Consider the following 144,179-nt stretch of genomic DNA (forward strand, 5'->3'; position numbering starts at 1 on the left):
AGATGAGGTCTGACCAAAGAGGAGTATGGAATGGAAAACATTATTGTATTCTTCATAATTCAACGTGTGGTGCCCTTAGTAGATCTTTTTCCTGACATGATGGGGCCCTCAGAATGTTTATCATCATGCAATTTGAAGAGCCAACTTAGACTAAGAGTGGCCACCACTGGACATACGCCGTGCTGCAGCAAGGGCTACCAGATTGTCCCTCTAATTGTGTGGGAACTTATTGCTTAGGGAATGTCAGAGTCCCATTCTCTTTTTAGAGAGGGTTTGCTGCATGTGCATCTCAGTGCCAGAATGTTTCAAGTTGAGAGCTCATGATTCTCTTAAAGAGAAAGTACCCTTGTTTAAGCCCACTTAGACTAGAATTGTAAAGGTCATTGGTCTGCAACAGGACTCTGGTTGTGTACGGTGATGGAGGCATGATTTGTACAAACGTGTCTGTGCATAGCCAGAAAAGAATTTCAGTAGTGGTCTAATAATTGCAAGGACCAACAGAGGTGCAGGACAAATGTAAACAAATGGCTGGTAAATGTGGGCCATTTCATGCAAATAGTGGCAATTGATGAGTGAGGTCCCTCCTGGGTGGGTCTTGGGTCCCCCTGGCTACTTGTTGAACATCTTTACTCTGTTTTTTACTTTTACATAAGACCCTGTGTCTCCTGTATTCTGCATCTCTGTGCCCTGGTCTTCAGTCTTCTTTCTGCAGTATGTTATGTAAGACATACTGTATACAATGTTAGAGCCCCCATCACAGACTGAGCCCTATAACAAGTGTAATGTAACCTGGCAAAAGAGTTGACATTGTGACAACAGCTCTCTGTTAATGGAGCCCCTTATATTTCCATCTGTAGTTGTGGAATATTCAAGACAGTAGTGATCACTCCCATCATTGTCACTGTGTAAAGTGAAATCCAGGGAAAAAAAACACACAAACACAATATATATGCGACACCCCAGGGGTCTGGTTGCCGCAGTAATAGAGATATTATGTCGGAGAGCAAGTGGGAGGTTTCTCTGGTCAGGATCCCTAAGCATGCAACACGGTCCGCCCAGACCTGGGAGGGGAGGAATCTGCCCTTATAAACTGGGTCTGGGGCGGGATTAGAGAGTCAGAGCCTGGAGAGGGAAAGGAAGAACTAGGAGCTCTGTAGGAGCAGTAGCAGAAGTCCAGGGGCTGGAGCTGAGCAGAGTTCGCCCTGGACGAAGATACTAAAGCCGGACACAGGAGTCCGAGGCTGTGGGGACTGATATACACCCAGCAGCAGAAACCAGCCGGCAGGGGATTCCAGGTCCTCTGGCCATAGAAGCCCGGAGGCTCAGTCACAAAGAAGGGACCAGCGCCGCCATCCAGGAGCGGAGGCTAACAGAAGGCCCCAAGTCACCAGCCATACGGGTGAGCACCACACGGTATACTCAGGGACGTGGGCTACTTGTAACCGCTGACAGCAAGGTAGCCAGGAAGAGTGCAGATAAACGGGGAGGCCTACAACTCCACCTGGCCAGGGGAACTCCTGCTTGCTCGCAGACTGACCAGGCCCCTTATACTAGCCAGTACTCCCGGGAGGGTCTGCCTTGTACCATCAGTAAAGACCCTGAACTGCACCACACGTCTCTGTGATTCCTTGCCGCACCAGCACCATTAGTACTGGGACGCTCACACCATCACTCCCATCATCTTCCACCTTAGCTGCCCTGAGGCAATACTTCTCCCGTGGGGAGTCATCCCATACTCAGCTGCGCAAACAACATCAGCCTCAGCGGTCTGCAGCGCAGCGGCGGTCCCCACTGACCGCAATCCACGGGTGGCGTAGTCGGACACTTATTACCATACAAATAGACTGCCACTGGTTTGACCACCCTGGGCACGGACCGGGTCACCGCCACGGAGAACTACAACCCCCAGCGATCCGGCTCCGGGTATTCCCCCTGCACAGCAGCAGCACAGGCCCAGGGGGTGCGTCATATACACTATATATAATTTTTTTTTATTGGAATAGCAATAAGCAACATTGTAATGAAAACTTTACTGGCCCTTTAAGAAATTAAACTATGGTCACAGTGACTCTCAAATTGGCTCCAATGGAGAACACAGAATGAGCTGCGGTTATTGGGAACCTGATGACAGCTACTGCGACCCAAAGATCCAGAGGAAGGCGAAGAAACCCCCCGGAGAGTTCTGCTTCAGGGGGGAAAAAAAATTCCTTCCTGACCCCATTTCTGGCAATCGGATATTTCCCTGGATCTCATGTGTCCTGCTGCATATTGCTGTATATAACATCGGCTTACATCATGTGAACAATGGCCAAATAGCTGTTGGCTGAGCACTCGTCCTATATGATAAGATCTGCGATGGAGGCTCCTAATAGGGCGAGTGATAAAGGAGACAATGGCTGGTAGGTAATAATTCATTACCTGTCATCCAATATCTTGTTCTGGAAAACTTCAAGATATCATGTATTACATGGCAAGCCATTCTTCTGAAAGAGCACCATGTAATACCAAACGTGTCCTGGAGAGGCCGCTACTTCCTTCAGAAAAAAAAACCTGGTGATTGCTGAGGGTCAACTGATCGCCAGCAAGTCCTCATTTGGGGACTGGAGTTGTTCACACTTGGCATATTTTGTGATTCAGGAGGCGATGACAGTACCCAGATGTAGACATTTTCTATAGAGTCAGGTTAAAGGGGTTTTACATGAATGTTTTATTTAACTCTATAGTAGGTTACCATTGGTTGAAAAAAAAAACCACAGAGCTTTATTTTCTCCCTGCTGCTCCAGCACTGGATCTTCACCACTGGCTGCAGTCTTTTTTGACAGGCTGCAGCGGTGATGGCTCAAGTACTGCACATATCATTGGCTGCACCAATCACTGAGCTTAAAAGCTCTGCCGGCATGGGCCACTGAGTCAAGTGATTGGCTGCAGAACTGCAGTCATGAGGTCATCCCTGAAGCCAGTGACTAAAGATCAGAGGCAGCAGTGAAGAGCTGGAACTGGAGCGGCAGCGGGTAGTAAAGCTCCAGTTGTTATTTTCACACATTACTGGAAAACCCCTTTAACACCTTAAGAACCGGGCGATTTTTAGTTTTGGCGCTTTTGTTTATTCCTCTCTTTATTCCAACACCCATAGCTTTTTTATTTTTCCCTCAGTATAGCTGTACGAGGGCTTGTTTTTTGCGGGACGAGTTGTGCTTTTAAATGGCACTATTTTACCATATGATGTACTCGAAAGCACATCGATATAACTGACCTGACAATATGATTCTCTAGGTCAGTTTAATTAGGCAGATACCAGACGTGAATAGTTTTTGTTTTAGTTATGTGGTGAAAACAAATTCTGAAATTTGTAAAAAAATAAAAAAAAATTATTGAATCTTCACTTTCCGAAAGCCATAACATTTTCAGTTTTGGGGACATAGGGCTGAGTAAGGACTTGTTATTTGCACCCGAACCGTTGTTTATATTGATATCATTTTGGAGTATATACGATGTTTTAATCGCCTGATATTACATTTTATTCTGTTGCTGCAACAGACGAAAAACTGCAGTACTGGCATTTTAATTTTTTTCCTTGTTACGAATGCAGAGATATCAAGTATTTGTAATGTTTTTTTTTCTTATTTCTTAATTTTTAATGGGGGAAAAGGAGGTGAATTGTATTTTTATATATTTTTTATTTATTTCATATTTTTTAAAACATTTTTTTTTTTTACTTTTCACTGTATTTGTTAATCCCGTTAGGGACTTTCCATCTGATCGCTTGAGCTACACACAGCAATGCCACAGCATTGCTGCATATAGCAGAAATCACAGTCTCTTATGAACGCCAGCTGCGGGTTGGCTTTCAGATAAGAGTATAGTGATGATAGACACAGGGGTCTTCACTATTTGCGTTGCCCGAGTGCCGATGATAAGATAGAGCGGTGCGTCCCATACCGGTATGCATTAAATACCAATGTCACAGATTGATAGTGCCATTTAACTTTTTAACAACCGCGGGCGGGCTTGTAGAGGCATATGATGGCTGAATAACACAGCCATCATGTGCAGAGAAAGATGCAAACTCGGCGAGCAAGTCCACATCAAGGCCAGAAAGCATACCCATAAACATAGCCCATCATAAGTCTTTAAGGGGGTAAGATGCATTTCTTAATTAAAGAGTGACTGTCATTAACTGTATTATCTAAACTATATGATGCAGTTTTTAACAAGAAAAAATCTTGCTAAATTGAGTGTGCGTCTTATAGACAAGAGGCAGCGTTCTGGAGCAGAAAGCTTAAGGTGTATTTGGCAGCTACCGAAGCAGATTTCAGCTGATTTTTGGGGGGTTCCCACTGTTAGATCATCATTATGATATTGGTGGGATCCATCTGTAAGATGGGTCATCAATTCTTAAGTCCCAGACAACCCCCGGAAGGCAACTAGGCATTAAAGAGGTTGTCTGGTCAAAACTGATAAGACATGGGCTTACTCCATACAACAGTATGGAGCGAGGTGGTGCGAACTGGCCGGGGGCATGAATAACTCATACATACCCTTCGATCCCGGGTCTGAAATCAGCGAATCCCTGCAGCGCACAGTGCATATGCTGGGGGGATTCATAAGTATGCAGTCACACAGAGTGAGTGCAGGCTTATCAGTTTTGACCGAACAACCCCTTTAAATCACCACCAAGGCACCAACAGAATCATAAATATGACCTTGTATAAACTCTTGGTTTATTATAAGCTCATTTTCTACACAATGCAGAAATGGACAATTTATACAGGGGCATCTTTATAAATTCATCACAGAGTGATATTCCATAATGGTGGTGGTTTAGTGCTTAAAATCAAGTGACCGGTTATATACATACACACACACACATACATAAAAAAACACATACATCCACACTTACTGCAACACACTCAGAAACATACACACACACACACACACACATCCCTTCAGTGCTGGGTACACAAGCACACACCCTGTTAGTGCAGGGACACACAATCCATCACACAACCACCCCTTTATTGCTGGGGTTACAGACACACACCCCTTTAGTATTGGGGTCACAATGCACACACACATACTCCTTCAGTGCTGAGGCGGCTAACACTGCCTTTCAATGCTGCATTTTAAGGGACATGTACACGTGTGCACAGGGGCGGACATACAGCTGGTGCAGCTGCATGGGGGCCCGGACGTGGGGGGCCCTTTCTCTGTGACATATGAGAGTACGTGCGTCATCACTTTGCGTGCCTGTGTAATTTAGAAAGTTCCCCGCATGAAGAATGAATCGATGTTGCGGCAGGGGAACGGAACAGAGAGGTGAGTGTGTATGTGAGCATGTGTTCGTGTGTGTTGGGGAGACAATACACTGGGTGGGCGACACACTAGGAAGGCATAACAATGGGAGAGGCAACAAACTGGGAGAGGCAACAAACTGGGGGAAGCATAACAGTGGTGGAACATAACACTGGGGGAAGTGTAACACAGCAGGAAGCGACACACTATGGAGGCATAAAACTGGGGGAGGCGACACATTAGGGAGGCGTAACACTGAGGGAGGCATAAAGCTGGGAGAGGCATAAAACTGGGGGAAGTGACAAACTGGGGAAGGCGACTCACTGGGGGAGGTATAAAATGGGGAAAGTGACACACTGGGGGAGGAGACACCGAGGGAGACATAAAAAAGGGGGATTGAAAGATCAAAATGACTCAGCTCACCGGAAATCGACGTATAAAATCCAAAAATTTGTATTATTTCTTACTAGGATAAAACATAGTGAAAATCACAATCCATACAAAAGTAGAGGGGGTAATGTTTAAGAACAAAATGCGTCTGGGAATTTAACAGCAAGTACTGTACCCCCTGTGCCCCTCTGCTTTTGTATGGATTGTGATTTTCACTATGTTTTATCCAAGTAAGAAATAATAATTTTTTTTTTGGATTTTATACGTCGATTTCCAGTGAGCTGAGTCATCTTGATCTTTCAATCTACATTGCCAAGCGCCAGCAAAACACTGACTGCGTGCTCCTGGATTCATCGACTTCATGGAGGGTGAGCTGTTTTTTTCTCTTTTTCCATAAAACAGGGGAGGCTTAAAAAGGGGGGGGGGGCATAAAATTGGGGGAGGTGACACTGGAGGAGGATTAAAACAGAAGAAGTCATTAAATTGGGAGAGACAAAAAAAAAAATAAAATAAAATAAAAAAGGGGTAGGCATAAAACTGGGGGAGGCGACACGCTGGGGAGGCACAAAAACTGGAGATGCATAAAACTATGGAGGCAACACACGAGGAGGCGACAGTGGATAAGACAAAACTGGGAAGAGGAATAAAACTGGGGAGGCACAAAACTGGGGGAGGCATAAAAGTGGGGGAAGACGACACTGGGGGAGGTATAAAACTGGGGGAGACAACACACTGGGGAGGCTTAAAACTGGGGGAGGTGACACAATGGAGAAGGCGACAAACTGGTGGAGGTATAAAACTGGGGGAGGCGACACACTGGGGGAAATGACACATTGGGGTAGGCGACACACTGGGGGAGGCATAAAAGTGGGGGAGGCACAAAAGTGGGGGAGGTGACACATTGGGGCTAGCGAAACAGAGGGAGGTGACACACTGGGGGAAGTGACACACTATGGAGGCATAAAACTGGGGGAGGCGACACTATGGAGGTATAAAAATGGAGGAGGCATGAAACTGGAGGAGGTGACACATTGGGGGAAGCATAACAGTGGGGGAACATAACAGGGGGAAGTGTAACACAGCGGGAAGCAACACACTATGGAGGCATAAAACTGGGGGAGGCGACACATTAGGGAGGCGAAACACAGAGAGGCATAAAGCTGGGAGAGGCGTAAAACTAGAGGAGGCAAAAACTAGAGGAGGCAAAAATCTGGGGGAGGTGACAAACTGGGGGAAAGCGACACACTGAGGGAGACATAAAACTGGGGGAGGCATGAAAGATCAAGATGACTCAGCTCACCGGAAATCGCCGTATAAAATCCAAAAATTTGTATTATTTCTTACTAGGATAAAACAGTGAAAATCACAATCCATACAAAAGCAGAGGGGGTAATGTTTAAGAACAAAATGCGTCTGGGAATTTAACAGCAAGTACTGTACCCCCTGTGCCCCCTCTGCTTTTGTATGGATTGTGATTTTCACTATGCTTTATCCAAGTAAGAAATAATAATTTTTGGGGGGGATTTTATACGTCAATTTCCAGTGAGCCGAGTCATCTTGATCTTTCAATCTACATTGCCAAGCGCCAGCAAAAGGCTGACTGCGTGCTCCTGGATTCATCGACTTCACGGAGGGTGAGCTGTTTTTTTCTCTTTTTCCATAAAACGGGGGAGGCTTAAAACTGTGGGAGGTGACACACTGGAGGAGGAATAAAACAGAAGAAGTCATTAAACTGGGGGAGAAAAAAAAACGGGGTAGGCATAAAACTGGGGGAGGAGACACTAGGAAGGTATAAAACTGGGGGAGACGACACTGGTGGAGGAGACACATAGGGGAGGCGACACACTGGGGGGAGGCATAAAACTGAGGAAAGACAAAACTGGGGGGAGGCACAAAAGAGGGGGAGGCACAAAACTGACAAACAAGGAAAGGGAGAAGGGGAGAAAAAAAAAAATCAGCTCACCCGATCGTTAACAGCTGGAGGCTCTGTGTGAGTTGATCTGACAACGGAATAGCCCTGGTTCCAGGCACTCTTTGAGAACAGGAAAAAGAAATGTGGTCTTCCAGCAGATCTTCAATAAAATTAAGATTTTATTAGGAACATCTAAAAGCAGCCATGTCACAAGGACAATACATGGGATACAAGGACACAAGACATGATAGCTGAAACGCGTTGGGACTATCATGTCTTGTGTCCTTGTATACCGTGTATTGTCCTTGTGACATGGCTGCTTTTATATGTTCCTAACAAAAGCTTAATTTTATTGAAGACCAAATTTCTTTTTCCTGTTCTCAAGGAATAAAACTGTTGGAGGCACAAAACTGGGGCAGGCGACACACTATTGGAGGCACAAAACTGGAGGAGGCATACAACTGGAGGAGGTGACACATTGGGGGATGCATAAAACAGGGGGGATGAAACACTGGTGAAGGCATAAAATAGGGGAGGAGACACTGGGAAAGCCCAAAAACTCTGGGTGGCACAAAAGAAGGGGTGGCGACACATTGGGGGAGGAGACAAACAGGGAGAGGCATAAAACTGGGGGAGGCCACACACAGAGAGCCGACACACTGGGGTAAGTATGAAACTGGGAGAGGCATAAAACAGGGGTAGGTGACACACAGGGAAGGCATAAAATTGGGGGAGGTTACACACTGGGGCAGGCGACACACTGTTGGAGGCATAAAACTGGGGCAGGCGACACACTGTTGGAGGCATAAAACTGGGGCAGGCGACACACTGTTGGAGGCATAAAACTGGGGCAGGCGACACACTGGGGGATGTATAAAATAGGGGAGGAGACACTCTGGGGGAGGCAACACACTGGTAAGGGCATAAGGGAGGCATAAAACTGGGGGAGAATAAAATGTGGAAGGAGACATGCTGGGGGAGGCGACACACAGGGAGAGGCATAAAATTGGGGGAGGAATAAAAACGGGGGAGGCGACACTGGGAAGGCACAAAAGTGGGGGAGACATAACACTGGGGTAGGTACCACACTGGGAAGGGCATAAGAGGCATAAAACTGGGGGAGCCGACACACTGGGGGACGTATAAAACTGGGGGAGGAATAAAACTTGGGGAGGTGACACAGTTGGGAGGCATAAAACAGGGGAAGGAGACACTGGGAGAGGCATAAAACTGGGGGAGGAATAGAACTGGGCGAGGAGACACACTGGGGGAGGCCACTCATAGGGGGAGACGACACACAGGAAAGGCCTAAATCTGGGGGAGGCATAAACATAGGGATGGCATAAAACTGGGAAATGATAAACTGGGAGAGGTGACACACTGGGGAAGGCAGAAACCTGGGGGAGGCACAAAAGTGGGGGAGGTGATACACGAGGGATACATAAACTGGGGGAGCAGTCACACAGGGTAGGTATAAAACTGGGGAGAAATAAAACTGGGGGAGGCAACACACTGAAGGAGGCATAAAACTGGTGAAGGCAACACACGGGAGAGGCAACACACTGAAGGAGGCATAAAACTGGTGAAGGCGACACACGGGAGAGGCAACACACTGAAGGAGGCATAAAACTGGGTGCGAGAGGCGACAATGCGAGAGGCGACACAGATGAAGGCACAAAACTGGGGGAGGCGACATGCAGGGGAGGCACAAAACTGGGGGAGGTAACACACTGGGGGAGTCATAAAACTGGTAGAGGCATAAAACTGTGGGAGGCGACACTAGGGGAGGCGACAATTGGAGAGGCATAAAACTGGGGGAGGTGACACACTGGAGGACGGATAAAACTTGGGGAGGCGACAGAGTTGGGAGGCATAAAACTGGGAGAAGCATAAAACTGGGAGACGACATACTGGGAGAGGCGACACACAGAAACCTGGGTGAGGCACAAAAATGGGTGAGGCTTAAAACTGAGGGAGGCGTCACACAGGGTAGGTATAACTCTGGGGGAGACATAAAACTGGGGGAGGTTAATCACTGGGGAGGGCATAAGGGAGACATAAAACTGGGAGAGGCAACACCCTGGGTCATAATACTGGGGGAGGCATAAAACTGGGAGAGGCAACATAATGGTAGAGGCGACACACTGAGGGAGGTATAAAACTAGAGGAGGCCACTTATTGGGGGGGCAACACACTGAAGGAAGCATAAAACTGGGGGAGGCATAAGGGAGGCGACACAGTTGGGAGGCATAAAACTGGGGGATATGACACACTGGGAAGGCAGAAACCTGGGGGAAACACAAATGTGGGGGAGGCGACACACGAGGGAGACATAAAACTGGGGGAGACAAAACTGGGGGAGGATACACACTGGGGAGGGCATAAAGGAGGCAAAACTGGGAGGAGTCATAAAACTGGGGGAGGCGACACACTGGGGAGGCATAAAACTAGGGGAGGCATAAAACTGGGAGAGGCGACACACTGGGGGGAGGGGATACACGGGGAAGTCAAAACTCGGGGGAGGCAACACACTGGGGAAAGCATAAAATTGGGTGAGGCATAAAAATGGGAGAGGAGACACACTGGGGGAGACGACACTGGGTTGTCAAAAATCTGGGGGAGGCGAAACACTGGGGCAGGCAACACATGGGGTTGGCATAAAACCAAGCAAGACATAAAATTGGGGGATGCATCACAAGGAGGAGGCATAAAACTGGGGGAATCGACACTGGTTGAAACATAAAACTGGGGGATTCACAAAAGTAGGGGAGGCACAAAAGTGGCGGAGGCATAAAACTGGGGGAGGGGACACAAAGCTGAGTAAGGCATAAAATGAACTGGGGAAAGGTGACACATAGGGAGAGGTATAGACGGGGGAGGCGACACACTGGGGGAAGCATAAAACAGGAGCGAGGCGACACATAGGTGGAGGCGACACACTGGGGGAACAATTAAACTAGAGGGAGCAATACACTGAGGAAAGGACGATGAGAGGTGGTTTGTGGAGGGTTGGGATGGGAGTAAGGGTTGGAAGTGGGACTTCAAGGACCTATTATAAACAAGTTGAGGGGGTGGAGGACGTTTGATATGCATTTAAAATAATTGGTTGGTGGGGGAGGACGCCGAGTCCCTGATAGCGTCATAATGAATTGTGGGATGGGAGAAGGCGCTGTCAGGGACTTATAATGAATAGGGGGGGTTGGACACTGACAGGGACTAAGACTATGTGCACACATTCAGGATTTGCAGCAGAAAATTCTGCTGCAAATCCTGATGTGTTGGCAGGAAAACTGCTGCATAAAATATGTGGTTTAGCCTTGCTTTTTGAGGCTGCGTGCCCACTATGCGTTTTTTCAAGCGTTTTTGCTGTGGAATTTCCGCAGCGAAAACGCTTAAAAACGCTTGGTAATACATGCCCCATGGTCCCCAATAATAATCCGCATGTGCTATGCACATGCTGCAGAAATTTCCACTGCGAATTATCATTGCGGAAAAATACGCAGCATGTCCATTAATTTTGCGGACACGCAGTGTAATCGTCGCCATTGAACCGCATAATATCCGCATGACTACATGTGCACAAGCGTATATTATGCGATTTAATGTGCGGAGGGTACCCGGGTCTGGAGAAGAGGAGATTCATCCAGACTCGGGTACCATAGAACCTGTTAAAAAAAGAATTTAAAATCCTTTCACACCACCACGACCCATACAACAGACCGGACATAGCGGAGAAAACACCGGGGGCCATCGGAAGGTAAGTATAATCTTTATTTTTTTTTACCATTCTTATTCTTTTTAACTATTACTTGGTCTCACTATATAAATCCATGCCGGTTGCATGGATTTATATAGTGTGACCAAGTTGTCAAGCACTTTTCCAAGTGATGCTAAAAATCGCTTGGAAAAGCGCTTGATAACCCACATGCAGAAATGCATGCAAAAACGCTTGACAAACACTTCTACCTGGCAGGAAAAACGCATGTAAAATCCGCATGCGTTTTTCCTGCCAGGGAGATGCGGAAAAAAATCTGCATCATTTCTGCATCGTAGGCACTTAGCCTGAAGGCGTTTTTGCTGCAGATTTTTCTCTACTCATTAGAATGGTTGAAATATGCTGCAAAAACTTCAAGAGCTGACATTGCAGATTCAAATCTGCATAAAGAAAAAATTTGCAGCGTGTTCATGAGACTTCAGGATTCTCATTCCATTTGCTGGTACTGTAAAACGCTGCATATTTGCTGCGACAAAAGCGCAACATGTGCACATAGCATTGATATTAATTGGGGGGAGAGTCACAGTCACTAATTTATATTTATTGGGTGCTGGAAATTATAGTTAATGGGATACAAAGAGCTAAGTTATGACTTCATATTTTTAATGGCGTGTGGCTGATTGTATACAGTGCTGGCCAAAAGTATTGGCACCCCTGCAATTCTGTCAGATAATACTCAGTTTCTTCCTGAAAATGATTGCAATCACAAATTCTTTGGTATTAATCTTCATTTAATTTGTCTTCAATGAAAAAAAACACAAAAAGAATTGTCCTAAAGCCAAATTGGATATAATTCCACACCAAACCTAAAAAAGTGGGTGGACAAAAGTATTGGCACGGTTTGAAAAATCATGTGATGCTTCTCTAATTCGTGTAATTAACAGCACCTGTAACTTACCTGTGGCACCTAACAGGTGTTGGCAATAACTAAATCACACTTGCAGCCAGTTAACATGGATTAAAGTTGACTCAACCTCTGTCCTGTGTCCTTGTGTGTACCACATTGAGCATGGAGAAAAGAAAGAAGACCAAAGAACTGTCTGAGGACTTGAGAAACCAAATTGTGAGGAAGCATGAGCAATCTCAAGGCTACAAGTCCATCTCTAAAGAATGTTCCTGAATGTTCCTGTGTCTTCCGTGCGCAGTGTCATCAAGAAGTTTAAAGCCCATGGCACTGTGGCTAACCTCCCTAGATGTGGACGGAAAAGAAAAGTTGACGAGAGATTTCAATGCAAGATTGTGCAGATGGTGGATAAAGAACCTCGACTAACATCCAAACAAGTTCAAGCTGCCCTGCAGTCCGAGGGTACAACAGTGTCAACCCGTACTATCCGTCGGCGTCTGAATGAAAAGGGACTGTATGGTAGGATACCCAGGAAGACCCCACTTCTTACCCTGAGACATAAAAAAGCCAGGCTGGAGTTTGCCAAAACTTACCTGAGAAAGCCTAAAACGTTTTGGAAGAATGTTCTCTGGTCAGATGAGACAAAAGTAGAGCTTTTTGGGAAAAAGCATCAGTGTACAGGAAAAAAAAAGAGGCATTCAAAGAAAAGCACACGGTCCCTACAGTCAAACATGGCGGAGGTTCCCTGATGTTTTGGGGTTGCTTTGCTGCCTCTGGCACTGGACTGCTTGACCGTGTGCATGGCATTATGAAGTCTGAAGACTACCAACAAATTTTGCAGCATAATGTAGGGCCCAGTGTGAGAAAGCTGGGTCTCCCTCAGAGGTCATGGGTCTTCCAGCAGGACAATGACCCAAAACACACTTCCAAAAGCACTATAAAATGGTTTGAGAGAAAGCACTGGAGACTTCTAAGGTGGCCAGCAATGAGTCCAGACCTGAATCCCATAGAACACCTGTGGAGAGATCTCAAAATGGCAGTTTGGAGAAGGCACCCTTCAAATATCAGGGACCTGGAGCAGTTTGCCAAAGAAGAATGGTCTACAATTCCAGCAGAGCATTGTAAGAAACTCATTGATGGTTACCGGAAGCGGTTGTTCGCAGTTATTTTAGCTAAAGGTTGTGCAACCAAGTTTTAGGCTGAGGGTGCCAATACTTATGTCTGGCCCTTTTTTGGAGTTGTGTGAAATGATCAATGATTTGATTTTTGCTTCATTCTCTTTTGTGTTTTTTCCTTGCAAGCAAATTAAATGAAGATAATAATACCAAAGAATTTGTGATTGCAATCATTTTCAGGAAGAAACTGAGCATTATCTGACAGAATTGCAGGGGTGCCAATACTTTTGGCCAGCACTGTATATGGGGTACATATCTGTAGTCAGGGGCGCAATGTGGGGGAGACAAATGTATGTGTGTGAAATATTATATTATATATATATATATATATATATATATATATATATATATATATATATATATATATATATATATATATATATATATATATATATATATATATATATATATATATATATAGCCACACACAGTACAGACCAAAAGTTTGGACACACCTTCTCATTTAAAGATTTTTCTGTATTTTCATGACTATGGAAATTGTACATTCACACTGAAGGCATCAAAACTATGAATTAACACATGTGGAATTATATACTTAATAAAAAAGTGTGAAACAACTGAAAATATGTCTTATATTCTAGGTTCTTCAAAGTAGCCACCTTTTGCTTTGATGACTGCTTTGCACACTCTTGATGAGCTTCGAGAGTATGCACCCTTCGATGAATTCATTGAGAGGTGTAGTTTGTAAAATTATGTCACTAATGGCGGGTTTCTGCTGTTCTGGCACCTCAGGAGCTCTGCCAATGTGACATGGCACCCTCAAACCATTCATGCAAAATCTGAACTCCAATATGGCGCTTCTTCACTTCTGAGCTTTGCACGGTGCCTTAAAAAGTAGTTTTCGACCACATATATATGCTCATCACACATCTAGATACATTCTTTGAGGGATCTAGTTTCCAAAATGGGGTCTCCTGTTACCCTTGTGAAAATAAAAATATTGAGGATAAAGTAACATTTTTGTTAAAAAAAGTGAAATTTTTATTTTTTTCTTCCACATTCCATTAATTTCTGTGAAGCACCTGAAGGGTTAATAAAGTTCTTGAATGTGGTTTTGAGCACCTTGAGGGGTGCAGTTTTTAGAATGGTGTCACTTTTGGGTATTTTCTGTCATAAAGACCCCTCAAAGTCACTTCAAATGTGATGTGGTCCCTAAAAAAAATGGTTTTGTAAATTTTGTTGGAAAAATGAGAAATCGCTGGTCAACTTTTAACCCTTTTAGCTCCCTAACAAAAAAAAAATTTGGGTTCCAAAATTGTGCTGATGTAAATTAGACATGTGGGAAATGTTATTTATTAACTCTTTTGTGTGACATCTCTGATTTAAGGGCATGAAAATTCAAATTTTGAAAATTGTGACATTCAAAATTTGTGCCAAATTTCCAATATTTTTACCAACAAACAAGTGATATCGAAGAAATTTTACCACAATCATGAAGTACAATATGTCACGAAAAAACAATCTCAGAATCAGGGGAATCTGTTGAAGCGTTCCTGAGTAATTACCTCAAAGTGACAGTGGTCAGAATTGTAAAAATTGGCCCGGTCATTAACATGCAAAAACACCAGTTACTTATTCAAATCTGTGAAAATTGGCTAGTTGCCCACTTTGATGCCGGTTCTGATGCCCAGAACGCCTTTGGGCCAGGGTAGAGTGACCTGAATTTGATGTGGGCCATCACTGTGTATGTAATGGTGGCATGACATCAGTAGTCCAATGTCATTTAACCCTTTCACTACTGCCCTTCAGTGGGTACTTTAATGCCCAGTTGGGTGCCAGTTTGATACATTTTGTAGCTGCTTTTAAACATATTCACATCAGGACACCTCGCTGCATTATATTTTATTATTGCATTTTTTTTTATTTTTGTTGTTAAACCTGTAAAAAAGCAAAAAAAAAAAAAAAAAGAAGAAATTGCGGAATAAGAAACCAATTTCAGTATCATAAAAATGTGACAGGTGTAAATTCCCAGCCTCAGTCTGCCCCATATTGTCTTCACCTTATGAATACTCTACATCCTGGTTCCTATCAGAGAGCTGCGCTAAGTACATTACCGCCAGTACAGCCTCACACCACAGGCCACATCCGCACTATGCAGCGCTGTACTAGGGATGCAGCCACACGCATGCGCTCTGGTAAGGTTCCAAGCTGCTTGCGTTCCAAACCTCTCTCTGGTGGGGAGTCTCCTCAACCTGTCTTGTCCTTGATTGGCCGGCTGGAGAACAGTGGGTTCTCTTCTCACCTCGCATCTTCAGCATGGCTCTCCTCCTGCTGCTGACTGCTGTGGTCACCCAGCTATGCGACGGACAGCAGAGCCCCCCAGACACGCCCAGCAGAATAGGTAATAGGCTCTCGTCAGTGATAGGATGGTGCACACCATGGAGCCTCGCTCTGCACCTGCATGTACCATATATACCTGTACAGCCGTCTCTCACCTCAGTGAAGATGTGCAGGCTGCTAGATGACGTCACTGCAGATGCAATAACTCACCAATAGGACATAGTGTAACAGTCAACTATAGGTGCAGCAATGATCACGTGCTGATGTATAGCAGGGGTATATAGATCACGTGCTGATGTATCATGCCAGAGGTATATAGATCACGGGCTGATGTGTAGCAGCGGTATATAGATCACGGGCTGATGTGTAGCAGGGGTATATAGATCACGGGCTGATGTGTAGCAGGGGTATATAGATCACGGGCTGATGTGTAGCAGGGGTATATAGATCACGGGCTGATGTGTAGCAGGGGTATATAGATCACGGGCTGATGTGTAGCAGGGGTATATAGATCACGGGCTGATGTGTAGCAGCGGTATATAGATCACGGGCTGATGTGTAGCAGCGGTATATAGATCACGGGCTGATGTGTAGCAGCGGTATATAGATCACGGGCTGATGTGTAGCAGCGGTATATAGATCATGTGCTGATGTGTAGCAGGGGTATATACAGTGGTGTGAAAGTGTTTTTCCCCCTTCCTGATTTTTTATTCTTTTGCATCTTTGTCACACTTAATGTTTCAGATCACAAAACAAAATTTAAATATTAGACAAAGATAACACAAAATGCAGTTTTTAAATGAAGGTCTTTATTATTAAGGGAAAAAGAAATCCAAACCTACAGGGCCCTGTGGGAAAAAGTAATTGCCCCCTAAATCTAATAACTGGTTGGGCCACCCTTAACAGCAACAACTGCGATCAAGCGTTTGTGATAACTGGCAAACAGTCTTTTACAACACTCTGGAGAAATTTTGGCCCACTCATCTTTGGAAAATTGTTGTAATTCAGCCACATTGGAGGGTTTCCGAACATGAAACGCCTTTTTAAGGTCATGCCACAGCATCTCAATCTGATTAAGGTTAGGACTTTGACTAGGCCACTCCAAAGTCTTAATTTTGTTTTTCTTAATCCATTCAGAGGTGGACTTGCTGGTGTGTTTTGGATCATTGTCCTACTGCATAACACAAGTGCACTTCAGCTTGAGGTCACAAACAGATGGCCAGACATTCTCCTTCAGGATTTTTTGGTAGACAGCAAAATTCATGGTTCCATTTACCACAGCAAGTCTTCCAGGTCCTGAAGCAGCAAAACAGCCCCAGACCACCACACTACTACCACCATATTTTATTGTTGGTATGATGTTCCTTTTCTGAAATGCTGTGTTACTTCTACGCCAGATGTAATGGAACATACACCTTCCAAAAAGACCTGCAGTTCTTTGGATGTTGTTGTGGGGTCTTTTGTGACTACTTGGATGAGTTGTCGCTGCGCTCTTGGGGTAATTTTGGTCGGCCAGACTCTCCTGGAAAGATTCACCACTTTTCCACCTTTTGTCCATTTGTGGATAATGGCTCTCATTGTGGTTCACTGGAGTCCCAAACTTTAGAAATGGCTTTATAATCTTTTCCAGACTGATGGATCTCAATTACTTTGTTTCTCATTTGTTCCTGAATTTCTTTTGATCCTAGCATGATGTCTAGCTTTTGAGGATCTTTTGGTCTACTTCACTTTGTCAGGCAGGTCTTATTTAAGTCCGTAATCAGGTCTGTGTGTGGCTAGGGAAATTAAACTCAGCTGCCGAAAGATGTGATAAACCACAGTTAATTTATGTTTTAGGGTGGGGGGGGGGGTTGGCAATCACTTTCTCACACAGGGCCCTGTAGGTTTGGATTTATTTTTCCCTTAATAATAAAGAGCTTCATTTAAAAACTGCATTTTGTGTTTACTTGTGCTATCTTTGTCCAATATTTAAAATTTTTTTGTGATCTAAAAGATTTAAGTGTTACAAACATGCAAAAGAATATAAAGTCAGGAAGGGGACAAACACTCTTTCAAACCACTGTAGATTATGTGCTGATGTGTAGCAGAGGTATATAGCTCACGTGCTGATGTATGGTAGCAGAGGTATATAGCTCACGTGCTGATGTATGGTAGCAGAGGTATATAGCTCACGTGCTGATGTATGGTAGCAGAGGTATATAGCTCACGTGCTGATGTATGGTAGCAGAGGTATATAGATCACGTGCTGATGTATGGTAGCAGAGGTATATAGATCACGTGCTGATGTATGGTAGCAGAGGTATATAGATCACATGCTGATGTATGGTAGCAGAAGTTTATTCAGACCGTTGAATGTCCCAGTGGCCCCTCTTTGCTTTCGATCTTTCTTCCTCTCCTTCCTCAGGCTTTGTTGTTTTTTTAATGGTGCAAGTTGTAGTTTTTATAGTTACCATTTTTGGGATCCATGCAACTTTTTAATCTCTTTTTATTCATTTTTTGCGGGGAGGTGCAATGAAGCATAAAATAGCTATTTTGCCATTTCAATTTCATTGTTTTTAGCTTTGACCATGCAGGATAAATATCATGGTATTAGTTGTGCACGGAGATGCAATATTTTTTTAATTTTTTTTTTACTTACATTCTAGGATAAAGATGGGTGATACGAACTTTTATATTTTTTTGCTTGTTACATTTTTTTTTTAACATCATTTTTTTGTTGGTCTCCATAGGGCACTTGAACAAACAGATCATTTGACCACTTGTACAATACACTGCAACACCACAGTGAATTGTAAAATGACTGATCTCTTATGACGCGCTACCATTGGGCTGGGCATCACAGATGTGTAAACATGACAGACAGGAGCCTTGAGTAGGCCCGTGTCACGCACAGTGTAGGAAAGACAAAGTGCAACACGAAGGGATGAGGGGAAGGGAGCCCAGACACTAGGGAAAAGGGAGGTGGAGACCCCTAGGCTGATCTAATATCACCCTGTCTCCCCTACTATCCCTATATTGGTTCCTCACCAATCAACGAACAGGAAACCTAAGCCCTGTATATCCCTAGAACTAGGCCCTGGATAGGGAAGGGGGGGGGGGTGAGCACTGGTCAGTCCCCACTATAAACTAAAGACAACAAGGGAGACAAACACAGGGGGAAGAAACTTAGCTTGAGCAGACTTCAGAGAGATTACACCAAACATCCTCCGAAGCACCAGATAGGAAATAAGCCGACTGAAATAGCTCCAAGCCTTCACAAGGGAACATGTGAATATCACCGGCTCCTCCCTGCAGCAAACTGAAAGTATTTAAACACCCAGACCAGGGTGTCAATTAGAGCAGGAGGGAGGTAGCCAGTGGGTTCTAAAGCAGGACAGATTTAAGAAGGCATATGTAATGCCAAAAGAAGTGACCTTCTGCAACCAGCTGCAGAACGACTGTCTGCTACATCTGACACACCCATGACACCCTGTCTACCATGACAGTGCTATTGGCATTATGTTGCGAGGGGGAGGGGGGGGGATAATCATTTCCAGGCACATGCCTAGGTTTACCGTCAGGTGCCAGTGCCACTACAGGTAAATCTGGATTTATTAGGAATTGTTTGCAGCATGCCATTCACGGTAATGTCACCATTATGGATGGTAATACTCTTCTGCTTTTGCATTACAGCCATGCCCCACGAAGCTGAGTGCATTGGTTGGTGGTTTTTGTGGAAAGTGATCTTGCTTTTTGAGTACACTCTTCCTTCATCCTCTGCATGTGTCTGTGTCAACAAATAATGTATCCGTCCATCAAGTATATCATGGATGTTTTTGCACTTGTAATGCTGCAGCTTAGATTTTACTTTTTACATTAAGTGTTAAATCCGCTGTAAAAATCTGCAGCATAAATCAACAGGTTGTGCAAGTCAAATTCTCATTTTCCTCACTAGTACTATTATATGGAGACGGAAAGGAGCATTGTTTCCTACTGTGATGTCTGCTTTGTTGTCTGGATACTTTTTACCTAATCTGCATTTTTTATGTTTTTCAGCTGTCATTGGTGCTGGGATTGGGGGATCAGCTGTCACTTACTTTCTTCATCAGCAGTTCGGACCCCAAGTGCAGATTGATGTTTACGAGGCTGACCGTGTTGGTGGGCGATTGGCCACCCTAACTGTGAATAGCCAATTGTATGAATGTGGCAGCCCATCAATTCACTCCTTAAATTTACACATGCAAGATTTTGTCAAGCTCTTGGGTGAGTCTTTGTATGCATACACTCAAGGCCATGTTCACATATTCAGTATGTGGTCAGTATCTTACATCAGTATGTGTAAGCCAAAAACCAGGAGTGGTGAAAAATGCAGAAGTGGTGACGTGTTTCTATTATACTTTTCCTGATTGAATACTGAACATATGAACGTGGCCTAAACCTGATATTTAGTGTACTTATTAATAAATTTGACACTGTTTTCTTGTCATCTATATTAAAATTGCCTTCAGGCGAAAACAGCTAGCAAGATTTTTTTTTTGCTGGAACAAAGGATTGGACATGTTGAAATTTTACATGCTCAATCTCCTTTTCCTCCTTCATTAAAGTTAGAAGTCCATCATATACTTTTAATTATCCCAACAAAATAGAAAGTTCGACAACTTCATCTCCTCCCTTACTATTCTGTGCAGGTTACTGAAGTTCGGGATTTTCTTGCTTGTTTTTAGGTGCTTTTTTTCACTGTCCTTTTGTCTTTTATGTATGTACATAAAGTTCAGTGAAAAAAAAAATCTCATTCTGGTTTTGGCATAACAGTGGGGGAGGTGAATTGTTCAGGAATAGTTTACAGTGCATTGAGTTTGTATGACACTATTTACGTTCACACTATAGTCTGCCATTCAGTTGCACAGGCATTGTTCAATTTCACACCTCCCTGGGCCACAGGTATTGTTCAATCTCACACATAGCTCAGCCAGCTGCACACATCACTAATTTAATTAAACTCTCCTAATACAAACTACCATCACAGTGACCAAGACAAGATGGTAAAATCACAAAAATAAATGTGTTTCACATGCTGTTGTACTTGCTTATTTTCACTAAAAATGCAGCAAAACCTGATAGCTATATTCACACTTGGCTTTTTTCAGCGTTTTTCACTTCCCATTACTTCCAATGAGTGAAAAAACGCTAAAGGAAGTGACATGCTCTATTTTGCAAAAAAACTTGCAAAGCACAATATCCTGATAAAAAAAAACAAGCTGTGTTCATGAGACTTCTGGAATCTCATAGATTTTGCTGGTACTGTAAAACACAGCTGCAAATTTGCTTAAAAAAAGCATCAAAAAACGCTGAAAATACCAAGATGTGTGAACATAGCTGTGATCACCCTCCCCCTAAAGCATTCACTGTAAGCCAAAAAGCAGTGAATGAATTTTCTAGAAGCCTTCATCTGAGACTGCCTGCAAGAACCCCTGTGGTGACGGCTCCACTGTGTCTCAATCCACACTCACCTAGTGAGAACATTGGCTGTTGAAACAATGGACTCCTGAGATGAAGATGAGATTAGGGGAATGCTGGACATTTACAAGTGAATCTTAAGGTACCGTCTCACATAACGACGCACCAGCGATCCCGACAACGATGTGACCTGGCCGGTATCGCTGGTGCGTCACTAAGTGATCGCTGGTGAGCTGTCAAACAGGCAGGTTCACCAGCGATCAGGGGAGCAGCGACATAGTGGAAAGAATCTTTCCACAATGTCCTGCTCCTGGTTACCAGCCTGCTGCTGAAGCAGGAGCAGGCTGGTAACCATGATAAACAGCACGTTACTAAGTGCACGTGTGCCCCTAGTAACCCGCTGTTTATCATGGTTAGCAGCCTGATTGCTGGTCCCGCTGGTCACACACAGCGATGTGTGCTGACCAGCGGGAGGGCAAGGACCAAAAAAAATGGTCCAGGACACTTTGCAGCGATCAGCGACCTCACAGCAGGGGCCTGATCGCTGCAAAGTGTCACACATAGCGACATCGCTGGTGAGGTCGCTGTTGCGTCACCAAAACCGTGACTCAGCAGCGATCTCGCTATGTGAGACGGGGGCTTTACATACTGACAAGTAAGCAGAACTATATAAAACATAACAAGTAAATCACTAATACACAATAATATTGACAAAAATGGTGGTCCGTTGCTGGAAAAGTATCTTAGTCTTTAGTAAGTGTGCAGCTCCTCACAATAGCCTAAGAAGCAACCAGAACTTGATCCAATCGCTGTTGTTTAACCATCTAGGTGCCATTGTAAATCACAGCAGCATTTAAATGGCTTGATTGCCCACACTATCTTCGCGCTGCCAATGGGTTAACATGGCAGCTGATATGCCCTGTCATCTTGGTTTTTCAATGCAGCTCAGCTTGAAGCTGGGCTTCATGTAGAGAATGTCATTTTTGTTATATATATTAGTATGGATGGTACTCACTCAGCTGCGATGAGAGGCAAAATAGGAGGCATCTTCCTTTAAATGTTCCTCACGGTTTATTGGCTTCATAGACCGTCAAAAGCAAAATGCAAATAAACAGCTTTTAGTGCAGGCCAAAACACAAAGTAAACAGTCATTTTAGCAAAGTCTCTGGTTAGCCAACACTGTGGTCACACAGGCTTGTAAGCGCCCAGTGTCCTGGCTTCATCTGGAGACAAAACATACACAGGTGGCCTTCTCCCTCCAGACACACAGACCATGTGCCAAACAACAGCCTCCATTATATAGTCTGGTAACCACACCCAGAGGTGAGGTATGTGGGAAGCTGGACTCTCCCATTCTCTTCTAGCAACCCATCTCCCCGGTGCACCAATTAGACCTCTTAGGGCATGCGTGCACTAGAGAAATACTCCGGGCTACATCACAGAGACCAGCCATCTCTATGACACATACCTCCCATCGACTACACGACCATTAGCCACCTTACAATATGTATTGCAGTATAAGTGATCAAACAATCTCAGGTTAAAATCCCATAACAAAACTAAAAACTAAAGTATAAAATTAAAAAAAAATATATCAGTGTTTGAGTCACTCCCTTTTTCCTAATTAAAAAAATCTAGAGTAAAAAAAATAACCGTATTTGGCATCTTCACATCCAAAAATGTCCGATCTATCATCATTTAAAATGAATGACCCCGTATGGTAAATGTAAAGACAAAAATATCAAAAGTCTAAAATTGCTATTTGTCAATTGCCTCAAAGCAATCAAAATGTCATATGTATCCCAAAATATAAACAATAAAATATCAACTCGCCACGCAAGAAACAAGACCTCACATAGATTTACCTACTGAACAATAAAAAAATTAGTCCCAGAAAATAGCAATAAAACTGAAAAATATTTATTTATAAAGTTCCGAATATTTTTAGGCCACTACATTATATGAAAAAAAGGATTCATCGCCTTAATTGTACTGACCTGAAGAATTACCGTATTTTTCGGACTGTAAGACGCACCCCAAATTTTGGGGTGGAAAATAGAAAAAAATATATTTTTTATTAGATGGGGGTCCGTCTTATAGTCTGAATAGGTATCTTACCTGGGGGGGCGGTGGAGCCGGGGTCACAGGAGGCAGGGTCCTTCAGGAAGCCGGCGGAAGTGGATGAATACTGTGGACCCTGGATGCGAAAAGCCGGTGCTCCAGCAGCGGGGAGTTGTGGTGGTGGTGGAGCAGGATTGCGGGGCCCTCAGTTCCCTCCCTCAGGAACCTGACGGCTGCAGCAGAAGAGGTGAGATGCTCTGGGGCCGGGGCCTGTGGTGGGGCCTGGGCCTGTAGCCTGTAGCCTGGCTAGGGCCTGGGCCTGTGGTGGGGCCTGGGGCCTCTGGTGTGGCTGGAGCCTGGCTGGGCCCTATGGTGGGGCTGGAGCCTGGCTGGGGCCTGTGGTCTGGATGGGGCTTGGGCCTGTGGTCTGGCTGGGGCCCGGGCCTGTGAGCGGCGTACGCTACTGTCCGGTGGCCACGGCCATCTTCATGAAGCTGTGATGGCTCGGGCGGCCATTTTCCTGTAGATCATGGTGCACCCACCGTCGCTCAGCCTCGCCGCCGCACAGCTGCACAGACGCTCTGCCTCGCTGCCACACCCACCGCCGCTCTGCCTCACAGCTGCACCGCCGCTTTGCTGCATCGGCCCTGTGATCCCGCTACACCACCACCGCAAGTATCTGGTAAGGTTCGGACCATAAGATGCACCCCCCATTTTCCTCCCAAATTTGGGGGGGGGGGAGTGCATCTTATGGTCCGAGAAATACGGTATATTGCCAGGACTTCTAATAAATAATAGAAACACGTCACCACTTCTGCATTTTCACCCATTCCTAGTTTTGGCTTACATATACTGATGTAAAATACTGATCAAATACTGAACGTGTGAACGTGACCTTACTGTACACTAGGTGACATTTACCAATCCAGATTGACACAAACACTGCCAGTGTTTCTAGCTGCACCTGCTGGCAGAGACCTTGATCAGGACTTTTCTTGTGTATCAGAACACTGTCCAGATCAATTACACATTTTTCCATTGATGACCAGCTGTAATGACAATTTTTATTCCATAATAAGGGCTAAAGCATCGTAAAGAGTTGGCCGGAAAGAGTGCGATTTTCAATGGAGAGAATTTGGTACTGGAGGAGACAGACTGGTATCTCCTCAATCTTTTCCGTCTCTGGTGGCACTATGGAATCAGTTTCTTGAGACTGCAGATGTGGGTGGAGGAGGTCATGGAAAAATTTATGAGGTTAGTTGTTGGTAAAATATTTTCATGTGCATTTCTTATATCTTCTCCATTTTATGTGAACAACTTCTAAATCTCCATAATGTGCAATACGCTTGTCTCAGCATGATAACAGAAGAGCAATGTGAAGATAAGGCTATGTGCCCACGATGCAGAAATACTCCGGATTTTTTCCTGAGCATTTCTGCATCTCCCTGGCAGAAAAAACGCATGCGGATTGTACATGCGGATTGTACATGCATTTTTCCTGCCAGGGACAAGCGGATGTGAAGCGTTCTTCACATGCATTTCCGCATGCGGGTTGACAAGCGCTTTCCAAGCGATTTTAGCATCACTTGGAAAGTGCTTAACAAATTGGTCACACTATATAAATCCATGCAACCGGCATGGATTTATATAGTGTGACCTTAAAGAATGGTAAAAAATAAGTCTATACTTACCTTCTGATGGCCCCCGGAGTCTTTATTCGCTCCGTCCTGGCTGCCAGCAGCTCGCGGTACACTGAAGGACCTGCCGTCACATGACTAAATGACGTCAGCGCAGGTCCTTCAGTCCACCGCGATCTGCCGGCAAGTGAAGACTAGCGCACCGCGGGCCATCAGAAGGTAAATATAATATTTATTTTTTATTTTATTCTTTTTTTTACAGGTTCTATGGTACCAGTCTCCTCTCCTCTAGACCCGGGTAACATCCGCACATTGAAACGCATGGAATCCGCATGTACAGATGCAGTGATGCGTAATCCATGCGTTCCAATGCAAGTCAATGGCGGCGAAAACTCAGCGCTTCCGCAAAATAATTGGTAGTGCTGCGTTTTTTGTTTCCACAATGATAACCCGCAGCGGAAATTTCCGCAGCATGTTAACAGCACATAGGGATTATCATTGGGGAACATGGCAGACCTTCTAACAAGCGTTTTTTAAGCATTTCTGCAGCGTTTTTGATGCTGCGGAAACGCTTAAAAAACGCATGGTGGGCACACAGCCTAAGAGAAAGCATCTGAGAGTAATGTGGGCAGTCCCCTCTCTTGAGGAGTCATACAGTCCGGTCCATAAACATTCCCTTTCTTGCTTTATTAATGTCTCACAGGCCTTGAAATATCCCTATAAGCATCATCTGGTGCATGTGTAGTGAGCATTATGTTGGGTCGAAAATGTAGCAAGTTTCCTTTAAAGTTATGCATTTGACCTGGAAAGACCTGACTAAATTTCTGTATCCCATGAAACAAAGTTAAAGGAGTTGTCCAGTAAAATCAAGTTATCCTGCGCATAGGTAATTACCGATTGGTGGGGGTCTGACTCATGAGGACTGTATTGTTCCCCACAATGGAGAACTTTTCTCCACAATGGAGCATTTTTACTCATGTTACAAAATGGAGCGGAAAGTCAGTGGCCCCACCGCCGCTCCATTCTTTCTCTATAGGACTACCAGAATAAGCCGAGAGCAGTGCTCTGCGGCCCTATAGGGAATGAAACGAGAGCAGGTCAAGCATGCGCAATGCCACTCCTTTCTACCGGGAAAAAAAGTGCCCCTTTCTACCAATTGTTGAAGGTTCCAGTGGTAGGACCCTCACCTATGAATAAGTTATCACCTATCCCATGAATAGATGATAACTTGTTTTCACTGAACAATCCCTTTAAGTTTGTTTAAAGAGATTTTTGCAGTTTAGTAAAAATAATTTTTACTCCATTAAGGCGTTATTGGTGAGAGGTCCTTTGGGTCTGGAAATTAATGAATTAGTTGGAGTAGAAAGTAGTTACAAAAAGTGTCTGTTTCTCCTTAGCAATAAATTTCTCTGTCTGTGCATAAAGCCGGCGTTCACACCACATTTCACAGTCTGTATATGGACCGAAATGCCCGATCTGGTGGAGGGTCTCCATGCCCAAACTTACAGTCTCGTATATATCTATGAGGCTGTAAGTTCAGGATGGGAGACCTGCGGTCAGTCCAAGCCTTGCGGTCCATGTAGGAACCTTGAAATACGCTTCTATGAACCCGCCCTTACATGGACAGCTCTTTGATTTTAGTGCGCGCCATGTAATACTTCATATACCCCAGGATATGCTGTCTTATACCACCGCAGATCACAGTGGATCTTTTTACAGTGAATGGTCTTCGCATAAAAAACATAATAAATGTGTTGTGTATTTTTTTACAGAGTGTATAAATATCAAGCTCATGAGTACGCTTTCTCGACTATGGAAGGCCTCCTCCGTTCACTGGGAGGGGATCACTTTGTAAATATGACGCAGAAGTCGGTTGGGGAATCTCTGCAAGGTATTGGAGTGTCACAACGGTTCATTGACGATGTGATCAGTGCAGTAATGAAAGCCAGCTATGGACAATCCGTGGCAATTCCTGCATTAGTTGGTAAGTGGGAAAAAAATAATCACCATCCTGAACGAGGGAGGAAAGATTAAGCTGCTGTCCCTCTCCTCTCCTTGAGCATTTGTTGTGACACTCCGTGCTGTGTGAGGGGAGATTTCACATGTACAAAAACCAGCAGAAAGGTTCACAATATGCCGGTTACACAACTTTTCTTGAACTACATACAGTATACATCTTTAGACAGCTAAGAAATGAGTGAGATTATTAGTTCCTAATTTTTCAGTTAAGAATTACCAGTCAGTAACCATTCCAAAGTTGGTTTTGGCACATGTGGATTACTATAGATGACAGGGCAGAGAAAAAAATACTAGACCCCAATGTATTGCCTAATTCCGGAATATGTTAGATTAGCAAATCTTATCAGCACTTTTCAGAGTTATTTTATTCCAATCCAGGCTGAAACTGTATTGATTTTCTGACTATATTAAAGATGTTGTCCACTACTTGGACAACTCCTTATCATACCCGACGATTGGCCCCAATAAAATAAGAAAGTTTATACTCACCTCACGTGCTGGGGCCGTTCCCGCGGTGTCAGCACTTGCGTTCCCGGAGTTGACACGTGGTTGTTGTGACACGTGAGCCTGGCGCCCAATCAGCGCTGGCGTCACTGTCCCCCCCCTTCGGACAAAGTGAACATGAAGAGGAAGTCAGAGATCAGCTGCAGCCTGGACTTCCTCTCCTTGTTCAATTAGACAGGAGGCGGGAACAGTGACGCCAGTGCTGATTGGGTGCCAGGCTCACATGTCACAACAACCACGTGTCAACCCCGGAAACGCAAGTGCTGACACCGCGGGAATGGCCCCAGCACGTGAGGTGAGTAAAACTTTTTTATTTTATCGGTGTCAAACATTTAGATCAAGAAGGAGTTGTCAGTGGACAACCTCTTTAAGTTTGACACCTACAAAGCCCCTCACTCTTTGATACCAACTGCATGTCTTCGACCACCGCACCGTTTCTTTAATTTAATTTTTTTTTCACAGAGACTTACTTTTTTCTCTTCCTAGTGTCTATATTCCTATAGACACTAGGAACTGGTTAGACCAGTTTTGGGGCCAATTTTTTTTAATGACAGAGCTGTAATTATTTTTATAGATGAGCCAAAAAGTTTATGTCGTAAGAACTGTAGAACTGTACATATAAAGGCCCTCTACACATTACAATAATGTCTGTCGAATCCGCCAATGTTGACGGGTTCAGCCGATGGTTTAATATGCATGGCGGTGCTGGCCGACTTATGGTCGGAGAGATGTTGAGCGCGCATGTCCAATTTCGGACTAACGATTGCATTGTTTGCCGGCTGACATGTCTTATGGCGGCTGTCTTATAGAGAACACAGGAGGACTAGCGCTCCTGTGTATGGGAGAGTGGGCTGAGATTACTGTCGGTTGAACAATCGGCCAGCAGCCATCTAACTTGTATGGCCAGCTTTGGAGAGCTCTTTTGGCCGAATTCTATTCCAACAGACTTGCCCAGAAACTTGCATGCTGGCAACAAACTTATCTCCAGTGGGTACAAAGGCTCTGGCACCCTCAAATCTAACAAGCCTGATCCTTCTTTTTGCTGCTATCTGGCTTAGGGGGAAGTTACCCCAAAACACATTACTTGGTTTGTTAACCGTTACACTATGTGTCCTGATTAATCGACGCTGCACCAGCTCACCTGCGTCTTAACTTATCACTCTCAACAAGGATTTGTTGCAAACTACTGAAGTGCTTTAATACTTTGCTCCGATGCTGCTGAAAATGAAGTATTTTGCGATCGCTATCACATGTCATTTCTCTTAGGTGCCATGTCTTTGGCGGGAGCTCAGGGAAATATGTGGGCTGTAGAAGGTGGTAATAAGCTGGTCTGTTCGGGTTTGCTGAAGCTGACAAAAGCTAATGTGATCCACGCAAGAGTGACAGCTGTATCTCTACACAGCACAGGTAACATGATCATAAAAGTTCTAGAGATGCGTGAGTCGTAAAGAAAACCTGTCACCAGTTCACATGTGGCTAGTTTTTAGTTTTTACTCTTATTTTCTCCTGCTGACCCCCCACCTTGTTTGTTCGCTTTTTTTAATTTGCCATATGGTTCCTGAAATATGGGCCTTTTTATTTAGTGCTGATTTCTATGGGCTATACTAAGGTGGCATGGCTCATGGGATTCCCTGAGGCCAGTCTTTAGGCTGCTCTCCTTAATTACCCTGTGAGCCCTACTCCCTTGGTACAGACCATAAAACTTAGCACTAAACAAAAAGGCCCCTATCTCTGGAACCGTATTGTGAATTTTTAAAAAACAAAAAAACTGAATGCTCAGGGGAGCAGCGGGAGAGTATTAATAATATCTTCACTTTAATCTGTAGGTCATTATGATTGTGGTGATACCAAATTACTTTTTATGATACTATTTTAAAGAAAATAGATAATTTTTTTTAGATACTGTAAGTGTGTAATTTATTATGTTTTTCTTTACATCCTTTACTACTATCAATGAAGTTTATTTAATGCTTTGGAATACTTGGTACATCGAAACATTAACAGCCTATTTATTAGGCGCTGTATAAGTCATGACCAATCCTTTTCCTGGCGTTCGGAAACCATGTAGCACTTTGTTGCTATGGCAGAGGACATTGATGAGCTGACAGAAGGAGCCCTCTCCCTTTGTTATTTTCTTAAGATTAATAAATAGGAGCTGAGCTGCAGTACCTGGGAACAGCCACAAGCGCAAAGCACAGAATAGTGCTGTTCTGGCTCCATACACACTTTACATCTGATTGAATGAAGGAGAAAAAAAGGAGTGTTTTGATTAAAAATTTAGTCTTATTTCATATATTTTCAAAATCAAGTTAAAAAAGGACACAACAGTGGCAACACACAGAAGAGAAGATGTATCTCTGCGCATGAGCAGGTGATCATCTATTATATGTTTAAGGGTGACTGAGATTGAACGGCAATACAATATCAAACTTACAAAATATAAATAAATATGTCACCATTGGTCCAACTAATATTCATATCCCGACAATTATAAGCCTCTATTAAGTGTAGAAGTATATGTGGGATCGGTAGAGATGGACAATGGTGACATAATTTTGTGCAAAGTTGTGGAATAAGCATAAATGCTGAAAAAATCCCATCAGAAATGTACCCCAACAATGAAGAGTCCTTACCCATGTTGCAGATAGCTCTCCCATGTAGTGTGGGCAGAAGAAGTGAGGCCCCAATGCTCGTTTCGCGTGCTAACCGCACGCTTTCCCCTTGAGAACATAACCTCTATACATCTCGTAACCCATCCTTCTTAGGCCTCACCGAAACAAGGCTGACGCCCTCCGACACGGCTTCACTTGCTGTGCTGTGTTACACTGGCCTTCACTTCACCCACACTCCTCGTCCTGGCAGTAGACATGGTGGAGGAGTGGGTCGTCTTTTTTCTAAAAACCGCACCTTCAACCCAATTCCATCTCTTCCCTCCCTTTTCCTCTCTTCTTTTGTAGTGCACTCTTCAAGTTCCCTCCAAGGGGCCGTCATATACCGACCCCCAGGCCCGGCCACCAATAATAATAATAATTGATAGAAACCAGTGCAGTACAAAATCATAGAAAAACTTCTCAAATATCCAATTAAAATTAAGGCTTAAATGAAGAAATTAAGCCCTATTGGGCATACTAATACAAATTTACTTTTATGTATCTAATGAATGTGGATTGCTTTTGTTTAGCCTCCTTAGTCTTATGAAATGTGTTATATTCTCCACCAGAGGGAGCCACAGCCTTGCAATGTCCTGCAAGTTGTACTTGATTGTCTTTAGAACTTTCTGATACATAGCTGACTGGTATATCCAGACCAAACTGTTACTAAAAATGCAAAATACTAAATATAGATCCGTATCAGGTAGTGTTCATAATTTTTGTTGGAAAAACAGGGCATTATAACATTTTGCTGGTATATTATATGTATAGGGGAAATATTGTTTTTGCACTTTTCATTGCTCCATTTATTCTGTCTGATTCCTTTACAGAGAAGAAGCATCTGTACGAAGTCCAGTATGAGCAGGAGGGCACTCTTGGTTCAGATTACTATGACTTGGTGATTGTGGCTGCCCCTTTGCACAAAGCCGGATACCCCATCTCATTTCTGAACCTCCAGCCTTCTCTTCCTGAGCCTATGGGTTCTTACCATAGGGTAGTCTCTTCCATTGTCCATGGCTACCTCAATTCATCCTACTTTGGTTTTGCAGATCCCAAACTTTTTCCTTTTTCCAGTATTCTCTCTATGGATACACCAGATGCTGTATTCCATAGCCTGGAAAGTCTTTGTCCCGTGAATGTATCAGTGGGTTTTCGCCGCAAGCCTCCACAGGAAGCCGCTGTGTGGCGCGTGCTGTCTCAAAGGCCTCTAGACAGGAAAGAACTGAAGACCCTGTTTAAGTCTTACTACTCTGTTCAAGTAATCGAGTGGCAAGCTTTTCCCAGCTATGCCACTGCTGGGTCCTCTAAGCCATTGCCTCCCATTATCCTTCATGATGGCCTCTATTACCTCAATGGTGCAGAGTGGGCTGCTAGCTCGGTGGAGATGAGCGCAGTTGCGGCCAAAAATGTAGCACTTTTGGCTTTCAATCGCTGGTTTGAACTCAATGAGAAAATAGACCAGCAAGATCTAATGCACAAACTGAAGACCGAACTATAGGGCAATTATCATGCAGCCCAATTATGTGACTCTTTATCATGGCATTATTCATTTAACACTGGACTACATGGCACCACGAATTCCCAGCTGGATCTCCAGTGCTTGCCAGCTTTCTTATCAAATCTGGAGTTGGGTTATGATAATTTGCTTCAAATCACTGGAAATTTTTATTTTTTATTAAGGATTGAATGAACAAACATTGTGATCTGTGCCCCATTTTATCACCGTTGACTATTTTTACTGTATCCGCTTTGCACTTGAATCACTTCATTGTAAATTGAATGCACAAGCTATGTACCTGCTACTAGTGGGGTGATATAAGCCACTTAACTCTATATTATCACAAATGGACATCCCACGGGGCATCTATAGTGTAATTTACCTTCTAACTTATTATGACACTATTAATGTATGAGTTTTTGGGCCTTGGCTTACAGAAATGCCTGTAGCCAATTTAAAGAGAAATATTGTCTATGATTGTAGGTATTAAACTGAATGGCCTGATTCAATTTCACCACTTACACTTCCTATTTTGGGAAAGTGGTCCATCAGAAAAAAGTTTACATGATTTCTAGTGGCGACAAATAAAAAAAATTGAAATATATTTACTATTATTGCCTTGTATTTGTGGATCTGAACTCCATTGATTAAAGCCCTTTAATGCCCAGCCTTAGGATAGGTCATCAATATCAGATCAGTGGTGGTCTGACACCTGGCTTTCCCACTGAATGGAGTGGAGCAGCACAGCTCCATACACTGTTTAGTGGCAGCTCCCAGGCATTGTAGATCAGCTACTATTCACATGAACACAATGTACAATTTAACATTCATTTAAAGGGGTTATCTGGTGCAAATAAATAAGTCTACAGCCACTCTGTGACTGCAGACTTATGAATCCCCCTAGCGCACGCACTGTGTGCTGTAAGGATTCACCAGTTTCGGACCCCGGACCGAAGGGTATGTATGAGTTATACATACTCCCGGCCAGTGGGTGTAGCCTCGCTCAATACACTTGTATGGAGCGATGCCACGCCCTTTAGTCAGCCACGCCCACTGGACGGCCACGTTGCTAGTCAGGGCATGGCCTCCCTCATGGAGGAGCGAGGGCGCGCCCACTAGACTGGCTCTGGCTGGGGTTATGCATAACGCATACATATCCTCTGGCCCTGGTTCACAAACCGGGGCGAATTCCCGCAGCGCACAGTGCCTGTGCTGAGGGGGATTCATAAGTCTGCAGTCACACATAGTGACTACAGACTTATCGATTTGAACCAGACAACCCCTTTAAGATGCAGCATTATTCCTTTGAGAAAAATGATTGTAAAGTTGAGTTATTGTTGCGTTGTAATGGTAAGTACCATTCATTTTTGTGCTTGAATGATTCTGCATTTTGAAAACAACATTCCCCTTTTTGTTTTTCTTGTTCAAAATGCTGTTTGAAAAAAAAAAATAACCCTTTCACCCTTCTATTAACGCTTTTGCTAGATTCACTTTTATATGGTATTGACTGGGAAGTGCACTAGAGAAGATGCCAATATGGCTATCTCCAGTTGTATAACATACAGTACTGCACAGAAGTTTTAGCCAGGTGTGGAAAAATTGCTATAAGAATGGTTTAAAAAATAGACGTGTTTATAGTTTTATAATGCAAAGTGAATGAGCAAAAGAGATATTTAAATCAAATTTTGATACACCTATCCCGGGTGCTGCTTCCTTCACCTGGGTCCACTGCCCTCTGTTGTGCTCCACGTCAGGTTTTGCAAGTTGCCTAGTGTGGATCATGACAATCTCCCTAGACCTATTTAAACCCCATTAAGGCAGACACTTGTGTCTTGGGATTGATAATCTGGTATGTTTGGTGTGCTCCACCATCTGTGCTTTTTTTGTGTTTGTGCTTGTATTCATCCTTCCTGGTGCTCCTGAGGTTCCTGAGTGTGCCAAGTCATCACTACCAACGTGCCTTTCAGCTTGCTGCATCAGCACCTAGGGTCCATGTGCCCACCCGGATCTTGGGCTTAGAGGTTCCACCTCACTTGGTGAGCATAACACAAAGCAATATTTGTTGTGACCACCCTTTCCTTTCATAACAGCATCAATCCTTCTAAGTACACTTGCACACAGGTTTTGAAGGAACTCTGCAGAGAGGTCGGTCCAAACTTTTATGAGAACTAACCACAGATCTTCTGGGGATATAGGCTTGTACAAATCCTTCTGTTTCATCATGTAATCCCATACAAACTTAATGATGCTGAGATCATGTCTCTGTGGGGGACAAGTCATCACTTCAAGGTCTTTTTACATTACCAGGTTCTTCTTTATGCTGAAGAGAGTTCTTAATGACACTGGCTTTATGTTTGGGGTCATTGTTCTGCAGAATACGTTTGGAGCCAGATTCCTCCTTGATCATATTGTAAGTTGTATAATTATTTGCCTGTCAAATTCTCAGCATTGAGGATACTATTAATCCTCATCAAAATTGCAGCTCCATTTGTTGAAATGCAGCTCCAAAATTGCAAGTAACCGTCATCATGTTTCACTGTTGCCTGCTGACACTTGTTGTTGTGCTGCTCTCCAGTCCTTCTGCGAACAGCCTTCTTTTTACAGCCAAATATTTCACATTTTGACTCATCAGTTTAGAGCACCCAGTGCATTTTTCTGCACCTCATTTTTTTATTATTTCTAATAAATGGCAAGGTGGTGTACATGTGAAGAGGGTTTACATACATACAATACAAGTACAGTACACAAACTAACAGCGATAGAATTGTTCAAAGGGCATGAGTATACAATCTACAGGTATTGGGGAAAGACAGTAGATTGGGGGGTAGAAACTACTGCGTTGGTAATGAGGTGGCAGGAGGTTATTGCAGGCTGTAGGTTCTCCTGAAAAGATGAGTTTTGAGGTAACATCTGGAGGTTTCAATTGTAGGAGACAATCAGAGGTACTGAGGCTCTGAATTCTGAATTTTGGAAGCAGTTGGGGATGATGATTGGGGAAAATCTTGGAAACGGTTGGGTGGGTAATGTGTGGGGGCAGAGAAAAGTAGGAGATTTTGTGAGGACCGGAGATCACTTGTGGATGGGTATTGGGATATTGGTTCAGAGATGTATGCAAAGACAGATTATGGAGAGCCTTATAAGTCATTGTTAATTTAAACTGGATTCTCTGTGGAATTGGAAGCCAATAAAGGGATTGGTATAGGCAGAAGAGTAGCAAGGGAAGAGGCAGACTAATCGAGCAGCAGAGCTAAGGCTAGACTGGAGGGGTGCAAGGGTGTTAGTTGAAAGGCTACAGAGAAGAATATTGCAGTAGTTGAAAAATGTAAAATTGGACATAGAGGTTGGCTCAAGGGATAGCTCCTTTAGGATGGGTGTGATAGTTGCATGTTTGATAGATGAAGGAAAGACACAAGAAGCTAATGATAAGTTAAAATGGTGGGTTAGAGCTGGAATAAGCATGTTGGGGAGGATATGTGACGAGATAGAGTCAAGCATGCAAGTGGTGAGGTGTGACATGGAGAGAAAAATAGCAAGCTTTTATTCAGTGATTTTTGAGATGGTTATAGGGAAAGGGTCCGAGGATTCCGAGGTCAAAACCCAGGAGGGTATGTCATAAACTGAATGAAGAAACAAAGGTATAGTCAGGTAGCGGTCCGAGGTCAAAATACCAGGAAGATAGCGGATCAGAACAAAGGGGTTAGATGGATGGTCAGAATGAGATGCAAGGTCAGGCAATGAAAGATCAACAAACAGAACACAAGGCATAAAGAGACAAACCAAACAAGGCTGAATGTACGTCTGGCAGAGGTCTGGGACTAACAGCCCAGTTAAGTAGCCGGGCAATCACCTGGGACAATGAACAACTGGAGATAGCCAGCACCTCCGAGTCTCAGATTGGATAGCTGAGATGTCAATCAAAACGCTGTCAATCAAATTACTGTCAGCTTCAGCACACCACTGTACCAGATTGGACAGCTGAACCATCAGTAACTGCATCCCAGACACACTGAGGGGTGGAATCGTGACACCTATGTTTTTATTCATAGTTGAGTCACTTGGCCTTGTTTCCATGTGGAAGGTATGGTTTTTGGCCGCAATTCTTCCAAGAAGACCACTTCTGGTTAAACGTTTCTGAACAGTAGATAGGTGTAGCTGAGTTCAACTGGTTGCTGCCGGTGCTTCACTGATGGCACTGCTGGACATCTTCTGATTTACACTGACAAGCAAAAGGGTAACAATTTTTTGAACTTTTCACTTTCAGGCTCCATATCTCACCATCCACTACTGCTTCAAACATGAGACTACCATAATTTTATAGACAATCATTTTGGCTATCTAATATACATAAATTTGACTTACAACAATCTAGCATATGATTATTTATGCAGATTCTTGTCATGACACTGCATTGTTACAGTTTTGCTCCTGGTGGTGGAAAAATCTTTTTCTTCCATTACACTACAAATTACAACCCGTTCTCACTTCTCACATTCCCTAGGAGCTCAATGTGTTATTAGGTTGATTCCCAAGCTAAAGGTTACTGGTTTGAATCGAGGAGGAGCCATGAAGAAGATTTCCCAAGAAAAGAGAAACCGCATAATCCAGATCATCGATAGCGGTCTCTCGGCCAAGAAAATTACCAAACTGCATCATGTGAGTGCTATGACAGTTGGAAGAATACAAAATGAAGTTCGTTCATCCATTCAAAAGCCAAGAGGTCCAGGCAAAATATCGGAGTCAACCAGTCAGCTCATCACAAGGTCTATCAGTTCTGTCATGACATACAGGTGCATCTCACTAAATTAGAATATAATCAAAAAGTTAATTTATTTCAGTTCTTCAATACAAAAAGTGAAACTCAGATATTATATAGAGTCATTACAAACAGAGTGATATATTTCAAGTGTTTATTTCGGTTAATGTTGATGATTATGGCTTACAGCCCATGAAAACACAAAAGTCATTATCTCAATAAATGAAAATAATTAACAAAAAAACACCTGCAAATGCTTCCTAAGCGTTTAAAAAGGTCCCTAAGGCTAAGTGCCCACGATGCAGAAATGCTGCAGATTTTTTCCGCATCTCCCTGGCAGGAAAAACGCATGCGGATTTTACATGCGTTTTTCCTGCCAGGTAGAAGCGTTTGTCAAGCGTTTTTGCATGCATTTCTGCATGCGGGTTATCAGGCGCTTTTCCAAGCGATTTTAGCATCACTTGGAAAAGTGCTTGACAACTTTGTCACACTATATAAATCCATGCAACCGGCATGGATTTATATAGTGTGACCAAGTTAATAGTTAAAAAAAAGAATAAAAATGGTAAAAAATAAACATTATACTTACCTTCCGATGGCCCCCGGTCTTTTCTCCGGTGCGTCCAGTCTCTTGAATGGCTCGTGGTGGTCTAAAAGGCCCTTCGGTGACGTCATTTAGTCATGTGACAGGTCACGCAACCACCGACTTCAGCGGTCGCGTGACCTGTCACATGACTAAATTACATCACCGCAGGTCTTTTTAGACCATCTCGAGCCGTACAAGAGACCGGACACATCGCTGAGGATACCGGGGGCCATCGGAAGGTAAGTATAATCTTTATTTTTTATTTTAAATTATTTTTTTAACAGGTACTATGGTACCCGGGTCTGGAGGAGAGTCTCCTCTTCTCCAGACCTGGGTACCATCCGCACATTGAATCGCTTAATATCCGCATGTGCACATGTAGTCATGTGGATATTAAGCAATTCAATGGCAGCAATTACGCTGCGTGTCCGCAAAATTAATGGACATGCTGCGTACAGCACATGCGGATTATCATTAGGGACCATGGAGCACGTATTACCAAGCATTTTTTTAAGCATTTTCGCTGCGGAAATTCCGCGGCAAAGATGCTTGAAAAACGCATAGTGGGCACGCAGCCTCAGTCTGTTTCAGTAGCCTCCACAATCATGGGGAAGACTGCTGACTTGACAGATGTACAGAAGGCAGTCATTGACACACTCCACAAGGTCCCAGAGTTCCAATTTTCATTTGGAAATTAAGGTCCCAGAGTCTGGAGGAAGAGTGGATAGGCACACAATCCAAGCGGCTTGGGAGGTCTAGTGTGAAGTTTCCACAATCAGTGATGGTTTGGGGAGCCATGTCATCTGCTGGTGTAGGTCCACTGTGTTTTATCAAGACCAAAGTCAGCGCAGCCGTCAACCAGGAAATTTTAGTGCACTTCATGCTTCCCTCTGCCAACAAGCGTTTTGGAGATGGAAATTTCATTCTTCAGCAGGACTTGGCACCTGTCCACACTGCCAAAAGTACCAATACCTGGTTTAAAAACAACAGTATCACTGTGCTTGATTGGCCAGCAAACTTGCCTGACCTTAATCCCATAGAGAATCTATGGGGTATTGTCAAGAGAAAGATGAGAGACACCAGACCCAACAATACAGACGAGCTGAAGGCTGCTATCAAAGCAACCTGGGCTTCATTAACACCTCAGCAGTGCCACAGGCTGATTGCCTCCATGCCACGCCGCATTGATGCAGTAATTGATGCAAAAGGAGCCGTGACCAAGTATTGAGTACATTTACTAAACATTAGTGTTGAGCGAGCATGCTCGATACTGCTCGGTACTTGCCCGAGCATCACGCTACTCGGGATGTTCGGCGGGCACCGAGCATTTCCGGGTTAGTCGGGCGGGAGCTCGGGTCTCCGCCCTGCATGTTTGGCGCTCTTTACAGAGCCAATGAACATGCAGGGATTGCCAGCCAGTCACTGTAATGCCGCAGCCATGTTGGTTCTGGGCATTGCATTGATTGGCTGGCCGCACAGCGTCACCTCGAGTATTTAAAACCGGGCGCCGCCATCTTGGACACAGACGGCCGGGATCAGACAGTGTAAGGACAGCGCTGCTGATTTAGGGAGAGATATATACTGCAAAATAGTTAGTGTAGGGTCTGTAAAGGCTGCCAAATCAAACAAACAGTCCTTCTCAGGACTAATATCCGTCCCAGATATCAGGCAGGCTGTATAGGAGACGCAGTGGTTATACCAGCAAACGCTACATTACAATCCTGTGTGCTCCTGTTGCTGAAATTTCTGGACTTAGCTCCAGGTCCTGGGGGGCCAGGAAAAATCCTTTTTTTTTCATCTAAATCCTCTTTTTTTTTTCCTCCTTCACACTGTACAAATACCCATCTTTGTGTGTCTGTGACAGTTCAGACACAAATATATCTATTTAAAAGAGTCTGGTGTAGGCCAGAGAAATAGAAGTGTGGTTTTGCAGTTCCATGGTTCAAACCTCTGTATTATCCACTTTTGGGCCATTTTTACCTAAAAAAAAACAGTTTGAGTGTGTCGCTCACTGTTCAGCCGCAAATATATCTATTTAAAAAAGTCTGGTATACACCAGTAAATTATAACTGTGGTTTTGCCGTTCCACGGTAAAAAAAATCTATTATCCAGCTTTTGGTATTTTTTCCGTAAAGAAAAACAGTAATAGTGTCTCCTGATTGTTCAGACACAAATATATCTGTTTAAAAGAGTCTGGTATACACCAGTAAATTATAACTGTGGTTTTGCCCTTCCACGTTAAAAAATCTCTATTATCCAGCTTTTGGTATTTTTTCCGTTAAGAAAAACAGTAATAGTTTCTCCCTGATTGTTCAGATTGTTTAAAAGAGTCGGGTGTAGGCCAGAGAAATAGAACTGTGGTTTTCCTCTTCCACGGTTCTAATCTCCTTTTTATTACCCTTTTTCCATTGATAGTGCGAGTGTAAGCTATTTTACTTGATTTACAATGGGCAAGGCGCGTGGCAAGGGACGTGGAACTGGACGTTCTGGTGATGGTGCGTGCAGAGAACGGGGCCGTGGCCAAGGTAAAAATGTGCCACAACCAACAGCCACATCTTCTCACTCCCAGTTCTTGACCGAATTACTAGGGAAGCATAGAACAACACCAGTATTGCGACCTGATCAGTGTGAACAGGTTATTAATTGGATAGTAGATAATACTTCCAGTTACCTGGGCAACACCACCTCCGGTCTGTCTTCCACACGGTCAAATCTTAGTAGCCGTGAGTCTCGACCGCATACTCCTCACCCTGATGCTCCTTCCTCCCACCATACCGAGTGTCGTCAGACAGCAACTGATCCCACACTTGGACACTCTGAAGAGCTGTTCACTGGTCCATTTCCAGATTTGTGCCCCTCTCCTGCTCCGCTTGAAGTGGTGGAAGAGGAGATCCCATGTAGCGATGTCCAAATATTTGAACAGCCACGGCCACAGGAAGTCGATGATGGCAATTTGTCACAAGAGGTGGACAATGACGAGACAATTGCCACGAAGTGAGGAGGAGGATCGTGGTGCGCAAGTGGAAGAGGAGGAGGTGGTGGATGATCTAGTAACTGACCCAACGTGGCAGGAGGACATGCAGAGCGAGGCCAGCAGCACACAGGGTTCGGGAGGCAGAGTACCCCAACAGGCAGGAAGAAGCAGTGTGGTGGCCACACACAGAAGGCAGGCAACAGTTCCCCATAACACCAACACGAGGGACGTTGCCAGTACAACCTGTAGGTCTTCCAGAGTCTGGAATGTTTTTAAAGACTCTGCTGATAACCCCAAAAAGGCCATTTGTACCACCTGCCATGCCAGCATCAGCAGGGGTGACAAAACTACCAGCCTGACCACCACCAGCATGATCAGGCACATGGCAGCAAAGCACCCGACTATGTGGGGTGAACCCCAGGGTCCACAACCAGTGTCAGCGGGTCTCACCACTGCTTCTTCCGCTGTTGTGCGTGCAATAGAAGCCCCTGTTGTGTGTGCAAGGCAATCCCCTGTCCATACTGCATGCAAAGATGCCCCCTCCTCTCAGTCTTCACTTGTTATGGCAGTTTCTCAAGAAACAACATCCACGACCCACCGCAGCGATCAATTGTCCATATCCCAGACCTTTGAACGAAAGCGGAAATTCGCAGCCAACGCCCCACAGGCCACAGTCCTAAATTCGCACATTTCATGACTGCTTGCGTTGGAAATGCTGCCTTTTAGGCTTGTGGAGACGGAATCCTTCCGCAACCTTATGCAGGTGGCCATCCCTCGGTACTCGGTCCCCAGTCGACACTATTTTGCCCGGTGTGCCATCCCTGCACTACACAAGCACGTGTCCCAAAACATCTGCCGTGCCCTTAACATCATTAGCGTCAGCATTCCACTTGTCTGTCTTTTGCAATGCTCTCTGCAGAGAATTTAAGAGGAGGCATTGCAGCCAGAGTATGATGAGATGGATCAAGAAGCCGTAGCGGTCGATTACACACAGCCCAGCCTCATCTCATCCCAACGTTCATTGGGGGACAATGAGGGAGAGGAGGAGGAGGAAGAACAGGAGCTGGTATCATGCGCTGTAAACGGTAGTACCTGTTCAACTGTCATACCGTCAGTTCAGCGTGGGTGGCCTGAGGACAGGGGGGAGGAGGAGGAGGAGGAGAGCATTGTCAGTCGTCATCTTGGTGAGGACACGGAACTGTTGCCCGTTACCAGTCTGGCAAGCATGCCTGACTTTATATTACGCTGCCTTAACCATGACCCTCGAGTTGTTAAAATGTTGGGTGTCAGTCATTACTGGTTGTTGACACTTTTAGACGCCCGCTACAAGGAGAAATTTCACTCTCTTATTCCTGAGGTGGAGAGTTCTACAAAAATGGGGCAGTACCAGAAGGCCCTTGCTGCAGAACTGTTAAAAAAATTCCCATCTGAACACGCTAGCGGCAGAGGTCACAGTTCGTTGCCCAACCAAGGGGCACGTGCGATAGAGACGCAATCCAGCAGAGGCAGGGGGACACTGTCAACCTTGTGGGACAGTTTTCTCAGACCCTCCCTTCAGACAGACCCTGAGGCGTGGGGTAGTCTCACAAGGAGTGGAAAGTTTCAAAAGATGGTGAGGGAGTACCTTGCCGACCGTACCAGCGTCCTCCGTGATTCCTCTGTGCCTTTTAATTATTGGGTATCCAAGCTGGACACTTGGAATGAACTCGCTCTGTACGTCTTGGAGGTCCTGGCCTGCCCTGCCGCTAGCGTGTTATCGGAGCGTGTTTTTAGTGCTACTGGGGGAATTATAACTGATAAGCGCACTCGCCTGTCAACTGACAATGCTGACAAGCTGACCCTTATCAAAATGAACAAGGGCTGGATTGGGCCAGACTTCTCATCACCACCAAATGACAGCAGAGTAACATAAAGTCAAATCCACTGTGTTATTTCTGGAGGTATATTCACATGCACCGCTTCACACCCACACATGGGTATACGCTTCCTCATTTCGGCTGTTTTATGTTCTTCTTATCCTCTGCCTCCACCACCACTATACCACCAGGGTGACCGTGGTCAGTGTTGCCATTATTGGAAGTTCCTCCGTCCTTATTTTTGCCAGCTTTTGCTTGGAAGGCATAAGCAAAGACTGTGGGAGACCCACTCCCCAATAATGGGAATAATATTTTTAAGATGCTGTACTGTATGGCTCTTGTAAGGGGCATTAAAACTTTCTTGTTAAGCTACTGCGACCTCCACGTCTCTTTCGAGGGGCATTAAAACCGTCTTGTTAAGCTACTGCGACGTCCACGTCTCTTCCGAGGGGCATTAAAACCGTCTTGTTAAGCTACTGTGACCTCCACCACTTTTCCAAGGGGCATTAAAACCGTCTTGTTAAGCTACTGTGACCTCCACGTCTCTTCAAAGGGGCATTAAAAGCGCCTTCTTAAACCACTCTGAACAGTTGCTATAAATGGAAAAAACGGTTTAGTTAAGGCCCTCTGACCTCCATGTCACTTCCAAGGGGCATTGGAGTGCCTCGAAATTTTTGGTAGGCATTGCACTCACTGTATGCCCTATAACTGTGTAGCCGAACCGCTCCTGTTGTTACAGAAACATATCCTACAAGACATGTGTGGTTGACTGGCCTGATATTGATGTGAATGGTCCCTGTTCCTCCTGCTCTTTCTCCTTTGCCACTACCTCATCCATCATTTATCACCTGAAGTTTTGTTTTAACGGGAGTCATAGTACTGGGATAGTAGCAGGAAAACATCCAGCAATCCTCGGAGGAGGTAGAATATGCGCCAAAACGCTGACTACATACATGCACTTGCATTCCAAGAAAACAAAGCAGATGCTAACTTCTATCATCATCATCATGCTCCTCACCTTGGCACTCTCAACTCCCCTGATGGAGAAGCCAGGGCCCATCGGAGGAGTCTGGTTCTCTGGTGGGCTCGTTCAATGCTGCCCTAAAGCAGGCCAGGCTAAGAAAAGTGTGTGGGAAGGTGACAGGAGAAATAGGGGCGACTGTGGACCGTTTATAGACACCCGGCTGCCCCCAGACGGCTGGGGACCGTGTGTGGACACCCGGCCGCGGGGCGGCTGGGGACCGAGTATGGACACCCGGCCGCCCCCTGGCGGCTGGGGACCGAGCGTGGACACCCGGCCGCCGGGCGGATGGGGACTGAGTATGGATACCTCGCTGCCGAAGCAGCCATGAGGTAGTGCCCAGCTTCGGTCTCCTCCAAACTAAAAGGCCCCATATCAAGTGCAAGCTAGCAGTATGGTATTGCAGCCTGCGGGTGGGTGAGTGGTTGGCTGCATATTTGCGCTTGCATTGCAAGGAATGGGGGAGGTACAATTGAACACTGCCCTGGGACAAGGACTTGCAAGTCTGCATCTTCTGATGCGGCAAGGATCACTTCTGATGGGCACACTTTTAGGCAGTGACCTGGGAGTCAGAGATGCTTCCAGAGGTCTTCCCCATGCTGTTCCCATGTCTTTTCAGCACTGTATGCATGTGTCACACAGCACATGGCCAGATAACGTTGTAAAATGTTAAAATGACATTTCCCGGTGAATGCATTTGTTACAGTTGAAAGCAATACAAAAGTGCAAAAACGCATGAAAAATGCTACTTGTGAACATAGCCCAAGGTGTGGAGGAGTATTTTTGTGTTTGGTTATTTATTTTACCTTATACACAAGTCTTTACCCTGGAAAGGAAATTCCTTAACATTTTTCACAGGAAAGCAGTTTCAGTTTAGTTTTTGAGCGTTTTATTGTGAGCCCGTAAAAGTGGCTTAATACCTCTGACCACGTTGTTGACTGCAGTGACCTGGGGGTCATAAATGCTTCATGGGGCGATCCCCATGCTGCCCCCATGTCTTTTGAGCACTGTCACTATCGTTTTGGGCACTTTTTAGGCTTTCTACAGACTGCCGGGAGTGCCGCCGCAAAAATGCTTGGGTCTCCCATAGACTAACATTGGGCTCGTTGCTCGGGTCGAGCACCCGAGTATCACGGTGAGCTCGGCCCGAGCTTCGAGCACCCGAGCATTTTAGTGCTCGCTCAACACTACTAAATATAAATTTCAGTAGGCCAACATTTTGGATTTTAAAAACATTTTTCAAGCTGTTGTTCTAAAGTATTCTAATTTACTGAGATAATGACTGTTGTGTTTTCATTGGCTGTAAGCCATAATCATCAACATTAACAGAAATAAACACTTGAAATAGATCACTCTGCTTGTAATGACTCTATATAATATATGAGTTTCACTTTTTGTATTGAAGAACTGAAATAAATTACCTTTTTTTGATATTCTAATTTAGTGAGATGCACCTGTACATAGCAGTGGAGGTGGCTCATATGCTTCATAATAGTGAGATCTCAGATGTCCATGCGATGTACGTTACACAAGTCTGAAATGGTGGCCCGAAAAAAGGTGAAGAATCCTCAACTTCAAAATTGTCATATAAAGCATTGGCTTGAGTTTGCAGAAAGGTATGAAAAATGGACAGTAGAAGATTGGAAACAGGTGAGTTAGAGCGATGAGACGAAAGTCAATGGACTAGGCTCTGATGGGTGCAAATGGGTTTGGAAGAAACAAGGGAAAAAGGGGCTAACGGATCAAGAAATTGAAGGAACTGTCAAGTTCGGTGGAGGAAACCTGATGATATGATCTTGTTTCACTGCCAAAGGTGTTGGATACTTGACCAGGATCGATGGTGGTCTCAATGCTCAGCTATTTGTGAGTATCCTACAAGATGGGTTACTTCATACACTCTACTATGGGTATGAAAAGGACAACATAGTGTTCCAGCAGGACAATGACCCAAAGCATACATTGAGATTGGCGAAGAAATGGTTCAGTGACAATGAAGTAGAAGTACTGGATTGGCCCCCACAGTCCCCAGACCTCCACCAAATCAAACACTTTTGGGTAAGGTTGAAGAAAAGGCTGTATACATACCCAAGTGAGTCGACCAGTATGCTCCAACTTTGGGAACATGTAGAAGAGACCTGGGATCAGATTTCGGACGAGACATGCTTGAATCTGATCAAGAGCTTGCCCAGAAGGATTCAGACAGTGTTGAAAACCAAAGGTGGATTTACAAAATACTAACAAAATAGTGGTAAATAAATAAATAAATGGTAATAGTACATGTAAATAACATAGGGTACTTAGTTAACACTATTTTGATTTAAAAAAAAAAGCATAAGAGCCATCACACTGAGACAAGGTGCAACCGATCTGGACTGTCCTATCTCTAGTATTAAAACCTCATCTTGTGTCAGCCAACCTCAACATAGATGGGGAAGAGTAGGACCCAGACACCTGCCCATGGGAAGCTATATAAATGAGATGCCTAGCCCAAAAACGTGGAACTATGACCCTGTTTGTACAAAGTGCAAGAAACGACAGCAAACCCAAAGAAATGAGCGGGAACATAAGTTAGTATGAGTTAAATGTGCAAGAGCATGGTCACATTGTGGCCATTTAACAGACAAAACTTAAGATAAAATCAAAATGAACATATACCCTGTAGTAAGTAAATAGTAATAGTACATGTAAATAGCATAGGGTACTTATTTAACACTATTTTGATCAAAAAAGTGCAAAAGCCCCCCCCCACCCCCGCGACAAGGGCTGTCCTATCTTTAGTATTAAAACCACTTTGTGTCAGCCAACCTTAATATAGATGGGGAGCTAAGCAGGACCCAGGCCCGAGTGTTCAGACACATGCCCATGGGAGGCTATGTAGATGAAATGCCTAGCTCAAAAAGGGGGAGCCATGCCCCTGTTTGTACAAAGTACAAGAAACGACAGAAAAAAGCAAAGAAATGAGCCGGAACATAAGTTGGTGTAAGTGCAATGGGTAGGTGCATATTCACACTGGCCATTTAACAGACAAAACCCAAGATAACAACAAAATAAGCAAATACCCAATCGTGATGGTCCTTTCTCTAGTATTAAAACTTCACCTTGTGTCAAATGACCTTAATGTAGATGGGGGTAGAGTAGGACCCAAACCTGACTGTGTGTTTAAAGTTTCTATGAACAGATGCCAAATTTATATTCAACAATTATATGCATCTCCAGACTGTTTATCTCCTTAATATGTCATGAAATAATGGGGTAACAGGACCATGAAGTAAATTACCAGTCAAGTGTCCCATTACTTTTAAGGCTGTGAAATTTGGAGGGACTATGGAAGAAAGGGCTTTTTTTCTTAAACAGCCAATTCAACAATTTTTGTAAAGCCCCTTGAATCAAAGGTGAAAGTCTAGACTTCAATCACATTGAGATGGCTTTGTTATAAATGAATTGACCTGTTGTACGGAGACATATTTATGTAAATGACCAAATATTTCTGGACTCAACTATATCCATGAAAGCCATGTTGTAGTGTGTGTGTAGCAACCTACATCCTGAAATCTTCCACTCTCACTTTCTTTTCAATGGATTTAGAGATGAACTAACGTCATATTTCTGTATTTTCCGAAGGCCAGTAATTTGTGAGTAATTTTTATAAATGTACTCACATAATTTTTTAAGATTTTAAACTTTGTCCGCTACTTTACAAGCAAGCAATCCCGTCCAGATGACTACTTTAATTCCCGTCTGTCTCTGTGAATTGTCAGCAGGTTCTCTTTCCTGTGCATGCCTTTATATACACACCGGAACAATCACATGAATAATTAAACCCAGTGCCAGACCCACTTTTTTACAGTAAGAGTCAAGATTAATTAACGGAAGCTTTGGTCCGCCGCAGATTGCTGGTGCTTACTCTGATGGTTGAAGTAATCTTTTGCCGAATGAGTGAAATTTAATATCGAATTGTATGAACCCATTTACTCGATTGAAACAGAAACATTCTCTTATATCTGTAGTGTCTTTTTAATTGCGTCAGGGGGGTTCCCTGCTTTGGATTTCCTAGTTCATCCGTGTATGACATGGTTGGCCAAACATCTGAATGGTTCACATACAATACTATATTTCCATGGAGCAGCATGTATAGCCTGCATCTCCTCACAGCAATAGCAAAAATTTGCTGTCTTCATATTACAGTATTGTAGGCCTTAAATGGGTTGTCATCTACTCGGGCAACCCTTTCTCAATCAGCAGGTTTGCCCACAGTAAAATAACAACACTTATACTCACCTCAGGTGCTAGTGCCGTTTTAGTGGTGTTGGTACTGGCTCTCTTGTGGCTTACGTCACATCGTTATGTCACACGATCCCTGTGCCCCATCAGCGCTGGCTTCATTCTCTCCTCCTTCAGACAAATCAAGCATCAAGAGGAAATGATTGGCCAGTAGCTCTCACTTTATCTTGATGTCTGATTCGTCCGAAGGCGAATAGTTTGAAGTCAGCGCTGATGGGGCACAGGGATTGCGTGACATAACATTGTGACAAGAGTGCTGACATCGCTGGAATGACGCCAACCCCAGAGGTGAGTATAAGTGTTGTTAATTTACTGAGGGCATATATGTAATATGCTACTCGGACAACCCCTTTAAATTGACGAAAGCACACTAAGTGACATATGAAAATACCTTTATGAAAATTGTGGAATACATATTTTTAGGGCTTAACTTGTTCCAAAGATAAAGAGCATACTCGTTTTATACTATAGGTTATTTTCTTCATTGAATTATATAGGTGACCATGTAAAGCGACTTATGAGGAGTTTGATCTTATAAAACTCATAGTGATAATTAGCAGACAAACAGCATCAATAGCACATTATGAACTTGACTGTCTAAGAGGAAAAATCTTGGTGGTGCTGTGTGTTTGCGCTATGGATTAATAAAGTGGAAATAAAGCTGGCTGTTTTAACCCTGATGCAGGACCTCTTTGGTTATTTTGGAGTATCATTGTAAAAACCTAGGCAGAGATGAGGACCAGCAGGGAAATCCATTGCAGGCTTAAGGCCCCTGTACACATTAGACTAATCGATACCTGATATCAACGGGTTTGGCTGAAAGTCTAATGGGTAAGGGGGTTCCCGACAGATGGATGTCGGGGAAAATGAGTGTCAGGCATGTCAGATTTAGACTGCCAATCTTTGTTCTTTAAGTAAGACATAAGCCGCCATCATAGATGTTTGCAGCTGCTCTCTCATAGAGAACTCAGGAGCGCTCAACAGAAACGCTTCTATGTATGGGCGAGATGGGTGATAACAGCTATGTAAAGTGTATGAGGAGCTTTAGGTGGATCCGGTGCTACTACGTTTGTGTTTGTCCCATTTATCTACGTGGGATTTGCAAAAATACATGTACTTTCCTCCAAAAGCAACCTCATTAAAACAAATAAAGCTGATTGTCAGCCCTGTGGAAACGTAACCCCTTCTGATGTGGCCAATTTTCATTTTTGCACTTTCATTTTTTACCTCCCCCTCTTCCAAGAGCCATATCTTTGCAACTTCTCCGTCGTCATAGCCATATGGTGACTTGTTTTTTTGTTTAAATAGTTGTCGTTTTGAATGGCACTGTTCATATTACCATATAAATTACTTAAAAATCAGGGGGGGGGGATTCCAAGTGCTTTGATAAGATTAAAAAAACGCAATAGTGCCACTGTTTTTTTTTGTTTTTTTTTTAACCTGTTATAGTCCACTGTCAAACTCTGAAATCGGAATTAAAGGGGTTGTCCACTACTATTGAAAATAGCCCAATGTATTTTTATGATGAAAAGAAGTGTCTTTGCAATTACCTTCCATTTCTGTTTCTGCCTTTGAGCGGCGCTATCACTGGCTGCTCACAGGCAGCACATGACCCCCCCCCACTGACGTCATGTCAAGTGAGGCGTGACTCAGTGCTGGGGTCCCCGCGGTGGCTGCTGGGTTGTGGGCGGGGTTACCCCCCACGTCACACCCTGCACCCTGTTACTTTTTTTTTATTTCAATATTGCAGAATATAATGAAATATATGTTCCCTTAAGAGTACCCAATGGCAGTAATGGGTGTTATTTAAGGTGTTAAACTTGCTACTATGCTGTTAGTAGCAAGTACTGGATATATAACATAGCCGGCACTGGCTGTGTATGAAGCAGGCTCAGCCCCTGAGCCATACAGGTATGGCAGGTGTTGGGAAGGGGTTAAAGTCTAATGCGAAAAATATAGCTTGAATGCTGTTTCTCTAAAACTATATTATTGCATACAATCTTATGACTTTTGCAGGAATTCTGACATCGCCTGCTATGAGAGGCGTATCCGGGGGGGCAGGCGGGCCATTTGCCCCGGGTGCAACTGGCAGGGGGGCACAGTCGGGTCGCCTAATGCGGTGGTCCTAGGTGTCTCCCCCGCCAGCTGCATTTTGCCACCCCTGGACTGGGAGTCAGCAGTTCTCTGAGCCGGCGGCTACCATCTGTTGTATTCGCGTCTTTCAGATCATTCTACTGATGTCACTCGCCGGTGTTGCAGAGACGTGAACGGTGGTAAGTGCTCCTGTGGATTTGAAGACACCGAAGATTTGTTTGGGGGGGAGGCAGAATAAATAGGATCTAAGGACACAGTTATGGGAACAGAATAAATAGGTTCTAGTGACACAGTTTGGGGGGAGCAGATGTAATAAGATCTAAAGACACAGTTTGAGGGGGAGAATAAATATGATCTAGGGACATAGTTTGGGGGGCAGATGTAATTGGATCTAAGGACAGAGTTTGGGGGGAGCAGATGTAATAGGATCTAAGGACACCGTTTCGAGGGAAGGACATGTAATAGGACCTAAGGACACAGTATGGGGGACGTCAGATGTAATGTTATTTGAGGACACAGTTTGGGGGACAAGGAAGGGGTGGGTGTGGACACAATATGTAGAGGGGGAAGTGTGAGAAATTTGAGGGGGGCATGGATGCAGATGCAATATGGTGAGTGGAGGGCATGGATGCAGACTCAGTATGGTGAGTGGGGGCATGGATGCAGACACAGTATGGTGAGTGAGGGGGCATGGATGCAGACGCAGTATGGTGAGTGGGGGGACATGGATGCAGATGCAGTATGGTGAGTGGGGGGGTGGGTGCCAACACAATATGAGAAACGAGGGTGAGAATGTATGTGGCCGCAGTATAGAGAGCGAAGGTGATGGGATGAGTGGAGACACAGTATGGGGAGTCGGGGTGATGTGTGAGGAGGCAGTATGGAAAGTGAGGGGGTAAATATATGAGGAGACAGTAATGTTAGCAGGGGGGATTTGAGAGGAGACAGTATGAGGAGGGAGGGGGAAATGTGTGAGGAGACTATTAAGGGGAATAGTATGAGTGGGCACAGAATAGAGACTGAGTAGTGTGAGGGGGTAGCATGGGGAGACAATGGAAGAGCACAGCCAGGAGGGGACAGCATGCCAAGGAGGGGGAGTGTGATGAGGGGACACAGTATAAAGACTGGTCCCTATAGGGGGGAAAAAGTGTGATAGGACAGTGTGAAGAGGGGGCCCAGTTTAGAAAGGAAATGGCAGTGTGGAGGGCATTGTACCATAAGAGGGACAATGGGGGTCATATTTTGTGCAGGGAATATAGTAAGGGGCAATTATTTATTCAGGGGCTCAGCGTAGGGCAGATATTTTTATTCAGGAGCATTATAATGATACTGCTATTTTTAAGGGCATCATGTGGGGATGTGCTGCAGAAGACCGGAGAAGATGGAAGTCTGCAGAGATGAAGTGTGGATGAGAAAAGTCATCATGGCGTCTGGACAAGATGAAGAAAGACAACGACTCCAAAGACAACGTCATTTATCAAGTACCTGGATGTAAATCTTTTTTTGTGATACTGACTAATTGTCATGTTTTTATTTATATGAGGAGCATTAAAGGGGTTGTCCAAGTTTGTGATGAGTCTGCAGTAATTCTATGTGACTGCAGACTTCTGAATTCTCACAGTGCGCACTGCCCGCCGTCAGGATTCTCTGGTGCAGACGATTTGCATACATGTGATCACATGCTAACTAGACATGCATGGCCTCACTCAGTGAAAATTAATTGAGCAAGACCGAACACGTCTGGTCAGAATGTAGCCAGAAGTATACAAAATGTATACTTGCACTTACCTGACCGTCCACTGCATGTACTGTGAGAATTCAGAAGCCTGTAGTCACATACAGTGACTGCAATTTTCATCTCAAACCTGGACAAGCCCTTTAATTGTAAAATGAAGCCCTGTAGCATGCCAATCCTAACAGCGTGTGATATCCTCACTGTCAGGATTCAGCTCTGCTTGCACGTTCCAGCAGTCATCACATGGCCACTTCACTCATATGTGATTTTCATACGGTCACGTGACAACGAGCTTCTCTTCTTGCTTCTCTCAGTTTTTCACTGAACATTGAGAGAATAAGAGAGAGAGCCGCTCGTCGGCACGTGACTAAGTGTGCAAATCGCATGTGTGCTTGGGGGAAGGAGGGGACGCCAAACTGAATTCTTGTCCTGGGTGCCGAAAAAACTAGATACACCTCTGGCCTGTGAATGTATTGGTGTGAATTTACGCATTGCAGATTTGCTCCAGAAATTCATCTGTACATGGTATAACGTAATCTATGTGCATGCAACAAAAACAACCATGTTTAGATGCATGTAATGGATTTTTCTATCCCCGAAGCCAGGATCATATTCCTCACCAACCGATACACCGATACCTCTTCCCTGTGCCAGTCATTGCACTGGTTGCCCATCCAATACAGAGTTCAATATAAACTTATCACTCTTACACACAAAGCTCTCCACAATTCAGCACCGCCCTACATCTCCTCTCTCATCTCAGTCTACCGCCCTTCCCGTGCCCTCCTTTCTGCTAATGACTTAAAACTAAAATCCTCCATAATCCGAACCTCCCACTCCCGTCTCCAGTATTTCACGCGTGCTGCGCCAATTCTTTGGAATGCACTACCCAGGACAATTCGATTAATCCCCAATACCCACAGTTTTAAACGTGCCCTAAAAACTCATTTCTTTAGACTGGCTTATCACCTTAAAGGGGTTGTCCAGTACTTTATATTACCCCCCCCCCCCCAATGTTTCCCCCGGGGGCCCCTAAGGATTTTTGTAATTACCTTACATTGTTGATACTGCCTGTGAGCAGCGCTATCACCGGCCGCTCACCGGCATCACGTGACCCCCGGCTGCAGCCGGCTCTGGCTCTGACGTCACGACAAGTGCTGGCAGCAGCCGGGGGTCTCTGTCTTCTGCGTTCCACGATGGATGCCAGGCTGTGGGTGGGGTTACCCCTCTCGTCCCACCCGGCATCCACCGCGCGCTCTGACTCTCCCCATTCATTGGGAAAGCATGCGGTGGATGCTGGGTGTGACGCGGGGAGTAACCCCACCCACAACCCAACAGTCACCGCGGGGACCCCAGCGCTGAGTCACGCCTCGCTGGTCGTGACATCAGCGGCGGGTCACGTGATGCCTGTGAGCGGCCAAGGATAGTGCCGCTCGCAGGCAGAAACGGCAACGTAAGGCATTTACAAAAATCCTTAGGGGCCCCGGGGGGATACATTGGGGGGGGGGGGGTAATATAAAGTACTGGACAACTTCATTAACACACTTATCTAACTGTCCTAGTTTGGCACATAGCATTTAGCATATTATGGCTGTATTATGCAATATTTGTACATTTTACCTTTTGTGTCTCCCCTATTTCCTCATAGACTATAAGCTTGTGAGCAGGGCCCTCACTCCTTTTAATATCTGAGTTATGCTTATTCTGTAATGTCTTTTTGTCTGTTCAAGCCCCCCTAAAATTGTAAAGTGCTGCGGAATATGTTTGGCGCCATAAAAATAAAATAATTATTATTATTATCTGAAACAAATGTGTTACCTGTGGATTTAGCTATGGAATTCACATTGCACCTTTGATAGAACTCTCATGCGACTTTGTCTTGCAGATCGATCTATTTGCATGGTTGATTCTGAGTGAGAAGTAGTATTAATTAATGATTGCTGTTCTTCATTTACAGCTCCTGTAATGTTTGCCTTTGTGACACAGAACAATACAGCAGAGTTTCTGAAAATAGTGCTATCAGAGGAGGTGAATATCTGCTACACCTTGTAAGTGTGAGAGTAACTATTGCTGATTTCTAGATCCGGATAAAAGACTCATTATATTTACCATGTCAACTATCTGATTACAGTTGTATGCACACAGATTGCTGAATCAAACTTAAGCTTTCCATGACAATCACATTTGCTAGGGTCGTTCCCTTTCAATTATATTTCTCCACTGGTTTCAGTTTGCCATAAAAACAACCAAACCGCACTGTACTCACCTTCCCTGAGTCTATCAGCTATTCCCAGAGTCATGAATTGGCTGTGGTGCTGACGTCACGTAGACAAGGTTTCCCAAGAGAAAATTGCCTGGATCGCCACACTTCTACCAGCCTACAGCACTGCTATATATAGTGAAAATTATGATCTCCTATGAATGATGGGCTGACATTCACAGGAGGATCATAATGATAGGCACGGAAGTCATCATCAGACCCCAGGCTGTCATGATAACCCATCAGCACCCCGCGATCACCTCACGGGCGTGCTGATGGGAGCGTGGAACGAAGTCTCACCACCACCTGCGCCAGTGATTGACAGCGGGATTTAACAAGTTAACAGTACACAGTTAAAGGCATTGATAAAGGCACATGATCATTTACCGAATCAGTGATCATTTACAGTAAAGATGCGGGCTCAGCGTGCGAGACTGTATCAAAGGCAGGGGCACGACATATGACATACATATGAAGAGGTTCATGACAATTTAAATAAATAAATGGACTGGAGTTGATTCCAAGTGTTGAATTTGCTTTTAGTACCTATTTTAGGTACTCTCTAGAAATGTTCAAACAGGTGTCGATGAAAGTAATGAAGGCCATCATTAAGCTGAAAAAAAATTATCAGATAGCAAAAACTTCAGTAGTAGCCAATTTGGTACATAAAAAAAATGAGTCCACTGAAGCCCAACAACTCCAAAAAGACTACTAAAGTTGATAAAATCTAATTTACATATTAAGAAAAATGTGGATTTATCTGAAATAAGTAGTGATGAGCGAGTATGTTTTATTAACCCTTTCGCCTAGTATGCTCGGTCGAGCACCGAGTAGTTACAACTGCTCGGTGTTATGTTTGAATCACTCCCGTGTGCATGATTTGCAACAGTTTGACAGCTTTTATACATGTGAGGAATGTGTAAGAAATAGACATTCCTCACATGTAATAAAACTGTCAAACAGTTGCAAATCATGCACACTGGAGTGATTCAAACATAACACTGAGCAGCTGTAACTACTCGGTGCTCGACCGAGCATACTAGGCGAAAGGGTTAATAAAACATACTCGCTCATCACTAGAAATAAGACATCGGATCGCAGATATCAAGGTATCACTTTATTCAACTTTCTATGACCTACATGGCCATATAGAGTTTCCATTTTGGAGACTACTTCATGAATGTAAATCCCGAGGGTTTATGTGGAGATGCAAACCACTGGTAAAACTCAAGAGCAGGAAATCCAGATGACACTTTTCTAGAAAATATCTTAAAAAGCCATCCAGCGATTTGAAGAAAAAACAGTAGGGCTTATGAACTAAAACATAGCACATCATTTGTCAAACAAGTGGAGGTAGTGTTATGGCATGGGTATGAAACGGGGTCACTGGTGTTCACTGATAAGGTTCAGGTAGGAGTAGCAGGATGAGTTCTGAAGTGGTCTGTGGCCGGCTGCACAGGAGCGGGAGTACTGCCTCTTACTTGCCGTGGCTCTTCTTTTGATTAGCTGACCTGAGATGACGTCACATATGCAGCAAACTGCAACGATGATATCGCGCCAGGCCAACTATTCAGAAGAGGAGCCATGATTGCCATCAGGTAGGAGGCAGTACTGTGTCTTCTATGCAGCAGCCACAAGCTACTGTCGTGGTTGATTGATTGGGTCATGCAAATTGATTCGCACAAACTCTACCTGGCAGCGTAGCTGAGTTGAATATTTCAAGTTACTTAAAAGAACAATGAAGCACAGCCAGGCAGGGTAGCAGAGTTGAGTATATCAAGTCACTCACTGGAACAATTTAGCAGAGCTCGGCAGTGTAACAGTGTGAACCAATCATATAGTAAACCTAAGTAGTGGCTAGCATGTCAGACTACCTGAATACTTAGAGGGCATGCTGCCACCTGAGCCTACCTATAAAATATGGGATTGGGACTTCAGCAGTGCACACTGGGGCATCATGACAACTGCACAGAGAAATAGAAGGAGATGGTGGGAGCTATAGGGGAGAGGGAACGTCAGTGCTGGAGCCAGGATTAGTGAGTAGCAATCGCTAGATAGATGTTTGATTTTAATCGATTTTATACTAATTTTAGTCTAAGGGGTAACGTTTCTCCTTGTGGAGAGTGACACACCGTCTCTGGCATGCCAAAGTAAGGAGGCTTATTCGCCATGCAATGCTCCTCTGGGAAATTTAATATGTAAATTGCCTCTTCAGACAAAAAGAGGACTTGAACTCTATAGCGCCACCTATTGGAAGCAGCAATCCTACAAGTCCTCTTTTTGTCTGAAGAGGCAATTTGCATGTTAAATTTCCCAGTGGAGCATTGCACGGTGAATAAACCTCCTTACTTTGGCATTCCAGAGCCGATGTGTCACTCTTCACAAGGAGAAACGTTACCCCTTAGACCGCAGTCCAGAGCCTCTCACCTAGCCAAATCAGTTCTTATACTTTGCACTGACTTAACATGCCTCTGAAGAGGCAATTTCCATATACCAATTTTAGACCTTCAAATGCATTAACCATTTGGGTAGGTTAAATATATCTGTCCAGTAGCTTATTATACCCATTACGCCACATTATGCTACACTCTTTCTATCAGCAATAGATATGGACTTATGGCCTGCCGCACTTCCACAAGTGCTGCTGCAAATCCAGACTTTATTTTTGGACTTGACATCTACCTGACAATCCGATTCTGAACTGAACTCTTGTACCACTCAAGTCATATGCCAGCAAGGATGGTAGGACTACTATGGGAATGTTTCAGCATGGGTGGGGCATCTTTATTTATTTGTATTTCTGCAAATACAATAAGATCTTAATAGACCATTAATGGGCTCCAAGAGCATGCTCCTGTCCCATACTGTGTATTCAAATTTATTCTGAGACACAAAGACCTTTTTATTCTTTCACAGAATCCATTAAAAAAGATTGTGGTATGCATTATGGAAGTATCTAATATGGTACATCACAGGAGCACAATATGATGGCACACTGAGTGATTACATGTCTGTGGCTCAAGTAACAATGTGTGGCTCTTGTCCCACTGTGGTTAAGCCTTCCATTCCTAGAACACTGGACTCTCGACAGAACAGGAAAAAAATCTTACTCTAACAGAGTCCTATTGATTGAGCCTAGCAGAAGAAGATTTTGCATTTAGGTACCTGGTTCTTGAGGGAACAAAGACATGGGTATTACAAATCTTACATTGGGAGCCAAGATGTGTCTTTCCTAACCTATCATGTGTAGTAAACTACCTCCGCAACAAATTTTATGTTCCATTTTTGTGTTACCTTATTAAGCAAGTGCTGCAGAAATGAAACTTGTATATTTGCATACAGGCCACATTAAGAAGATATCAAGCATCCAGTATCATTTCTCATGGTGTGCAGAAGAGGACCTCTATGGGAATCTTTCGGCATGGATGGTTTTGTTGCCAGCTCTCCCATAGAGAACGTCTTTCTACTTCATTAGACCGCTCAGTTATAGTCCTCATACACATTTTCTGTCTCGATATATGACTGCAGCTGAGACTGGGAAACCAAATGATATTAGATGCAAATCTGATAAAATGGTGCTTGTACGCAGGACAATGTACTAAGCTAAACAATATGCATTTACTTATTAATTATACTGATTTATAACATTCTTAATAGATAAAGATATTAAACGGGCTGCATGAGATTTCACAATATTTTTTTCAATATAAGAGGGATAATTATTAAACTATGCTTCATTTACCATGGAATGATTGTTATTAGTATATACAGTATATTGCCCCAGGAGGTTAAATTACACGCAAGTATGATTAGCAGTACTTGTAGATTAGGATATTGCTGGTTTGTCGAGTATTGTGAAATAAATAGAAAAATTTACTTTGAAACCCTTATACAGCGAGAAGGGTACACATATGCATATGTGTTCCGTCATTGAAATAATGATTCACTTTTGCTGTATCATTCTGCATACAGGAATGAAGAAATAAGGAGATGAGAGGAACTAGTGCTGTCTTCAGAAGATACAGGTACATCCTACAGCTATGTTCTCCATAACTGCAGTGTATTCTTTTTGACACTTCTTTCTTCTCCTTCCCCGTAGTCCAGCCAAACTGTTCTCACAAAATCGCCTACGAACTGGAATTTTGCTATGGATGGGAATACTGGACATGCTCAGGTCCTCCTGCATAGTAAAAGGGTTGATGCAGCCAGTGCACAAGCATTGCGCTTCCGGTATGTCGACTGGGATGCGGCTCTCATCATGGTTTATACTGGAAGGAGACAAACAAATATTCTATAAATGTTTGACAATGTTTTTTCTTAATCTCATAACTCTGTTTACTCTTATGCTTTTCGAGAGAGTAATTTCTGATATGTGGATCTGGCCATACGTTGCCTATTTTTGGTACCGTCTGGAGTATTCAGAATTATGATTTCAAATGGAAGAGTATTTTTCAATTTTTTGGAAGAACATTTTTTTGTCGCTGCCAATAGCGTGCCTGGACAGATATCTCCTCTCGCTGAGAAACTTCTAGGTCAGTGACCACTCTTTTTACAGTAGTAAATTGTCAGTCAAAAAATCCTTTAATGTTTATGACATATTCACAGGACATGCCATAAATGTCCAATAGATGCTGTTCCCACCTCTGTCATTGGCACTTACAAAAATAAATAACAAGTAGTGTTGAGCATTCCGATACTGAAATATCGGGTATCGGCCGATATTCACTGTATCGGAATTCCGATACTTAATTCCGATACTTTTATAATATCGAATACCGGAATCGGAAGTTCCCATAATGCCTGCGCTCTGCAGTGTCTGTGAAGGATGACAAGCTGGGTGGCAGCGCTCAGCTGCGATCCAGCTTGTCATCAGAATGCCATCCCAGCGTGGGAGAATTCTCCTGATTGTTTAAAAGCCGGCGCGCGGTAAAAAGCCGCCGGCTTTTAAACAATCACGCAGCCCCATACTGCTTCCCCGCAGCCTCCCACCCCGATCCTCCGCTCCCCTCGCCACCTCCCATCCCGATCGTAAATTAGGACCGGGCGGGGAGCACAGCACCAAGGAGCGAAGGACCCGGGCGGGGAAGCCGGCAGTGAAAAGACTTCACCGCCGGCTTTCCCGTTCTGTGCTGCGCTTTCCCGCCGGTTATTTCAAATGAACAGCTGAGGTATCAGGTGATGCCGATCAGCTGTTCATTTGAAGTAGCCGCGGTGCCCTCAGAGGGTTCATGTGAGTTCATGCTTGACTGCATGAACTCACATCAACTTTCCCACGGCCGCACAGGTCAGCCTCACCTCCCAGACCCGTCATGATTAGTGTGTGCGGGGTGTGTGTGTGTGCGGGGTGTGTGTGCGGGTGTGTGTGCGGGGTGTGTGTGTGCGGGGTGTGTGTGTGTGTGTGTGTGTGCGGGGTGTGTGTGCGGGGTGTGTGTGTGCGGGTGTGTGTGCGGGGTGTGTGTGTGCGGGTGTGTGTGCGGGGTGTGTGTGTGCGGGTGTGTGTGCGGGGTGTGTGTGTGCGGGTGTGTGTGTGTGTGTGTGGGGTGTGTGTGTGGGGTGTGTGTGCGGGGTGTGTGTGCGGGGTGTGTGTGCGGGGTGTGTGTGTGTGCGGGGTGTGTGTGTGCGGGGTGTGTGTGTGCGGGGTGTGTGTGTGCGGGTGTGTGCGGGGTGTGTGTGCGGGGTGTGTGTGTGCGGGGTGTGTGTGCGGGGTGTGTGTGCGGGGTGTGTGTGTGCGGGGTGTGTGTGTGCGGGGTGTGTGTGTGCGGGGTGTGTGTGTGCGGGGGTGTGTGTGCGGGGGTGTGTGTGTGGGGTGTGTGTGCGGGGTGTGTGTGCGGGGTGTGTGTGCGGGGTGTGTGTGCGGGGTGTGTGTGCGGGCAGACATAGGCCGATGTGACACTACTACTCCCATCGGCCTATGTCTGTCCCCCGTCCACTCCTGCCAGCAGGATCAGCTCGATGGGAGCAGTAGTTCCCATCAGCCTGATCCTGCTATTTAAATTGCCCTACTGTGTCCCCAATAAATGTTAAATACATGTCATTGGTGGCCAGTGGTTACCTAAAAGAAATTAGTTCATACATTACCTGTCCCCGCCGATCGTCACCTAAAATAAAGTAAAAAATAAAAAACTACACCTATACTCACCTAGACACCTAATTCCCCGAAGCCATCGATCTCCTGTAATAAAATATAAAATAATAAACCACAACCTTATCCTTACCCCTCCGTAGTAGTCCACGAGTGTCCCACGAAGATCTCCAGTTCAGAGCAGCCACATAGAATGTGACCGCTCTGAACCGCTGCCGCCGCTAGAATGACGGGGCCGTAAGGGTTCACCGGAGTTCAGGCAGCGCTGCTCCGGTTAGCTCCTTTACGGCACTGCTGTATCGTGAGAAATTCCCACGGTACAGCACTGCCGTAAAGGAGGTCTCCGGAGCTGCGCTGCCTGAATGCACTCCGGTGACCTCAGTCAGTGGCTCCCGCTGCCGGGAGCGGACGTGTTCCCGGCAGCGTGAGCTTACAGCAGCCATGCACAGCTGTCACCATCTCCAGATGTGACAGCTGTGCATGGGAGATCAGCGCAGGAACGTGGACAGGTAACTATTTTTTTTTTAGTAAACTAAGAATTAAATAAAATGGTGTTTTATTTCAAATAAATTATTTTTTTCTGGGTGTAGTGTGTTTTTTCTTTTTAACACTTTGTAGGTTAGTAATGGGGGTGTCATATAGACGGCCATCATTACTAACCTGGGCTTCATGGCAGCTGGCGCTGACATGAACCCCACCACTATTACCCCCTGCCACCGCACCAGGGCAGCGTGGAAGAGCGAGGCTAAGTGCCAGAATTGGCGCATCCTATGGATGCGCCATTTCTGGGGCGGCTGACGGCTGGTGTTTCTAGCCTGGGAGGGGGCCAATATTCATGGCACCCTTCCTGAGCTATTAATATCAGCCCCCAGCTGTCTGCCTAGCCTTTGCTAGCTATTAAAATAGAGGGGACCCCACGTCATTTTTTTTGGGGGGGTCCCCCATTTTAATAGCTAGTAAAGGCTAGGTATTCAGCTGGGGGCTGATATTAGTAGCCTGGGAAGCTCCGTGGGTTTTACCCCCTTCCCAGGCTTCAAACATCTGCCCCAGCCGTCTGCTTAACCTCCGCTAGAGACTAAAATTATGGGGGATCCCACGCCATTTTTTTTTTAAATAAATCCTTTATTTTAACACTAAATGACATTTGAGGACTTAATAAAGATGCAGTCCCTAAATTATTATTTATTTTTTAATAAATTTTTCCCAAAACTTTTGACCTGGGCTTCGCCATATTTTTGTATGCCAGCCAGGTACAGCATCCAGCTTCTATGAACGCGCCATTTTCCGGGGCGGCCGCGGACTGCAATTTTCAGCGGGGGGGGGGAGGGCAAAAAGCTTGGGCCTCCCTGCGCTGCAGATTCCATCCCCCAGCTGCCTAGTTGTACCTGGCTGGACACAAAAATAGGGAGAAGCTCCACGTTTTTTTTTTTTTAATTATTTCATGAAATTCATGGAATAATTAAGAAAAAAAGGGCTTCCCTATATTGTTGTGTCCGGCTAGGTACAAATAGGCAGCTGGTGGTTGGGGGCAGCCCGTTCCTGCCTGCTGTACCTGGCTGGACACAAATATAGTGTGAAGCCCCACGTCAATTTTTTTTTAATTATTTCAGGAAATTCATGAAATAATTAAAAAAAAATTATGTGGGGCTTCGCCCTATAATTGTGTCCAGCCAGGTACAGCAGGCAGGAACGGGCTGCCCCCAACCACCAGCTGCCTATTTGTACCTAGCCGGACACAACAATATAGGGAAGCCCTTTTTTTCTTAATTATTCCATGAATTTCATGAAATAATTAAAAAAAAAAATGTGTGGCGCTTCGCCCTATTTTTGTGTCCAGCCAGGTACAACTAGGCAGCTGGGGGCTGGAATCTGCAGCGCAGGGAGACCCAAGCTTTCTGGGTCCCACCCGCTGCAAATTGCAGTCCGCAGCCGCCCCGGAAAATGGCGCGTTCATAGAAGCGCCATCTTCTGGCGCTGTACCCAACTCATCCAGGGCCCTGGTGCGGTGGCTCACTGGGTAATAAAGGGGTTAAGGCCAGCTTGGCATTATCAGCTGGCCCTAAGCCCGAAATTCATGGGGTCACGCCAATATTAGACATGACCGCCATGAATTTCTAGTAAAGTATTTAAAAAAAACACAAACACCCAGAATAAAGTCCTTTAATTGAAATAAAGACACAATTCTTTATTGTTCTAAATTAAACCATACTTACCGCCACACCCATTCCAGCTGAAGCCAACGATCTCCTGCAATAAAAGTAAAATAATAAAGCAACCTCATCCTTACCTTTCCATGGTTCCCACGACAGCTTCAGCTCTGCTACATCGAGATGACAGGCTGGACCCCAGCAGAACGCCGCCATCCAGTCTGTCATCCCGCAGACACTGAGAAGCGCAGGCAAGCTTGCGCTCCTCAGTGTCTTTCTGTGACGTCATCCAGATGAGCCGAGGTCATGTCCAATGAACTCAGCTCACCTCATGCACGTCACTGACAGCGTGGGAAAATTCTCCTGCACTCAGCGCTTCAGCGTGAGAATTCTCCCACGCTGTCAGTGACGTGCATGAGGTGCGCCGAGTTCATGGGACATGACCTCACCTCATGCACGTCACTGACAGCGTGGGAAAATTCTCACGCTGAAGCGCTGAGTGCAGGAGAATTCTCCCACGCTGTCAGTGACGTACATGAGGTGAGCCGAGTTCATTGTCGGCTCATCTGGATGCCGTCACAGCCAGACACTGAGGAGTGGAAGTATGCCTGCGCTTCTCAGTGTCTGCGGGATGACAGGCTGGATGGCAGCGTTCTGCTGCTGTCCAGCCTGTCATCTCGATGTAGCAGAGCTGGAGCCGTCGTGGGAGCCATGGAAAGGTAAGGATGAGGTTGCTTTATTATTTTTCTTTTATTGCAGGAGATCGTTGGCTTCAGCTGGAATGGGCGTGATGGTAAGTATGGTTTAATTTAGAACAATAAAGAATTGTGTGTTTATTTCAATTAAAGGACTTTTTTCTGGGTGTTTGTGTTTTTTTTAAATACTTTACTAGAAATTCATGGTGGTCATGTCTAATATTGGCGTGACCCCATGAATTTCGGGCTTAGGGCCAGCTGATAATGCCAAGCTGGCCTTAACCCCTTTATTACCCAGTGAGCCACCGCATCAGGGCCCTGGATGAGTTGGGTACAGCGCCAGAAGATGGCGCTTCTATGAACGCGCCATTTTCCGGGGCGGCTGCGGACTGCAATTTGCAGCGGGTGGGGCCCAGAAAGCTTGGGCCTCCCTGCGCTGCAGATTCCAGCCCCCAGCTGCCTAGTTGTACCTGGCTGGACACAAAAATAGGGCGAAGCGCCACGTTTTTTTTTTTTTAAATTCATGAAATTCATGGAATAATTCAGAAAAAAAGGGCTTCCCTATATTGTTGTGTCCGGCTAGGTACAAATAGGCTGCTGGTGGTTGGGGGCAGCCCGTTCCTGCCTGCTGTACCTGACTGGACACAAATATAGGGCGAAGCCCCACATCAATTTTTTTAAATTATTTCATGAATTTCCTGAAATGATTTAAAAAAAATTGACGTGGGGCTTCGCACTATATTTGTGTCCAGCCAGGTACAGCAGGCAGGAACGGGCTGCCCCCAACCACCAGCTGCCTATTTGTACCTGGTTGGACACAACAATATAGGGAAGCCCTTTTTTTCTTAATTATTTCATGAATTTCATGAAATAATTAAAAAAAAAAAATACGTGAAGCTTCTCCCTATTTTTGTGTCCAGCCAGGTACAACTAGGCAGCTGGGGGATGGAATCTGCAGCGCAGGGAGGCCCAAGCTTTCTGCCCCCCCCCCTCCCCCCGCTGAAAATTGCAGTGCGCAGCCACCCCGGAAAATGGCGCGTTCATAGAAGCTGGATGCTGTACCTGGCTGGCATACAAAAATATGGCGAAGCCCACGTCAAAAGTTTTGGGAAAAATTAATTAAAAAATAAATAATAATTTAGGGACTGCATCTTTATTAACTCCTCAAATGTCATTTAGTGTTAAAATAAAGGACTTATTTTAAAAAAAATTGACGTGGGGCTTCGCCCTATATTTGTGTCCAGCCAGGTACAGCAGGCAGGAACAGGCTGCCCCCAACCACCAGCTGCCTATTTGTACCTGGCCGGACACAACAATATAGGGAAGCCCTTTTTTAAAAAAATTATTTCATGAAATAATTAAAAAAAAATTGACGTGGGGCTTCGCACTATATTTGTGTCCAGCCAGGTACAGCAGGCAGGAATGGGCTGCCCCCAACCACCAGCTGCCTATTTGTACCTGGTTGGACACAACAATATAGGGAAGCCCTTTTTTTCTTAATTATTCCATGAATTTCATGAAATAATTTTAAAAAAAAATGCGTGGGGCTTCGCCCTATTTTTGTGCCCAGCCAGATACAACTAGGCAGCTGGGGGCTGGAATCCGCAGCGCAGGGAGACCCAAGCTTTCTGGGCCACCCCCGCTGCAAATTGCAGTCCGCAGCCGCCCCAGAAAATGGCGCGTTCATAGAAGCGCCATCTTCTGGCGCTGTACCCAACTCATCCAGGGCCCTGGTGCGGTGGCTCACTGGGTAATAAAGGGGTTAAGGCCAGCTTGGCATTATCAGCTGGCCCTAAGCCCAAAATTCATGGGGTCACGCCAATATTAGACATGACCACCATGAATTTCTAGTAAAGTATTTAAAAAAACACAACACCCAGAAAAAAGTCCTTTAATTGAAATAAACACACAATTCTTTATTGTTCTAAATTAAACCATACTTACCACCACGCCCATTCCAGCTGAAGCCAACGATCTCCTGCAATAAAAGTAAAATAATAAAGCAACCTCATCCTTACCTTTCCATGGCTCCCACGACAGCTTCAGCTCTGCTACATCGAGATGACAGGCTGGACCGCAGCAGAACGCTGCCATCCATCCTGTCATCCCGCAGACACTGAGAAGCGCAGGCATACTTCCACTCCTCAGTGTCTGGCTGTGACGGCATCCAGATGAGCCGAGGTCATGTCCAATGAACTCCGCTCACTTCATGTACGTCACTGACAGCGTGGGAAAATTCTCCTGCACTCAGCACTTCAGCGTGAGAATTTTCCCACGCTGTCAGTGACGTGCATGAGGTGAGCTGAGTTCATTGGACATGACCTCACCTCATGTATGTCACTGACAGCGTGGGAGAATTCTCACGCTGAAGCGCTGAGTGCAGGAGAATTTTCCCACGCTGTCAGTGACGTGCATGAGGTGAGCTGAGTTCATTGGACATGAACTCGGCTCATCTGGATGACGTCACAGAGAGACACTGAGGAGCGCAAGCATGCCTGCGCTTCTCAGTGTCTGCGGGATGACAGGCTGGATGGCAGCTTTCTGCTGCGGTCCAGCCTGTCATCTCGATGTAGCAGAGCTGGAGCTGTCCTGGGAACCATCGAAAGGTAAGGATGAGGTTGCTTTATTATTTTTCTTTTATTGCAGGAGATCGTTGGCTTCAGCTGGAATGGGCGTGATGGTAAGTATGGTTTAATTTAGAACAATAAAGAATTGTGTCTTTATTTCAATTAAAGGACTTTACTCTGGGTGTTTGTGTTTTCTTTTAACTTTGACTATGGGGTTAGTAATGGGGGTGTCTTATAGACGCCTCTCCATTACTAACCTGGGCTTGATGTCAGCTGGCATTATAAGCTGACATCAACCCCAACCCTATTACCCCCTGCCACCGCACCAGGGCAGCGTGGAAGAGCGAGGCTAAGTGCCAGAATTGGCGCATCCTATGGATGCGCCATTTCTGGGGCGGCTGACGGCTGGTGTTTCTAGCCTGGGAGGGGGCCAATATTCATGGCACCCTTCCTGGGCTATTAATATCAGCCCCCAGCTGTCTGCCTAGCCTGTGCTAGCTATTAAATTAGGGGGGACCCCACGTCATTTTTTTGGGGGGGTCCCCCATTTTAATAGCTAGTAAAGGCTAGGTATTCAGCTGGGGGCTGATATTAGTAGCCTGGGAAGCTCCGTGGGTATTACCCCCTTCCCAGGCTTCAAACATTTGCCCCAGCTGTCTGCTTAACCTCCGCTAGAGCCTAAAATTAAGGGGAACCCCATGTCAATTTTTTTTTAAATAAATCCTTTATTTTAACACTAAATGACAAGTACAGTAATCAACACTGTCACTGTACTTCATATATATGTGACTGACATGTTTCTATCTATCTAATCTATGTGTGATTCTCTATTCCTTCTATTCTAAATTGTCGGGTACAGATGCTGAATTGCCGGCCGGCTTTCTTAAAGAGACGGTGCATGAAAACACTATTATTTTTTTAAATAAATCCTTTACACTAAATGACAAGTTCTGTAAGCAACACTGTCACTGTACTTCTTATATATGTGACTGACATGTTTCTATCTATCTAATCTATGTGTGAAGCTCTATTCTGTCTGTTATAAATTGTCGGGTACAGATGCTGAATTGCCGGCCGGCTTTTTTAAAGAGACGGTGCACGAAAACACTAATATTTTTTTTAATAAATCCTTTACACTAAATGACAAGTACAGTAAGCAACACTGTCACTGTACTTCATATATATGTGACTGACATGTTTCTATCTATCTAATCTATGTGTGAAGCTCTATTCTTTCTGTTGTAAATTGTCGGGTACCGGTGAATGCCGCTGATGAATTGCCGGCTTTTCATGTCATTCTACATTATTCTTAGTTGTTTTACTTCATGTAGAATTAACCTACAAGGAAAGAAAGGGTTTATTTTCATTCCGATATTTGTGTCCCATTGACTTGCATTGGTTTCCGGTATCGGAATCGGCGATATCCGATACTTTTTGGGTATCGGCCCGATCCAATCCGATACGATATTTCCTGATATCGGAAGGTATCGCTCAACACTAATAACAAGACCTCATCTAGCATTTAGGGAAATTGATAAGTGGCTGCGCTCACATGTTTCTTTCCACAGTCACTCTAGATCTGGCTACAGAAGGTCACTGCGTTTGACATTGCAGACGCCTTCTTAATCCTTCTGACTTTTGGACCCAGGGGCAACCTCCCTCCTTCTCTGATTGACACACCCTGGTCGGGGTGTTTATAAACGCTCAGTTTGCTTCTGGGAGTCGCTTCCTCTCTGGTGCCCTTGGAGGACATTTGGTGTTATCTCTTTGGTGTCTGCTCAAGCTAAGTTTTCCCTCCTTTGTTTGTCTCCCTTGTTGTCCTTAGTTTATAGTGGGGACTGACCAATGCTCACCCCCCCTCCCTATCTAGGGCCTAGCTCTAGTGATATACAGAGATTAGGTTTCCTGTTCAGCGATAGGTGCGGAACCAATATAGGGACAGTAGGGTAGGCAGGGTGTTGTTAGATGTGCCTAGGGGTCTCCAATCCCCCTTTCTCTAGCGTTGGGCTACCCTCCCCTCATCCCTTTGTCTTGCACTTAGTCTTTCCCACACTGTACGTGACAGGGACTTCCGATAATAGTGAAGTAAGTATGCACCAATATAAGTTCTGTCCTAAATCACTGGTATCTCTAATATGACATGGCGGAATTGGTGAGGCTTGTTTACATACATCGCATTCATGGACTTGGGACATTTATTTAGAACCTATACCTCATCAATTTGATCTACATGTAACAACATAGTTTACGTTGCAGCCAAGACATACCCAATATCAGCCCTCAATGTTTGGCCGGCTTAACACATCATTCACAGTTATGGAACGTGCTATATGGAATAGCCACAAGTCTCCTGACCCAAACTTGTCAACCTCATATATCCCTAAGACGTTGTTGATTTCGGGTCAAGAGATCTGCACCCAGTCATTACTCGAACCGTGAACTATGGATGTGTGAAGCTGAACACAGAGTTACAGCAAGTATTCATTCCCTATAAGAAAGTCGTGACACTCTAATAAAATATATACTAAACACTGTAGTATATTAAATTTCATAGCTGGTTTATAGCAACAACATTCAACTTTGGCTCATGATTGTGTTCTCTATGTTACGTCATTTTCATGAAGTAGAACTTTATATTCTATAGTTGTGTTTGTTTGTCATTGATGACTACATTTAGCAAATAAAGCTGGTGAGACAACACTCAAAGCAGACAAACTTATTTCTAAAGTACATTACCTCATTTTTGAACTTGCTAATACTGAGGGCTTCCAAGCACCTTAATTAGTAAATGACCGGGATGCTTGAAAAATGAATATGAGTCCTGACATGTTCTTTGCCTGATGGCATCAGATAAAGGGCATACATAAGAGAGGAAAAGTGTGTGCGAAACTTGGAGAGAGAAGAAGGCGACTAGAAAAACCAAAGGTGGTGAGAGGCATCTGAAGGGGATTTTGGGTTGTTGAGTTGATAAAGAAAAATAACTACCCCATCAGTTTAATTTATTGAAAATATTAAAGGTCACCCTAAATAAAATGTAATAGACTAAGATTAAGGAGGTCCTATGTAATTAACTATCAAAATGACATACTGTATCTATGGCAGTCTTGAAAGTTCTTATATTTACTGATTTTTTAATGTCAAAAAGTGCAGTCCCAAAACAACTAGCCAAGTTACTGTTAGGGACAAGTCCATCACTTTTTGACTGAGACAGTTTTCCTACAATGGGACCAGACAGTGCCTCGTCTTCTTACATTAGATGGAAACCTAAGCACTTGAGTTTGACAGTCGTAGCCCAATATTATGAAAGTTTTTAAAGTCATTCCAGAACCTGACATCCAAAATTGCCTGCAACAATTTGATTGGTTTCCTTGGATTTCTCTCTTTAGTCTAATGTTTGCCAACTAGAATTCCTTGCAATCTATTTTCCATGAAGAGAGCAAGACTTGCCACTTTTACAGTAGAGATGGCACAATTATTGCAACTTTTTTTGACAATGCTTGGTAATGAGGTAGGTAAAGTATGGCAAAGCAGTATGCATCCCGGCCTGAATATAGAATGCTGTACCCACACAGACACAATTTTTTGAGTTTAGAATGTGAATAGGGTTTCTGTTGCAGTGGGATTTTTTAAGTAAATAGGACTAAGTTTAGCTTACCTTAAATATAGTCATAGATCAGCTTAGTGGAGTTCAGGAGAAGATAGATAAGAGTTACAAACCCTGCTGTCAAAACAAACTCACTTACGGATTCTTATTTAACTCATTCAGCCAGTTATGTAGAGTGAAACAGAGGTTTTGGGTTCTACATTTTTAATGGAGCACATTACAAATTTTTTTTTTTTCAAAATGCATGTATTTAAGTAAAAATTGCCCCCACAGGTGTTCATATCCATAACATCTTTAACTACTTTTCTTCTGCAGCTTTTATGTATTGTGTGTATTACAATACCCTGGATGCTGCTTGTTCCGTCTAAATCAGGGCAACCTGCTTCCTGTCGACTCACTCTTCAGCTTTTCTATCTTCTCTCGTTAATGCTCATTAAAGCTCAAATCTGATTTGAGTTGACTTTATTTGATCAGATTTGATTTAAAGTAATCTGTGAGATCGATTTCACACCCCAAACTATTTATATGCGCACATAGCTTGTTCAAAGACAAGTCCAATACCTTTACATATACAGTCCTTTCCTCCATTCCTGAGAAATCAGCGTTTGAATTGATATGCAAATGAGGCTGAAAATCTGAAACCTTGGTCACTCCAGCTCTATTCCCTGGCCGGCACCACCTCCTCCTACTTTGCCTGAAGTCACATGTCATAAAGGCTGTCAGCCAAGCAGGAGGAGGTGGCACTAGGTGAGAAATAGTGCTAGATTGACAGAGGCTCCAGATCTACACCCTCATTTGTATATACATTCGAATGCTGATTTCTCAGCAATGGAGGAAAAGACTGTCTATATAAAGGCATTGCTGGACTTGTCTTTGAAAGAACTATAAATATATTTTTTAAGGGGTGAAATCCTACTAACAGATTCCCTTTAAGATAAGCATTCAAGAAGGAAAGATGAGCTGTAGACTGACCCAATAGGGAGACATCTGTTGGCATTGAGACCGAACAGAATTGAACAACTTGCAGAGTATTATAATACATTCAGATAAGGGAATGCACAGCACTCCTGCTGGATGGGTGCACAAATGGAGTTCCACCTCAAATCCAATAAATATGGAGAACTTGGCACTCCATAAATGCAAATTTCAGAACTTATTAAATAGCCAATCCACAATAAATCATATGACGTTTCGGTCAGTATATAATCAGACCTTCATCAGAAACAGGTTGCAGTGAAGGACAGAAGAAAATTAAAAGAATCTGATGTAAATGTGATCAAGATAAAGCGAATCCTCACTGGAAGCATAATGAAGATACGCTTTACCTTGAGTGCAGTTACAGCAGCTTGTTTTAATTTTCTTCAATTCTTCACTGCAATCTGTTTCTGATGAAGGTCTCACTACATATACACAGAAATGTCTATCATAATTAATGCAGATACTTAGACCTTGATTATATGCCACAATGTACTACAGGGGAATCATGGAATTCTTATCATTAAAGTTTATTACTGATAAATTATTTCTTAAAAACGTTGATTCAGAAAATATAACATTATTAAGTTGTAGGAAAACGTTACCTGTAAGCCCAGGGTGATAAGCTTCTCCTATTAGAAAGCCAAAGCCTTAGGTTCACTTCACATTTTCCACCAGAAGATTCAGAGCCATTTCGCAGCTGGTGCACCATTTCCATTAAACTTTGTTCATATTCCTCCACTAAACTATAAATCTGTGAAGGAGCAAAAGAATTTACACCCAGCACGGGGTCTGGAGAAGTCTTCCCATGGCCTTTATCCTGAGTGGGATTCTGCTTTCCTTTGGTTTGACCTTTTTTCCTTGTTTTCGAAGGTTTTGATGTGTCTGAACTTAGGACATGGACGAGGAGGAGAGAACTGGCATAGAAAAGTATCTATGAAAGAAGATAAACTTTCATTAGTAAATAATATGGTAATGTTAAAAAGGGTTTATCAAGTTCAACCGATAATCCTGCCATCATGATCCAGAGAAAGGTAGAAAACCATGAGGCAGATGTCAATTGCCCCATGTTAGGGGAAAATTATTTTCTGACCCCAAATATGGCAATCAGAATAATCCCCAGGCTCAGTGTGCCAACATTTGACAAATATAAATATATATATAACAAAATTATTGTTCAAGAGCCATTTTCTAATATTAAAGGGGTATTCTGAAGTTTGAATGTTATTCCCTATCCACTAGATAGAGGATAACTTCATAATTCCTGGTTGTCCAACCACTGGAACTCCCACCAATCATAAGAAACAGGACTCTGAACAGCCCTGTCTGAATGGAGTGAAGATCAATAATGCTTACTCATTCATTGCTCCATTTATTGTTATAGGCGTGCAAACTGTCTAGCTGAGTGCAATTCTTGACTATCTCGGGTTGTCATATTAGGAGTGAATGGAGCAGCAGTGCGCATGATGAACCACTCACTCTATTCACACGGGGTACTTCAGGGTTTCATGATCACTTGGGTTCCAGCGGTCATACTCCCAGTGATCGGGAAGTTATCCCCTATTGCCTTTACTTTGCTAGTTTAGTGTTTAGAATGATATTACATCTTATATACAATATAATAAGATGACACAGGGGTAAAGGTCCAGTTTTTATTCCTTCCTGCACTCAGGTGTTAATGAATATCACTGGACAGGAAAGGGACAGACTAGCAGACCTCAAGTTACAATAAACTAGCAAATGACATGTTCCCATAAACATCCTCCAGATATGAATAGCTAGAAAACACAACACACACAATATTTCTTAGTCTTGTCAGAATCACGGCTCTTTGAGCTCTTCCATATGACTGCATTAACATACTAGAAAAGAAAAAGGAAGAATTACTTCCACTTGATGACCAACTAGGGTGTAAGTCTATTACACAGGTGTTCTGGCTCTTGTTCAGTAGTATCTAAGGTAAGGAATAAATAAGTTATATAATGTGGGTTAGATATATTATACCTACGTTTTATCTGATAAATAATGAAAGTTAGATTTTAGGGGTTTTTCTTCTTTTTATCGTTTGGTGTACTTCAGTAGTGACATTATCTAGAACTGGACATCCCTCAAAAATTGCTGAAAAGACAAGAAGAAAATTGGTCCGGAAGCCTGCCAAAATGACTACATCAACATTAAAAAAGCTACAGGAATTTTTGGCAAATACTGGCTTTGTATTGCATGTGACAACAATCTCCCATGTTCTTCCTATATCTGGCCTGTGGGGTAGGGTGGCAAAATGGAAGCCTTTTCTTACGAATAAAAACATCCAAGCCCAACTATATTTTGTCAAACCATAAATCAAGTCTGTCAAAAACATCTCGAAAAATGTGTTATGTCCTGATGAGACCAAGGTTGGACTTTTTGGTCATAATTCCAAAAGGGATGTTTGGCCCAAAGCCAAAACTGCGCATCACTAAAAGAGCACAATACTCACATCAAAGCATGGTAGAGTCAGCATTATGCTTTGGGGCTGTTTTATCGGCAGCTGGAAGTGGGGCTTTAGTCAAGGTGGAGGAAATTATCAAAAGTTTCAAATATCAGTCAATTTTGCATCAAAACCTTCAGGCCTCTGATAAGACGCAAAAGATGAAGAGGAATTTCACCTTTCAGCACTACCCTAATCATACTCCAAATGAACAAAAGAATGGCTTCGCCAGTAAAAGATCAGAGCCCAGGCTAGAATCTAATTGTAAAATCTGCGGGTGACCTGAAGAGGGCACCGTACATAGAGATGCCTTGCAATCTGACAGATTTGGAGCTACTGCAAGGAAGAGTGGACAAAGATTGCCAATTCTAGATGAACCGTGCTGATAGACTCCTTCCCAAAAAGATTGAATTCTGTCTTAAATTCAAAGGGTATGTCAACAAAGTATTAGTTTAAGGCCACGGCCCCAGTATCAGTATTTGGTCAGTATTCGGTCAGTATTTTTTCTCCGGAGTGGGAGCCAAAACCAGGAGTGGGTGATAAATGCAGAATTGGTGACTTGTTTCTATTATACCTTTTCTCTGATTGTTCCTCACCTGGTTTTGACTTTCCCTCCTGAGAAAAAATACTGACCAAATACTGGTAGTGGGACCGTGGCCTAAGGGTGTGCATATTTATGCAACTACATTATTATAGTTCTATATTTTTATTTTTCCAACCGAAAAGATTTCAGTTTGTTTTTCAATGGATTTGTACAGATTCTGAAAAATCTGGAAAATGGAAAAAGTTCTAAAATGATTCTTATTGATATGATTTTTTTACATGACAAAAATATGCCATTTTAGCAGGGGTATGTAGACTTTTTATATCCACTATAAGCTACAATCAGGTTAGTTACATTTATTATTGAATGTATTATATATTACAGTTTACAATTGATTGTATACATGTATTACATACATCAGACGCATTATATGCACTCCTCAACATTGAAATTGCAGCATCAAGAAGGAAAAGTCGTGTAATTATAGAAATTGCGGGATCAATATACATGTTAATGATATGCAAATGATGAAAAAATAGATACTATATTTTCAAAATATCTCAGTATTGATTCTGAGCGGAATGCTGAGAAATATATGCACTCATACACCTTGGCATGCTATCAATGAGGTTATTAATGGTTGTTTGAGGAATCTTCTGCCACACTGAATGCATTTGGGCATGCTAATCATCAAGATCCACTACTGGCAGCTCCCTTTGCAATTGCCAACCAATGATATCCCAGATGTGCTTGATGGGAATCAAGTCAGAGGAGCTGCAGGTCACGGTAGCACATTTAGACCATGCAGACAACTCACAGAAGAACGAGCAACAAGTGGCCTGGCGTTGTGTTGAAAAACAGCTTCCGGAAACTTTTGTGAAATGCCAATACCACTCTTTCTTTTCAGTGTTGCAGTTTCAATATTAGACTATATTTCAAGCTATTAACAAATATACTGTATGTATACATACACTAAAGGCTACTCTCACATGTATTACGTGTACTGCAAGTAATAGCTAAATTTATCATGTACTATCAAATGTGCATCTTACATGTACAATGAAATATGTTTTTTATGGCTTACAAAAAATGTCTGCATGGATTAAATTTTCTCTCGGCTGTATCTCAGAGATAACCGACCACTATCAGATGTACCCAATGTATTACCGACAACATGTGTTAAGTACGTAATGTCTTAATTTAGTGTTCAGAAATATAATTACAGTTTTGTTAAAGGAAAAAAAATGAAAAGATAATTTCTCAATTTTACCTGGCAAAAGGGTTATAGCAAAAAAGAAACCTATAACAACTAGATAGCAGTTTCTTTCCATACACAGTATCCATCAACTGCTACATGGCATCTGCTCATACACAAGGCTAAAGATGCAACATACATTACTACATGCACGTATCATCAATGACATGCTAAATTATACATCTGATTAGCGGCACATGGCTCCTGTTAATAGACAAAGGCACATAAAGACATCATATATTTGCAGCTTATGCCCAGGCAGTCTGATCACACAACATTGATATCGGTTTGCCTCCTGGAGAACTTACCAGTGTGTTTGAGCCAAGCATTGTGTGGTGAGGAGTAGCTTAACGCAGCTGCAGACTTCACAACCCTCAGGGACTGTCCCCAGTGTCAGTGGGGCACAAGCTGCACCTACTCTGGGTGTCTCCAGTGGGGCTGGGCCCAATCCAATGTACTGTTAGATTTCTAAAGGTGCTGAGTACAATGTTAACAAAGGCCCAGCTTGTCCCTTTCGCCTTTTGTTCTGCGCCTCTTGTTTTGTGTCCCTGACTCCACATGCAGGGACTGTGTTTGCAGACTGGGAACACGGTGCACAGCGGCTCTGTTCTCACACTCGACACACAGACCTGGCTGATATCTGCTGTTTGTTTGCTTGTTCTGTAAACTCTTTTTGGAATAGAATTTCCCATTTAATAGTTCAATAGAGAATTGTGAAAATGTAATTTCACCATCTGGAGAAAAGGGCAGAGTATCCATTTTCACACTCTGTATGGCTGTGGCTAATTTAGGAATAGGCATGAACGCAATGGTTGGCCTGTAAATGTTCCATGTGAGAATCAAGCGTAGTGTACGTTCAGTATTGGCAGTGGGTCTAGTAGTAGAAATTTCCATCTCAAATAATTGAAAATATGTAAGTCATCCATCTGTCATGGTGTCTAAACTTTGGAAACACTACTCAACTACTATTCTGCTATCCTGATTTATCTTGTACCCACACTGGGTGGTGACAAATAGCAATGTCAGCCATTGTGGTGCCCTTTTGTCAAACAGATGCTGTATGGTATGAATATGTGTATTATGCAAAGCTACACTACAATGTGTGCACAATTATTAGGCAATTTGTATTTTTAATTAATATAATTCTTGAACAACTACAGTTCTGTCAGACAATCCGAAAGGTTAATGAAACCTGAATATTTAAGAAAGGAAAGAGAGGTTTTGTCTTTTTTGAGAGAATATTTATGTGTGCAGAATTAATGGACAACTATTAGTGTGCACAATATATGGTCCATTTTTCACAATTATTTGGAAAGCCATAGTACATGGCTAGGTGCTTGATGTCTTACTCCTGTGAAATCTATGTTTTTCTTATATGTAAATGAACTGTTCAGGACTATCTGCATAAGAATCTGCCTCCAGAGATTATTTGCTTATTTTACATGACAGGGAGAGTTCCCAGTGTGATATATGATGGTTCCCAGTGTTACCAGTGTGATGTGTAATGGTTACCAGTGTTACCAGTGTAATGTGTAATGGTTACTAGTGTGATGTGTAATGGTTACCAATGTTAGCAGTGTGATGTGTAATGGTTACCAATGTTAGCAGTGTGATGTGTAATGGCCACTCCTGATCTCACTGCAGAGCTGTGTGTGATTATACCTGACACTAACACATCTGCAGGCTCCTCTCAGCTTCCATCTAGCAGTAAGGGTTGTAATACATCAGAGCTGTGACAGCTGCAGCAAATGTGTTTGCAAGAAGACAAACTTCAGCTTTACTGCTCTGTGCTAGTTACGTATCTCACACTGATAACATCCCCTTTCATTTATAATAATCTCTGGAAACATATTCTCATGCAGATCAGTGTCCGGCCCATAGTTCGTAACAGCTCATTTACATATAAGAAAAATGTGAATTTCTCTGGGATAAGACATAGGATCTCGGATATCAAGCTATTGTTTTATTCAGCTTTCTATGCCTACATATCCATATACACATCTTAGAAGGGTTGATCCTACTGACAGATTCCCTTTAAGCCTACTGCCATATCATGGAAACCCCTGAAGTGGGTCAATACTTTATGTATAGCACAGCATGGACTGTGTATGTTATATGAATATTTTGCACTGTGCACAAATATAATTATTTGTGAAATTATGACGCCCAGACAACAAAGACCATAAATGAGAATTTCCTCTATTTCTCATATGTTGTGTTTTTGTCCAGTTTAGGCAAGGCTGATATTTCCTTAGTAGTTGTTGAAGACAAGAAAATGACTATTCCTGTTGCCAAGAGCCTTTGTTCTGGGGAATATCTCTGAGCAGCACTCGTGTTGTTTGACCTTCCCCGTGTCATTTTAAGGAAAGGAAGTGGAGATAAATGTTTGGTTGTTCGCAGTTCATCTGTTCCTCTTTTTCTTCCATACAAGTCATTTCTCAAAGATCTGGTGCTGCACAAGTTATGCATCTGCTACATCCTGAACTGAAGAAGGCTGTTGACATAGAGGTGTGCTGCGTGCAAGACACTGAACATCCCATCACCCCTCCTGCAGACGTGTTTATACAGAGCACATTGACAGGTGAGTTAGGGCCAATACAGGTGTCCAGGATCCAAACATCTAGAAATGCTAAAGATAATGGGGAGGAATCAACTCTTTTTTTATTAGGGCTCTTTCAGATGAGCGTATAATAGGGATATATGGTGTCCAAGTACAAGTCGGATAGCACACTGACCAATTTTATCAACAGGGCTCTTCAGATTACAGTTTTTACATGGACTGAGTGAGTATCTGTGAGAAAAAAAATCGCCGCATGCACTTTTTGGAGTTTTGGATGAGACTCGTCCTTTAAGTCTATAGGTTCAGAAAATAATTGTGATCCATACGGATCATCTGTATAGCATACAATTTTTAGGGATACATTGCCATTTTTAAACTAGGTATTTATAATGTATATTTTAAATTGTTATGTATGAAATCAGATGTCACATGGATGTCATAGAGATGTAAAAAATGGGCACACAGATGGCACATGAATGTAAAAACCGATGAAAATCATCTAAGTTTTATGGATAAAACTCTGACAATTTTTCATACACTCATCTGAAATTGGCCTTAAGCATCAATTATTTACATTTATTTTCATCTATTAGCACGATGGCAAAAAATATCCAAATTGCTCTATATATTGCATTTCATATGCTAATGTTAACCGAAAGTGTGATGGAGAACAATGTGGCAAATTTATTAAGAGGTCCATGCTTCCTAATAATCTTGGTACATTTTTTTGTGCCTTGTATGCCAGAAAAACAAATCTATACCTGTTATCAGCGAGCAACAATTTGAGCCTAATTTCTGGCATTAGTTATAGTAAATCTGTCAGTCCGCAGGAGGCCTCAGCTCTTGTACTAGACCCAATTCTCTCAACACTTTTAAAAAGTGGTAAGTGAAAGGCAAATCTGCAAAAATCACAATTCAAGGCAAACATTTCCAGTTTTGTACTCTATTTCTGCATGTATTGCGGAACTATGCAGGTTTAAAGGGAAACTGAGGGATCCATGGGCATGTATCAGACACTGGGTGTTTGATTTGAAGCCATGTATGTTTGACTCTGAAACACTGCAGTGTTTCAGAGAAAAACATACTTAAAAGCTGCCAGCGGCAAAGCTGCACAAGAGATTAGTCAGAAAGGCGGGTCCCTGGTACCTTCTTCCCACTCAGGCTTGGACTGGCCCATCGGACAACAGGAAAATCCTCCGATGGGCCCCCTTGCAAAAGTGCTCCACCACCCTCTTATATGAGCAGTACTTGGCACAATGTACTTGAATCACCATGTACAGACAAAGGCAGCATCTTATTCATTTAACAATCTACCCAGTTCATTGTTATATAAATTTATGATTGAGGATAATGTCACATTTACATGTAGCTGAAAAGTGGGGCCCTGGAGTTGGTTACTGGTGGGCCCTTGGCACCCAGTCTGACGCTGTTCCCACCCACTCCTTTTGAGTGACAGGTCACACTTTGTGTGCATGTATAGGAAGAGCCCTGTGACAGGGAGAAGCTACCAGGGACTCGCCTTTCAGATTAGTCTCCAGTTAGCCTCCGAGATGCAGCTCGGTCCCTAGTGGTTTTTAAAGTATGTTTTTCTCAACAACGGTACAGAGACAAATATACGTGGCTGAAATCATACCAATAGGATATCAGATGTGAGGTTCCCTTTAAATTTTAAATCCCAAAAGCCCAGTAGCTATTGAAACTATAAATTAGATGCATTTGCTTGACTATCAAAAATATCAGACTGGATCCGGGTGTGGAAAGACTGGCTCAATATGTACAAAAATTTGACCATCCCTATGAGAAATAAAGTAAATGTCGTGTTGGGAATTTAAAGGGAATTAGTGATGGGCGAGCACTAAAATGCTAGGGTGCGCAATGCTCGGGTCGAGCACATTGGAATACTTGGGTGCCCGACCCGAGCAACGAGCCCAATATAAGTCTATGGGAAACTCGAGCATTTTTCAGGTGACTCCCCCCGGCGGTCTGCAGAGGGCCTAAAAATTGCCCAAATCAATGGGAACAGTGCTCAAATGACATGGAAACAGCATGGGGAAGACTCCTGGAAGCATTTCTGACTCCCAAGTTACTTCTGTCAACAACGTTGTCAGAGGTATTACGTCACTTTTACGGACTCCCAATAAAAGATACAAAAACGAAACCAAAATGGATTTTCCTGGGAAATATGTTAAGGAACATCCTTTCCAGGGTAATGACTTGTATATAAAGCAAAATAAATAACCAAAAACAAAAATGCTCCTCCATACCTTGGGCTATATTTACACTGTTATGGAGACCCTCTTTGTTTTAAGGAGAACTTTGGAATAGACAGCAAAGGGTCTTCACATTGCCAGTGAGATTCAAATTAAAATACTTCATCAATGAAGGGAGAGAGACAAAATACATGCAACATGCCTTGTCAGCAGGTAGAGTCTTCTGGTGTGACAACAAAGACTCACCACATTTATTAGCTAGACAAAAAGCGGAACTACATTTCTTACATGCAACTGAACAGTAAACCGAAATAGACAATCAATAATATCACACTTCTGTGGCACCCCTGCGAGTTCAGTCGCCACAGAGGTACTGAATCTCACCCAGAGGTGTGGTACCCCACTCTTAGGTAAGGAGGGAGTACTGCCCGGGACCCACCCACCTGCATCCAACACTACACCATTGCAGACCAGCAGGCAGGGCAAGATGCACGTGTACAATGCTGAACCCTGTCCCTGGTTGGAAGGGGGGGGACCAAGAGAGGGGGAACCATGTAGTGGGTGTGGGTGGAGGAAGTAGCACAGGGGAGCACCGTCAGGAAGGAGTATAAAAAGAAGGTAGAAGGTTCTAGAACAAGCCAGTCTCCTGCTCCAGTGCTGGGAGCAGGAGTGTAGTGTGAGGAGAGAGAGCTGGAGTGGGAGCTCAGAAGGAGCTTTGCCCAGGAGAGAGGAGCCGGGCCTAGTCTGAGAGGCCCAGGAGAGAGAGTGAGAGAGGACTTGAGCAGAGGGAAGGCTCCAGAGACAAAGGGGATCCATTGTGAGTGCAGGAAGCTACCCGTGTGCCCGAATCTACACGGACGTGGAGGGATTAGGCCGCAGAGGGGACCGGCCCCTAAACTAGTGGAGAACAACCAGGCTTAGCTAGATAACCGGAGGCTACTGCACTTTCAAAGTGTAGCTGCCCACTATCACAATTACATCGCCGAAAAAGTGGCCGCATAGGGTCCAGGGGACTGCACGTCGCCCGACAAGATCCGAGGCTACTGGCTTAGGACACTGATTGTGAGGCACAGGGCAGGAGGGTGAGAGCCAGAGCAGGAAGACGACCGAGGAAGGAACATAGAATGGGGTCCCATTTAAGTACGCCTGAAATACCTGAGAGCTGCTGAACCCCTTCCTTGATGAACGCAGGACGACGTGGGTGGTTATAAGCTGGCAGTTGTAACCTGGAGCAGTGTGATAACTGTGAGTAAACCTTGAAGACTGCACCCCACTGTGTCCTGGAATTATTGCTGCACCATCACAAGCCATGCACTACACAGCATAACAACATCTGCCTCATAACATCACTATACTGCCCTGGAGCTTAGCTCTGCCTGTGGAGAGCTGAACCAACTCTGCTGCGTCACCATCAGCATCAGCTCAAGAGGATCTGCACCATAGCGGCGGCCCCATATAGCCACGTACCACAGGTGGCGTCACGAACATTATCTCTACAAAAACTTCATTCCCCTTTTACTTTTCCCCTTTTATTGACCGCCCTGGGTCACGGACCGGGTCACTGCCACTGTGACATCCCCCAGCATCGACCGGCCCAGCTACCGAGTACCCCACGGCCCAAGGGGCACGTCACTTCCCTTGGCCCAACGTAAAACCTTATCAGGGAATTCACTAGAAACCAGTATCTTAGTCAGACATTCCACAATGTAAGTCTTAAGCAGAGACTTCAGACATAGCAAAAATATAAATTGTTTCCCTAAATAATAATAATGTATCTAGATATAAAAAATTAACCATAACAACACGTAGCGTTTTTGATGCGTTTTTGCACTTTTACATTGCTTTCAACAATGACAAATGCATTCACCAGAAAATGTCATTTTGACATTTTACAACCTTATCTGGCCATGTGGTGTGTGAGATATCATCAGACACATTGTGTTTCATTTATGAAGGAGGGACTCTGAAAGTCACAAAGCCTATTTTTATTGGGCCATCAGGTGGCCTTTACTATTCTTAAAGGGCAAGCAGTCGGCCCTTACTATTCTTAGCAAGCCATCAGCCGGCTATGTTTTATTGTTCCCATTACTAAAGAGTGGGTCTCCTATACTGTTATTACGCATGCAGTGAGTGGCAGGGCTGCCCAAAATTTGGACGTACCCCAATACCACTTTGAAAATTTGGACGCACCCCAATACCCCTTTGAAGAGACTTAGAGGAGGGCCTCCAGAAAACAATGTTCCCATTATTAGGAAGTAGGTCTTCCATTGTGTTTGCCTATGCAGTGAATGCAAGGGTTGCCAAAAATTTGGAGGCACTCCAATGCCCCTTGGAAGAGACGTGGAGGTCAGAGGGCCACCTGAAAACAATGTTCCCATTATTAGGAAGTGGGTCTCCCATTGTGTTTGCCTATGTAGTGAGTGCAAGGGTTGCCAACAATTTGAAGGCACTCCAATGCCCCCTTGGAAAAGATGTAGAGGAGGGCCTCCTAAAAAAAAATATTTCCATTATTAGGAAGTGGGTCTCCCATTGTGTTTGCCTATGCAGTGAATGCAAGGGCTGCCAAAATTTGGGAGGCACTCCAATGCCCCTTGGAAGAGATGTGGAGGAGGGCCTCATAAAAAAATGTTCCCATTAGAAAGGGTCTCCTATACTTGTAATGCCCATGCACTAAGTGTATGGGCTGACAAACATTTATCCCTGGGGGGTATACATCAACATACTGTATAAAAAAATTTTTTTACGGGCATCATAAACACCCTTTAAAAAAATGATGTGGGTGTTGCATCACGCACCACGGTCACCCTGGTGATATGGTGGTGGAGGATGAGGAGAAGGAGGAGGACAAGAGCAAATAGCCAAAATCAGGAAGCGTATACCCATGTGTGGGTGTGAAGAGGTGCATGGGAATACACCTCCCAAAAAAAGACACTGGATTTGAGTTTATGTTACAATGCTATCATTCGGTAGTGTTGAGAAGTCTGGCCCAATCCAGCCCTTGTTCATTTTTATAAAAGTCAGCCTGTCAGCATTTTCAGTTGACAGGCGGATGCACTTATCAGTTATAATTCCACCAGCGGCACTAAAAACCTGCTTTAATAAAACGCTGGCGGCAGGGCAGGCCAGGACCTCCAAGGTGTAGCGAGCTAGTTTATTCCACGTATCCAGCTTAGATACCCAATAATTATAAGGCACAGAGGAATCACGGAAGGCACAGAGGAATCACGGAGGACGTTGGTACGGTCGGCAAGGTACTCCCTCAGCATCTTCCAAAACTTTGCACTCCTTGTGAGAGTACCCCGCGCCTCAGGGCTTGTGCGATGGGAGGGGCTGAGAAAATTCTCCCAGAACTTTGACAATGTTCCCCTGCCTCTGCTGGATTGAAGTTGTGTCTCTCTCGCCTGTACTCCTTGGTTGTACATCGAACTGTGACCTCTGCCGCCAGCGTTTTCAGATGGGAATTTTTTTTAATAGTTCCGCAACAAGGGCCTTCTGGTACACCCAATTTTTGTAGACCTGTCCGCCCCAGGAATAAGAGATATAAAGTTCTCCTTGTAGCGTGGGTTTAGAAGTGTCACCAACCAGTAATGACTGTCACCAAAAATTTTGAGAACGCAAGGGTCATGGGAAAGGCAGCGTAACATAAACTCAGCCATGTACGCCAGACTGCCAACAGGCAAGTCTTCCGTGTCCTCACCAAGAGGATGACTGACCATGCTCTCCTCCTCCTCTCTGTCCTCTGGACATCCATGCTGAACAGCCGGTATGACAGTTGTGCAGGTAGTACCATCTCTAGCGCATGAATCTAGCTCCTGTTTTTCATCCTCCTCTTCCTCATTGTCACCCAATCCACGTTGGGATGAGATGAGGCTGGGCTGTGTGTAATCACCCTGTATGGTTCCTTGCTCCATCTTGATCTGCCTGCAATGCATCCTCTTTGATTGTGAGCAGAGAGCATTTCAGAAGACAGAGAAGCGGGATGGTGACGCTAATTATTGCGACATCGCCGCTCACCATCTTGGTAGAGTCCTCAAAATTTTGGAGGATGGTACAGATGTCTGACATCCATGTCCACTCCTGAGGTCTTATGAGTGGAGTCTGAACTGAATACCGACGGCCTTGTTGATGCTGGTACTCAACAACTGCCCTCTTCTGCTCACAAATCCTTCCCAATATCTGCAGTGTAGAGTTCCAACTTGTGGGGACATCACACACCAGTCTGTGAGCCGGAAGCTGCAATCGTTCCTGAAACATGGCAAGGGTGGCGGAAGCTGTAGGTGACTTTCTAAAATGGGCACACAGGCGACGTACTTTAACAATCAGATCCGGCAGCTCCGGGTAGGATTTGAGAAACCGCTGAACCACGAGGCTAAGCACATGGACCCGGCATGGTACGTGTGTGAGCTCGCCTCAGAGCCGCCACCAGGTTTCGGCTATTGTCACACACGACCATGCCTGGCTGTAGGTTCAGCAGTGTAAGCCATAGATCTGCCTGCTCTTTCAGAGCTGTACACAACTCTTCAGCATTGTGTGGTTTGTCACCTAAGCATATTAGCTTCAGCACAGCCTGTTGCCGCTTGGCTGAGGCAGTGCTGCAGTGCTTCCAGCTTGTGACTGATGTGGTCATTTCGGAGATGGAGGCTGAAGAGGAGGAGGAGGATGAGGTGCAGGAGCTGAAGATTGTGGAGGCAACCCTGATTGACCTAGGGCCCGCAATCCTTGGCGTCGGGAGGACGTGTTTCGTCCCATTGTCCGACTGGGTCCCGGCTTCCACTATGTTAACCCAGTGTGCCGTCAGCGAGATGTACTGTCCTTGCCCACAAGCACTTGTCCACGTGTCCGTGGTTAGATGGACTTTCCCAGTAACTGCGCTATTGAGGGCACGGCTAATGTTTTGGGACACGTGCTTGTGTAATGCGGGGATGGCTCACCGGGAGAAATAGTGGCGGCTGGGGACCGAGTACTGAGGGACGGTCGCCGCCATCATGTTGTGGAATGCTTCCATCTCCACAAGCCTAAAAGGCAACATTTCGAGCGCAAGCAGTGGTGAAATGTGGGAATTTAGTAGAGTGGCCTGTGGGGCGTTGGCTGCGTATTTGCAGTTGCGTTCCAAGGACTGGGGTGTGGACAACTGAACGCTGCTCTGGGACAAGGACGTGGACGTGCTTCCTGATGCTGCTAGTTGAGAGTGTTCAAAGACAGGTACAGGGCAGGAGGCATCTTCACATGCACCATGGACAGGGGATTAGCTTGCATGCACAACAGCGAAAGAAGCAATGGTGCCACCCGCAGACACTGTTCCTGGACCCTGGGGTTCGGCCCACAAAGTCGGGTGCTTTCTGCCATGTGCCTGATCATGCTGGTGGTGGTCAGGTTGCTAGTTTTGCCACCCATGATGATGATGGCCAGGCAGGTGGTGCAAATGACCTTTTTGGGGTTATCAGCAGGGTCTTTAAAAAAACAACCAGACTCGGGAAGACCTAACAGTTGTACTGGCAACTTCCTTTGTGTTGATGTTACGGGGAACGGTTGCCTGCCTTCTGTCTGCGGCCACCACACTTCTTCTTCCTGCCTGTTGGGGTGCTCTGCCTCTCTCCCCCTGTGTGCTGCTGTCCTCGATCTGCATGTCCTCCTGCCAGGTTGGGTCAGTTACTATATCATCCACCACCTCATCTTCCACTTCCACACCCTGGTCCTCCTCCTGACTTTCTGGCAATGGTGTCTCATCATCGTCCACCTTTTGTGACACTTTCCCACCGTTGCCTTTGTGTGACCGTGGCTGCTCAAATATTTGGGCATCGCTACATGCGATCTCCTCTTGCCCCGCCTCAAATGGACCGGGCGAGAGGCCCGAATCTATAAATGGAAAAGTGAACAGCTCTTCAGAGTGTCCAAGTGTGGGATCAGTTGTCTCCGGGCACTCGGAATGGTGGGAGGAAGGAGGATAAGGGTGAGGAATATGCAGTCCAGACTCATGGCTACTGAGACTTGACTGTGTGGAAGACAGGGTAGTGGTGGTGGCTAAGTGACTGGAAGCATTATCCACTATCCAACCAACAACCTTTTGACACTGCTCTGGGTTCAATAGTGGTGTGCTGCGGTCCCCTAGAAATTGGGACAGGAAGGTCGGGCGAGAAGATGTGGCAGTTTGTTGAGGCACAATTTCAGCTTGCCCACGGCCTCGGCCTCTGCATGCACCATCACCATCAGATCCAGTTCCCCGTCCCTTGCCACGCGTAAATGGAGGACAATATCTTCCATGCTCACTACAAATAGCTGAATTTGGAGCGAAGTTGTATGTGATTCGTGTGACGGACAAACCATAGTTTTAAATACCTGGCCTGTAGGTAAATGTTTTGTACAGCAAACCGCTGCCAAAAACTTTGCTGACACACTGAAAAAAAATTTGAATGGAGGCCAAAAATGGCAGTATTTTCAGTGCAATTATATGTTATCCGTGTGACAGACAAACCACAGTTTTAAATAGCTGGATTTCTAGCGCTGTAATATGGAAAGGACTTGGCTGTATTCTGCACTGCCAACAAGCAAATGGTGCAGAAAAACGGTGTTCTCTGGATTGCTTTTTAAGCAAATAATGAGGATTAAGATCCAAAAAAAAGTATTCCTGGCCCCTGAGACCTGGGCCTTTGTCTAGAAATATCTAACAGCAGCAGAAGGCAGAACTGGAATGGAGCCTCTTGTGCTATATACACTGCAGTCTGCTATATACACTGCCTGCCTGATATCTCTGCAGATGGATTAGTCCTCAGAAGGACTGTTTGTTGAGATGGATATGTGTAATGTACTTGTTTTCTCCCTACACTACCTAATACACAACCAAATCTCTCCATAGCTCAGCAGCACCTCTCTCTACACTGCCTGATTGCGGAGTAGACTGACGAGCACAGCGGCGCCAGGTCTGATATAGACCTGATGACGCTGTGCGGCCAGCCAATCACTGTAATGTCATAACCAACATGGCTGCAGCATTACAGTGAGTGGCAGGCAATCCCTGCATGTTGATTGGCGCTCTAAAGAGCGCCAAACATGCAGGAACGGGACCCGAGCATCCGCCCGAGCATCTTGCAAGTACTCGGCGAGCTCCGAGCATCTCGAGTACTGAGATGCTTGGGCGAGTACCGAGAACTTGCGAGTATGCTCGCTCATCACTAAAGGGAATCTGTTATGAGGTTTTTTGCAATGAAGTCTGAGAGCATCATGATGTAGATGCAGAAAGCCTGATTCCGGAGGTGTATCACTTGCTGGATTGCTTGGTGAAGATTTTATAAAATCCCTGTTTTCTCTCCTGTAGATGTAGCATTACTATGAATGCTGAGCAGTGTATAACCCCGCCCACACCCCTGATTGGCAGCTCTCCATACAGTGTATATTGTCAGCAAGCTGCCAATCAGCAGTGGAGGTGGGGTTAGACAGACTAGCTGGACTGCCCACCTAGTCCTGCAGTGACAATCTCCTGCTGATAAAACACTGATATTATTGAAACTGCAGCAAGCTGCTGAGCAATTGACACATCCTTGGAATCCAGCTCTCTGCCCCTACATTATGCTGCTCTCAGATTAAATAGCAAAAACCCACTGACAGATTCTGATTAATTTAAACTAAATCTTAAATTATAAATATTATAATCGATTGTCACTTGTTAGAAATCATATGTTCCAACTAGTAAGTAAATTTATAAAAACATGTAAAATCCTGTTACTGACTGATTAATTTATTGCAGTAAATTAATAGTGATGTTGAATGCTGGCAGCTGTTCATGTACAGATTCCATGGTCAAAGTATCTATAGAGGAAATGTATGTACTGTAGAGAGACCAAGGCCCCGATTCATCATTTGTCTTGAGGTATTCATTGCTGTTTTTTGCGCCAAATTCTTCAAAATGGTGCACGTGGTTCAAGAACTTTGTGGAAAGCCAAAAATGGTCTTCATTTTCATCTTTGACCGTTTTGTTCCTTTTAAGAGGAAAACATCTCATGATCTGCAAAATGTGGAGTACATTTGCGCAAAAACGTTGCGACTTTTTAAAAAGTCTCATTTGATAAATCAGTCTAAAACATCTGGAAAAACCATACTGACATAAAAAAAATCAGGATAATAACTAAACAACAAAAGATAACTGTAAAACGGTGTAAAATCATGGCTCTAAGGACGTGTTCACACGTAGCGTAAATGCATTTATCTGCATGTCTTCTGTAAGTATATGGACCAAAATTAGCAATAAATATCTTCTATGATGATGCCGTTTTACTGGGGTTTTTTTTATACGTTTTCCCCTTTATTTGATGTATTTTTGGAGCAGAATTAAAGCATTGTCTTTTAATGATTTTTTCAGTACAGAAAAGCTTTGATTCTGTATTATATGATACGTATACTTTGATCTTGTAATGTCAGAAGATGGGTGCGCATGAGCCGAATATCGGAGCCACTCACAGCATGCCGAATCGGCATGAGAAAATAATCGTAGATCTCCACTGCACGATAACATTCGGCCGAGAGCTATCTGATAAAACATAACGTAGCACTCAGCCGTGTTATACGATAGTATGAGTGAGCCCTGTGGGATACGATGCGACACATGGTTTCTTTGTCTGATATCAATGTCATTATAGAGCTACTTTATATTGCTCTTATACAGCGTCCCTGTGCAGATATGCTGGGCCAGTGATTTATACTTTGAGTTTAGCGCGCTACGAAACACTTTCATACGACCAGTATAATATACAGTGTTTCTATGTGGATCTATTCCGTTTGCATTTGTACTATTCTAATGCTGGTGGGCCTTCAGAAATGAAAGCTTTTGTTCTCCGCAGCAGTTTGCTACCAGGAGGCTAGAAGAAATAGCTCTTCCAGTAATCACATTATGTATTCTGATGATTATTCTGATGATTATTATATGCACCAGATTAGGGACACAGTAGTGTTTCTTCAGATGTTATTTCTTTAAATTAGATCTTCAGATCTTTTAAAAGCCACAATGGATCATTCTTCTTGTTGTCTTTTTTTTCTCGCTCTTTTCAAAGAGCTGGATTTTCTTGATCATGAGCATTATGCTTCATATTTATCAATGTCAATTTACATAGAAAAATGAGAAGTACTTATCAGCAACTTCAATGTGAATGGGACCTTCTGAAACAGCCAAATGAGTATTATTCCCACAAAGATTGAATGTTCTGTTCTCCATTCAAGAATAGGATTTCATTCCTCCCCTGCTCTCTTATTTGTCTAATGGATCATAATGTAAAAAAAAAGAGGGTGTCGTGAGATAGCCCCTTTAATCATGTAGGGTTTTAGCATAAAGTGTCATATTTTGGTAAAAGTAGACATAACTTATTATGCATGTTTTGCTCTCAGATAAGACTTCCTGCCTTGCTTGCCTAAAGTAGCAATCTGTTCATGTTAAATTTTTTTTACATGTATCAATATTACAAATCAAAATTGTATAGTGGCACATGCTGCATTCTATTCTTTAACCAGCAGGGAGCACTGCACTCTTCTTATTCACCAATTCATGATTAATCTTTTGTTTTTCCCTATCATAAATATGCCAATTGAATTTGTGTGATTATATTTGTGTAGAATGTACTTGGCAAGGAATGTAAGCGTAGACAACTAATAAATTATTTTTGGCACATCAGTTATTTTCCAGTAAAACCAATCAAAATATTTTTGTCAGTTTTTTTTTCACTGTAAATGATATTGTCGGGTGTGTAAATGTTACACGTCAATGTTTCAGATTGCTATTGTCCCAGAGCAATGTTGTTAAAACTTGCATACACGGTAGCAAGGTGTTAATTTTTGCAGTCGTTTATATAGCGCAGACATATTTGTAGCGCTGTACTGATTTTATCATCGTTCACATCAGTTTCTATTATTCCCATCTCATCTAATTCCTCTACGTCAATCACACTCATATGTACTGGGTTCAATTCCATGGGAAGCTAATTAATCAGTATGTTATTATTTAGGAAAACCAGGACTTAAAGGGGTTGTCCGGTCAAAACCGATAAGTCTGCAGTCACTTTGTCTGACTTCAGGCTTATGAATCCCCTAAGCGCACGCACTGTACGCTGCGTGGATTCACCAGTTTCAGACCCAGTAGTTGAGGGTATGTATGAGTTATCCATACCCTTGGCCAGTGGGTGCGGCCGCACTCAAAATACACTTGTATGGAGCCAGGTCACGCCCACTGGCCAGGGGAATGTATAAAGCATTTTTCACACGTCCGACTATTTCCCATAATGGAAAAAACAGTACCGGAGATATCCGTGTCTGTGTGTACGTGTGTCTGTGTGTATGATATGTGTGGCAATCGTGTGCCGCCCGTGTGCTGCATCACTATTACACATACCGACGCCTGGGAATCAGCGGTACAGTTAGCGCAGTTCCCAAGCGCCGGGTGCTGAACGCTGCCCTCATCATTGTCCCCTGCTTGTGCTGCGATCAGTGCCAGCAGGGGACAATGTTGAGAGTAGTATTCTGCTCACGCTGTCTCCTAATGTAAAAATAAGAATAAAATAAAAAAATCCTTATACTTTTGGAACCCTTCGGGTTCAGTCGCCACAGAGGTGCTGCATCTCACCCAGAGGTGTGGTACCCCACTCTCAGGTAAGGAAGGAGCACTACCCGGGACCCACACACCCACATCCAATACACTCCACTTCAGTAGGGAAGGGCGAGATTGCTCCTAAGGGAGAGCACAGTCCCTGGTCCCTAGCTGGAGGGTGGAACTAGGTAGAGGAGGTGGGTGGAGGAAGAAGATCAGGGGAGTACAGAGAGTAGGAGTATAAGAAGAAGGGGGAACCATCTAGAACCGGTCAGTTGTGAGAAGTCAGTCAGAGGGAGAGTCCAGAGCAAGAGCTCAGGAGGAACTCTGCTCAGGAGGAGAGAGAGAGGATTTGGGCCTAGCCTGAGAGGCCCAGGAGAGAGAGTGAGAGAGGATGGGAGCAGAGGAAAGGTTCCGGAGACAGAGGGGATCCCAGGGGCACGGTGAGTGCAGGAAGCCACCTGTGCGCCCGAGTCTACACGGACGTGGAGGGATCAGGCCGCAGATGGGGACCGGCCCCTAAACTAGTGGAGAACAACCAGGCTCAGCTAGATAACCGGAGACTACTGTGCTTTCAAGGTGCAGCTGCCAACTACCACATTTACATCGCCAAAAAGGTGGCCGCATAGGGTCCAGGGGACTGCACGTCGCCCAACAAAACCCGAGGCTACTGGCTTGGGACACTGATTGTGAGGCACAGGGCAGGAGGGTGAGAGCCAGCACAGGAAGATGACCGAGGAAGGAACATAGAACGGGGTCCCGTTTAAGTACTCCTGAAATACTCCTGAGAGCTGCTGAACCCCTTTCTTGGTGAACGCAGGACGACGTGGGTGGTTATAATCTGGCAGTTGTAACCTGGCAGTGTGATAACTGTGAGTAAAACCTTGAAGACTGCACCCCACTGTGTCCTAGAATTATTGCTGCGCCATCACAAGCCGTGCACTACACCGCACCAACAACATCTACCTCATAGCATCACGATATCCTTCCCTGGAGCTAAGCTCTGCCTGTGGAGAGCTGAACCAACTCTGCTGCATCACCATCAGCTCCAGAGGATCTGCACAGCAGCGGCGACTCCATATAGCCGCATACCACAGGTGGCGTCACGAACATTATCTCTATAAAAACTTCATTCCCTTTTACTTCCCCTTTTATTAACCACCCTGGGTCACGGACCGGGTCACTGCCACCGTGACATCCCCCAGCATCGACCGGCCCGGCTACCAAGTACCCCAGGGCCCAGGGGGCACGTCATACTCACCTCTCCAAAGATGAAATAAGTATCCCACGCTAACCGCATACTCTGAGGAGCAGGGCAGTATGACTCGCTGCAGCCAGTGGGCCCCTGATCTGTGCTAAACTCAGCTGCGTCCTGTCACTCACTGAGCTCAGCGCAGTTCAGGGGCACGCTTGCTGCAGTGAGTCATTCAGCCCTGCTCCTCAGCCTGTGTGTTCGCCTCAGGCCACCGCAGACGCTGATGCAGAATTGTCAGTCAGATGGATTACAGCATGGGACAGTATGTCAGACAGGTGAATATTATGGTTGTTTTTTATTTTTTACAGGGGATAATGACTTCAGGGAATTAAAGGTGAGTGTAATGTTTTTATTCTATTCTTATTTTACACTTGCTGGACACAGCGAGGGCAGAATACAGCTGTCAACATTGTACCTTGCTCTCGCTGATCACAGCGCAAGCAGGGGACATTGATGACAGATGCCTGCAGCTCCCGATGATTGGGAACAGTGCGAACTGTACCGCTGATTCCCAGGTGCCTGTAAGTGTCACATGGATGTGATCCATGTGTCATCAGTGTGCACGTATGAGGAATGTTTTGCGGCCCGTGCTGCAGGTAAAAAACGGACATGTCAGCGTGTTTTGCCCACAAACACATGGTCCGTGAAAACACACTGACATGTTCACAGATCCATTCATTTGAATGGGTCTACGTGTGTCAGTGTCTCCGGTACGTGTGGAAATGGTCACCACACGTACTGGAAACATGGGTGTGTGAAAGAGGCCCAACACATACATACCCTCCATTACCGGGTCTGGAACCGGCGAATCCACGCAGCGCACAGTACATGCACTTGGGGGATTCATAAGTCTGCAGACTTATCGGTTTTGACCGGACAACCCCTTTAAAAAATATATATAATTTTTTGTATATATAGTAGTATAAAACTAGATGGAATGATGGTCATTTGCTTGACACAATATGTTATTTCTGTATTGGAGAGATGTAAAGAGAAACCGTTTAAAGGGTTATTCTCTTTTATTTATTACAATTTTTACTTTTAATTAAAATTTGGTCCTGTTCTCATAAAAATCTTTCCTTTTTTTCATCTTATTGTTTACTGCTCGTTGCCAAGAGAATCGATCACCTCCACTGAGATGCCTCATATAGCAACATCAGAAGAATACAGTTTGGGCCAGCAGTTCCACAATGCTGCTGGCCTGAACTGTCAATCCATCAGTAGCAGTACCCTCCTGAAAAAAAGAAGGAAATAACCCTGTAAACAGTGTCTGCTATAACTTGAACCCCTCATAAATGCATATGTTAGCAGTGTGAGTGTTATAAGGGACCTGGACATTTTCAACGTCTCCATTTTAACAGTGCCATATCTTAATAATTGTTATGCATATCAGGGACGGACATACCTTTGGTGCAATCTGGGCAGTCACATGGGCCCAATAGGTAAGTAGGCCCACCTCCACCTCCAAAGCAAGTGATATTGTGCATTATGATGAGCTATTGGACTACAAAGGTCCCTTTTATTGTTCTAGCACACTTTGTTTGTGTCCAATCCTGGTGTATGGGAGAGCAGCAGGAGCAATACCGCTGTCTCTTTAGGCTCCAGTGCTGATATAAGCCAATAGCAGGAGGGTGCTGCTGGGTCTAACAAGACCCAGAACTCCCTAACACTGCCACTTTTCACTATAACAAAGCTGATCTTAGAATAACAGCTGAATTAAAAATACCATTCCCAAATAATATTTTATGACTTTTGGTGAACATATTCAAAAAAAAAATAATAATTCACATAGACACCCCAATAAAGTAAAATAATCAGGGATTGAAGCTTGAAGAGGACAATTTGCATATTCCAGGTGCCTTCTGGGAAAAGCGAAGAGTCTCCTTCAGCTAGAAGATCGTTGGGTACAGCCGGGACCAGCTGCTTGGAAAGCATCGCCAAACCAGGGATTGAAGCTTGAAGAGGACAATTTGCATGTTCCAGGTGCCTTCTGGGAAAAGCAAAGAGCCTCCTTCAGCTAGAAGATCGTTGGGTACAGCCGGGACCAGCTGCTTGGAAAGCATCGCCAAACCAGGGATTGAAGCTTGAAGAGAACAATTTGCATATTCCAGGTGCCTTCTGGGAAAAGGGAAGAGTCTCCTTCAGCTAGAAGATCGTTGGGTACAGCCGGGACCGTCTGCTTGGAAAGCATCGCCAAACCAGGAATAGAAGCTTGAAGAGGACAATTTGCATATTCCAGGTGCCTTCTGGGAAAAGCGAAGAGTCTCCTTCAGCTACAAGATCGTTGGGTACAGCCGGGACCAGCTGCTTGGAAAGCATCGCCAAACCAGGGATTGAAGCTTGAAGAGGACAATTTGCATGTTCCAGGTGCCTTCTGGGAAAAGCGAAGAGCCTCCTTCAGCTAGAAGATCGTTGGGTACAGCCGGGACCAGCTGCTTGGAAAGCATCGCCAAACCAGGGATTGAAGCTTGAAGAGGACAATTTGCATGTTCCAGGTGCCTTCTGGGAAAAGCGAAGAGCCTCCTTCAGCTAGAAGATCGTTGGGTACAGCCGGGACCAGCTGCTTGGAAAGCATCGCCAAACCAGGGATTGAAGCTTGAAGAGGACAATTTGCATGTTCCAGGTGCCTTCTGGGAAAAGCGAAGAGCCTCCTTCAGCTAGAAGATCGTTGGGTACAGCCGGGACCAGCTGCTTGGAAAGCATCGCCAAACCAGGGATTGAAGCTTGAAGAGGACAATTTGCATGTTCCAGGTGCCTTCTGGGAAAAGCGAAGAGCCTCCTTCAGCTAGAAGATCGTTGGGTACAGCCGGGACCAGCTGCTTGGAAAGCATCGCCAAACCAGGGATTGAAGCTTGAAGAGGACAATTTGCATGTTCCAGTTGCCTTCTGGGAAAAGCGAAGAGCCTCCTTCAGCTAGAAAATCGTTGGGTACAGCCGGGACCAGCTGCTTGGAAAGCATCGCCAAACCAGGGATTGAAGCTTGAAGAGGACAATTTGCATGTTCCAGGTGCCTTCTGGGTAAAGCGAAGAGCCTCCTTCAGCTAGAAGATCGTTGGGTACAGCCGGGACCAGCTGCTTGGAAAGCATCGCCAAACCAGGGATTGAAGCTTGAAGAGGACAATTTGCATGTTCCAGGTGCCTTCTGGGAAAAGCGAAGAGCCTCCTTCAGCTAGAAGATCGTTGGGTACAGCCGGGACCAGCTGCTTGGAAAGCATCGCCAAACCAGGGATTGAAGCTTGAAGAGGACAATTTGCATGTTCCAGGTGCCTTCTGGGAAAAGCGAAGAGCCTCCTTCAGCTAGAAGATCGTTGGGTACAGCCGGGACCAGCTGCTTGGAAAGCATCGCCAAACCAGGGATTGAAGCTTGAAGAGGACAATTTGCATGTTCCAGGTGCCTTCTGGGAAAAGCGAAGAGCCTCCTTCAGCTAGAAGATCGTTGGGTACAGCCGGGACCCGCTGCTTGGAAAGCATCGCCAAACCAGGGATTGAAGCTTGAAGAGGACAATTTGCATGTTCCAGGTGCCTTCTGGGAAAAGCGAAGAGCCTCCTTCAGCTAGAAGATCGTTGGGTACAGCCGGGACCCGCTGCTTGGAAAGCATCGCCAAACCAGGGATTGAAGCTTGAAGAGGACAATTTGCATGTTCTAGGTGCCTTCTGGGAAAAGCGAAGAGCCTCCTTCAGCTAGAAGATCGTTGGGTACAGCCGGGACCCGCTGCTTGGAAAGCATCGCCAAACCAGGGATAGAAGCTTGAAGAGGACAATTTGCATGTTCCAGGTGCCTTCTGGGAAAAGCGAAGAGCCTCCTTCAGCTAGAAGATCGTTGGGTACAGCCGGGACCCGCTGCTTGGAAAGCATCGCCAAACCAGGGATAGAAGCTTGAAGAGGACAATTTGCATGTTCCAGGTGCCTTCTGGGAAAAGCGAAGAGCCTCCTTCAGCTAGAAGATCGTTGGGTACAGCCGGGACCAGCTGCTTGGAAAGCATCGCCAAACCAGGGATTGAAGCTTGAAGAGGACAATTTGCATGTTCCAGGTGCCTTCTGGGAAAAGCGAAGAGCCTCCTTCAGCTAGAAGATCGTTGGGTACAGCCGGGACCAGCTGCTTGGAAAGCATCGCCAAACCAGGGATTGAAGCTTGAAGAGGACAATTTGCATGTTCCAGGTGCCTTCTGGGAAAAGCGAAGAGCCTCCTTCAGCTAGAAGATCGTTGGGTACAGCCAGGACCAGCTGCTTGGAAAGCATCGCCAAACCAGGGATTGAAGCTTGAAGAGGACAATTTGCATGTTCCAGGTGCCTTCTGGGAAAAGCGAAGAGCCTCCTTCAGCTAGAAGATCGTTGGGTACAGCCGGGACCAGCTGCTTGGAAAGCATCGCCAAACCAGGGATTGAAGCTTGAAGAGGACAATTTGCATGTTCCAGGTGCCTTCTGGGAAAAGCGAAGAGCCTCCTTCAGCTAGAAGATCGTTGGGTACAGCCGGGACCAGCTGCTTGGAAAGCATCGCCAAACCAGGGATTGAAGCTTGAAGAGGACAATTTGCATGTTCCAGGTGCCTTCTGGGAAAAGCGAAGAGCCTCCTTCAGCTAGAAGATCGTTGGGTACAGCCGGGACCAGCTGCTTGGAAAGCATCGCCAAACCAGGGATTGAAGCTTGAAGAGGACAATTTGCATGTTCCAGGTGCCTTCTGGGAAAAGCGAAGAGCCTCCTTCAGCTAGAAGATCGTTGGGTACAGCCGGGACCAGCTGCTTGGAAAGCATCGCCAAACCAGGGATTGAAGCTTGAAGAGGACAATTTGCATGTTCCAGGTGCCTTCTGGGAAAAGCGAAGAGCCTCCTTCAGCTAGAAGATCGTTGGGTACAGCCGGGACCAGCTGCTTGGAAAGCATCGCCAAACCAGGGATTGAAGCTTGAAGAGGACAATTTGCATGTTCCAGGTGCCTTCTGGGAAAAGCGAAGATCCTCCTTCAGCTAGAAGATCGTTGGGTACAGCCGGGACCAGCTGCTTGGAAAGCATCGCCAAACCAGGGATTGAAGCTTGAAGAGGACAATTTGCATGTTCCAGGTGCCTTCTCGGAAAAGCGAAGAGCCTCCTTCAGCTAGAAGATCGTTGGGTACAGCCGGGACCAGCTGCTTGGAAAGCATCGCCAAACCAGGGATTGAAGCTTGAAGAGGACAATTTGCATGTTCCAGGTGCCTTCTGGGAAAAGCGAAGAGCCTCCTTCAGCTAGAAGATCGTTGGGTACAGCCGGGACCAGCTGCTTGGAAAGCATCGCCAAACCAGGGATTGAAGCTTGAAGAGGACAATTTGCATGTTCCAGGTGCCTTCTGGGAAAAGCGAAGAGCCTCCTTCAGCTAGAAGATCGTTGGGTACAGCCGGGACCAGCTGCTTGGAAAGCATCGCCAAACCAGGGATTGAAGCTTGAAGAGAACAATTTGCATGTTCCAGGTGCCTTCTGGGAAAAGCGAAGAGCCTCCTTCAGCTAGAAGATCGTTGGGTACAGCCGGGACCAGCTGCTTGGAAAGCATCGCCAAACCAGGGATTGAAGCTTGAAGAGGACAATTTGCATGTTCCAGGTGCCTTCTGGGAAAAGCGAAGAGCCTCCTTCAGCTAGAAGATCGTTGGGTACAGCCGGGACCAGCTGCTTGGAAAGCATCGCCAAACCAGGGATTGAAGCTTGAAGAGGACAATTTGCATGTTCCAGGTGCCTTCTGGGAAAAGCGAAGAGCCTCCTTCAGCTAGAAGATCGTTGGGTACAGCCGGGACCAGCTGCTTGGAAAGCATCGCCAAACCAGGGATTGAAGCTTGAAGAGGACAATTTGCATGTTCCAGGTGCCTTCTGGGAAAAGCGAAGAGCCTCCTTCAGCTAGAAGATCGTTGGGTACAGCCGGGACCAGCTGCTTGGAAAGCATCGCCAAACCAGGGATTGAAGCTTGAAGAGGACAATTTGCATGTTCCAGGTGCCTTCTGGGAAAAGCGAAGAGCCTCCTTCAGCTAGAAGATCGTTGGGTACAGCCGGGACCAGCTGCTTGGAAAGCATCGCCAAACCAGGGATTGAAGCTTGAAGAGGACAATTTGCATGTTCCAGGTGCCTTCTGGGAAAAGCGAAGAGCCTCCTTCAGCTAGAAGATCGTTGGGTACAGCCGGGACCAGCTGCTTGGAAAGCATCGCCAAACCAGGGATTGAAGCTTGAAGAGGACAATTTGCATGTTTCAGGTGCCTTCTGGGAAAAGCGAAGAGCCTCCTTCAGCTAGAAGATCGTTGGGTACAGCCGGGACCAGCTGCTTGGAAAGCATCGCCAAACCAGGGATTGAAGCTTGAAGAGGACAATTTGCATGTTCCAGGTGCCTTCTGGGAAAAGCGAAGAGCCTCCTTCAGCTAGAAGATCGTTGGGTACAGCCGGGACCAGCTGCTTGGAAAACATCGCCAAACCAGGGATTGAAGCTTGAAGAGGACAATTTGCATGTTCCAGGTGCCTTCTGGGAAAAGCGAAGAGCCTCCTTCAGCTAGAAGATCGTTGGGTACAGCCGGGACCAGCTGCTTGGAAAGCATCGCCAAACCAGAGATTGAAGCTTGAAGAGGACAATTTGCATGTTCCAGGTGCCTTCTGGGAAAAGCGAAGAGCCTCCTTCAGCTAGAAGATCGTTGGGTACAGCCGGGACCAGCTGCTTGGAAAGCATCGCCAAACCAGGGATTGAAGCTTGAAGAGGACAATTTGCATGTTCCAGGTGCCTTCTGGGAAAAGCGAAGAGCCTCCTTCAGCTAGAAGATCGTTGGGTACAGCCGGGACCAGCTGCTTGGAAAGCATCGCCAAACCAGGGATTGAAGCTTGAAGAGGAAATTTTCCATATTCCAGGTGCCTTCTGGGAAAAGCGAAGAGCCTCCTTCAGCAAGAAGATCGTTGGGTACAGCCGGGACCAGCTGCTTGGAAAGCATCGCCAAACCAGGGATTGAAGCTTGAAGAGGACAATTTGCATATTCCAGGTGCCTTCTGGGAAAAGCGAAGAGCCTCCTTCAGCTAGAAGATCGTTGGGTACAGCCGGGACCAGCTGCTTGGAAAGCATCGCCAAACCAGGGATTGATGCTTGAAGAGGACAATTTGCATATTCCAGGTGCCTTCTGGGAAAAGCGAAGAGCCTCCTTCAGCTAGAAGATCGTTGGGTACAGCCGGGACCAGCTGCTTGGAAAGCATCGCCAAACCAGGGATTGAAGGTTGAAGAGGACAATTTGCATATTCCAGGTGCCTTCTGGGAAAAGCGAAGAGCCTCCTTCAGCAAGAAGATCGTTGGGTACAGCCGGGACCAGCTGCTTGGAAAGCATCGCCAAACCAGGGATTGAAGCTTGAAGAGGACAATTTGCATATTCCAGGTGCCTTCTGGGAAAAGCGAAGAGCCTCCTTCAGCTAGAAGATCGTTGGGTACAGCCGGGACCAGCTGCTTGGAAAGCATCGCCAAACCAGGGATTGAAGCTTGAAGAGGACACTTTGCATATTCCAGGTGCCTTCTGGGAAAAGCGAAGAGCCTCCTTCAGCTAGAAGATCGTTGGGTACAGCCGGGACCAGCTGCTTGGAAAGCATCGCCAAACCAGGGATTGAAGCTTGAAGAGGAAATTTTCCATATTCCAGGTGCCTTCTGGGAAAAGCGAAGAGCCTCCTTCAGCTAGAAGATCGTTGGGTACAGCCGGGACCAGCTGCTTGGAAAGCATCGCCAAACCAGGGATTGAAGCTTGAAGAGGACAATTTGCATATTCCAGGTGCCTTCTGGGAAAAGCGAAGAGCCTCCTTCAGCTAGAAGATCGTTGGGTACAGCCGGGACCAGCTGCTTGGAAAGCATCGCCAAACCAGGGATTGATGCTTGAAGAGGACAATTTGCATATTCCAGGTGCCTTCTGGGAAAAGCGAAGAGCCTCCTTCAGCTAGAAGATCGTTGGGTACAGCCGGGACCAGCTGCTTGGAAAGCATCGCCAAACCAGGGATTGAAGGTTGAAGAGGACAATTTGCATATTCCAGGTGCCTTCTGGGAAAAGCGAAGAGCCTCCTTCAGCAAGAAGATCGTTGGGTACAGCCGGGACCAGCTGCTTGGAAAGCATCGCCAAACCAGGGATTGAAGCTTGAAGAGGACAATTTGCATATTCCAGGTGCCTTCTGGGAAAAGCGAAGAGCCTCCTTCAGCTAGAAGATCGTTGGGTACAGCCGGGACCAGCTGCTTGGAAAGCATCGCCAAACCGCGCGCGAATTTGTTTGATTTGTTTATCCTAGGGTATCACAAGAAAGAAGACAGACATCAAGTCAGCAGGGACAAGGAGCAGCATGGCAGATGTGACAACCTACATGGTGAGCTGCAACATGTGCTACATGTTCACAGATCGACCAGAAGCTGAAACCAACTTCACCTGCCAGAAGTGTAGACTACTGGCGATTTTAGAAGAAAAGGTGCGGGGACTGGAAGAAAGAATTGTGACATTAAAACTCATCAATGAAAATGAAGACTTCCTGGACAGAACAGAAGCGTCACTACTGGTCACGGAAAGTCAAGGAAGCATCAGAGAACCTCCAGAGGCAGACAAGTGGAGGCAAGTGACCAAAAGAAGCAAGAAGACCATGGAGACACCACCAACCACACAACTGAGAAACAGATTCCAAGGACTTGTGGAGGACGAAGATGGCACACCTAAGGATGAGGAACTACCAGCAAGCAAAAAAGAAAAGAGCACCCAGAAACACCCAGAAGCGACAAGAAAAAGGACAGCCAAGAAGGGAAGAAGAGTGGTGGTGGTGGGAGACTCACTACTGAGAGGAACAGAAGCAGCTATCTGCAGACCGGACATAACCGCAAGAGAAGTATGCTGCCTCCCAGGGGCGAAGATCAAGGATGTTACCGATAGGATACCGAAGCTCATCAGTTCCAAGGATGTCCACCCATTTCTTCTGATACATGTTGGCACCAATGACACGGCGAAGAAGGCCCTACCGACAATCTGCAAGGACTTTGAAGCATTGGGGAAGAAAGTAAAAGAACTGGATGCGCAGGTAGTTTTTTCTTCTATCCTTCCAGTAGACGGGCATGGCGTCAGGAGATGGAACAGGATCCTTGATGTGAACAACTGGCTGAGACGATGGTGCAGACAACAAGGATTTGGATTCCTGGACCACGGTGTGAATTACCTCTATGACGGACTCCTTGCCAGAGACGGACTACACCTCAACAAACCCGGGAAACACACATTCGCCAGGAGACTCGCAACACTCATCAGGAGGGCGTTAAACTAAAAGAAGAGAGGATGGGAAGAAAAACGCCGGACACGAACATGCAACCAGAGAACATACTAATGAAAGATATGAAGTGCGACAAAGAAGGTCCAAGACAAGATGCTTGGAAGGGAGGTAAGAAAATTTCTAATAGAATCCACAGGGAGAAGATTGGAACAAAACAAAATCGTGTAAACTGCGTGCTAGCAAATGCCAGGAGCCTGACAAACAGGATGGATGAACTGGAAGCAGAAATATCTACAGGTAACTATGACATAGTGGGAATAACCGAGACATGGTTAGATGAAAGCTATGACTGGGCAGTTAACTTACAGGGTTACAGTCTGTTTAGAATGGATCGAAGAAGTCGGAAAGGGGGTGGAGTCTGTCTATATGTAAAGACGTGTCTAAAGCCTACAATACGGGAGGATGCATGGGAGGGAAATAAGGAGGTCGAGTCCTTATGGGTGGAGATACATGGGGCAAAAAACAATAACAAAATTATCATAGGAGTCTGTTATAAACCACCAAATATAGCAGAAGCCATGGAAAGTCTATTAATGAGACAAATAGACGAAGTAGCAAAAAATAACGAGGTGCTTATTATGGGGGACTTGAACTACCCCGATATAGACTGGGAAACCGAAAGCTGTAGATCTCAGAAAGGAAACAGGTTTCTGTCAATTATCAAAGACAATTATTTGTCACAACTTGTGCAGGAACCAACTAGAGGGACGGCCCTTTTAGACTTAATATTAACTAACAGGCCAGACAGAATAACTGAGGTGCAGGTCGGGGGGCACCTGGGAAATAGTGACCACAACATTATACAATTCCACATGTGCTTCAGTAGGGTGCCCAGCAAGGGAGTCACAAAAACACTGAACTTCAGGAGGGCAAAGTTTGATCAGCTAAGAGATGCCCTTCACCTTATAGACTGGGATAGTATCTTCAGTAATAGGAACACGGATAGAAAATGGGAAATTTTCAAAACAGTCCTACATAGTCACTGTAGAAGGTACATACCTTATGGGAATAAAAGGGCGAGGAATAGGAGGAAGCCAATGTGGCTAAATAAGGAAGTCAAGAGGGCAATGAAAAACAAAAAAAGGGCTTTCGGTAAACTTAAACAAGAAGGCAGTGAGGAAGCGCTAATATCTTATAGGGAAAAAAACAAAATCTGTAAGAAACAAATAAGAATAGCAAAAGAGGAGACAGAGAGACTAATTGCCAAGGAAAGTAAAACGAATCCCAAACTGTTCTTTAACTATATAAACAGTAAAAGGATTAAAACTGATGGCGTTGGCCCATTGAAAAATAACCTGGGTAAAATCATAGAGGGCGATGAGGGTAAAGCAAACCTACTCAATAGCTTCTTCTCCACTGTTTTCACAAAAGAAAACAATTTATCGGAGGAAATGCAGAGTGATAAAGTAAACCCTCCGCTAAATATCACCCACCTAACCCAGGAGGAAGTTCAGAAACGCCTAAATAATATCAAAATAGACAAGTCACCAGGCATACACCCCCGGGTACTAAAAGAATTAAGTAATGTGATAGACAGGCCGCTGTATCTTATATTCAAGCACTCTTTATGGACAGGGACTGTCACACTAGACTGGCGCCAAGCAAATGTGGTACCAATATTCAAAAAGGGGTCTAAAAGTGACCCTGGGAACTATAGACCAGTCAGCTTAACGTCTGTTGTGGGTAAATTGTTTGAAGGATTTCTTAGAGATGCTATTGTAGAATATCTTAATGATAATAACTGTCTAACTCAATATCAACATGGATTCATGAGGGATCGCTCCTGCCAAACAAACCTGATCGTCTTCTACGAGGAGGTGAGCTCACAGCTGGACCGGGGAGAGTCAGTGGATGTTGTATACCTTGACTTCTCCAAAGCGTTTGATACTGTGCCACACAAAAGGTTGGTATATAAAATGAGAATGCTTGGTCTGGGGGATAATGTGTGCAAGTGGGTAAATAGCTGGCTGAGTGATAGAAAGCAGAGGGTGGTTATCAATGGAGTAAGCTCAGGGTGTGTCAGGGTTACTAGCGGTGTGCCTCAAGGGTCTGTCTTGGGCCCTATATTATTTAATATATTTATTAATGATCTAGTGGAAGGGTTGCATAGTAAAATAGCAATATTTGCAGATGATACTAAACTTTGTAAAGTAGTTAATACAGATGAGGATAGGGCACAGCTACAGGAGGATTTAGATAAATTGGGGAGTTGGGCCAAAAAATGGCAAATGGGGTTCAATGCCGATAAATGTAAGGTCATGCACATGGGAAAGAAAAACAGCAGTCACCCATACATATTAAATGGGAAACCGTTGGGGAAATCTGACATGGAGAAGGACCTGGGCGTCTTGGTTAATAGCAAATTAAATTGGAGTGCCCAGTGTCAGGCAGCAGCTGCGAAGGCAAATAGAGTCATGGCATGCATCAGAAGAGGAATAGGGGCATATGATGAGAACATTGTTCTTCCTCTGTATAAAGCGCTGGTAAGGCCGCACTTAGAATATTGTGCACAGTTCTGGGCTCCGGTGCTCAGGAAAGACATATTGGAGCTAGAGAGGGTACAAAGGAGGGCGACTAAGGTAATAAAGGGAATGGAGGGACTAGAATACCCAGAGAGGTTGTCAAAATTAGGCCTATTTACATTGGAAAAGAGAAGGCTTAGGGGAGACCTCATAAACATGTATAAATACATCAGGGGGCAGTACAGAGATCTCTCCCATGACCTGTTTATACCAAGGATGGTGACAAAGACGAGGGGGCACACTATGCGTCTGGAGGAAAGGAGGTTCCTGCACCAGCATAGAAGGGGATTCTTTACGGTCAGAGCCGTGAGACTCTGGAACTCTCTGGGAGAGGAAGTGGTGATGTCCAACTCACTTAATGAGTTCAAGAGAGGCCTGGATGCCTTTCTTGAGAACAATAAAATTACATCTTATGCTTAGTTAATTAATCCAGGGATTTAATCTGACTGCCAGATTGGTGTCGGGAAGTGAATTTTTCCTCAATGATGTAAATTGGCCTATACCGCATGGTATAGGAATAGCGGAATAGCTGCAGTGCACAAGAAATAGGCTGAACTGGATGGACGCTTTTCTTTTTTCAGCCTTATAAACTGTGTAACTGTGTAACCCCAACCAATCATTATTGTGCCTTGTTACCCAGATCAATTATCTTAAAACTGAGTCTCATGTATTAAAATAAAAAGGCAATGTAATAAAAAAAACACTAAACTGTGTCTGATCCTGGTCAGCCACAATACATAAATTGGCTAAAGTCCCAATTGTCCAATATTACAATTTTTGTGACGTTAGCAGCAGAGCACATTGAAATTTTTGGAATCCAATTTCTAATGTACATGATCAGCCTTGATACATACATGTGATAAATTTGCAATAGCTGTTCCAGCTCTGTTTTATCTTATTTATTTTTTTTATTTGGCTAAGGAACACTAATACTTAGCTATGGTGGACAACTGTCTGTCTCGGAATTGCATTAAAGGTGTCTACTCATGGCAGGGAAATAGAGCCACCGTACGAGAAGGCTCATGATGTCTACAGCTTTCTCTGAAGACTAGTTTTCTATAATGGTCTATGACTTTTTTGATGGCGCCGCTTGCTCTCCCAACATTATGCACCTCTCCTGAGAATTGGATGGAGCAAAGGTTGAATTGTCTACTGCATAAATCAAGTGCGTACTCTGTATGAGAATATCTATGTCACGAGTACTTGCTACAGTGCATTATATCTGTAGGAGCCTGAAACAACAAAGTCTACCCATATCTGCAGACGGTTGGTCCAGAATCCTATCTGAGGCATAGGGTTACCATTTACTTGTAGGCTAAATGTGTCTGTTGTATTTACTTGTAGGCTAAATGTGTTAGGTCAGTGACAAATAGTGCACTTCTTATGATCTATACAATTTTTTCCAAAGATCAAAAACAACTTCAAAGGCCATTATAGTATGGATGTTGCAAACATGTAGCAGCAGGTACAAACTTTGTAAAGAAACTACAGCCATCTTCTCTCCATTATCCACTGCAGCTGGTGTGTACATAAGAATAAAGGCCACAAAAAGGCGACTGAGCTTCCATACTGCTGAATACAACTCCCATTGTGCTACTGTTATACCATAGCAGTGTTATTAAATCTATGTAAGTGGCGGGTTTATACATTTTCTGGGGCCATCGGGAATAAGGTTATAGTGCCCCCCAGAGTCCAAAAATATCCGGGTGAGCTGAGACACTGAAGAACACGATAAGGGCCGGATTTTCCGGTCCCCAAATAAGTGATCGCTGTTATTCAGTGGATAACGGAGATCAAGTAAAAAAAAAGTGAGTGCGCTGTTAAAATGATTTGTCCTCTGACATGATATACATGTCAGAGGAGAGAGAAATTATGTCCCTTAGCCCCCTTTGATACCTCCGCCCTCCCCCAGGCCCCCCTGCTCCGTCACCCAGCCCTCCGCCTCCCCTTCCTGAAAAAAAAATGGCGGGAGCATACACATTGCGCCCACCGAGATCTGCCGGTGGGCACCCGGCAACAGCAGGGATTTTTACTATTGATACCTTTTGATCACTGTGATAGGCCCTATCACAGTGATCAAAGGCCAATAATTAGTAAATCACCCCCTGGTCAGATTATTTTTTTCTTTTATAATTTTAATGTTTTTCATTTTTTGCCATTAGGGTTAGGTTTAAGGTTGGAGTTGGACTTAGGGTTGGGGTTATGTTTTTTTCAAAAGTAAAGCAGCTGCAAAACATGCGGGGCGAGGATTTGAGCATGTCACTCGAGCTGCCCGCGATACTCAGTGCATACCCGAACACCTGATGCAAATTGAAGTAGTGAGCACTTGTGCTCAACACTAATGACGACATATTCATTATGACGACCTAATGTTATCAAATTCTGTGTAGTACCTTTGGGTTCACAATGCTCACTATACTCCTGGGTAAAATCCTTGAGGGGTGTAGTTTCCAAAATGGGGTCCGTTGTGGGGGGTTTCTGCGGTTTGGGTGCCTTTGGGGGCCCTGCAAATGTGACATGTCGCCTGCAACCTATTTCAGCCAATATGTGTTCCGAAATTCAAATATTGTTCCTTCCGTTCCGAGCCCTGCCGTTTGTCCAAACAGAACTTTTTAATTATATGTGGGGTATCTTCGCACTCGTAAAAAAGTGGGTAACAAACTGTGGGTTCTACTTTTTGGTGTTACCTCTTGCAAAAGTGAGAGATTTGGGGCTAAAGGTTAATTTTAGAGGTAAAATGTAAAAGAATTTTTCATTCCACTTGCATTAATTCTTGTGTAGCAACTGAAGGGTTAAAATATTTCCCGACAACAGTTTTGAAGTATTTGAGGGGTGGGGTTTTTAAAATAGTCTCACTTTTGTGGAGTCTCCAATATACAGGCCCCTCAAAGACCATTTAAATCTGAATAGGTCCCTAAAGAAACAGGTTTTGAAAATTTGTAGAAAAAATGAGAAATTGCTGCTAAAGTTTTAACCCCTCTAACATCCTAACAAAAAAAAAAACTATGTTTCAAAAATGATGCAGATGTAAAGTAGATATATGGGAAATGTTATTTATTAATTATTTAGTGCGGTATACAAGTATCTGATTTAAGGGCATAAAAACTTAAAGTTTGAAAATTGCAAAACTTTCACATTTTTTGTCAAATTTTCAATATTTTCATAAATATATGCAAATCATATCGACCAAAATTTACCACTAACATGAAGTACAATATGTAGTGAAAAAACAAACTCAGAATCACTGGGATCCGTTGAAGCGTTCCAGAGTTATTACCACATAAAGTGACAGTGGTCAGATTTAAAAAATTTGGACTGGTCATTAAAGTCAAAATTAGCTCCGTCACTAAGCGGTTAAAGAGACAGTCAAATACTCAATAGCATATCATCACTAAGGGTAAGGCCAAAGCATAGCACTCACATCGCGGGAATGTGTAGTCTCTGATTTTTTAATTTTGCTGGGTGAACAGCAATTTTACCCGTGAAACCGTGAGGCTATAACAGTCGATGGCAGAGTTTTGTGGGTGAAACGGCTATCCCACCATGTAAAATCAGATAATTGTTTAGTAGCTAATTCTAAAACCATAGCGGCAACTGCCAATCACAGTTTTTGCCTGCATTGAGGCTGTATCACGCCCATGATGTGAGCGCCACTTCTGACCTTATCCTTAATCGCTGTTCTTAAAAAGGGCTAATTAGCCCTTGATACCTCACCTTTATCATTATTATTGTGGTGGAGGCATTATTATTATACATTGCAATGATCATGCCAAGATCAGTTGTAAGCAGGGGTTCCTTAAGTCAGAATTTATTTTTTTCCATGGTGTATAGCAATCCTTTCATGGTATAAAGGTTGAGAATCTCCAACAGGGCCCACAGCTATTGTGGGTCTTTAATAGTACTGGTCTTCTCATATGGGCCAAAGGGACCTCCAGGGCCCAGGTTCTACTGTAACCCCTGTACCCACTATAGTTACTCTTCTGCTTTATAGCTGTGACAAAACTACAAATCCCACCATGCCCTAACAGCCAGGGCCACTATCTGGGCATTACTGCTCTTACTATTTATGGGGCCCGATGAGCAGAATCACAGAGGGGGGCCCGGACTGTCTGGGCTCCAACGCTTGTGCTTCTGCTACCAGGCCTCAGGGTGTTACAAAGTGCTGTGCACCGGGGTGCCGCCTTCGGGGTGCCTCCGCACACCTCATCCCTAGGGGCTTTCACGGAGCTCCACGACCGTCAAACCTGAACAGGTGTGCAGCTCCAGCTGTCTCCGTCTTTTCCAGACTTCTGGTCAGGTGACAGATCATACGCGATGACGTCATTGCATACGCACTGTCATGTATGCTCGCCACTGGTCGTTGCCAGGACACCAGAAGCGGAGCTGCGCCTGTAGGGGATTGTAAATGAGGTAAGTATGAAAAATGTTTTTTTTCTTTATAAAATTAATTAAATTGGTGAGGGAGGGAGGAGGGGGACTGCAAATGATGAAGTGAGATCCGGAGGGGGACTGCAAATGATGAAGTGAGATCCGGAGGGGGACTGCAAATGATGAAGTGAGGAGGGGAACTGCAACTGATGAAGTGAGAGGTGGAGGGGGACTGCAAATGATGAAGCAAGAGGGAGAGGGGGACTGAAAGTGATGAAGTGAGGTTGGGGATGGAGACTGCAAATAATAAAGTGAGGTGGGGTTGGGGGACTGCAAATGATGAAGTGGGGGGGGACTGCAAATGATGAATTGAGGGTGAGGGATGGGGACAGCAATTGAATTGAATGTGGGGGGTGGGGAGAGTAAATGATGACTTGGGGGGCTGGGGAAGAACAAATAATGATGAATTTTGAGGGTGGGGGGGAGTAAATAATGATGTATTGAGACTGGGGGATGAGGGACAGTAAATGATAATGAATTGAGGGTGGGGGCATCAAATGATGATGAATTGGGGCGGGGCAGCAAATAAAGATAAATTGAGGGTTGGGGATAGTAAATGATGTATTGAATGTGGGGGAGAGCAGTTGATAATGAATAGTGAGCAGAGGTGGGAGAGAGAGGACATGACATAATGAATTGGGGCAGAAGGGGGGCATGTAAATACAATGAATCGGGGGAGCGGGAGGTACAGATTGGGGGGCATTAAGGATGCAGGAACGTGACTGGTATTGAATTGGGGGAAAGAGTACAGGAGCTAACTAATTTATATATTTATTAGGTGGGGAAAGTAGCTATTTATAGTTAGTGGTGGATTACAATTTATATTTCGAATGGTGGTTTGCATAATAACTAATTATATATTAACGGTGGCTTCACGTCTGTATTCAGTTGTGTAGAAATTGGGGAAAAAGTGGGGAATATGCTCTGGAAGCGGTGCTCTAGATAACTGTGTTATTTTCTGTAGAGACGCGTCCTGGCTGGAAGGAGAAAAATTAATAAAAATATACCTAAAAAGAGTATTGGATATTTTTAAGAAATGTTTAACAGGTTAGAGTAGAGTAGGGCCTGGCCAGAAGAGTCTACCTTGTCGTGGTGGCGGCTTAAAAAAAATATTTTGGCCAAAACAAAAGCTGATGGCTATGTATGTGATGTTCGATGGCAACTGCTAATGTGTGATTGGTGAGGACGTAGTGTAGAAGTGGAGTTCTTCCAAGAGTGGGTGATGGGACTGTGGAAGGTTCAAGGGGTAGAGGCGGAGCTGGGGTGGAGCCTGGGCGGAGGCTTAAGGGGGCCCAAAATTGTTGCCAGTATGGGGCCCTGAAATTCCTGGTGGCAGCCCTGCTGTCAGCTACAGGCTGCTGTGGATATATGATTTCTATATTTTAGTCATATTATTAACCTTGCCTGTTAGTGGCACTAAAAGTCTGGAGTTTAATATTGCTTGTCTGGGAGATTATGTATTTTCTGTGCAGCCAGCAGTTACTTGGCTGATTCTTCTGGCCTTCTGCCTTCATAATATCAACATTTGGAAGTAATGTTTAGACATGAGGGGAAGGAAAGATAGTCTGCGGCCACAACCAATTACAGAGTTTTGATCTTTTTTGGTGAGATGGAAACTCACCCTGTAAAACCGTGCCAAATTTGATAAGGCCTAAGGAAAAAGCAAGTGGGAATTGGGAATCAAATAGAAATATGGCAGGGAGAAGAAAGGTTTATATAAACCTTGTTTCTAGCCATTTATTGCTTTTCCTTTGTTGAAAAAAAAAATACATATATGTTTTCCTGCCTTTTTATATACTCACACTCTTGCTGGATAGAAATAGAAACCATCAGTAATGCCAGCACCAATATATGTTCCCGAACGTGTGTTACTCATCTCAGCCATACTTGTACACCTTCATATATCAACCAATAATACACACGTATCTGCATATATTCTCAGTGCCATTATTTTCCTCAGCCATACATGTTCTCTGCATATCAGTCTATTGCCATAAATTACATCTCAGCTATACAGATACATCGTACAACATGATAGGAAACGGTATAACTATATCACAAATCTTTATTAGATACCGCCAATATTGGCCACATAAAAAGACAACATGTAAATAACCAATTAAAACGTGTGTGAAAGGAACAGCATAATCCCCAGCTGGCCGATGACCCCAATAGTTAATATCTCAAAGTGGTTCATATATAAAGGGGGAAGGGGAGAAGAGAGGGGAAGACAGATCAAATTTGGGAGTTAGGCAAGGTGATTAAGGTGTCCGACCAAGTGGTAAATAGTGGTTAATCAGTAGTAGCACTGTCTCAGATAGCCACAAGCCAAACTCCCATATAATACAAAAAATATTTGTAGCATCCATGAATTGGTATTGTAATCAGTGATGAGCGAGCGTGCTCGTTTAACCCTTTCACCGAGCATGCTCGGGTGCTTTCCGAGTATCTTCAGCGTGCTCGTATATTATGTTGGAGTCCCTGCATCTGCATGATTTATGGCTTTTACACAGCTTCAACACATGTGAGGATTTCTTAACAAACAGGCAATCCCTGCATGTGTTGAAGCTGTCTAGCCGCCATAAATTATGCAGATGCATTGACTCAAGCATAATATACGAGCACGCCGGAGATACTCGGGAAGCACCTGAGCCTGTTCGATGAAAGGGTTAAATGAGCACACTCGCTCATCACTAATTGTAATAGATATTGCTTACCCAATGTAACTAGAAGGCCGCTGGGGAAGAAAATAGTTGGTACTTCCAACTTCCTGACGCGCGTTTCGCGTAAATAATCTTCTATCTCAATGGAAGGTCAGATACATACAGATACATGTTCATATTTGCCAAAGATCAATCTGTATCTGCATATCTACACAGTGCCATAAATATTCACTCCCCTATAGATATAATTTTCTGCCATAAGTCACGTCACACTCATACATGTATATATATCAGCTAGTGCAATACATGTATCTTATATCTTCACAGTTCCATAGATCTACAATCACTCAGTCATCCTATGCATATAATCGCCCTACCATGAATCACATCCCAACCAGACATGTACATGTCCATACACTCCTCACCATTGAGGAGTAATAGCTGATATATGAAGGTGTACATATACGCACTGGCTGATTTACACTCCTCATTTATAGATTTATTTAATTTCAAGAATGAGCGCCACACACAGAAATACACATAATTACATGCCTTGACATGTTATCAGTGAGGTCACTAATGGTTGTCCGAGGAATGTTCTTCCCACTGAATGCACTTGGGCACAAAAATTATCAAGATCGCCAAGACGAGGCCTTCAGAATGGATCCTCACACCTGTCCTGCTCACAGGATTATGATGTGGGGTGGTATCATTTACAATAGCCAGACCCCTTTAGTCTTTATTGCAGGTATAGTAACACCTCAGAGTTACAATGATTTGGCTGTGGAACGACATTAGTAGTACGGCCATTTCTCCAAACATTGTGTGGTACTGCCATTTCTCTTCAACACTACAACACCAAGTCGCATGTTGTTTATGCTACTGTGAGCAGTCTACATGGCTTAAACATACTACTAAAGCCTGCTGCATCTATGCACATGTCTCCCATCGAGCACATCTGGGACATTATTGTTCAAAAATTGCAAATGGAGCTGCGAGAAGTGGATCTTGATGAATTGCGTATACTGAGGGCATTTAGTGTGGCAGAACATTCCTCAGACAACCACTACTAACCCTACTGATAGAATGCCAAGGCGTGTAAGTGTGGGGATTCTGTGTGTGGCGCTCATACTTTATACTGAATAAATCTAGATCTTTTGAAAATTTTGCTACCATCTTGTCATCATTTGCATATCATTAACATGTCTATTGAGCCTGCGATCTTCATAATTCCATGACTTTTCCTTCTTGATTTTGTAATTTCAATGTTGAAGAGTGTATATCAGCCAGTGCCATACATGTAAAACTTCAGCTAAAACTTTTTAAATGAAAGGGGGCGTTACCAGCATGAGACATGTAATGACTGACAGTCTGCTCTCCTGATCTACATGTCTCACCCTGGTAATATCCCATTTTATTCATAATAATCTCTGGAGGCAGATTCTCATGTAGATCAGTGTTCCGTTCATAGATCTTAACAGCTCAATTACATTTTAAGAAAAATGTGGATTTCTCTGGGATAAGACCTGAGATTATAGATATCAAGGTATCATTTTATGCAGCTTCTTATGACCTACATGCCTATATAGATGGCTTGGGGTACTTGATCAAACCAACAGATTCCCTTTAAAGCCATACATATACCTCTGCACATCTACTTATAGCCATAAATGTCCATTTGAAAACTAGCAAAATGCCATATATGTATAGACAGGCATATGTATAGTTGTAGATACCAGCCTGTCCCATAAATCACGATTGCTCAGTTCTAGCCTTTTCCAGTGTACATTAACTATGTGTATGTTAACCTGGTGAAATACACATGCAGAACAAAATGCATGGTTTAGTATGTATATATGTAAGTAGAGAATGGTCACGACAGTGTATGCTGCACATTATGCCAGGCCACATGAAACATCCCCATTCTAAAGATACACAGGATTGTTCTCTGTTCCGTCCTGACAAACACTGTGACATACTGAGGTTATTCAGTCCCCCTTAGCTTGCACCGTTGCAAGTATTTATAATCAAGTGCAACATAAACCACATTTCCTTGTAGGGTAAAAGGCAAGCGTTTTGTATGGATCTAGATCTCTACAAGATAAATCATGACATATTCTTAAAGCTGAGAGAAGGGGGGGTTTATAGTATAATTTGAAATACCTGGAGTCGGAAAAACACTGCATATATTAAATGCTTTTCTGTTGTGAATTAAAGCATTTTTCAAAAGGAATAAAAATGACCTTGAGCCATTTATCCAGGGTCGGCTCCAGGTTTTTCTGGGCCCTGGGCGAAAGAGTCTCAGTGGGCCCCTTTAACACATACCACGATTCATGATGCACAGACATGACAGAGAAATATAGATATAGTACAAGGTTAAAGATTTCACTTCTTACATTACATGAGCGATATCTATTGTAAATTCTAAAATAGCTCAGAAACCGGCAAATTCTCTCAACGCACAGTGCAGGCCGGACAGTATAGTCCTCCATACAGTATTATGGGTCCCATATAACCCTCCATACAGGATACTGGTCCCCATATAATGCTCCATACAGGATACTGGTCCCCATATAATGCTTCATACAGGATACTGGTCCTCATATAACGCTCCATACAGGATACTGGTCCCCATATAACGCTCCATACAGGATACTGGTCCCCTTATAACATTCCATACAGGATATTGGTCCCCATATAATGCTCCATACAGGATACTGGCCCCCATATAATGCTCCATAGAGGATACTGGCCCCCTTATAACACTCCATACAGAATACTGGCCCCCACATAATTCCCATGGCAGGATGTCACCCCCCCCTTATAATGCCCCATGCAGGATGTCACCTCTCCCCCCCATATAATGCCCCATGCAGGATGGCACCTCTCCCTCCATATAATGCACCATGCAGGATGTCACTCCCCCCCCCATATAATGTCCCATGCAGGATGTCAACTCTCCCCCTCATATAATGCCCCATGCAGGATGTCACCTCTCCCCCATATAATGCCCCAAGCAGGATGTCACCTCTGCCCCCCCATATAATGCCCCATGCAGGATGTCACCTCTCCCCCCATATAATGCCCCAAGCAGGATGTCACCTCTCCCCCCAAATAATGCTCCATTCAAGATTGTCATAGCCCCATATAATGCCCCATGCAGGATGTCACCTCTCCCCCCCATATAATGCCCCATGCAGGATGTCACCTTTCGCCCCATATAATGCCCCATGCAGGATGTCACCCCCCCGATATAATGCCCCATGCAGGATGTCACCTCTCCCCCCATATTATGCCCCATGCAGGATGTCATCCCCCCCCATATAATGCCCCATGCAGGATGTCACTTGTTCCCCCCCACCATATAATGCCCCATGCCTCCATACACATAAAAAAAAAATCAAATACTCACCTCACTTCTCACCTGCTGCTGCTGCTCCGGGCCCTTCACCCGTGCCGGGGTCTTCCCGCTCTGCGCTGCATGTGACAGCTCAGGAGAGAGCGCGGTGTAAAGACGTCACCGCACCCTCTGACCTGAGACATCACAGTGCAGCAGCCGCGGAAGTGACCGGAGCTGCTGCGGAGGCACGGGGAGAGGTAAGTATTCTGCCGGGGCCCTGAGCAAGCAGGGGGGAGCGGGTGCTGACACTGGCACCGCACTGCTCACGGGTCCCATAGCACACCAGAGTGCCCGACGGTGAGTGGGCCCCCCCCCCCGCCTGTTCAGGGCCCTGGCACTTGCCCGGGTGCTGACGCTTGCCCTGCATTTATTACACAGCGGCAACTGATAAAAGTAATGCAGATATTTATTCCACACCATCTAAACAATGGACAGCCATGGAAGGGTGACCAGTGACGCTTTGCAAAGGAAGGATTTTCCATAATAAACCTATGGAGCTGCAGGGAAAGCAAATTCATTATTGTGGGGAGTGGGCTCACAGGGGTAAGTATGTATGCTGCCAATACAGGATTAGCTCAAAGGTTATCGTGTACATGTAGACATGTGCGTCCATAGAACCTACAGTGTAAAGAATATTCTGCCATCAGCTTTCAAAGAGTTTCCGTGGGTAAGGCCAGGTACATACCTGTCATCTTTGTAGTTACCATTTATAAATTATTGTTTATTTTAAAGTGCCATTAGATTTCAGCATGTTTTATATATGAAATACAGAAATTATACATGAAAGAAAAAAATTAACAAAAATAAGTCAGTACATGAGCTTTCTGACTATTAAACAATCTACAAGGGAAAAAGACAGCCAGATTGAAGCAAAGAATTGGAAAAGGTTGACAACCTTGTTTGACATTCTCAAGACAACCCCTTTTCAGGAGTCAGCCAAGAAGCTAATCGTAGGGAGTCCATCTTCTCCGACTCGGTCTGGAAAAACGTCATCTCTTCAGACATTTCCCCTTTAACCACCACTACAGGGTAAATGTAGAATTGCATGACAGTATTTTGAATGAATGATGTTCCATTTGAATCATTAATCACCAGGGTCTGTGTAGACACTGATCAAGCAGGGAGTGCTGAAAATGTTAGATTTCAAACCTGAAGATTTGCGAGTTCAGTTCTTCACTATACTATACAACAGGCCTGGCACAAATACGGCCTGCTGGACACGTCTAGCCCTTTGACCGTATCTGTCCAGTCCGCAGACAACCAGATAGATAAAAATCAAAGGCTGCAGCATTGGTGGCAGTGCTATGGGTAGGGATGCAGGTCAGGTACACAAAGTATGTCGCACACTGTGTGACCAACTACTGAAGCGCTCCTCAATGTGCGCCAGCATTTGTTACAGTGTGGGCACTGATCACTGTAGCCCATCTGACCGCTGCAGCGCACTGAGAGAATTCACCTGCATTGCCTGAGTGAAGTTCCCACCCTGCAGCCACCTGACCTGCTAAGCATCCATTTAAAGTATATAGTGTGTAGTAATGTGAGATAAGTAATGTATAGTATAGGATGCATAGTATAAAGGACAGGTAGTATAGGGATGTAGATATTTGACACTAGTATAGGGAGTAACGATAGGGTAAGTTAGGATAGCGTTAATGTTTGGGACTGGCCCACAAGGGTGGGGTTAGTGTTAGGGCAAGTGACTGCTGTGAGTTAGCTAGTTCAAGTTTTGAGTGTGAAATGAGCAGTGCTGCCTAAAAGGTGGACCCTTCTGAAAGGAGACTAAGGCAAGGGATAGTGTGAGTCTGAAGAAAAGTGACTGACAAGACAGAATGGCCTTTCGGAGAAGGGTCCTTGGAGAGGATGCTGAGTCACGAACCCCAGAGTTTGTAATGCAGAAGGTAACAGACTAGTGTGGGACTTCAGTGCAAGGGTTTCAGGGCGCCAGTAGGGGAAGAAATAGTCTGCAAAACCACTGAACAAGAAAGGAGGCTTGCTGATCAGAACTGATCAGGAGTGTAGCATTAAAAGTGGGTTGTGGCGAAGTAAGAAGAAACAGTGTGCCTCACTAGCCCTGGAGTATATTACAGAGGAAGGATACGGTGTGTAAAATGCTTCATAGTGTAAAGGAAATGTCCATTATACTTTGTACCCGCTATCTCTTGTATATAACCCTTACCAAGTTACCATTCAGTAAAGAGTTTATTTCGGAACGGAAGTCTCCCTCATTGAACTGTAAAACACCTGGTCCTGGCCAGCCCACACCACCAGCCCTCACAGCACAAGTCCATATACCCAGCCAGGACCCACATTTTCATGTAGCGCACCGGGGCGTAAAAGGAGACAAGTGCCTCGCCTGCGGTTACCAGTCTGTGCCACGTCACACATGCATGTCAATTACATAATCATAATATGTAAATCCCCCCTAAACCCCTTCAGCCCTGGAGTGAAGGGGTTAAGGGGGGATTTACATATTCCGTTTTTTGCTCCTCTTCTTCCCAGAGCCATAACTTTTTTATTTTCAGTCAATATGGCCATATATGGGCTTGTTTTTTGTGGGACAAGTTGTACCTTTGAAAGACACTTTTTTTACCATATAGTGTACTGGAAAACGGCAAAAAAAATTCCAAATGTCGTGAAATTATAAATAAAAAGTGCTATTCCACAATTGTTTTTTTTTTTTTTATCACCATGCTCACTACATGCTAAAACTGACCTGCCATTATAATTCTGATTCTCCAAGTCATTACGAGTTTGTAGATAACAAACATGTATAGGTTATTTTTTATTTAAGTGGTGAAAAGAAAATCCAAAGTTAGTAAAAAAAAGCACCATTTTCAAAGCCCTGTGGCGTCTCCATTTTTAGGGATCTGGGGCTGGGTGAGGGCTTATTTTTTCCATGCTGAGCTGACGTTTTCATTGATACCATTTTGGGCTAGATACAATGTTTTGATCGCCCGTTATTGCATTTTATTGCAATGTTGCAGCGACCAAAAAAACATAATTCTGGCGCTTTGATTTTTTTTCTCATTACGCCGTTTACCGATTGGATTAATTATTTTTTTATATTGATAGATCGGGCGATTCTGAACTCGGCGATACCAAATATATGTATGTGTGATTTTTTTATTGCTTTATTTTGAGTGATTTGAACTTTTATGTTTTTTAATTGTTTTAATATTTTTAAAAACATTTTTTACACTTTTTACTTGCTTCAATAGTCTCCATGGGAGACTAGAAGCTGCGATCGTCTGATCGCCTGTGTTACACATAGCAGGGCTTCAGCCCTGCTATGTGTTACAGAAATGCTCATCTGCTATGAGCGCTGACCACTGGGCAGCGCTCATAGCAGATCGGCTATGACAACCAAAGGGGTCTTCTACAGACCCTGGGTTGTCATGCCAACCCATCGGCGCTCTGCGATCATGTGACGGGCACGCTGATGGGCAGGTCTTATGACGTTCTTCTGGCGCACCCATATTAAATACCGCTGTCAGAGATTGACAGCGGCATTTAACATGTTAACAGCCGAGGGTAAATCGCAATTGGATCAGATCAGATGTCATGTGCTTGAAACAATGCGGGCTCAGTGCCGGAGCCCACATCAAAGGGAGGGAGGTAACATATGACGTATATATACGTCATATGTTGTGAAGGGGTTTTAAAGGTGTTATCAACTGCTGGACAACTCCTTTTAAATGCCCTCAGACCACTGCATTAAATTAAAAAAAGTATACTGCACTGGCACCATTTAGCTCCTCTAAGCCATTTGTGACACAGTGACACAGTGATGAGCGACAAAAGGGCTGAGAGCAGCCTAATGGCTCTAGTGCAGGAGCCAGGTATACTTTATTTATTTTTTATTATTTAAAGGGGTTATCCAGGACTTTTATTATTTTTGTGCTTGGAGCTAAGAATTAACAGGCAGGAAGTTGCGAACTACCTGCCTGTTCTGCCCGGGGATAATCTCTGATGGATCAACTAGTGATTCCCCTGCTTTATTTCACCTCTTGTTAACAGAGCAGCTCCTTCTCTCTCGCTCTGCTCTGTCGATGGGGCATCACTGCAGATGTCTTGCTGATTGACAGCCATGTCCTTGAAATTAGGCAATGGGGAGCCAGATGTCAATCAGCATAACATTGGCACAGACTCCCCGTCAACAGAGGAGAGTGGAAGAGAAATCTCTGCTCTGTCAATGTGATGTCAGTGGAAGTCGCAGAATTGCCGGCAGGCGCAGTACGAAACCTTGAACTGGCAGAGATTGGCAACAGGCATAGCAGGAAGGTAGTTAGCAACTATCTGCTTGTTACTTTTTAGCCCAGAATATTAAAAGTCCCGGATGACTCCTTCAGAGATGTCTTCTGGTTATAAAATTAATTTTCAGCAGATTGGTTCAGTCCTCCTCTACAGTCCCAGTTCCTCATGTGACCCCTTGGGAAAATGAATTGCCTATCCTTGCTATACGGGCTTTGGTTCAAGATCAGTATGAGATAAGTAATACAATGAGCAGGCATGTTAAGCTGCACTTCCATGTACTGCAGATGGACTATTTGGCTGTTTTAACCAATGGTGAAAGTTTTGCTTGATCATTTGCAATGGCACCTTCCACTGCTGTCTACTGTAAAACTTTTCAGAATCTCAGTGCCTAAGATATCATAACCACTTGATTTGAAACTTCTGGTCATGTGTATATATGGCATTGGGCCACAGCACAATTTTTAATTTTTACACTTTTATTTTCCCTCCACTTCTTCCAAAAGCTATAACTTTTTTATTCCTCTATCAATTTAGCCATACGAGGGCTTGTTTTATGGGGGATGAGTTGTAGTTTTTTCAGTGACACCATTCATTTTACTGTACTGTGTAAGGAAAAATGGGATAAAAATTGCAAGTATGGTAAAATTTGAAAAGACTGCAATTTTGTTATGGTTTTTCAGGTTTTGCTTTTACAGCGTTCATTGTGCGGTAAAAATTACCTAGAAATGTGATTCTTCGGGTCAAAAAAACTTGAGTATTATTTTTTGTATTTCAGTTGTGAAAAAAAATCAGAAATTTTGCTTGTGTCGTCATTTTCTGAGACTCATAACTTTTTTATTTTTCCATCGATGGAGCTGTGTTTTTGTCTGCCAAGAAGTAGTTTTCATTTTTACCATCTTAGGGTACGGGCGACAAATTTATAATTTTTATTAATACATTTTGTGGGGGACCTTTGGTCACTAAAAAAGTGCAAGTCCTGCGTTTTGATTTATTTTTGTTTTCAGCATTTACCGTATGTTTTAAATAATTTTATATTTTGATAGACCAGGCTTTTATGGACACAGCGATGCCAAATTTGTTTATTATTTTTATTTTTTTTACTTCTTCATTTTAAAACTGGGAAAAGTGGCATGATTTAAACATTTATATTCTTTTTTTCCATATTTTTAAAACAATTTTTTTCATTCTTACTTTATATGTTAAGTCCTTTTAAGTACTTTAACCTGTGATCCTTTGATTGCTTAGACTACATACTACAATACAATAGTATTGTAGTATGCAGAATAAATCTCCATCTCCTTTGAAGCTCAACCTATAGCTTAGCTTTAGGGGAGCACTACAACCCCTGGCAAAAATTATGGAATCACCGGGCTCGGAGGATGTTCATTCAGTTGTTTAATGTTGTTGAAAAAAAGCAGATCACAGACATGGCACAAAACTAAAGTCATTTCAAATGGCAACTTTAGGGCTTTAAGAAACACTAAATGAAATCAAGATTAAAAATGTGGGACTCAGTAAGGGTAATTTTTTGCAGACCAAGAAAAGGGAAAAAAATATGGAATCACTCAATTCTGAGGAAAAAATTATGGAATCACCCTGTAAATTTTCATTTCCAAAACTAACACCTGCATCAAATTAGATCTGCTCGTTAGTCTGCATCTAAAAAGGAGTGATCACACATTGGAGAGCTGTTGCACCAAGTGAACTGACATGAATCATGGCTCCAACATGAGAGATGTCAATTGAAACAAAGGAGAGGATTATCAAACTCTTAAAAGAAGGTAAATCATCACGCAATGTTGAAAAAGATGTTGGTTGTTTACGGTCAGCTGTGTCTAAAATCTGGACCAAATACAAACAACATGGGAAGGTTGTTAAAGGCAAACATACTGGTAGACCAAGGAAGACATCAAAGCGTCAAGACTGGAAACTTAAAGCAATATGTCTCCAAAACAGGAAATGCACAACAAAACAAATGAGGAATGAATGGGAGGAAACTGGAGTCAATGTCTGTGACCGAACTGTAAGAAACCGCCTAAAGGAAATGGGATTTACATACAGAAAAGCTAAACATAAGCCATCATTAACACCTAAACAGAAAAAAACAAGGTTACAATGGGCTAAGGAAAAGCAATCGTGGACTGTGGATGACTGGATGAAAGTCATATTCAGTGATAAATCGCGAATCTGCATTGGGCAAGGTGATGATGCTGGAACTTTTGTTTGGTGCCGTTCCAATGAGATTTATAAAGATGACTGCATGAAGAAAACATGCAAATTTCCACAGTCATTGATGATATGGGTTGATGATGTCAGGTACAGGCAATGGGGAGATGGCTGTCATTACATCTTCAATAAATGACCAAGTTTACATTGATATTTTGGACAGTTTTCTTATCCCATCAATTGAAAGAATGTTTAGGGATGATGACATCATTTTTCAAGATGATAATGCATCCTGCCATAGAGCAAAAACTGTGAAAACATTCCTTGAAAGAAGACACATAAGGTCAATGTAATGGCCTGCAAATAGTCCAGATCTCAATCCAATTGAATATCTTTGGTGGAAGTTGAAGAAAATGGTCCATGACAAGGCTTTGAGTGATTCCATAATTTTTCCCTCTGCTTGGTCTGAAAAAAATTACCCTTAGGCTATGTGCCCACGATGCAGAAATGCTCAGGATTTTTTCCAGAGCATTTCTGCATCTCCCTGTCAGAAAAAAAACGCATGTGGATTGTACATCCGTTTTCCTGCCAGGGACATGCGGATGTGAAGCGTTCTTCACTTGCATTTCCGCATGCGGGTTGACAAGCGCTTTCCAAGCGATTTTAGCATCACTTGGAAAGTGCTTGTCAACTTGGTCACACTATATAAATCCATGCAAACGGCATAGATTTATATACTGTGGCCGAAAGAATGGTAAAAAATAAAAAAATAAATCTATGCTTACCTTCCGATGGCCCCCGCAGTCTTGCTTCCCTCCGTTCTCCCTTGCCGGCAGCGGTACACTGAAGGACCTGCCGACGTCAGCGTCGCGTGACCCGTCACATGACTATGACATCAGCGCAGGTCCTTCAGTCCATCGCATGAAAGGACGAGTGCAGCAGGGGCCGCCAGAAGGTAAATATAATCTTTATTTTTTATTTTATTCTCTTTTTCACAGGTTCTATGGTACCCGGGTCCGAAGGAGAGTCTCCTCTCCTCTAGACCTGGGTACTATCCGCACATTGGAACGCGTGCATTACGCATGTCCTTATCTAGTGAAGTGGAATGCACGCGTTCTAATGCATGTCAATGGCGGCGAAAACGCAGCACTTCCGCAAAATAATTGGTAGTGCTGCGTTTTTTCCCACAATGATAATCCGCAGAGGAAATTTCCGCAGCATGTGCACAGCACATGCGGATTATCATTGGGGAACATGGCAGACCTTCTACCATGTGTTTTTTAAGCGTTTCTGCAGCGTTTTTGCCGCTGCGGAAACGCTTAAAAAACGCATCGTGGGCACTCAGCCTTACTGAGTACCACATTTTTAATCTTGATTTCTTTTAGTGTTTCTTAAAGCCCTAAAGTTGCTTTTTTTCAACAACATTAAACAACTGAATGAACATCCTCCGAGCCTGGTGATTCCATAATTTTTGCCAGGGGTTGTATAATGGCAGTGAAATCATTGGTCTCTCGATATCACATTGCGTTAGGCCGGTGGCTGCCAAAAAGCACTCACACCAACTCTCTTGTTACTTAAATGCCTATGTCAGAGTTTGACACCAGCATTTCAATAGTTAAACTACAGCCACTACTGCTGTTATGTGCCAATGATGGCTATGTATTACAGCTGACATCTGACTTGTATTGAGCGGCCACATCTCCTGAGCGCACCTTGACCGTGACGAACATGTACGGGAGAGTGCGCAAAGGGGTTAAGAAAATAATGACACCTTGTTGAAAATTAAGCTTTATTTGAGCGTTTCATTTATTCACGTTTAGAAAGTTTTAAATCAGGTACTACGGAAATTTGTAGCAATGCTGCACTGCAGTACATAACTATGTTTCCCAGTTTTATAAGGTTGAAATGGCTGATAACATTGTATGCAACAAGGAAATATCGATACTCCTGCAACTAAAGTGTTAAGACTTCTGCAAATATATCAGAAGAAGGATTAAGTGCTGTTGGCTGGCACTTTGCTGAGCTCAATTTGGAGGGAAGTATGTGACTTTATTTTGCTGTCTTATTGACTAGACTACAGAAAAAAAATCCAAATTTGGGCACATGTACTCTATTTAGATGTCTGGAGGTCGGTAAGGAAATCACTGGGCAACGCGAGAGGGGGTTGGGATCGCTGCATTTAGATATTGTCTCCTGCTGAGATCTAGCCTCTGATCCTAATATTTATGTGTGAAGCAAAGTCCTGGCATTTAAAGGGAAGCCATAATCAGAAAATGACATTATTTAAATCACGTTTTTGTGTTGTGTTTACATTTTGTCAAATTTCTTTGCTTTATTTTTTTTTAGATATCACAATTAGTGATGAGCGAGTCTGGCACCCTGCTGTTCACAGGTACCACAGGACCCAAAAGGGTGCATGGATGGACTTCTCCACAAGAGGCCCTCGTTACAAACAAACACCTCCACCCTTCCACCTCATACCACCAGAGGGAGCCCGTTAGGGATATATATATCTAGGGTGGAGTCAGGCAGTCAGAAAGTCAGAGTGAGTTGTTCAGAGAGTGTGGTGCCACTGAGAGCAGTGAAGACGCAGCACGTCTGCTGTTGTATTGAGGGCCCCAAGTGTGGCCGGAGGCAAAGAGGAGAGGAGAAAGGAATTGAGGGGGCAGAGGAGCATCATAGGCTCACCCCAAGACACGATCCGAACACCGGGTCCACGCCTACAGGGTCCTTTATACCCAGTAGGGATCACCGGCATACCAGGAGGACTACAAGTCCCTGGTCGACCTGAAGCTAAACCCTTGACAGGACTAGGAACCACGAAGGCCCCGGCGTCTAGGGATAGTGGTTGCCAGAAAAAGGTCCTACTACCAAGCGACAGGTGAAGGAACAGCACGACACAGGAGCTAGGCCCAGTTGCAGTCTGGCCAGGAGCTTTGAGAGAGGGAGACACGGACCAGGAGGCCTTATACCCGCTCACTGGGGAGAAGTCCTGAAGTACACCCTTCCTACCGAGTACCCTGGACCTTACCTAACATCCGCACCAGTAAAGGTACTGAAGTGAATCCCCTGTCTCTGTCAGTTACTCCTGCTGCGCCATCTCTCCTGCACTACAAGCCCCAGCATCACCACCATCTGCACCTACACTGCCCCGGGGGCCCGCTCCGCCTGTGGGGAGCAGAAACATCCCAGCTGCCATCCCATCACCCCCCCGGAGGTCTGCAGCAGCGCCGGTAACCATTATCGGGAACCACAGGTGGCGTCACGAGACAAACTGTACACTAAAACCCCTTTTTAAAGAGAGACCCAGAGTAGGGGTCCGGGAGCCGACTGCCGTGACCTCCTAAACAAGGTAAAAGGCCCGGGTACCGAGTCCCCTATATCCCCCTGGCTGACACAGCTCTCTTTCCTAGCGTCACGAACAGGATTTAGTGCCCATTGCCACCGGGTACTGTGTGCCGTATTTGAACTGTGTTTTAACTGTGGTGAACATCGCCGCTATTACCGCGTCGCCGCGCGGGAAGATGAGGGGCGTAACCGCGGGAATCAGAGAGGTGTGACTGTTGGAAGCGCGCGAAGCTCAAGCCCCGCCTCGCGCTCTGACGCAGCACCAGGAAGCGTCAGGTCCTGGAAGGAGACCGTCGTCTGCGGAGCTGCGGCCTACCCGAAAAAGAAACAGGAGGTAGGCTACGGTTTACTAGGGGGGCGCAACCATGGCCGACGACCAGCAAAACGGCGGCGCATCGGTTAACGCTCCTGATGCTCAACTCGCACCCGGCGCTGCTCTGGCCGGAGCGGCCACCCCACCAGCAGGGGTCATGACTCCGTTGATATGACGCGCCCCTGGGCCTGTGTCGCGCTGCGTTGCGCACGCGGGAGCTTACCCGGAGCCGGATCTCTTGAGGGTTGTAGTCTCGTGGCGGTGACCCGGTCCGTGCCCAGGGAGTCAAACTGAGCGGCGATGTAACAGCGGTAGATGTAGGACGACTACGCCACCCGTTGAATGCAGCTATGGAGCTGCCGCTGCAGGACAGTCCGCTGAGGCCGGTGGATGGATGGTGCAGCGTAGATGGTATAACCCCCAACGGGAGGGGTATGGCCTCAGGGCAGCAGGTGTGGATGATGGGGGTAGCAGGAACCACTCAGAGACGGTGCGGTGTAATTCAGGGTCTTTACTGGTAACAACGATAGACCCTCCCGGAGTACTTGCTAGTGAATGGGGCCTGGTCAGTCCTTGAGCAGATGGGATCTCCCCTGGCCAGGCGGAGTTGTAGGCCTCCCAAACTGACTGTACTCTTCTGGCTACCTTGCTAGAAGCGGGTATAAGTAGCCCACGTCCCTGAGTGTACCGTGTGGTGCTCACCCGTATGGCCGGTGACTCGGGGCCTTCTAATGGCTTCCGCTCCACGATGGCGGTGCTGGTCCCACGCGTGTGACCGTGCCTTCGGGTTTCTGGGCCTGAGGACCTGAAATCCCCTGCCGGTCGGCTTCTGCTGCTGGGTAAGAGTTAGTCCCCACAGCCTCGGACGCCGGGTCCGGTAAGAAAGCTTCTCAGTCAGGGCGAGCTCTGCAGCTGCCAGCCCCTGACTCGTAGTAGTATTGCTTCTGCTGTTTCTTGTCTCTACTCTCCTTGACTGCTCACCCTGCTTCAGCCCCGGGTTTATATAGGGGAAGTTCTTCCCCTCCCAAGACTGGGCAGGAGGTGTGGCATGCACAGGATCCCTGACCAAAGGACCTCCCACCTGCTCTCAGACATAATATCTCTATCACTGTGGCAACCAGACCCCTGGGGTGTCACAGATACCCGCCGTATATCCCTGGAGCAAAATGGCTTCCCCAGTATGACGGCAAACCAGACACCCTGTCTGGATTCAAAAGGAAAATATGCGGTGTAATGGATATGTACTCAATGACTGGTAAACAGAGAGCCGCTGTTGTTTTGGGACAATTGACTGGTGCCGCAGAGCAGAAAGTTGAAACCTGGCCAGCCGCAGACCAGGAATCAGTATCCATTATCTTTAAGAGACTGCAAACTGTGTTTGAAAACCGCACTGAGACAGAGACAGAGGATGTCCCCTGGATGAGGAGAAGAAGGACAACGCCACCCTGTAGGAGGACAATGCCACCCCGTGGGAGGACCAACGACCAACGTCGCCCTCCGGGAGAATTCATCTGCTGCCGTTGCCACAAGGCAGGCCACACCGCGCGGAACTGTCTTTTAAACGGGCAAACCCTGGGGCCAAGGGCCGACACCCAGGAGAAGATCAACCAGGCCCATCAAGCTGGTACGACCGGTTTGTAGGAGGAAGGCCTTTCCTGTCCATCGTGCTGGACGGCATTGCAACACCTGCATTACTGGACACCGGCTCACAGGTAACCATCATACCTGATGTCCTCTACAAAAGGTACTTGTCCATATATGAACTCCACCCACCAACCCCAAATCTCTCTGTGTATGCTTCCAATGGCCTTCCTCTTAACCTAGTAGGGGTTAAGGACGTGAAAGTGAAGGTGGGGAGAGCGGAACTAAAGGACCAAGGGCTGATTGTAGTGGAGTCTAACCCTGGTGATACAGACTTGTATATGATACTTGGTACAAATGTGGTTGGTAACTGTTTGGGAGAAGTGTTGTTCTTACTAGAGATGAGCGTTGTTCTACTCGAACTGTTCGCCAATCTCAAATTCGAGCTGTTTTGGGCGGTGTTCGAGCCATTCGGAGAACACGAACGATTTGAGAAAAATTCGGCTGTTCGAGGTTATGTTCGATAACTGTTCGTGCACCAAAATCATAACTGGATTTTTTCTCAGTAATGATGAAAATTAATGTTAATACGCAGTTTGAGTGTACAGCGGGGTGGGGGGAGGGGCAGGGGATGGATCTCTGCAGGAATAATGAAGATCTCCATTTTTTTTTCTCTTTCCCGCATTTGCAGTGGGGAGGTGCAGTCTGTCAGCCTATCAGCAGCGCACATGACGCGCCCCCTGGGCCAGTGCTGTTAGGGATACCCGGAGCCGGATCAGATGGGGGTTGTAGTCTCCGAGTGGCTGTGACCCGGTCCGTGCCCAGGGTGTCAAGCTCAGTGTGTGGCAGTCCTTATGATGTTACTAGATGTTCTTTTGTGTCGACTACGCCACCCGTTGATTTGCGGTCAATACGGCCGCCGCTGCAGCAGGGTCCACTGAGGCTGATGATGTGAGTGCAGCTTAGGTAGTATAACCCCCAACGGGAGGGGTATAGCCTCAGGGGGTCAGTTGCAGAGGATGGGGGTTGTGGTGGTGCAGCGAGGATGGAAATGAGACTCAGAGTCGGGCTGTGCAGTTCAGGGTTTGTTTACTTACTGCAGTTGTTCTGGTCACCCCGGCCTTGAGTGACCACCCGAGCCGTGCTGCGTCCACCAGGTCCTGGACTCCGCCAACCCCCAGGTGATTCTGGAGCGTGGTCCTGAGCTCCCTTTCTGTCCTGTCCTCTTCTCTGGCCTTCCCCACCAGGGATCCACCTATGTCCGGCTCCCTCGGGCCTCTTGGTGGTAAACCCTTGTCTCTGGGTTCCCTGACCCTATTCCTGGTCTGCCTTCTGGGTGGATTTAGTGGGTGATCGTGGCAGATCCTGCCCACGACCTCCGGTTCCTGGCTAAGGTGTGCTGTAGCCTCTGCCAGCTTGGGATCCGGTACCCTGTTGCCAACTCTTCACCCTCTGGTCTAATTTGGGCTCTTGGAGTTCCTTCTTTCTCCCCCTCTGGGTCTTTCTTTCTCCTCTCTCTCTCTCTTGGCCTTGGAGCTGCTCTTCTCCTCTGCTCTAACAGACTGACCTCACTCTGCAAAAGACTGACAGACTGACCCTGATCTAAGATGGTTCCCACCTTATATACTCCCTCTATGTGTGAGCTCAGGTGACCAGCACCCAATGAGCTCCTAGCATTACCCAGACTGCTCCCCCTATCTGCCCCTACACTACTGGGATGTTCCACCCCCCTCCCACTCCAGCCAGGAACAGACACTGTCGTACCTGCACATTTCTCTAGTGGGAGTACCGTCGGTCTGTTCCTCGGAAATGGGATGTGTGTAGTGCATGCAGCTAACTGAGCTCAGTTCCACACTCCATCCTTACCCGGGAGTGGAATATCACACCTCTGGGTTGAGGTGCAATACCCCTGTAGCAGCCGAATCCTCAGGGTGCTACATTCCCCCCTGGTAAATCACAGCACGTCCTCGGGCTGTAAGATATAAACATCCACAAACATACATTTTTTTTTTCATAAAACATAAACATATAAAACATCATATATTATCAGCATAAACTTTTCATATAAACATTTTTGTTCCTCCGGCCACGGTGCAACTTGTGACCGGGTAAAGTGCTACAGTCTCTTGAAGAAAACAGTTTCCTATAAAACCGGTAGGGGGCACTTTAGGAAGTGCAACTATATACAAGGGGATATGGCCGCTCTCAGTCCTCGGCCAGGTATTAGGAAAGGTTTGACCGCTCTCAGTCCTCGGTCAGTGGGAATAGGGACACACGGGGTTAACAGTTCACTCTTGGCTGGTCCCAACGGGGACTATATTTTAACTAGAACAGTTCTTATACCCTGACGGGTAACTATGTACAGTCTCTCTCTACCGTACTTCAACGACGGCGTCCTCCTGCTCCTTCTTTAGATTCTTCAGACCCGTCCGGGTCCTCTTGCTCCTCCTCACACCGCAGCTCCTCCTCCGTCAGGCGATGCACATGGAGGGCGTAGGGTCCTTTGGCACACTTGTGCCGGGTGAAGGTGACCTCATCACCCAGGTAAAGGTCACGACCTCTGTGTCCCTCCGGCAGATGGCTTTCTACGTCTCTGCGGGTTACAAAGACGTCGCCGGGGGTATGATGGTCTCTTATGAAGCCCCACCCATGCTGCAGGTTGAATTTAATCACAGTCCCGGTGGTACGGGGACCATGAGCTGCACGGGGGTTCCTCCTGGTCCGGCTCTTCTGCTCCGCGCTCCTTATCTGCGCTTGCTGTTCCCGGACCCGCCTCTCTCTCCGCTCCCTCTCGAAGACCTCGAGCTGCTGCCGGCAGCACTCTGCACGCTCTGCTGCGGCCGCCCGAGTCTCCTGAGTGAACCCCATGAGGTCTTCTTCGGTGGGGTCCCACTCGAACTGTGCCTCCTCCAGCGGGGGCGAGGTCCTCTTTACAGGCTTCGGAGCCGGAATCAGGGGCTCGTCTAGGGGTCTCTCTTTCCGGAGTCGGGGATGGTGAAACTCCGGTGGCCATATGAAGGGCTGCCCATCCGGGCACGTATGCTGGGCAAATAGATTTTCACCCAGGTGCGGCACTCTAGATGTTGAGGGCGCGTTGATGGTAGTGGCGCCCGGGTCGACCAGGCCTTGCGACCAGGCTTGGGGCACCCTAAAGGCAAAGGGCACCGTAAGAACGGCGGCCCCCTGGGTTATTCGGCCCTGCGACCAGGCCGGTGGCTCCGCGGAGGTAGGGGGCGCTGTTGGTATTGCGGCGCCCGGGGGTACTAGGCCTTGCGACCAGGCCGGTGGTATTTCCTGCTTGGCCACGCTCGAGGTCGAGGCGTGTGACGTCACAGGGGTCGCGGCCGCGGTTTCCGGTTGAGGCCTAATCGGCGGCGGTGACGATGCAGCGACGGGCACGGCAGGGGGAATTTCGGGCTCTGCGACGGGGAGCTGGGGCAGGCACGCGGTTTCCCGGCTCAGGGTAGAGACGTCCCCTTTACCTGCCTCCGTCCGTTCAGCTCCCTTCTCGGCGCCGTCTCCTGCCTTCATTCCTCCTGCGCCATCCTCAGAGGCGGTCTGTCTCCTCGTCTCGGGTGGCGTGCTCCGCTGACGGGTTTCGGTCTGCTGGGCCATCTCTCGGCTCCACTCCGCCAACGTCTCCCGCTGCACCCGGGCCATCCTCCGTGCGAGGCCCTCCAGCGCGGTCCGTGCACACTCCCGGTCTCGGGGGAGCTGTGCTAGGATCTCCAGCAGGCCTTCTGGAGTGGCGACCTGCAACAGGCTCCTGACCACTGGGTCGGTGCTGCCTGACTCTCCCTCCATCTCCGGGTACGCTCTCTCTGGACTCTCTTCCAGACGTCTTGTCTCCGGGTGCGCTCTCTCCAGACTGCTCCAGGCGACACCCATCTTCGTTCTCTTGTTCTGTCTCCGCCCACATCGAGGGTGGTCCCGGGGCAACTTTGTGATTGTCAGTTCCAGGGGCAGTTCTCTTACGCTGATGGACACTTCCAGCATCACAGTCTCTGTTGGTGGGCGCGGTTTCCGCTTTTGGCGCCATTCTTCGACCTGGCCCACGATGGGAGGTGGTCTCTTGCCACCCTCTGGCACGCCCATAATGGCGTCCGCTCCCCCAAGGCGGGAAATCTTCGGAAATGGCGGGAATCGTCTCCCAGTGGCGGGAAACTCCATGGATGGCGGGAAAAAGCTGCAAATGGCGGACAACCGGCGGGAAACGACCTGTGATGGGGTCCGATGGCGGGGACCCTCCGGAACCGGCAGGAGACTTCTTTTTAAGGTAACGATGAACTTTTCTTCAGGCACGCAGTACCCGGTTGTTGCGGGCACGTTATCCTGCCGACTACGCCAAAGTTGACGCGCCCCCTGGGCCAGTGCTGTTAGGGATACCCGGAGCCGGATCAGATGGGGGTTGTAGTCTCCGAGTGGCTGTGACCCGGTCCGTGCCCAGGGTGTCAAGCTCAGTGTGTGGCAGTCCTTATGATGTTACTAGATGTTCTTTTGTGTCGACTACGCCACCCGTTGATTTGCGGTCAATACGGCCGCCGCTGCAGCAGGGTCCACTGAGGCTGATGATGTGAGTGCAGCTTAGGTAGTATAACCCCCAACGGGAGGGGTATAGCCTCAGGGGGTCAGTTGCAGAGGATGGGGGTTGTGGTGGTGCAGCGAGGATGGAAATGAGACTCAGAGTCGGGCTGTGCAGTTCAGGGTTTGTTTACTTACTGCAGTTGTTCTGGTCACCCCGGCCTTGAGTGACCACCCGAGCCGTGCTGCGTCCACCAGGTCCTGGACTCCGCCAACCCCCAGGTGATTCTGGAGCGTGGTCCTGAGCTCCCTTTCTGTCCTGTCCTCTTCTCTGGCCTTCCCCACCAGGGATCCACCTATGTCCGGCTCCCTCGGGCCTCTTGGTGGTAAACCCTTGTCTCTGGGTTCCCTGACCCTATTCCTGGTCTGCCTTCTGGGTGGATTTAGTGGGTGATCGTGGCAGATCCTGCCCACGACCTCCGGTTCCTGGCTAAGGTGTGCTGTAGCCTCTGCCAGCTTGGGATCCGGTACCCTGTTGCCAACTCTTCACCCTCTGGTCTAATTTGGGCTCTTGGAGTTCCTTCTTTCTCCCCCTCTGGGTCTTTCTTTCTCCTCTCTCTCTCTCTTGGCCTTGGAGCTGCTCTTCTCCTCTGCTCTAACAGACTGACCTCACTCTGCAAAAGACTGACAGACTGACCCTGATCTAAGATGGTTCCCACCTTATATACTCCCTCTATGTGTGAGCTCAGGTGACCAGCACCCAATGAGCTCCTAGCATTACCCAGACTGCTCCCCCTATCTGCCCCTACACTACTGGGATGTTCCACCCCCCTCCCACTCCAGCCAGGAACAGACACTGTCGTACCTGCACATTTCTCTAGTGGGAGTACCGTCGGTCTGTTCCTCGGAAATGGGATGTGTGTAGTGCATGCAGCTAACTGAGCTCAGTTCCACACTCCATCCTTACCCGGGAGTGGAATATCACACCTCTGGGTTGAGGTGCAATACCCCTGTAGCAGCCGAATCCTCAGGGTGCTACATTCCCCCCTGGTAAATCACAGCACGTCCTCGGGCTGTAAGATATAAACATCCACAAACATACATTTTTTTTTTCATAAAACATAAACATATAAAACATCATATATTATCAGCATAAACTTTTCATATAAACATTTTTGTTCCTCCGGCCACGGTGCAACTTGTGACCGGGTAAAGTGCTACAGTCTCTTGAAGAAAACAGTTTCCTATAAAACCGGTAGGGGGCACTTTAGGAAGCGCAACTATATACAAGGGGATATGGCCGCTCTCAGTCCTCGGCCAGGTATTAGGAAAGGTTTGACCGCTCTCAGTCCTCGGTCAGTGGGAATAGGGACACACGGGGTTAACAGTTCACTCTTGGCTGGTCCCAACGGGGACTATATTTTAACTAGAACAGTTCTTATACCCTGACGGGTAACTATGTACAGTCTCTCTCTACCGTACTTCAACGACGGCGTCCTCCTGCTCCTTCTTTAGATTCTTCAGACCCGTCCGGGTCCTCTTGCTCCTCCTCACACCGCAGCTCCTCCTCCGTCAGGCGATGCACATGGAGGGCGTAGGGTCCTTTGGCACACTTGTGCCGGGTGAAGGTGACCTCATCACCCAGGTAAAGGTCACGACCTCTGTGTCCCTCCGGCAGATGGCTTTCTACGTCTCTGCGGGTTACAAAGACGTCGCCGGGGGTATGATGGTCTCTTATGAAGCCCCACCCATGCTGCAGGTTGAATTTAATCACAGTCCCGGTGGTACGGGGACCATGAGCTGCACGGGGGTTCCTCCTGGTCCGGCTCTTCTGCTCCGCGCTCCTTATCTGCGCTTGCTGTTCCCGGACCCGCCTCTCTCTCCGCTCCCTCTCGAAGACCTCGAGCTGCTGCCGGCAGCACTCTGCACGCTCTGCTGCGGCCGCCCGAGTCTCCTGAGTGAACCCCATGAGGTCTTCTTCGGTGGGGTCCCACTCGAACTGTGCCTCCTCCAGCGGGGGCGAGGTCCTCTTTACAGGCTTCGGAGCCGGAATCAGGGGCTCGTCTAGGGGTCTCTCTTTCCGGAGTCGGGGATGGTGAAACTCCGGTGGCCATATGAAGGGCTGCCCATCCGGGCACGTATGCTGGGCAAATAGATTTTCACCCAGGTGCGGCACTCTAGATGTTGAGGGCGCGTTGATGGTAGTGGCGCCCGGGTCGACCAGGCCTTGCGACCAGGCTTGGGGCACCCTAAAGGCAAAGGGCACCGTAAGAACGGCGGCCCCCTGGGTTATTCGGCCCTGCGACCAGGCCGGTGGCTCCGCGGAGGTAGGGGGCGCTGTTGGTATTGCGGCGCCCGGGGGTACTAGGCCTTGCGACCAGGCCGGTGGTATTTCCTGCTTGGCCACGCTCGAGGTCGAGGCGTGTGACGTCACAGGGGTCGCGGCCGCGGTTTCCGGTTGAGGCCTAATCGGCGGCGGTGACGATGCAGCGACGGGCACGGCAGGGGGAATTTCGGGCTCTGCGACGGGGAGCTGGGGCAGGCACGCGGTTTCCCGGCTCAGGGTAGAGACGTCCCCTTTACCTGCCTCCGTCCGTTCAGCTCCCTTCTCGGCGCCGTCTCCTGCCTTCATTCCTCCTGCGCCATCCTCAGAGGCGGTCTGTCTCCTCGTCTCGGGTGGCGTGCTCCGCTGACGGGTTTCGGTCTGCTGGGCCATCTCTCGGCTCCACTCCGCCAACGTCTCCCGCTGCACCCGGGCCATCCTCCGTGCGAGGCCCTCCAGCGCGGTCCGTGCACACTCCCGGTCTCGGGGGAGCTGTGCTAGGATCTCCAGCAGGCCTTCTGGAGTGGCGACCTGCAACAGGCTCCTGACCACTGGGTCGGTGCTGCCTGACTCTCCCTCCATCTCCGGGTACGCTCTCTCTGGACTCTCTTCCAGACGTCTTGTCTCCGGGTGCGCTCTCTCCAGACTGCTCCAGGCGACACCCATCTTCGTTCTCTTGTTCTGTCTCCGCCCACATCGAGGGTGGTCCCGGGGCAACTTTGTGATTGTCAGTTCCAGGGGCAGTTCTCTTACGCTGATGGACACTTCCAGCATCACAGTCTCTGTTGGTGGGCGCGGTTTCCGCTTTTGGCGCCATTCTTCGACCTGGCCCACGATGGGAGGTGGTCTCTTGCCACCCTCTGGCACGCCCATAATGGCGTCCGCTCCCCCAAGGCGGGAAATCTTCGGAAATGGCGGGAATCGTCTCCCAGTGGCGGGAAACTCCATGGATGGCGGGAAAAAGCTGCAAATGGCGGACAACCGGCGGGAAACGACCTGTGATGGGGTCCGATGGCGGGGACCCTCCGGAACCGGCAGGAGACTTCTTTTTAAGGTAACGATGAACTTTTCTTCAGGCACGCAGTACCCGGTTGTTGCGGGCACGTTATCCTGCCGACTACGCCAAAGTTGACGCGCCCCCTGGGCCAGTGCTGTTAGGGATACCCGGAGCCGGATCAGATGGGGGTTGTAGTCTCCGAGTGGCTGTGACCCGGTCCGTGCCCAGGGTGTCAAGCTCAGTGTGTGGCAGTCCTTATGATGTTACTAGATGTTCTTTTGTGTCGACTACGCCACCCGTTGATTTGCGGTCAATACGGCCGCCGCTGCAGCAGGGTCCACTGAGGCTGATGATGTGAGTGCAGCTTAGGTAGTATAACCCCCAACGGGAGGGGTATAGCCTCAGGGGGTCAGTTGCAGAGGATGGGGGTTGTGGTGGTGCAGCGAGGATGGAAATGAGACTCAGAGTCGGGCTGTGCAGTTCAGGGTTTGTTTACTTACTGCAGTTGTTCTGGTCACTCCGGCCTTGAGTGACCACCCGAGCCGTGCTGCGTCCACCAGGTCCTGGACTCCGCCAACCCCCAGGTGATTCTGGAGCGTGGTCCTGAGCTCCCTTTCTGTCCTGTCCTCTTCTCTGGCCTTCCCCACCAGGGATCCACCTATGTCCGGCTCCCTCGGGCCTCTTGGTGGTAAACCCTTGTCTCTGGGTTCCCTGACCCTATTCCTGGTCTGCCTTCTGGGTGGATTTAGTGGGTGATCGTGGCAGATCCTGCCCACGACCTCCGGTTCCTGGCTAAGGTGTGCTGTAGCCTCTGCCAGCTTGGGATCCGGTACCCTGTTGCCAACTCTTCACCCTCTGGTCTAATTTGGGCTCTTGGAGTTCCTTCTTTCTCCCCCTCTGGGTCTTTCTTTCTCCTCTCTCTCTCTCTTGGCCTTGGAGCTGCTCTTCTCCTCTGCTCTAACAGACTGACCTCACTCTGCAAAAGACTGACAGACTGACCCTGATCTAAGATGGTTCCCACCTTATATACTCCCTCTATGTGTGAGCTCAGGTGACCAGCACCCAATGAGCTCCTAGCATTACCCAGACTGCTCCCCCTATCTGCCCCTACACTACTGGGATGTTCCACCCCCCTCCCACTCCAGCCAGGAACAGACACTGTCGTACCTGCACATTTCTCTAGTGGGAGTACCGTCGGTCTGTTCCTCGGAAATGGGATGTGTGTAGTGCATGCAGCTAACTGAGCTCAGTTCCACACTCCATCCTTACCCGGGAGTGGAATATCACACCTCTGGGTTGAGGTGCAATACCCCTGTAGCAGCCGAATCCTCAGGGTGCTACATTCCCCCCTGGTAAATCACAGCACGTCCTCGGGCTGTAAGATATAAACATCCACAAACATACATTTTTTTTTTCATAAAACATAAACATATAAAACATCATATATTATCAGCATAAACTTTTCATATAAACATTTTTGTTCCTCCGGCCACGGTGCAACTTGTGACCGGGTAAAGTGCTACAGTCTCTTGAAGAAAACAGTTTCCTATAAAACCGGTAGGGGGCACTTTAGGAAGCGCAACTATATACAAGGGGATATGGCCGCTCTCAGTCCTCGGCCAGGTATTAGGAAAGGTTTGACCGCTCTCAGTCCTCGGTCAGTGGGAATAGGGACACACGGGGTTAACAGTTCACTCTTGGCTGGTCCCAACGGGGACTATATTTTAACTAGAACAGTTCTTATACCCTGACGGGTAACTATGTACAGTCTCTCTCTACCGTACTTCAACGACGGCGTCCTCCTGCTCCTTCTTTAGATTCTTCAGACCCGTCCGGGTCCTCTTGCTCCTCCTCACACCGCAGCTCCTCCTCCGTCAGGCGATGCACATGGAGGGCGTAGGGTCCTTTGGCACACTTGTGCCGGGTGAAGGTGACCTCATCACCCAGGTAAAGGTCACGACCTCTGTGTCCCTCCGGCAGATGGCTTTCTACGTCTCTGCGGGTTACAAAGACGTCGCCGGGGGTATGATGGTCTCTTATGAAGCCCCACCCATGCTGCAGGTTGAATTTAATCACAGTCCCGGTGGTACGGGGACCATGAGCTGCACGGGGGTTCCTCCTGGTCCGGCTCTTCTGCTCCGCGCTCCTTATCTGCGCTTGCTGTTCCCGGACCCGCCTCTCTCTCCGCTCCCTCTCGAAGACCTCGAGCTGCTGCCGGCAGCACTCTGCACGCTCTGCTGCGGCCGCCCGAGTCTCCTGAGTGAACCCCATGAGGTCTTCTTCGGTGGGGTCCCACTCGAACTGTGCCTCCTCCAGCGGGGGCGAGGTCCTCTTTACAGGCTTCGGAGCCGGAATCAGGGGCTCGTCTAGGGGTCTCTCTTTCCGGAGTCGGGGATGGTGAAACTCCGGTGGCCATATGAAGGGCTGCCCATCCGGGCACGTATGCTGGGCAAATAGATTTTCACCCAGGTGCGGCACTCTAGATGTTGAGGGCGCGTTGATGGTAGTGGCGCCCGGGTCGACCAGGCCTTGCGACCAGGCTTGGGGCACCCTAAAGGCAAAGGGCACCGTAAGAACGGCGGCCCCCTGGGTTATTCGGCCCTGCGACCAGGCCGGTGGCTCCGCGGAGGTAGGGGGCGCTGTTGGTATTGCGGCGCCCGGGGGTACTAGGCCTTGCGACCAGGCCGGTGGTATTTCCTGCTTGGCCACGCTCGAGGTCGAGGCGTGTGACGTCACAGGGGTCGCGGCCGCGGTTTCCGGTTGAGGCCTAATCGGCGGCGGTGACGATGCAGCGACGGGCACGGCAGGGGGAATTTCGGGCTCTGCGACGGGGAGCTGGGGCAGGCACGCGGTTTCCCGGCTCAGGGTAGAGACGTCCCCTTTACCTGCCTCCGTCCGTTCAGCTCCCTTCTCGGCGCCGTCTCCTGCCTTCATTCCTCCTGCGCCATCCTCAGAGGCGGTCTGTCTCCTCGTCTCGGGTGGCGTGCTCCGCTGACGGGTTTCGGTCTGCTGGGCCATCTCTCGGCTCCACTCCGCCAACGTCTCCCGCTGCACCCGGGCCATCCTCCGTGCGAGGCCCTCCAGCGCGGTCCGTGCACACTCCCGGTCTCGGGGGAGCTGTGCTAGGATCTCCAGCAGGCCTTCTGGAGTGGCGACCTGCAACAGGCTCCTGACCACTGGGTCGGTGCTGCCTGACTCTCCCTCCATCTCCGGGTACGCTCTCTCTGGACTCTCTTCCAGACGTCTTGTCTCCGGGTGCGCTCTCTCCAGACTGCTCCAGGCGACACCCATCTTCGTTCTCTTGTTCTGTCTCCGCCCACATCGAGGGTGGTCCCGGGGCAACTTTGTGATTGTCAGTTCCAGGGGCAGTTCTCTTACGCTGATGGACACTTCCAGCATCACAGTCTCTGTTGGTGGGCGCGGTTTCCGCTTTTGGCGCCATTCTTCGACCTGGCCCACGATGGGAGGTGGTCTCTTGCCACCCTCTGGCACGCCCATAATGGCGTCCGCTCCCCCAAGGCGGGAAATCTTCGGAAATGGCGGGAATCGTCTCCCAGTGGCGGGAAACTCCATGGATGGCGGGAAAAAGCTGCAAATGGCGGACAACCGGCGGGAAACGACCTGTGATGGGGTCCGATGGCGGGGACCCTCCGGAACCGGCAGGAGACTTCTTTTTAAGGTAACGATGAACTTTTCTTCAGGCACGCAGTACCCGGTTGTTGCGGGCACGTTATCCTGCCGACTACGCCAAAGTTGACGCGCCCCCTGGGCCAGTGCTGTTAGGGATACCCGGAGCCGGATCAGATGGGGGTTGTAGTCTCCGAGTGGCTGTGACCCGGTCCGTGCCCAGGGTGTCAAGCTCAGTGTGTGGCAGTCCTTATGATGTTACTAGATGTTCTTTTGTGTCGACTACGCCACCCGTTGATTTGCGGTCAATACGGCCGCCGCTGCAGCAGGGTCCACTGAGGCTGATGATGTGAGTGCAGCTTAGGTAGTATAACCCCCAACGGGAGGGGTATAGCCTCAGGGGGTCAGTTGCAGAGGATGGGGGTTGTGGTGGTGCAGCGAGGATGGAAATGAGACTCAGAGTCGGGCTGTGCAGTTCAGGGTTTGTTTACTTACTGCAGTTGTTCTGGTCACTCCGGCCTTGAGTGACCACCCGAGCCGTGCTGCGTCCACCAGGTCCTGGACTCCGCCAACCCCCAGGTGATTCTGGAGCGTGGTCCTGAGCTCCCTTTCTGTCCTGTCCTCTTCTCTGGCCTTCCCCACCAGGGATCCACCTATGTCCGGCTCCCTCGGGCCTCTTGGTGGTAAACCCTTGTCTCTGGGTTCCCTGACCCTATTCCTGGTCTGCCTTCTGGGTGGATTTAGTGGGTGATCGTGGCAGATCCTGCCCACGACCTCCGGTTCCTGGCTAAGGTGTGCTGTAGCCTCTGCCAGCTTGGGATCCGGTACCCTGTTGCCAACTCTTCACCCTCTGGTCTAATTTGGGCTCTTGGAGTTCCTTCTTTCTCCCCCTCTGGGTCTTTCTTTCTCCTCTCTCTCTCTCTTGGCCTTGGAGCTGCTCTTCTCCTCTGCTCTAACAGACTGACCTCACTCTGCAAAAGACTGACAGACTGACCCTGATCTAAGATGGTTCCCACCTTATATACTCCCTCTATGTGTGAGCTCAGGTGACCAGCACCCAATGAGCTCCTAGCATTACCCAGACTGCTCCCCCTATCTGCCCCTACACTACTGGGATGTTCCACCCCCCTCCCACTCCAGCCAGGAACAGACACTGTCGTACCTGCACATTTCTCTAGTGGGAGTACCGTCGGTCTGTTCCTCGGAAATGGGATGTGTGTAGTGCATGCAGCTAACTGAGCTCAGTTCCACACTCCATCCTTACCCGGGAGTGGAATATCACACCTCTGGGTTGAGGTGCAATACCCCTGTAGCAGCCGAATCCTCAGGGTGCTACACACACACGGAGCGAACTGCTGTTTTTCACACAAGCAAGGGCATGTGTCATTGGCAGTGTATGTCACATGTCCTTGCCCTATAAGACCAAGCCATTTTCCCCGTCGCCACCATTTACTCACTGCTGCAGCTGCGTGTTAGACGGCACCGCTGTTGCTGTGTGCGCTATACCTTGTTAATTTCAAGCCAATTTTCGCACAAATCTACAGATAGCTTGGGAGTAGGGAATAGTTGTGATTGCAGTCCTTTTAAGGACTAGGTTACAGCATTTCCTACGACTTTTATCAGGCAGGTCTGTGCTCTTAAATAGATAGATTGTGGGAGTAAAGACTAATTGTAATTGCAGTCCTTTTCAGGACTAGGTTACATCAGTTCCTATCAGTTTTTGCCAGGCAGGTCTGTGCCAGTGCTGTGCAAGTTTTTTTCACAGCATTTGGCTGAATCTAGCAAAGCTAATCCTTTTTGGCCTATTGCAGAGTGTGTTAGTCAGTGGAGTAGCCTATCTGTGTTGCAAGATATACCACCTGTGTATAGAATACCAATTTTTTTACTGCACCTAGTGAAGTAAAATCTTTTGGGCATAGCATCATTCTATTAGTCCATCTATACTGACCTCTGTAACATACCTGGCGGCGTCCTTGCATGGTGGTCCATCTCCCACTGTGCAAGAGAGCGCACTTGATCTCCTGTCCAGAGTGTCTCTCTGGCTTCCCTCCATGCTGTCTGTTTGTGTCTGTCTCTGCTGCTTAAGGGCGGCGCCCGATCACTTCCTGCTTTTTGTACCTGCTGTGGGTCACACCCCTTGTGCGTCCTCAGCCAATTGCTGTCTGACACTTGGTATATAGCTCAGCAGCTCCCTTCTATCCCTGCCTGAGCATATGTGTTTCTTTCAGTGTGTGCTTGCACTCTGAAGTTGCCAGGTCCCGTTCCTGTTTCCCTGTCCGCCTTTCCTGGAGGCTGTATTTCCAGGCCTGTCTGAACTGTGTCCTGTATTTCTCCTGCCTTGCGGTGTCAGCTCCCGTGTCTGAACTGTGTCCTGTTTGTCTCCTGCTTTACGGTATTAGTTCCCGTGTCTGAACTAAGTCCTGTATGTCTCCTGCTTTACGGTATTAGTTCCCGTGTCTGAACTAAGTCCTGTATTTCTCCTGCCTTGCGGTGTCAGCTCCCGTGTCTGAACTGTGTCCTGTTTGTCTCCTGCTTTACGGTATTAGTTCCCGTGTCTGAACTAAGTCCTGTATGTCTCCTGCTTTACGGTATTAGTTCCCGTGTCTGAACTAAGTCCTGTATTTCTCCTGCCTTGCGGTGTCAGCTCCCGTGTCTGAACTGTGTCCTGTATGTCTCCTGCTTTGCGGTATTAGTTCCCGTGTCTGAACTGAGTCCTTTCTGTGTATCTTGTCTGTCCTGTCTGAACACGCTCCTAGCCTGTTCCTCCCGCCTTCTAGGGGCCGATTACCTAGACCCGCTCCTGTATCTTGTCTGTCCTGTCTGAACACGCTCCTAGCCTGTTCCTCCCGCCTTCTAGGGGCCGATTACCTAGACCCGCTCCTGTATCTTGTCTGTCCTGTCTGAACACGCTCCTTGCCTGTTCGTCCCGCCTCTCTGGGGGCAGTATTCCCAGACCCGCTCCTGTATCCCGCTGCAGTGTCGATCTCCTCCGTACACTCAGTTCCAGTCTGAACTCTCTCCTATCCTTTACCTGTTTTGTCTATGTCCATTCCCTTCCTTTTCCTGCAGAGTCTGAACTCGTACCTAACTCCTGCCAGTTGTCTCTGTACTTCCGTTTGTGGTCCACTCGCTACTTCACTGCAAGTACCCTGTGGGTGTCTGGCTCTGTCTTTCCCTTCCTGTCTGTTCCGTGTGAACAGAGTCCTGTCCTGCCCTGCTTCTGCCCGCTGCTCCGGCAGTCCTGTCCTGCCCTGCTTCTGCCCGCTGCTCCGGCAGTCCTGTCCTGCCCTGCCTGTACCCCTCTGCCTGTAATGTTCCTGAGTCCCAGTGTGTACTGGGCCCTATCCTGCCTGTATTGTTCCTGAGTCCCAGTGTGTACTGGGCCCTATCCTGCCTGTATTGTTCCTGAGTCCCGGTGTGTACTGGGTTCTATCCCGCCTGTGTTCCTACCTGCTAGTGCCTCCTGTCTGCACTCTAGCTGTGCTTGCCTTTACCCCCCTGCCTGCATACCCGCCTGCCTGCATACCAGTCGTGCCTGCCTATACCCTCCAGTCTGTGTGCCAGCCTACCAGCCTGTTCCTGTATTCCCTGTGTGGGTCAACAGCCGTGTCCGGGGTCTGTCCTGGAGTAGCACCTGGTCCCTCTGCTCGGTTCCTCCTTGGTGCACTGGCGTCGTATGCCGTCGTGCGACCCTGGTCGGATCGGGTGAATACTTAGTCACGCCCCTCCAGGCATACACTCTCCGGCACGGTCCAGTGGAATCACTACCAATCACCCGCACACGCCGCTTAGCCCGGGCGTGTGCATAACAGCATGCTCAGGCCATGGTTCCCGTTGAGCCCCACGGCCTTCGCTCTTTGAGAAGTTTTTCCAGCGAATACATGTATTAAAATAAATAAATAAATTTTTTTTCCCTTAGCTGAGTTCCAGGCGAATTACGCACCGTCCAGATGGATCTATCAGCTCTCGTTCCTGCGGATCCGCCACGTTACTATGGGGATCCAAGACAGTGTCGTGCATTTGTGGAGCAATGCATGCTACACTTTAAGGCCTACCCTCTTTATTTTCCTTCCGATTGGGCTAAAGTGGCCTTTATGATGTCTTACCTGGCGGGGGATGCCTTGGAATGGATCAACCCCCTATATGAGACACAGGATCCGATCCTCCGGGACCTAATGGCCTTCCTGGTGGCCTTTCTAATGGTCTTCGATGATCCTAACCCGGAGGCTCCTGCTGAAGCTTCACTTCCCAATATCCCGGAGCAGCCCCAATGGGTAATGTGTGTGGGTAGCGTAATAGTTCTCCAGCCCAATGAGACTACTGCCCACCCAGAATCCTCACAGGGTGACTACGCTTTCCGGAATACTTCTCCCAACCTCAAGAGGCAGTCCAGACGTGCTAGACTTAGAGGCAAGCAGTCACGCCTGGGTCTGTCCTCCCTGAGACCTCCTGAACCCTTCGGGGTGCTACCTGGTAACGAAAGGACAGAGACTCTCCTATACTCTGTACCTGATACCTCGCTCGCTTCGTCCAGTGAGTCCAACCTAGTGTACTCCGAAGCAGAGGTTACTCCCGAGTCTCTACACCCCTCCGACCAGGCGGAGGACCTCCAGTTGTGTTCAGAACCCTTCGGGGTGCCACCTGGTGGTGAATGGACAGAGACTTTCCTATTTCCTGTACCTGATACCTCGCCGGCTTCCTCCAGTGAGTCCAACCTAGTGTACTCCGAAGCAGAGGTTACTCCCGAGTCTCTACACCCCTCCGACCAGGCGGAGGACCTCCAGTTGTGTTTAGAACCCTTCGGGGTGCCACCTGGTGGTGAATGGACAGAGACTTTCCTATACTCGGTACCCGATACCTCGCCTGCTTCCTCCAGTGAGTCCGACCTAGTGTTCTCCGAAGCAGAAGTTACTCCCGAGTCTCTACACCCCTCCGACCAGGCGGAGGACCTCCAGTTGTGTTTAGAACCCTTCGGGGTGCCACCTGGTGGTGAATGGACAGAGACTTTCCTATTTCCTGTACCTGATACCTCGCCTGCTTCCTCCAGTGAGTCCGACCTAGTGTTCTCCGAAGCAGAAGTTACTCCCGAGTCTCTACACCCCTCCGACCAGGCGGAGGACCTCCAGTTGTGTTTAGAACCCTTCGGGGTGCCACCTGGTGGTGAATGGACAGAGACTTTCCTATTTCCTGTACCTGATACCTCGCCTGCTTCCTCCAGTGAGTCCGACCTAGTGTTCTCCGAAGCAGAAGTTACTCCCGAGTCTCTACACCCCTCCGACCAGGCGGAGGACCTCCAGTTGTGTTTAGAACCCTTCGGGGTGCCACCTGGTGGTGAATGGACAGAGACTTTCCTATTTCCTGTACCTGATAACCCATCTATTTTTTCCTGTGAGCTTGACAAGATGTACCTCGAAGCAGAGATTACCCTCAAGTCTCTGTCCCCCTCCAACCCAGTGAACGACTGGTCCTCGAATTCCCTGCGGAAGATTCTGGCAGGCCTGAAGAAGAGGGGGCGTAAGGGGGGAGGTACTGTAACATACCTGGCGGCGTCCTTGCATGGTGGTCCATCTCCCACTGTGCAAGAGAGCGCACTTGATCTCCTGTCCAGAGTGTCTCTCTGGCTTCCCTCCATGCTGTCTGTTTGTGTCTGTCTCTGCTGCTTAAGGGCGGCGCCCGATCACTTCCTGCTTTTTGTACCTGCTGTGGGTCACACCCCTTGTGCGTCCTCAGCCAATTGCTGTCTGACACTTGGTATATAGCTCAGCAGCTCCCTTCTATCCCTGCCTGAGCATATGTGTTTCTTTCAGTGTGTGCTTGCACTCTGAAGTTGCCAGGTCCCGTTCCTGTTTCCCTGTCCGCCTTTCCTGGAGGCTGTATTTCCAGGCCTGTCTGAACTGTGTCCTGTATTTCTCCTGCCTTGCGGTGTCAGCTCCTGTGTCTGAACTGTGTCCTGTTTGTCTCCTGCTTTACGGTATTAGTTCCCGTGTCTGAACTAAGTCCTGTATGTCTCCTGCTTTACGGTATTAGTTCCCGTGTCTGAACTAAGTCCTGTATTTCTCCTGCCTTGCGGTGTCAGCTCCCGTGTCTGAACTGTGTCCTGTTTGTCTCCTGCTTTACGGTATTAGTTCCCGTGTCTGAACTAAGTCCTGTATGTCTCCTGCTTTACGGTATTAGTTCCCGTGTCTGAACTAAGTCCTGTATTTCTCCTGCCTTGCGGTGTCAGCTCCCGTGTCTGAACTGTGTCCTGTATGTCTCCTGCTTTGCGGTATTAGTTCCCGTGTCTGAACTGAGTCCTTTCTGTGTATCTTGTCTGTCCTGTCTGAACACGCTCCTAGCCTGTTCCTCCCGCCTTCTAGGGGCCGATTACCTAGACCCGCTCCTGTATCTTGTCTGTCCTGTCTGAACACGCTCCTAGCCTGTTCCTCCCGCCTTCTAGGGGCCGATTACCTAGACCCGCTCCTGTATCTTGTCTGTCCTGTCTGAACACGCTCCTTGCCTGTTCGTCCCGCCTCTCTGGGGGCAGTATTCCCAGACCCGCTCCTGTATCCCGCTGCAGTGTCGGTCTCCTCCGTACACTCAGTTCCAGTCTGAACTCTCTCCTATCCTTTACCTGTTTTGTCTATGTCCATTCCCTTCCTTTTCCTGCAGAGTCTGAACTCGTACCTAACTCCTGCCAGTTGTCTCTGTACTTCCGTTTGTGGTCCACTCGCTACTTCACTGCAAGTACCCTGTGGGTGTCTGGCTCTGTCTTTCCCTTCCTGTCTGTTCCGTGTGAACAGAGTCCTGTCCTGCCCTACTTCTGCCCGCTGCTCCGGCAGTCCTGTCCTGCCCTGCTTCTGCCCGCTGCTCCGGCAGTCCTGTCCTGCCCTGCCTGTACCCCTCTGCCTGTAATGTTCCTGAGTCCCAGTGTGTACTGGGCCCTATCCTGCCTGTATTGTTCCTGAGTCCCAGTGTGTACTGGGCCCTATCCTGCCTGTATTGTTCCTGAGTCCCGGTGTGTACTGGGTTCTATCCCGCCTGTGTTCCTACCTGCTAGTGCCTCCTGTCTGCACTCTAGCTGTGCTTGCCTTTACCCCCCTGCCTGCATACCCGCCTGCCTGCATACCAGTCGTGCCTGCCTATACCCTCCAGTCTGTGTGCCAGCCTACCAGCCTGTTCCTGTATTCCCTGTGTGGGTCAACAGCCGTGTCCGGGGTCTGTCCTGGAGTAGCACCTGGTCCCTCTGCTCGGTTCCTCCTTGGTGCACTGGCGTCGTATGCCGTCGTGCGACCCTGGTCGGATCGGGTGAATACTTAGTCACGCCCCTCCAGGCATACACTCTCCGGCACGGTCCAGTGGAATCACTACCAATCACCCGCACACGCCGCTTAGCCCGGGCGTGTGCATAACAACCTCCATCAGGTTGCAAATTGAATATAATTTTTTTCTGCATCTAGCTCTGAAAAAATATTTGGGCTTCTAGCAGTGTGTGGGACTTGTTCTATTAGTCCATCTATACTGACCTCCATCAGGTTGCAAACTGAATATAATTTTTTTCTGCATCTAGCTCTGAAAAAATATTTGGCCTTCTAGCAGTGTGTGGGACTTTCTCTATTAGTCCATCTATACTGACCTCCATCAGGTTGCAAATTAAAAATAATTTTTATCTGCATCTAGATCTGAAAAAATATTTGGCCTTCTAGCAGTGTGTGGGACTTTCTCTATTAGTCCATCTATACTGACCTCCATCAGGTTGCAAATTAAAAATAATTTTTATCTGCATCTACCTCTGAAAAAATATTTGGGCTTCTAGCTGTGTGTGGGACTTGTTCTATTAGTCCATCTATACAGACCTCCATCAGGTTGCAAACTGAATATAATTTTTTTCTGCATCTAGCTCTGAAAAAATATTTGGCCTTCTAGCAGTGTGTGGGACTTTCTCTATTAGTCCATCTATACTGACCTCCATCAGGTTGCAAATTAAAAATAATTTTCATCTGCATCTAGCTCTGAAAAAATATTTGGCCTTCTAGCAGTGTGTGGGACTTTCTCTATTAGTCCATCTATACTGACCTCTATCAGGTTGCAAATTAAAAATAATTTTTATCTGCATCTAGCTCTGAAAAAATATTTGGCCTTCTAGCAGTGTGTGGGACTTTCTCTATTAGTCCATCTATACTGACCTCCATCAGGTTGCAAATTAAAAATAATTTTTATCTGCATCTACCTCTGAAAAAATATTTGGGCTTCTAGCTGTGTGTGGGACTTGTTCTATTAGTCCATCTATACTGACCTCCATCAGGTTGCAAACTGAATATAATTTTTTTCTGCATCTAGCTCTGAAAAAATATTTGGCCTTCTAGCAGTGTGTGGGACTTTCTCTATTAGTCCATCTATACTGACCTCCATCAGGTTGCAAACTGAATATATTTTTTTTCTGCATCTACCTCTGAAAAAAATATTGGGCTTCTAGCTGTGTGTGGGACTTGTTCTATTAATCCATCTATACAGACCTCCATCAGGTTGCAAACTGAATATATTTTTTTTCTGCATCTACCTCTGAAAAAATATTGGGCTTCTAGCTGTGTGTGGGACTTGTTCTATTAATCCATCTATACAGACCTCCATCAGGTTGCAAACTGAATATATATTTTTTTCTGCATCTAGCTCTGAAAAAATAGTTGGCCTTCTAGCAGTGTGTGGGACTTTCTCTATTAGTCCATCTATACTGACCTCCATCAGGTTGCAAATTAAAAATAATTTTTATCTGCATCTAGCTCTGAAAAAATATTTGGCCTTCTAGCAGTGTGTG

General features: G+C 46.0%; 2 protein-coding genes across 3 annotated transcripts; one reads left to right on the forward strand and one right to left on the reverse strand.

Annotated features, from left to right (window-relative positions):
* The first annotated feature begins 15,534 nt into the window (after nt 1-15,534).
* PCYOX1L (prenylcysteine oxidase 1 like) lies at nt 15,535-32,081 on the forward strand. 2 transcript variants are annotated; one of them, XM_073651331.1, is made up of 7 exons: nt 15,535-15,603; nt 15,636-15,750; nt 19,725-19,931; nt 24,266-24,440; nt 26,596-26,807; nt 28,613-28,753; nt 30,828-32,081. In XM_073651331.1, exons 1-7 carry the CDS (start codon nt 15,535-15,537, stop codon nt 31,493-31,495), a joined length of 1,587 nt encoding a protein of 528 aa, XP_073507432.1. In that variant the 3' UTR covers nt 31,496-32,081. The 2 variants fall into 2 exon arrangements, with proteins under 2 accessions (XP_073507432.1, XP_073507431.1); XM_073651330.1 differs by having other exon boundaries at nt 15,553-15,750; nt 30,828-32,076.
* Nucleotides 32,082-55,436: 23,355 nt separating this feature from the next.
* Nucleotides 55,437-73,986, reverse strand: IL17B (interleukin 17B). The gene is made up of 3 exons (XM_073650654.1): nt 73,700-73,986; nt 69,731-70,059; nt 55,437-57,323 (listed from the first exon to the last, which is right to left on the reverse strand). Exons 1-3 carry the CDS (start codon nt 73,718-73,720, stop codon nt 57,068-57,070), a joined length of 606 nt encoding a protein of 201 aa, XP_073506755.1. The 5' UTR covers nt 73,721-73,986; the 3' UTR covers nt 55,437-57,067.
* Nucleotides 73,987-144,179: the final 70,193 nt, after the last annotated feature.

This window comes from Phyllobates terribilis, unplaced genomic scaffold, assembly GCF_046119375.1.
Source record: "Phyllobates terribilis strain yellow unplaced genomic scaffold, ASM4611937v1 Scaffold_11__3_contigs__length_659146591, whole genome shotgun sequence".
In the NCBI taxonomy this organism is placed as follows: domain Eukaryota; kingdom Metazoa; phylum Chordata; class Amphibia; order Anura; family Dendrobatidae; genus Phyllobates; species Phyllobates terribilis.

Coding starts and splice junctions, on each gene's coding strand:
- PCYOX1L (XM_073651331.1), top strand. CDS start 15,535: ATGCGCTCTGGTAAGGTTCCAAGCTGCTTGCGTTCCAAACCTCTCTCT. Junction 15,751..19,724: donor AGACACGCCCAGCAGAATAG/GTAATAGGCTCT, acceptor TATGTTTTTCAG/CTGTCATTGGTGCTGGGATT. Junction 24,441..26,595: donor GTCATGGAAAAATTTATGAG/GTTAGTTGTTGG, acceptor ATTTTTTTACAG/AGTGTATAAATATCAAGCTC.
- IL17B (XM_073650654.1), bottom strand. CDS start 73,720: ATGCTTGGCTCAAACACACTG. Junction 70,060..73,699: donor TGCTTGGCTCAAACACACTG/GTAAGTTCTCCA, acceptor CTTCTTTCATAG/ATACTTTTCTATGCCAGTTC. Junction 57,324..69,730: donor TTATCACCCTGGGCTTACAG/GTAACGTTTTCC, acceptor GTCTCCTTCCAG/TATAAACCATGATGAGAGCC.